The sequence below is a fragment of the Danio aesculapii genome, chromosome 4 (genome assembly GCF_903798145.1).
Source record: "Danio aesculapii chromosome 4, fDanAes4.1, whole genome shotgun sequence".
NCBI lineage: Eukaryota > Metazoa > Chordata > Actinopteri > Cypriniformes > Danionidae > Danio > Danio aesculapii.
The window spans coordinates 54,043,517-54,162,425 of NC_079438.1; the positions used below are offsets into that span (position 1 = coordinate 54,043,517).

A 118,909-nucleotide genomic window follows, 5' to 3' on the forward strand; every position below is an offset into this window, starting at 1 on the left:
GTTTTGCTCCAACCCTAATCAAACACAGCTGATCCACCTAATCAAGGTGTTCAAGACTACTATGCTGTGTCAGAGTACGCTAAAAAGTAGTATGTCCAAATTGATAGAATTCGAAAAACAGAATGAGAGAAATACCCAGATGACCTACTACGTCCAGCCAGATTCTGCAGTGTGCATCTGATGCAGCAACCCAACTCATGCGGGTAGGTCACGTGATCATGACAGAACGGTGGATGTAGTATGTCCAAGTTCTAATCATACTACTCACATTAATACTGTATAGAACCTACTTTTCTAATGGCCGAGTAGTACATTTAAATTCAAATGCAGTACCTACTTAGTAGTAGGCAATTTTGAACGCAGCCCTTGAGACTATTAAGCAGGTGTGAGTTGGAGGTGATTGGACCTAAACTATGCAGAGCTGTGGCCTTCCAGGAATTGAGTTTAAGACCCCTGGTATAACGGTTAAGCAAATTTTCTGACTTTTTAAGAGGTTATGTTTTATACATAGTTCAAAAATCTATAGTATCAGCAAATAAACATTTAACATGTATAAAACCTTTGCATTTCTATATTTTTTACACCTTTAGCCAATAAACATAATCAAATCCAGAGGCACTAGAATTGACTGATATAGAATTAGGATTGATCTAAAATTGATGTTATATTTTGTGGTGAAATAGATGTATTATTTAATAATAATAATAATAATAATGTGTCAAATATATGCATTATTTAATAGTAATAATAATAATAATAATAATAATAATAATAATAATAATAATAATAATAATAATAATAATAATAATAAGTCAAATATATGCATTATTTAATAAATTAGCATTTGTAAAGAAAGAAAACGGCACATTAACTTATAAATGTATTTTTATTACCAGTGTTTCTGGAAACAAGCTTTTGTGAATGTGCAAACTTTGTCAAAATGTTAGTAAAATTGGTCACACTTTACAATAAGGTTCGTTAGTTAATCCATTTACTAATTATGAACAATAATTGTATTTATTAATCATAAATCTACATTTACCAATGCATTATTAACATCCAAGTTCATGCTTGTTAACATTAGTTAATGCACTGTGGGTTAACATGAACTAACAATGAACGACTGTATTTTCATTAACGAACATGAACATATACTGTAATAAATGTATTGTTCATTGTTTGTTCATGTTAGTAAATGCATTAACTAACATCACCTAATACAACCTAATACAATAAAGTGTTACTAGAAAATGAAACATGTTGGCAGACGTTATATTTTACTTTATTATTGTATACAAACACTTCTTGAATTTCTTCTCTCCTGAATTTATGAAAGCTCAATTATTAACGGTTATCTGTGGAAATAACAGATGCAAACACATGAAACTATTTGATTAAACTTCTATATCGTTACATCTTTAAAACAACAACGACAACAACAAAAGTGTAATTAATTTAAAAAGACTTTACAAACCTGTCATGGACCAAATAATTTCTTTTCCTGAAACACTTGTCCGTCCTGCTGCGTTCTCCAACTGACAGAGAAATTTCCGTCCTTTTTAACCTCTCGAGTGATCTGTGTAATTCAGATGAAGGCGAGCACAATTACTCAGTGGCCAAAAAAAGTCAAAACTGTAAGCTTAATAAGAATATTGTTAGTTACTTTGCTGAGTACTTTTGCCATCAGAAAAGGGTTGTTAGGATCAACATTAGAATCGGAGTTGACCTTAATCTTGAGTACATTTATGAAATCTGTGCAGGAAAGACAACATTTATAAAGTTAAAAATGTGATGCAATATGGCGTGCTCAGTGCTCAGTAGATGTATATGTGAAGTTTATTTATGAACTAATTTCGAGAGCATCACATTCTTATGATTGACCACAGCTAGTCCCTCATTAGCTAATACATAATTCACAAATAGGAATTTAAAATCAGACGATTCCTAAGTCACTATGAATAACCAGAGTTTCATACCACAGTCATCTTCCTTTTGAACAATCCCCCGTTCCTCCCCTACTCCTCCCCCTTTTCCTAGATTGGGTAGCACGATGGCTCAGTGGTTAGCACTGTTGCCTTACAGCAAGATTGTCACTGGTTCAAGTCCCTACCAGGCCAGTCGACGTTTCTGTGTGGAGTTTACATGATCTCACTGTGCTCGCGTGGGTTTCCCCCGGTGTCCTCCCACCATCCAAAAACATGCAACATACGTGAATTGACTAATCCAAATTGGCACCAGAGATGTGCTCCTAGTCAGCGGTACATCTCTTCATAGCAATTCCTAATTGGTCATCATTAACCATATACAGCAGAGGAGTTCTCGAGATCTACCTGAGCTCAAATTTAAACTCCCAGGCTCGAGGATCGTATGAGTTCAGGGCTCTCTCCCGAGACAGCATGCCAAACACGATTTATAATCAATCATCAGCGAAGTATGAACTCTAGAAATATAGTATTTTTATATATGATTAGCTTATTTGATGTTCATTTTAGGTTTCAAATATGAATATGTGTTCCTAATTAATATTTGCAGAAGTAGAGAACTGCAGAAGCCTGTTTGTGCAATGGATTGAAACATATCTAATATAGAGTAATGCACTCAAAAGCCCCAGAAGAAAATAAAAACACAGCTCTGGGATGCAAGCTCAGAATTAATCATTTATAAGCTCTGAACTTTAGAGGAAAGAAAGTCAGAATTGCCAGATATAATAGCTCAGAACCCAAGGTTAGCCAGTTTACATCTCAAATTTTTTAATTAATTTCTTACAATTCAGAGTTACATTGTTTTTTCTTAAATCATTCTGGATTGAAATAAATATAAAAAAAGAGGTTTAGAGGATAAAAATTAAATAGATAAATAAAATAAATAAATAGATCAAATTTGTCATTTGTAACGAACAATTCTTAGTTTTTGCAAGTTTATTTCACTGATCTGAGTTATGTTTTACTTGTTTCCCTCAGAATTGTGAAATAAAGTTGCTGTTACCTTTTTTCCTATGGCAGAAACCTTCTTCTACAGAGAAGTGGTGTTCTGTACAGTATTTGACTTGAACGCACCTTTGCAAATGATTCCTGCGTCATATGCATGAATGCATTGATTGTTTCCCCATCCACCAAACTGGCAGTTTCTGAGGTTGGACTCTTGACCAGTGCATCTGAGGGAATCCATCCATATGGGCCCATCACCAGCGCCAAAAACGGCATAAGACAAGGGCTCTGCATTTTCACCACAGCCCAGCTCTCTGCACAGCACAAAAGCATCCGGGAGATCCCAGCTGTTGTGGCACACAGTCCCCCAGCGGCCATCGTGAAACACTGACACTGTGCCCTGACATGGGTTATCCGTATTCACCAACTTCACCTCTAGAAAAAGAAGAGTTCTTACATTTCAAAGCACTTCACGAGACCTTTAATTATTGGAGCAAAATGGGTCTCAAACGGCCAGAACAGCAGAAATGTGCTCAAATGGATACATATTTTTGAAATGTAAAAAATGAATGGATATGTTGTCAGGCATCTAGTTTACCTCGGCAGACGACACCTGCATCTTGCTCATGCACGCAGTTGTTTAGTCCCCATGAGTTTGACTGGCAGTTCATCAGTGAAGACTCGGAGCCCGTGCATTGCACATTATTCATCCAAATTTGCCCTACACCGCTTCCAAAACTCTTGACCTCCACTGGAGTCCCACATCCTAGCTCTCTGCATATAACCTCAGCCTCAGTCATATCAAAGCTGTCTCCACAAACCGTTCCCCACTGATTGTTTCGAAGAACCTCCACCCTTCCAGAACAACTGCTGCCTCCATTGGCCAGCCTCACTTCTGAGAGACAGAATAAATCACAACTCAGACACGAGGCCTATATACTGTCAACACACAGAAAAGGTTTGTGTTGCTAACACTGTAAAACATCTGTTCAAATTGCAAGATTAGCTTGATCTATGTACCAACAATGTTTGATCTAGTTTAACATCTACAGTTTAACTAAAATACTTTTAGGGTGTACTCACACTAGGCACGGTTGTTTTGAACCTTGCCCAGGTGTGATTGTTCCCCCTCCCCTCTCCCCCTCGGCCTGCATTCACATTGCATTTTTATCTTCCGAGCCCGAGCACGCTTACATGATTGATAATGTGACTGTTCAGTTTTGAAGAGAAGCGCTCTCGGTCAGTAGAATGGAGATTGCTGTAGCTATATTGTCTTGTATTATTTTAAGTCGGTGGATATGCAGTGACACACAGGTAAATCTTTTGCTGAACAGATCCACTAGTTTTGACGCTTGAAATCTTTTTTGAAATTCATCGTGCTGCACGTATTGCTGAAGGTGGCAGCTGACATGCAGTGGGGGTTTGCATATTAAATAAACTATGACAGTTCGCGTTCATCAAAGTACGAATTATTAATAAATCCATATGAAATGGTCACTTAAAAGTGACTTCGCCTGTTCAGTTTCACTCTCTGGCATAATTTGCAATCATACTACAAGCGTACCACGCCAAAGCCCAACCGAACCGTGATCTGGCACACCTATTCCAACCGGGCCAGCGCCGACCAACTGATTCAGAGCACTCACACTTGTCAAACGAACTAGCAAATGCACCCGGGCATGTTTCGGATAGCCTAGTGTGAGTACACCCTCATTATATTAAAAGTATGACAAAGCAACTTTTATTGACATAGGTAATATTATCTATAAATCTATTGATCGTGGAAATTATGGTGCAAAATCCAGGAATTCAGAAAAAGAGCTGCCGGAACTTCATTATGGATTATTTTATAGATTATTATATAACAAACAGACAATGGTAGATTATACTAACAATTTAAATGTCACTTTTAACATTGCAAGAAGCAAAATCAAGGCCCCATAATGCAATTCAATAGCATGAATATATTTGTACAATAAAAAATCTTTTCCAAATTATGGGTTACTTAACTGTAATTGGGTTGTTTGACACAGTTTTATAGTGTGGTATTTTCATCCTGAACATTCTTAGATCAAGCATTGCTCTCTCGTGCCAATTCGTAACATTTTGATTGCTAATTTGTAGGATTTTTACATTTTATTACATAGATCAACATACATTTACTTGAGATGAAACAGAGAGAAACTCACTGGTGTAAAGTCAACCCAAAAATGTGCCGCATTTTCTTCTTAATTTTTATTTTTATTGCAGGCTATAGGGTATATGCACTGCTAGTGTTTTTTCCGCTACCCGTAATCCGGTGAACGTTTAATGTGACTTTTTCAATTTTATACGGTTCCTTTTACAGCATCGAGGTTGTCATGTAATTAAAATTATGCTCATGCACCATCAGGATCAATAAAATAAATGTTAATATTTTAAAGACAAGGTGCAGAAAAGTGGAATTTAATGCAGAGGTTCTGAGACCCTCTTTATATCTTATGATAAGGCAGTGAAGATCATTGATTTTTAAAGAAATCAGACGATGCAATTCTGTAATGGCACACAGTTCACCGGAAAGGTTTTAACTGGGTTAATGAAAATGAAAAGCTCTTCTGCATATATCCTATTGCAGTATGTACATAAGCACATTTGTTGATTTCAAAACTCTTTTTGATTGTATTTACCTCCACAGGCAACTCCGGCATCTTGTGAATGTGTACAGGAGCTTATAGAGGCAGAGAAGCTGCATTGATTCAGCGAGGACTCGCTCCCATTGCACTGTAGATTATCCATTAGTATGTTACCGGAACCGGGGCCAAGATAAGCTTTACTGTATGTCTTATTGAAAGGACCGCAGCCGAGCTCTCGACACAACACTAGACCATCCAGATCCCCCCAGTTATTGTCACAAACTGTGCCCCAGTTTCCACTATAGCGAACTTGCACTGTCCCAGAGCACATGCTGGGACCATTAACCAAACTCACCTCTGAAAATAGAGAATAGTTAGAATGAATTCACATTGCATTCGACGTGCAGTATTGATGTAGTTTAGGTTGTAGTGGGGTTTACCTCTACATATCACTCCTGCATCAGTGTTGTGGGTAACTTGTTGACTCTTGATCCCTGAAATGCAGCTTTTCAGAGAGGTCTCAGTGCCAGTGCATGCACTGTTGTACATCCATACACTCCCTTTACCCCTCTTTAAAAAAGACCTATTCGTGACACTCAATGCAGTCCCACAGGAGAGCTGTTTGCAGATCACATCTCCACCCAGCAGATTCCAGCCATCATTATAAACCGTTCCCCACCCATAACCATCATACAGGACCTCCACCCTCCCAGAGCAGTTGCTTTGTCCATCTGCAAACCTGACCTCTACAAGACAAAAAGAAGACCCCATTAGCTTGTGCATTTACATTTGGTCATTTAGCAGATGCCTCTGTCCAAAGCGACTTACAATTGAGGAGGCATTCAGGGATTCAACAAGAAAAGGTAATACACACGATACAACAAGAGCTAATTATGCAAAGGAACTGTTAGTGTTCAGAGAATTGAGTGCTTGAGGGAGAGTGTTTTTATAGAAAGAAAGAAAGATGAGTGTTTCTACAGGTGGTTTGTCAAGCCCACTCACCACATCATAAATGCACAATGTTTATATATAAATATGAGTAGTTGTCTGCAAAACTGGTGCAAGTGTAAGTTGAAGGATCAGAGAGATAAAAGAGTGTGTTTTCTACAGGTGGTTTGTCAAACCCACTCACCTGTGTGAGGCACACTCAACCTGATTTATACTTCTGCGTCAAGCGCACGTGTATGGTTTGGTGCAGCCTTCACGCAGTAACGTGAATTAAATTTAACTACATGTTGCAACAACGTGTAGCGCAAGCTCTGTAATTGGTTGGTTTGGTAGCAGTGACCAGGGTGGGCAGTGCTAAGAGCTGCGAGCCTAACAGAGTAAATGTTTACAAGTGTTGAGTCCCATGAAGGAGCTCCAGATGGAAACCTTTGTTTTGTGTTTACTTTATGATTAAAGTTGTTATTTATACCATTCATTGTGTACAAATATTGCGCCAATAAGACGAATCCTAACTCACTCTAAATAACCAGAGTTTTTACTTCAGGCATCTACGTTTTGAAGAATCCCCCCTTTCACCCCTACTCATCCCCCTTTTCTAGATAGGGTGGCACGGTGGCCCAGTGGTTAGCACTGTTGCCTGACAGCAAGAATGCCACTGGTTCGAGTCCTTACCGGGCCAGTCGGCATTTCTGCATGTTTTCCCTGTGCTTGCGTGGGTTTTCCCCGGGGCCCCCAGTTTCCTCCCATCATCCAAAGACATACAATATAAGTAAATTGACTAATCCAAAGTGGCATCATAGACAAAATCTTTGTCAGCTATATCTTATAGCAATTCCAAACACATTAACAAGCAGGGAAGTTCTTCCTGAGCTCAAACTCCCCTCTCACCCTTCAAACAGGAGGGAGCCCCGGGCTCGAGAATCTTCGCTCTCTCCTGGGACAGCATGCCAAACACGCTTTATAATCAATCATCAGCTAAGAGTGAACTCTTGAAATTAATTTAATTGCCAAATGAATCAACTTGGCATCGCATGTATATTTAGCTCTTTATGAGTATATGTCCATGTAAATGAAGTTTAGGTTTTGCAAGAACTGAACTTTCAGAATCTGCCATTTTAAAATCTAAATTCCTCATTTCAGACTTAATGAATTAATGAACAAAAACTGCTGCATGTAAACACACCCTGTGTGATGGTTTACTTTTATTTCAGGCTGTGATAGTCGAACCCACCTGAACATGTGACTCCAGCATCATCGGTGTGTGTACAGGTGTGCACTCCCCAACCTTTAAACACACAGTTTTCAAGTGAAGTCTCTTGGCCTGTGCAGAGGATGCCGTCCATCCATATTTGACCAGATCCCTGCCCGAAAAAAGCATTAAAGTATAAAGCGGCCGGCGTTCCACAGCCCCGTTCTGCACACGCCACCATTGCATCCGTGATATCCCAGCTGTTATCACAGACCGTTCCCCACTCTCGGCTGTGGAAGATCTCCACTCTTCCCGAACAGTTGTCGCTGCCGCCTACAAACCTTACAGTAACTGCAGAGGTGAACATGTAGAAAGCATGATAATGATAACCTTACTGACATCATGACAATAACATTATAATACAGTTTGAAATATACAGCTATGGAAGAAATGAAGATTAAACTCATTCTCAGTTTCACTGATATAGTTTTGAGTATCGAGTAAAATGTCATTTTAGCTTTATTTTGCAAACTACTGATGATATTTCTTCCAAATTTAAAATAGAAATGTAATTTAAAGCATTTTTTGCATAAAAAACACACAAGTGGGCATGTTTCTATAAATATCCGGTGATAAATATAGGTGAAATTTTATTATTTTATATATAATAATTTATTATAATACATTTTTTTCAAATATTTATCTTTAAATACACTTTTAATAGTGATATCAACCAGAGCAAGGTTATTTTTCACAGAATTCCCAAGCATATTTTTCTTCTAGAGAATTTCTTTTGTAAAATCTGCTCAATATTTTTAGCCCTTAATTTATATTGTTTTCCAGTCGTCTACAGAACAACCCATTACTTTTTTTTAGATGACTTGCCTTCACTGTAAAAAATATATGATCAATTAATCCTGACAGCATATGTATTTAGGTCATTGTAACTTATTAAAATAAGTTATTTCATGTTCTAACTTTAATTTTATAAGTTACATTTAACTCAGTTTAACATAATATAAGTTAACATAATATAAGGTCATTTGATTCAGCTTTAAAATTTAAGGCAACCGGGATTTACTTTTACAGTGTAGTTAACCTAACTTGTCTAATGAACCTAGTTATTCCTTCAGATGTCACTTTAAGCTGTATACTAGTATCTTGCACAATAACCAGTAAAATATTATACTGTCATCATGGCAAAAATAAAAGTACTTTATATAAGATAAAAGAAAAATATATTTCCATTGTGAACCCTTTACCATTCCGATGTACCGCCTGCAGTACGTAGCATGTTTAAGGGGAAACTTTAGGGAAACGTCGCGAAATATAATGACTTCCCACAAAAAGACTAAACATGTCATATGTCTTTTGAAAGCTGAGATTCTTGTGATAAAAACTATTCCAACCATTTTAAGACACACAAGGCATTCAAAAATGACAGCCTTTTATGTGTCAGTGGTCAAACAGGGTCATTTGGAGTCTCCTAAAAAAAAAATTCTTTTATTTTTCAGTGTGTCTTAAATTTAATTACTCAATACCAATAACATTTACAGTGATTCTGACTATTAAGGAATAAACCTCAGTGTGTCACCTTTCAAAAGAGACCAAAACCATGCATATGCTAAAAATGGTTCAAAAACTAGCATGCAATTTACTTTGGGTGTGCATTGTTTTAGGCATTTAAGCAAATTTACAGGAACGCTATTAAACATCACTTGGGAAATATTTGAAAAGGAATTAAAACCTCACACTAGGGCTAATAATTTTGAACCTGTATAGAAATGAACAAATATTAACATTAAATAATTACTCCAGTAAATCCAGTGCAGGGGTGCCCAACGGGCCAAAAACCAAATATCATTATGAGCCGTGGTAGATAAACCAAACTATATTACATTAAAGTTGCCATGGGTCATTTGCTAATTTATTTCATAATATTTAAAAATAAATCAAAGACATTACTTTAAATCGTATTGCATTATAACATTTAAATGATAACTTGTAGCAATTCAATTATAAGAGTGAACAGTGGAGGTTATTGCTGAATACACTAGTCAAGCAGAATCTGCCTTTGCCTTGATCTGCTCACCAAAGTCTCTGCATTGTTCTCCATCCATCAGATGACAATAAACTAAATCTGATCACTTTAATATTTGATTGAAACATTTAATCTCATTTAGCTTTTAACAATAAAACAAGCAAAAGGTTAGTTTAGATTTGAAACGACGATCTCTAAAGCTTCCCCATCATTCTTTCTTTCTTCTCAGATGAGATGGTGGGCCTAATCAAAGTTTATTATGGGCCAACTTTGGCCCGCAGGCCCTACTTTGGGCATCTCTAATCTAGTGAATCTGAGCATTTTCAAGGGGTCAATATTTTTTCCATAGCTGTACATCCCCTTTAACATCCCATGGAGCTTTCCATTGCACAAAACATTCTTTTACTCATCCAATATCAATAGACTATTTTATTCACCCAAAATATCCCTCCTGTAAGCTATATAAGAACAGTACAGGATTCATGAATGATTCAGAACCTACGATCACAGTTGACTCCGACATCTTTAGTGTGGTCGCATGCGTCAGTCTGATTAGCCCATTCACAGTCCAACACTGAGCTCTCGTTTCCAAAACAGTTCAGGTCATCCGTCAGCACTGATCCCGAACCCTCACCAAACACAGCGCCAGGCACCACGCCGATAAGAGGACCACAACCTGCCTCAATGCAGACCATGTTCCCATCAACATCGTCAAAGTCTTGATCACAAACCGTGCCCCATTCATAATAGTAAATCTCAACCCTTCCAGAACAAGCATTCGCTCCATCCATCAGCCGCACAGCCGGGGGTGTTGAGACAGTTGGTAGACTGGGAATGCTGACGGATAAGCTTTCTACACTGTCTGTTTGGAAAACACAAAATCTTATTCATGCCTTGTGTGGTATTTAAACTGCAGGATTGGTGTGTGCATGCAGAAGTGTGTCTCACCCAGGAGAAGAATGATGAAGCTCAAATAGTACAGCATAGTGACTGCAGAAAAATAGAGTACGATCAACTTCAGTCATAATTTAAGTTAAAAGCTTAAGTTTAAAAACAATTATCTTATAAAACAGCAGAGTTTAATGCAATTTAGTAACCTTCAATAAAAGTGGGATCATTTATATATTCAGATTGTTTTACCAAAACATCAAGACAACGTTAAATGACTTAATGTTTATAAAAAAGGCCCCTACAGCTAAAAAGGCATATAGCATGACTATTTAGCATATTTAATTAATAATATTTAACTCTGAAAAATAGATGCACTATTTAATTTCTAGCAATACAAGATATGACGAGTTCAGATGCTTTAACCTCTGAAATTTCCATTGAATATGAGCATTTTTCTCAGCCTCCTATGTTTATGTTGAGTTATTTCATTTTAAAGACCATTAAAAAAGTGTATGTTATGACAAACTTGAGATTATTGAACCTACAGACAGGTTCCTGATAAAAATGCTTATTTCTGAAGGAAATATTAAACAGCTTTAAGAGGTTTTTGCATCTGAACTCTTCATATATCAATAACATAGACTAAGAGTCACGCTAATAATGATGCAGAATGCCACCAAAGTCATTTAACAACAGCTTCACAAAACTAAATCTGACCACAGCTTGATCCCCCAAATAAGCAGCTCAAACCTTTTGATGTCTCTTCATCAGATGTTCACCAGCTGCAACCTTTAGTGTTTAGATGAGTGAATGTGTTCATGTGTGGTGTTTAAAAAAACAGTAAGAAGCAGCAGCAGTCATTAGCAGGAGCACCTCCTCCTTCCCTCAGACAGATCTCAGGTGTTTATTTAGATACAAACATGCTCAGAATACCCCATTACAGTCTCAGAGCTGCTAATGGATGACTCTTAGGACGGCTGGGAATTTCAAGATAGAAAAGTCAGCACTAAAGTCAGACTGATTGCACATGTTGGATACTGGAGTCTATGATTGTACAAGTTTATTGAAAGTGAGGAAAAGGGAAAGTTCAGAAAGAAAAGATCGTTATATATGGTTTTGGGTTATTTTCTTGAAAATATCTTGAGCAGAACAGCCCCATTTGACACTCAAATCTGAATTTAACTATTCAAATAAGCCGAAAAAGAGAAATGAATGGCTGTGCTTGAGGAATATGCAAATGAGCATCTTAAAGAAACTACAGGACGAGGCTGGAAACATGTTAACAACTATTCGGGCGTCTGAAATATCAATGCTGTAAAGCGTCTCTTCATTTTATGACACTAATGAATCTTAAATGAGGGCAGATTGATTAATAGGCACTCGAATATGTTTTTATTTTGTCAAAGTGGCCCCATTTTGGGCAATCGAATCAAAATTACAAAGGTTTCATTTAACTTTTATAAAAAGCCTAAATGTCAAAATATGGTGAAATAGTGCTATATTATTCAGAGTAACTGATCCATATTTAACATGTTTTATTTAGGAATAATTTGACCTTTTTGCTGACAAATGGTTAAAACACAGTTTTAAAGGATGATGGTAAAATAAAATGATGTAAAACTGCAGTTGATTAGTGTTGTGAAGCTGCATGTAGTCGGGGCTATACGCACGTATACTCAGTATGCCTACTCTTTTCCACTAGCTGTTTGGGTATTACGACTTCTGAGGATCAATAATTGCATATACCCTTATTATACTCACTTGTTTTGCTGATTAGATTTCCCCTTTAACTGTATACCAATTTTTTTTAACTCTCATCCTAATTTGTTGCAATTGGTGCATTTCTGTTGAGAAAATGTTTTGGGTTTTTTGAAGTTAACTGGATGATGTGTCGATGAAAGGTTCAGGTAAAATAATAAAATAGGATGGGCGGGTTGGGTGGGTGATAGTACACCACCTTTTTTTAGGACTACACCAGTGTGCTGATGCTGAAGTAGAGTCTTTTAATATGTCATCAAATAATTATTGAGCTAAAAATGACTTTTGACAAGTATGACCAGATTTTTGTCACATGATGACATTTTAGTGTATGTCTTCTTGTATATCATGGATTTTAAAAAGGTATTTGTTTTGCTCTGTAAATAAATAAACAGGACACATTCTAATACATTTATTAAAAAAATGAAGCTTATTTACATATTTCTTTTAATTTTTAAACTTTTTATCTTGGATCTATTTACATTTGAGGTACAGATGTCACTCAGTCTCTCATTTGACCTTTTATCCTCTCACATGTTGCTGATGTGCTTCATTTTGATTGACATTTATATTACCTCAGTTCTCTTAATGGTTTTAAGCCAATTCACTGTTGAACACAGACTGCATTTGGTTTGGTTTTGCTTATTTTGCAGCACGCGATTGGCAAAGGGAAGAGCAGACTGCTTGTAACAACTGCACTCATAAATATTAAAATTCAGCTGACAGAGGTTTGCATATGGTGTCATAACAATGTTGAAGTAACGTCTGCATGACTCTAGGCTCACACATTTAAATGGGTTGTATGATTATTATTGTTTAGATGAATAATAATAGGTTTGATGATTGTGCTGTTCTACTTTAGAACACTGGAATGTTCGTTTGGAATCTTTAGAACGTTTCGAACAGGATGTTGTCCATATATGGTGTTATCCACAAAAATGCCCATCATTTATTAAACATTCAGGTTTAGAGGATGAAATACATCCGTGAGTGAAAGTTCACTTTCATTAGACGACGAATGCACAGCTGAAACATTTTATCCATAATTATTTTGTTTGCTTTAAAACCATCTTCACCAGAGGATATGAAGACCAGGTAGGAAATATTCCAATTCATACGTCAAAATGACTGGCAAAACTGTGTTCCTTAAAGCAACAAGACATAAATCATACAGGAATACTATAGAAGTAGGCCCAATGTTTATTCTAAATAAACACGACATATAATTAATTATTCACAAAGCTAATGATAAATTAAGTACAAAAACATTAAATGAGTTAATACTCCTAAACACTTGGAATGATTGTAGCAGCAGTAGGCCTATCTGACGTCACGACTCATTAGCATACTAGTTTTTTTAATTATTTTGAATAAATTACATTTTAATTGAGTGTAAAATGTTTTAGAAATGTTGCTGCAATACACAAGTTACATGCTTGCGATCAGATACATTTCTCTGATTTCTTAACTAATCAGGGTTTTTAAGTAAGTGTGAAATAATTTTTTAAAAAGGTTTCCTTTGTAGCCTTTCAGAAATAAGTTGCTTCGATGTAATACACGATATTCACCACAGGAGGGCGGCACTGCCTTTTCAATAATATCGATGATTTTTCAAATCAATACAGAATAATTTAATGAAAGCAATAATGGCTCGAGCTTCACTATTGTACACAATTTACCAAAGGAGGGCGGTGTTTTGTTCCCACAACTCCCATTTTTATGTCAAATGTGTGTTAACTTATTTAATACAGCCTGTGTAAAGGTACAATTAAATAAAACAATGACTATATATATATATATATATATATCAGAATCAGAAAGAGCTTTATTGCCAGGTATGTTCACACATACGAGGAATTTGTTTACGTGACAAAGCTTCTACAGTGCAACAGGATTACAGAGACAGGACAAAAAACAGATAATAAATATATTTTAAAAAATAGAAGTAAGTAGTGAGTGCAAATATACAGATTGACAAGTGTATGTACATGTTCATTACTATATACAACGTTATATGTGCAGCTGTTATGTGCAAATTGGCATGTAAAGTGTGTTGTTAAATAAGTGTATATGTGTATAAAAGTGTATGGCAGTAGTGATGTTGGTTCCACAATTATTATCATCAAGTGTTCATGAGATGGATTGCCTGAGGGTAGAAACTGTTTCTGTGTCGGGCTGTTCTGGTGCGCAGTGCTCTGTAGCGTCGACCAGAAGGTAACAGTTCAAAGAGGCAGTGTGCTGGGTGTGAGGGGTCCAGAGTGATTTTGGCAGCCCTTCTGCTATATATATATATATATATATAGCAGAAGGGCTATATATCAAACATAATTCTTTGTCATTATCTCTGTGAGATTTGTTAATGGATGGAAAATTAAAGATAAAATACAGATCAAGAAAGTGAGAGCAAGCTGATTTCTTCTTTCTGATTTCGCCCTCCTGTGGTCACTGTTGTGAATTTCACCACTACAATTCCAGAACTTACAGCGAAATATATTTTGTCGTTTCATTTATTCAACTGTGTCGGATATTTTCTAAATAATTATATGAAATATCTTATCTAAAAGTGCAGTTTATGATTAAAAATGTCAAATGTGATCGTAGTGGCAATGTTAACAGTATCAAAATAATCCATAAAATCATAAGTGCAGCTATTCATCCGCTCCACAAGGCGGCGTGAGCGGGTTTCACCTTCAGCCTGACACCTTGAAACGATTGACAACATGATGACGCTTGATGAAAACAACAACACATGCAAATCCTGTGGATGACAGATAATAATGACACTTAAACAGCTCATTTTCCTGCTCATAAATCTGACAGGCAGACCGTTAAAATGGAGGAATCCAGCATGTCAAGGCGATTCACCTCTCAGTAAGTGAATTGAATTGAGGTACAGTTGGTTTTGTATTTCATTTTTGAACAATGACAACTTGTGACATGGTCTATGTTGATCAGTCTATGTAGACTATGTTGTTTACCACGCTACTTTGAATATTTGGTCTGAAACTGCATGCAAGTTTGACTTCAAAACAACATTAGCACTATTTCATGGACTGTAAACAATGTCGTACTTTAATAGTCATTAACTGCTGATATGACTTGCCAATTTAGAATTTGCAAACAATACTTTAATGAAATTATATCAAGCAGAAACTCTGAGTGTGCGATTATAGAACCAACTTTACATCAATCCACATTTACCATATTATTTACATCAGAATGAGTCACAGGCTGATATTAGATCATCAATATTAGTCTGTGTTGATATTCAGTGCTGTAGGAGCTCAGTAGACTCATGTTTGCTGGAGTTTGTTGTTTCTATAATCTCTTGTTGTGATGTTTTGTAGGTCTGACAGAATAAGAGTCCTCAGTCTGGGTTTAGTGGACAGAAATGGACTTTAATGATGGAAATCTACACATGTTGATCACACTTATTAACACACACACACACAGCAGACAAGCATCAAATACACACACTGCAGGAAGGAAACAGTGTTTTTGTTTCTGTTCAGTGTTTATATGTTAGTTCTGTGGCCTGTAAGACAGTCATTTAATTAAAGCATCATCAGAAGTGAACAGAGAACAACAGTAGATGAATAATAGTGACTGATGGAGCATCACTGGAATAGATCATCTCTCTGTCTGATGTTGCATGTTTTATATGAGATATTAACAGAGGTATTTACTGAATTATCAGTGACTTTAAGACATGTAATGAGTCTAGTAATGTCTGAATGTCTTTGCTCTACAGAATAACTGATGTGTTGTGGATTGTAAAGCAGAGCTGTGTGTGTGGACAGACTCTGACTGTAATGATGTTCACAAAATCACCACAAATCTATTAGATTAACAAGTGTGTAATTCAGAAATATCTCCACAGGAGGGCGCAATATTTCATAAATGTGTAATATTTGTGTATTTGTCTATTGTCAGATCAGATATGCAGTGTGTGTAATAATGTGTGTATTTGTGTGTAGACTCTACAGGATCAGTGAAGTGTTGTGGACTGTAAACCTGTTGAACAGAAGCAGAGACGTGTGGACAGACACTGACTGTACTGATGAGGATCATCTGCTGCTGCACAGGTTATGTAGATCATGTGTGCGTGTGTGTGTGTGTGTGTGTGTGTGTGTGTGTGTGTGTGTGTGTGTGTGTGTGTGTTTGGCTCTTCCACATGTCGGTTACCATCATTTTCTTTGTGGAGGGTCACTCCTCTAGAAAGCAAATGATGATAACCAAAACGGGTGGAGAAGCGACAGAGGTTGACCATTTATATATAGTTGTTTTTATTTTTGTCAGGCTGTAAAGTATAACCCCTGCTGGACACTGCACTGGAAGCTCCAGGGGAAGACTGAACTGGTATCCACCCTTCTTCAGGCGCGCCTCACACTCACTCACCATTCACTCATATCGCAGAGATCTGGCTGGGATCAACCCAGCAACCCCTGAAGCTCTTACCACAGACATATTATCTGGATGCACGCTTAGATTTGCAAGCTGAGACCGCATATCTCACACTTGCAATGTCAGACACAATCAAGAACTAGTGATGTCACTGTGAGGGGTGGGGTTAAGTGTGAGCATTAAAACCATTACATGCAACTCAACTTGCAACTGCACCAATCCTTATCCATCTGAACACCTGCTGGAGCTGATGTTAGACTGCTGAGCTGTGAACTCACAATAAAGAACTGAATAAAAATAAACTTGTTGTGTTGACTCAATCTTCTGAAGTGGGGTTTGAACCCTCATCAACTGTGATGGATGAGGTCTGATATCATGAGCTATTACCACTGAGCCACAGATCTCTTGTCTGAACACCTGCAGGAACTCATATTCGACTCTTGACCTGTAGATGAGCTGTGATTTCACAATAAACATGTTAAAGATCCCTCACGCTCTGAGGAGGGGTTTGATCCCAGGTCCTGTGTGAGGATTCAGAGCTCATGCTGTGTGCTCTGACCACTGGACCATCACCAGCCACACTCATGCAGGAGCTTCTGGTTAACATGAGCACATTTTTAGATGTCAAATATCAAAAAAATAATAAAAATAAGGATGAAAAATACAATAAAATAAGATTTAAACATCAGTATATAGAAATAAACACAGAAATGTACAAATATAAATGATTACAATCAGAATCTAAGAGTTTTTAAGATAACATCATTAATCAGTCAGAAATTTCACTTCTCTGCAGCCTAAACAGCTCGATCAGCGACAGAATGAACTCAGTGCAGCACTGATTCTGAATATATTGATGTGCTCTTCATTACAGCACTCAAACATGATCATATTAACAGAATAAGAGTTGAATGAATGCTGAGACTCACCCGCTGCTGAAGTCCAGGCCGAGCTCTGACAGGGGGCGTGTCTCTGTGTGTCAGTCAGTGAGTGACTCCGCCTAGTGGAGCGCTGGAGAACTGCAGTTCAGGATCAACAGACGAGCTGCAGCAGCACACAGGAGACTGAAGCTTTAAACTCATCCAGTTGTAGACAAAGTCATCATTTTGACAGGATTTCGACTCGCAAAACATCGTGAGTTAACTCTGTGCACTCAACTGAAAGGGTAAGACATATGCTGTTGAATTAAGCACGTGTTCAGTGTGTACACACGGCGATCTGCCTGTAGTGTGTGTGTGTGAAGCAGATGCTAATTCCTCCTCAGTTCATCCTGATGTGTGTCGTGTTTGATCAGTGATTTGGGTTTGTGATGCAGATTATATTAGTTTAAGCAGAACTAGTAGCTTCATTGGCTCTTTACACTTTAAATGATTAAATATGCAGATTTATAAAGTAAATAAACTCTATGATGCACAAGTTAGTTCTGGAGTTCAGAGCGGACTGATATTCAGACCGAACAGCATTGAGACAGTGTGTTCACAGTGTGTATCACTCCGCGCGTCCGTGTTTGCGAGTTCCAGACAGACGGTCAGTTTATTGCTGGAGGCGGATTTATATTAGCTGTCAATCACTGAGGAGACGCACATGTGCAGAGGAGCTGTTGTGGGATATCTGAAGGATACACAGATATATTATAGGATTTAGGATATATTATAGGATTTAGGATATATTATATAGATCTACATTTATATAATGTTTAAAATATATAATATAATACTTTAAAATAATTTTAAAAATTGAGAAAAGTTACTTTTAAAAGTAATATATTACAATATTAAGCCTAGCTTAGATGGAAAAAATAAATGAATTACACAACAATAACTTAAAACATAATTTTCCTTAAAACATAATTATTACATTTAATAACTTTAAAGGTGACTCAAGACTAATATAAGACTTTTTAAAAGTAAATTTCCCAGCACATAATCATCCTGCACACTCCGATACAGTAGGTGGCGATATGCACCTGATAAGTGATGACTGCAGTCTGAAATGAAACTAATAATAAGAAGAAGACTAATTATTTCATCAGTGCACATGATGGACGTCAGCCTTTATGCTCCTGCACTCTGAACTGAATCAGTCGATGCAGCATCTGGTAAATAACCTCTTGATGTGTTGTTTTGTTTTACTAGATGTCTTCTGGTGATGGATCTACACTGATATCTGTTCATTACGCTGCACATGTCGTCTCTCTCTCGTCTCTGATAGACTCAGTTCAGCTCATGCAGCTCTCTGAAACATGCTGAGGATTTCAGTAAGAGCGAAACCCTGTGCAGGATCTGGAAATACAGCTTTACATGTGAACTGAAGCCATGAGGAAGAGGAAGGTGGTTCTTCATCATGTCCTCACTGATAAAACCCTGACTTTACACTCTTTACCTGTAATGTCGACCTGATTACGGGCCTGTTTCAATACACACACTTCTGCTCTTGAACACATCAGAGCATCTGAACATGATATTTGAGGCTGAACGTTTCCCATCAGGCATCATGTTCTAGTTCTCGTCTTCAGTGTTCAAGTTATGCTAATAAGATCTTTAATTTGTCAGTAAAAATAAAGTATTAGAGCATTTATTACTGTCAGAGCAGTCTGATTGAGCTCATTACTGTCACCTCATTAGAAGATTACAGATAATAAACTACTGCTGCAGGTAAAGTTAAGACAGAGCACACGTGTCCTGTAAGAGCATCAGACATGTCGACTCCTGCAGTCTTATACTGAACACTTGATCAAACACAGAGAAAACAGCAGCAAGTACACAAGTGCTCAGAGCAAAGACAGCAAGTGTTGATATTCAGACAGGCCCCATTTTACACGTCACTGTCTTATTGATTATTAATGTCTGCTGATTATTAATGTCTGCTGATTATTAATGTCTGTCATCTAATCTGAGCTTGTTGATTTGGTCAGACAGAGTCAGCTGAAGTAAGATGTTCTTACCGTCTGGTTCTTCTAGACGTCTCCTCTAGCTCAGGCTGAATGTCTGTCTGAAGATAAAGAGAGTCGAGTGTTGATGATTGTTGCTTCTCAATAATTCAGCTCATTTGTTTTGAAGATCAGCTTAAACTATATTGTAGATTCATCACATCAGCGCCCTCTAGTGGAGAAACACTGACATCTCAGGATTTTGTTGAGCATCTTTCTAAAATCAGGATTGGCCAGATAGATTTGTGCTCTGAACCACTGATTCAATCACAGAGTCGAATCAAAGATTCAAACTAAAGATTCAAAGTTTAATGAATCAGTGATTCAAAAGCAGCGTCACTGCATATAAGAGATTTGACTCACCTGTGTTTGTCGTGTCTTTTCTTCACACTCCTTTACTTTCCATCTGTGCTGTGAATAAAAACACACAAACATTAAGAAATGGCTCCTTTACTGTGCTGAAAATACAGAAGAAGGTGTGTAACTCTTTAGCTGATTTGTGATCTTCAGTAAAAACTTGTGAACTTAATTATAAACCCTGCAGCACATGTCAGACTCAGTGGCTCAGGTGGTAAAGTATTGTGCTTTAATCATGGAGACTTGAGTTCAAATCCTGCTATCACTGAATATACATTGTTGTGATCAAATCAAAGAGGACTAAAAGCTTCCTCTGAGTGTGAAGAGCACAGTGGTGTGACTGGATAAACATGCTTAAGGAGGCTAAGAGAGATGTGGGTTAAACTTTATTGTCCAATTACAGCTCAGATGGAGTCTAACATCAGTTCCAGCAGGTGTTCAGTCAGGAGATCTGTGGCTCTGTGGTAAGAGCGCTGCCCCATGGCTTCAGGGGTTGCTGGTTCAATGCCAGCCAGAACTCTGTGATATGAGTGAATGGTGAGTGAGTGTGAGGCGCGCCTGAAGAAGGGGGGATACCAGTACGGTCTCCCCCTGGAGCTTCCGGAGCCATGTCCAGCAGGGGTTATACTTTACAGCCTGACAAAAAAATTTAAAATGAACTGTATAAAAATTCTGGACCTTCCCCACCCGTTTCGGTTACCATCATTTGCTTTCTAGAGGAGTGACCCTCCACAAAGAAAATGATGGTAACCGACATGCGGATGAGCCACAATCACACACATGATCTACATCACCTGTGCAGCAGCAGATGATCCTCATCAGTACAGTCAGTGTCTGTCCACACGTCTTACAGTCCACAAGACTCTGTAGTCAAGACAGAAATACATTAATACACACATATCTGATCTAGAAAGAGACAAATACACACAAAATATTGTTGGCCATTTTAAAAATAATAGAGTTTAATGAATAGATTATTATTGAATATTAATGTTTCATATTGATATAATACAGCAGACTCTATTATACTTCAGTAATGCTGCATCAATGTTTTACTGTTCACTTTGGTGTTAAATACAGTTTTACAGCCACAAAACAACAACACTGAATAAAAAAGCCTCATTAAAATAATGACAGATCTCTGAACATCATCACTAGTTTACAGAAACACTGAAACGGAATGAACAGCAGTCACTAACATCAGCAAAGTGTCTTTCCATCACATGTGTTTTATATCTGGACGCTTTAAATAATCCTGTCATTTACTCTTACTACAGTATTCAGGACTAGAAGAATTAACAGCAGAAATAAACATCAGAGCTTCACACAACGACTGCAGGATCAACACAGACACACATATTACTCTTAATGATGTGAATATCAGTGGATAAAACATTGACAGATTGTAAATGTCCCGCAACTACCATCAAAACATCTGCTGTATATGAGGAAATCCACTTACTTTCAGCTGAGTCGCGGGACAAGCTCGAGTGATCCATTTTAACGGGTTGTGTGTCGGTTTAATTATCAGATTAGCTGGTAATATTTGTGTTTAAAGTGTAATTATTAATATCTGTCATCTGCAGGATCTGCATGTGTTGTTGTGGTTTGCGTCATCAAGCGTCATCATGTGGTCAATCAATCAGCAGAGGCAAAACTGCTGCGCGCCCTCCTGTGGTCACTGTTGTGAATGACACAGTTAAATAAGTATTATTAAATAAGGCTTCAGCTGTGTCGGTTGTAATATGAAAAACATGATATGAAGAAACGTTTATAAACACGCAGTTTATGACTCAAACAGTCAAATGTGATCACGGCACTGTTAGGATTAGTAGATCAAATCAATAGTGCAGTTTTTCCTCCGCTCCACAAGGCGGCGAGAGCGCGTTTCACCTTCAGTCTGACACCTTTCAATGATGGACGACATGACGCTTGATGAAAACAACAACACATGCAGGTCCTGCAGAATAAATACAATAATGACACTTAAACAGCTCATTTTCCTGCTCATCTGCACATAAATCTGACAGGCAGACCGTTAAAATGAAGGAATCCAGCATGTCAACGCGATTCACCTCTAAGTAAGTGAATTTATCCTGTCAACAATGATCTGGAGATATTACCTGCCACTTTTACTCTGTTATTTACATCAGAATGAGTCACAGGCTGATATTAGAGCATCAATATTAGTCTGTGTTGATATTCAGTGCTTTAGGAGCTCAGTAGACTCATGTTTGCTGGAGTTTGTTGTTTCTATAATCTCTTGTTGTGATGTTTTGTAGGTCTGACAGAATAAGAGTCCTCAGTCTGGGTTTAGTGGACAGAAATGGACTTTAATGATGGAAATCTGCACATGTTGATCACACTTATTAACACACACACAGCAGACAAGCATCAAATACACACACTGCAGGAAGGAAACAGTGTTTTTGATTCTGTTCAGTGTTTATATGTTAGTTCTGTGGCCTGTAAGACAGTCATTTAATTAAAGCATCATCAGAAGTGAACAGAGAACAACAGTAGATGAATAATAGTGACTGATGGAGCATCACTGGAATAGATCATCTCTCTGTCTGATGTTGCATGTTTTATATGAGATATTAACAGAGGTATTTACTGAATTATCAGTGACTTTAAGACATGTAATGAGTCTAGTAATGTCTGAATGTCTTTGCTCTTTAGAATAACTGATGTGTTGTGGATTGTAAAGCAGAGCTGTGTGTGTGAACAGACTCTGACTGTAATAATGTTCACAAAATCACCACAAATCTATTAGATTAACAAGTGTGTAATTCAGAAATATCTCCACAGGAGGGCGAAAAGTATGGAATAAAATCGCTGTCATAAATATTTCGTGCGTAAATAAAACTCACACATCCGTAATTATAAAATCGTAAAGGAAAACGGAACGTACTCGTAATTTTACAAGGGTACAATTCCAAAATCTGCGATGAGAACAGACACAGATACGACACTTTCTTTGTCTGTTTGTGTATGACTGATAAATTCACGATGGGTGTACTTTCCCTCTTTGAGAAATGTCCGTCATGAGCTGTAATAAAAGGTTGAGACTTAATAAGGTCCATTTTCGCTGTGTTTCTTGGACATCTTACAGAATCAATTATTTATTTATTTATTTATTTATACAGGGACAATGTACAACATGACATGTTGTGCCAGAATTAGCTATAAAGCTAATTAGGTTACTTAATCAACAGATGTCCTGTTATAGTTGAACACCGTTAAGTGATTCACTGAGAGACTCTGTGCTCGCTGCCTGTAACATTAACTTACACTATGCCAGCTCTCTATCCTCGGCCCGTTCTTAATTAAAAAAAAATTTTTAAAACCATTAAGAAGGTTTCCAAAAGTGCAAGAGTGAGTCTGAGCATTTATAGAAACATTAGGCATCAGTTACCTATGGCTGCTGCTAAACTTTTTATGAATACAATGATTTTCCCTCACTTATCTTATTGTGCTACAAGCTGGTCCCACACGAACATTACAACATTAAAACCATTGTATGTTATATATAAACAAACTGTTAAAATTTTAGCTAAAAAGCCAAGGAGCTATCATCATTGTAACTGTATTGCACAACAAAAATTACTAACATTCGACAGTTTCTTATTTTATGCTGATGTGTGTTTAATGTCTAAAATATTTAATGATCTTGCACCACCACCCCTCAAACAATGTGTGATTGTTGGCAAGGACAATATAAGACAGACTAGGTCACTTGTTTATTAATGCCTGTGACAGCGGTGACGTTATTTTGACAGTGGAGTGTCGCTGTTTGATTCGTACTCGTAATCAGGACTTCATGTCCGTGTTGAAGCTGTATCTCGTGTTTGTAAAGTACACCCATCGTGAATTTATCAGTCTTACACAAACAGACAAAGAAAGTGTCGTATCTGTGTCTGTTCTCATCGCAGATTTTGGAATTGTACCCTTGTAAAATTACGAGTACGTTCCGTTTTCCTTTACGATTTTATAATTACGGATGTGTGAACTTTATTTACGCACGAAATATTTATGACAGCGATTTTATTCCATAGAAAAGCTGAAATTGATTCAGTTTGATTTGCAGTGGTGTAATTCACCAAAATCACCACACGAGGGCGAATATTTTAAATTCAGTATATTTGAATGTGTAATTCAGAAATATCTCCACAGGAGGGCGCAATATTTTATACATGTGTAATATTTGTGTATTTGTCTATTGTCAGATCAGATATGCAGTGTGTGTAATAATGTGTGTATTTGTGTGTCGACTCTACAGGATCAGTGAAGTGTTGTGGACTGTAAGCCTGTTGAACAGAAGCAGAGACGTGTGGACAGACACTGACTGTACTGATGATGAGCATCTGCTGATGCACAGGTGATGTAGATTATGTGTGTGATTGTGTGTGTGTGTGTGTTTGGCTCTTCCACATGTCGGTTACCATCATTTTCTTTGTGGAGGGTCACTCCTCTAGAAAGCAAATGATGGTAACCGAAACAGTGGGGGAAGGGACAAAGGTCCAAAATTTTTATAGTTCATTTTTATTTTTTTTCCAGCAGTAAAGAAGTATAACCCCTGCTGGACATGGCTCTGGAAGCTCCAGGGGGAGACCGAACTGGTATCCCCCCTTCTTCAGGCGCACCTCACACTCACTCACCATTCACTCATATCACAGAGTTCTGGCTGGCATTGAACCAGCAACCCCTGAAGCCGTGGGGCAGCGCTCTTACCACAGAGCCACAGATCTCCTGACTGAGCACCTGCTGGTACTGGTGTTTGCCTGCAGACCTGTGTGTGAGCTGTTTCAATAAAACAAGATACAAATCAGATCTGAACCCTTGTCTTTATGAGTCTCTTCCTCAGTGAGCTTGTGTTTATTCACTCACCCATCATGAGTTTCACATCAGCGTCCATCATCAGGAGCTCTTGGTGAATATAATGAGCTCAACATGGACATTAGCCATGGTGAGGTTTGAACCCGGGTCTCCTTGATTAAAGCTCAACACTTTATGACCTGAGCTACCGAGTCTAGATGTTGGAGAAGATATCTGAATGGGGCTTTATCACTAATCTCATCATGACCAAGGTTTGACACTTGTTTCTTTGTAATTTGGCTCACAAAACAAGTGATGCCAAATGTCAAGCTCTGTGGTTCAGTGGATGAGCGTTCAACTTTCGTACAGAAGTGTAAAGGATCGAATCCTGCTAGAACAAGATACAAGTCAGATTTGAACATTTGACTTTATGAGTCTCTCCTCAGAGAACTTGTGTTTATTGACTCACCCATCATGAGTTTCACATCAGTGTTCATCATCCAACTTGAGCTCATTATATTCACCATCAGCTTCCATCATCAGGGCAGGACGCTGATGGTGAATATAATGAGCTCAAGGTGGACATTAGCCATAGCAAGGTTTGAACCCGGGTCTCCTTGATTAAAGCTCAACACTTTATGACCTGAGCCACTGTGTCTGGATGGTGAAGCAGATGTTTGAATGGGGCTTTATCTATTTCTTAACTTTAACCGTGATTTGGGATTAATTTCTTTGTAATTTGGCTCACAAACAACTACTGCCAGAAGTCAAACCCTGTGGTTCAGTGTATGAGTGTTTGACTACCATACAGAAGAGTGAAGGATCAAATCCCACACAGTGGCTGAACACGTTCGATGAGGACAAGGTTGCGGTAGAGGTTTGGCTCTGAAACTCTCTTCGCTGTGTGGAGCACACCAAAGGAGCTACTGATAGGGAAGTAATCAGTGCGGGAGCACAAATGAGGAAAAACACTTTTGTATTTTGTAATTGCATCAGCAGTAAAGAGCAGTAACAGGGCTTGGATTTGAACCCAGGTATGCTGTGAGAACTTCACATCTCAGTCTGTGTGCTCTGACCACTACACCATCAGCACACACACACACCAACACTTCTTTCTCCAGTGTAAGGATAACCACATTTACACATTTTGAAAAAAAAAAAACTAAATAAACACAAATAATTAATATAAAATGTAAATTATTCAAAATACATTTAAACTGCATCATCTGCTAATATATTATTATATTTCATTGTTCAAAATGTGTAAAACCTGCTTATTCTTCAATCAAGCACATCAAGCATATTTTAAATGATCTTACAGCTGCTTGTGGGGCTTTAAATGTTACTAAACACAATTAAACACTGGAAAATATCATCATTTACTCCTAAACTCTCCTCATACTGTATTGAGGACTCGACAGCAAATCTGGCCAATCAAATGCTTTCTACAGAAAGTCCCTCCCACAACAAACACGCGACAGACCAGCAGCACAACAAACACACTTTCTGGACTCTCTACTGGAAATATGAGCTCATAAATACATTTACTGGAGCTGTGAATCTGCCTGGATGTGGAGGAGTGTGTGGAGGAGCATCAGCTGTTGAGCGCTGGTCAAAGATCAGCAGCAGAAACACAACAGACACACGTGTGTATCTTCACTGCTGCAGAGGAGAGAGAGAGAGAGAGAGAGAGAGAGAGAGAGAGAGAGAGAGAGAGAGAGAGAGAGAGAGAGAGCAATGACTGAACACAAACACTACAACAACATCACTACAAACTAAACCAACGAAACAAAGTCACTTACAGGTGAGTCGCGTTACTCTCCATTTCTGCACTTTGTGTGGCTTTTCTTCCCTGTCGGGCTGTAATATGTGCTGTTGACTGACATTATGAGTCTGGCACTGAGCTGTCATCTGCTGGAGCTCAACTTGACGCCAGTAAAACGGTGTACCTGTGTTGATCTGTGTCGCTGTTGTCAAAGGTGTTCAGGCTAAAAGAGCAAGCTCGCTGATGCCGCCTAGTGGAGCGGATCGAAACTGCGCTTTAACGCGCACACCTAACCCCACCCCTCACAGTGACGTCACTAGCTCAACTGGGTGCATTGTGTCTGATATATGCAGTTTCAGCTTAAAAATCTAGGTCTGCATCCAGATACTATTAGAGAAAGAGTGATCAAATCTGCCTCTTGCAGAGTTCACAAGATTTAAAAAAGCAGCCAGCCATGTTTATAAGGCATTTATGAAGGGAAACGAGTTCATATTTCTGTTGGTAAAATTATTATTTGTGTCTGCGTCAATTAAATCTGTGAGCCATGAAAATATTCTGCATCCCCAATATAAAAGCTCGTCTAATAAATTAAATGTATGTTTATTGATGAGAGGCGCATTAATTACACACAGGCTAAATGACAATCTGGAGTGAAGAACATCATGGTGAGAAAGTCACACGCTTTACAGTACAATATTCATGTTTTACACTTCATTTATCAATATTTGATGTCAAGTCTGTAATCATCAGCTTTTGGGAATTCTTTTATGTTACATTCATAGTCTATTTGTTTGTTTGCTGGAGATTCAATAAGATTAAGAGAGTTTACTGAAGACAGTTTGCCGTTCTGTGACCCTCACATAGAGTTGGCTGGCCGATCTCGCTGCCTTACAATAACAAACACACAGCAATTATACTCTGACAGAGGGCCACAAATGGCGTCAACAAAGGTATAAAGATCCTGATTTTCAGTTCAGGCCTAAGAAATTCTTCCATTCGTAACTTTAATAACGGTTCATGTAACTGAGTTATCTAGACCAGTGTTTCCCAACCCTGTTCCTGAAGGCACACCAACAGTACACATTTTCAACCTCTCCCTAATCAAACAGACCTGAATCAACTGATCATAACATCAGAAGAGACTCCAACACCTGAAGTTAATGGGTCAGAAAAGGGAGACATCCAAAATATGTACTGTTGGTGTGCCTCCAGGAACAGGGTTGGGAAACACTGCTCTTGACTATGCAGTATTATTTTACATTTGATTATTCAGTTGCTGTACCTGAGTACTGTTAGACTCTTCAGGAAACAGTAAAACATTGTTTATTTCATCTCTATCTTCCTCTTCGCTGCATTTATCTAAGCTTGTAGATTGTTTATTATATTTATTCAGATGCTCTCCTCTACAGAATCATCCTAATCAATCTAAAATGATCAATTCTGTACACATAGAGCCGTTCAAGTCATCTGGTGAAATTGTTCTCATATCACAATATAAATCACAGAAATCTAAATATCACAATGTGACATATTTCCAATATCGAGCAGCTCTACAGAGAACGACCTGTTTCATCCTCAAGGCTGTTTCTCGTACTCTCAGCCGTCTTATCTGAAACTGGTTAATACTGGTGTAGTCTACATCCAGACTGGCAGCTGCTGCTACACACCTCTGACCTGGCTTGGTAGATTCTGAAAACAGAGATTTGACACAGACAGACGCTTTAACTGAACACATCACTAAATTAGGTCATGTTTAACTTCATTCACTGATCAAAATCATGTCAAAGATTAAAAACTGACTCAAATAATCATAATAATAAAGTCAACAAGAACAGATTTGGATCTTTCCTGGAACAGATGAAGACAGAAAACGACTCGCTTCAACATGTAGCAGAACTGTGCTCACGATGACCTCAGTTTACTGTCTCACTGTCATTTGAAGATCCCCATAAAACTGTGTAATATTTAGAGTTTGATGATATTTCTTTATTTAATAATAATTACTTTTTTTAAAACCTCAAAGACTTTCTGCTTCCTTTTAGGGTGCTTTCACTCTAGCACTTTTGGTCCGCACCCGGGTTTGTTTGACGTCACAGTACGGTACGTTTAGCTAGTGTGAACATATCTTCTGAACTCGGGTTCGCACACGTGAACCGTACCCGAGTCCGCCTGAAAGAGGTGGTCTGGGTTCGGTTCATGTGAACTCTGGTACGGTTCACTTCTGGTATGAATGCAATCGTACCAAACAACGGAAATGAACCGCCAACTGTACAACAATAACTTCACCAATTGGCGAAAGTGAAGAAAAAAACCTTGAAAGAACCAGGCTCAGATGAAAATACACATAACCACAGCTGCACCACAGGAAGTGAAATCTCAGTGCTTTACATCTGCTGTGCTGAAGTTCAGGAAAATCACCACAATCCTTCAAATCAACGGATCTGCAAAGCTGTAATTCAGAAATATCTCCACAGGAGGGCGACGTGTTTAAATTCATTCAATTAGATTTGCAGTGGTGTCATTCACCAAAATCACCACACGAGGGCGAATATTTTAAATTCATCAAATTCGCAGTGGTGTAATTCAGAAATATCTCCACAGGAGGGTGAAACGTTCAGTATTTTAAAACAGCAGCAGCGCAGTCCACAATAATCACCACAAGAGGGCGAATATTTCAAATTCAGTAAATTCAAGATTTGCAAACGTGAAGTTCAGAGAAATCTCCACAGGAGGGCGCAATATTTAATACACATGTAATATTTGTCTGTTGTTAGATCAGATATTCAGTGTGTTTAATAATGTGTTCATTTGTGTCGACTCTACAGGATCAGTGAAGTGTTGTGAACTGTAAGCCTATTGAACAGAAGCAGAGACGTGTGGACAGACACTGACTGTACTGATGATAAGCATCTGCTGCTGCACAGGTGATGTAGATCATGTGTGTGATTGTGTGTGTGTGTGTGTTTGGCTCTTCCACATGTCGGTTACCATCATTTTCTTTGTGGAGGGTCACTCCTCTAGAAAGCAAATGATGGTAACCGAAACAGTGGGGGAAGGGACAAAGGTCCAAAATTTTTATACAGTTCATTTTTATTTTTTTCCAGCAGTAAAGAAGTATAACCCCTGCTGGACATGGCTCCGGAAGCTCCAGGGGGAGACCGAACTGGTATCCCCCCTTCTTCAGGCGCGCCTCACACTCACTCACCATTCACTCATATCGCAGAGTTCTGGCTGGCATTGAACCAGCAACCCCTGAAGCCGTGGGGCAGCGCTCTTACCACAGAGCCACAGATCTCCTGACTGAGCACCTGCTGGTACTGGTGTTTGCCTGCAGACCTGTGTGTGAGCTGTGTCAATAAAACAAGATACAAGTCAGATCTGAACCCTTGTCTTTATGAGTCTCTTCCTCTGAGAACTTGTGTTTATTCACTCACCCATCATGAGTTTCACATCAGCTTCCATCATCAGGAGCTCTTGGTGAATATAATGAGCTCAAGATGGACATAAGCCATGGTGAGGTTTGAACCCGGGTCTCCTTGATTAAAGCTCAACACTTTATGACCTGAGCCACTGAGTCTAGATGTTGGAAGAGATATCTGAATGGGGTTTTATCACCAATCTCAGTATGACCAAGGTTTGACATTTGTTTCTTTGTAATTTGGCTCACAAAACAACTGATGCCAAAAGTCAAGCCCTGTGGTTCAGTGGATGAGCGTTCAACTTTCGTACAGAAGTGTAAAGGATCGAATCCCGCTAGAACAAGATACAAGTCAGATTTGAACCTTTGACTTTATGAGTCTCTCCTCAGAGAACTTGTGTTTATTGACTCGCCCATCATGAGTTTCACATCAGTGTTCATCATCCAACTTGAGCTCATTATATTCACCATCAGCTTCCATCATCAGGGCAGGACACTGATGGTGAATATAATGAACTCAAGATGGACATTAGCCATAGCAAGGTTTGAACCCGGGTCTCCTTGATTAAAGCTCAACACTTTATGACCTGAGCCACTGTGTCTGGATGGTGAAGCAGATGTTTGAATGGGGCTTTATCTATTTCTTAACTTTAACCGTGATTTGGGATAAATTTCTTTGTAATTTGGCTCACAAACAACTACTGCCGGAAGTCAAGCCCTGTGGTTCAGTGTATGAGAGTTTGACTACCATACAGAAGAGTGAAGGATCAAATCCCACACAGTGGCTGAACTCACATTCGATGAGGACAAGGTTACGGTAGAGGTTTGGCTCTGAAACTCTCTTCGCTGTGTGGAGCACACCAAAGGAGCTACTGATAGGGAAGTAATCAGTGCGGGAGCACAAATGAGGAAAAACACTTTTGTATTTTGTAATTGCATCAGCAGTAAAGAGCAGTAACAGGGCTTGGATTTGAACCCAGGTATGCTGTGAGAACTTCACATCTCAGTCTGTGTGCTCTGACCACTACACCATCAGCACACACACACCAACACTTCTTTCTCCAGTGTAAGGATAACCACATTTACACATTTTGAAAAAAAAAAAACTAAATAAACACAAATAATTAATATAAAATGTAAATTATTCAAAATACATTTAAACTGCATCATCTGCTAATATATTATTATATTTCATTGTTCAAAATGTGTAAAACCTGCTTATTCCTAAATCAAACACATCAAGCATATTTTAAATGATCTTACAGCTGCTTGTGGGGCTTTAAATGTTACTAAACACAATTAAACACTGAAAAATATCATCATTTACATCTAAACTCTCCTCATACTGTATTGAGGACTCGACAGCAAATCTGGCCAATCAAATGCTTTCTACAGAAAGTCCCTCCCCCAACACACACGCGACAGACCAGCAGCACAACAAACACACTTTCTGGACTCTCTACTGGAAATATGAGCTCATAAATACCTTTACTGGAGCTGTGAATCCGCCTGGATGTGGAGGAGTGTGTGGAGGAGCATCAGCTGTTGAGCGCTGGTCAAAGATCTGCAGCAGAAACACAACAGACACACGTGTGTATCTTCACTGCTGCAGAGGAGAGAGAGAGAGAGAGAGAGAGAGAGAGAGAGAGAGAGAGAGAGAGAGAGCAATGACTGAACACAAACACTACAACATCACCACAAACTAAACCAACGAAACAAAGTCACTTACAGGTGAGTCGCGTTACTCTGCATTTCTGCACTTTGTGTGGCTTTTCTTCGCTGTCGGGCTGTAATATCTGCTGTTGACTGACATTATGAGTCTGGCACTGAGCTGTCATCTGCTGGAGCTCATCTTGACACCAGTAAAACGGTGTACCTGTGTTGATCTGTGTCGCTGTTGTCAAAGGTGTTCAGGCTAAAAGAGCAAGCTCGCTGATGCCGCCTAGTGGAGCGGATCGAAACTGCGCTTTAATGCGCACACCTAACCCCACCCCTCACAGTGACGTCACTAGCTGAACTGGGTGCATTGTGTCTGATATATGCAGTTTCAGCTTAAAAATCTAGGTCTGCATCCAGATACTATTGGAGAAAGACTGATCAAATCTGCCTCTTGCAGAGTTCACAAGATTTAAAAAAGCAGCCAGTCATCTTTATAGGGCATTTATGGAAGGAAACGAGTTCATATTTCTGTTGGTAAAATTATTATTTGTGTCTGCGTCAATTAAATCTGTGAGCCATGAAAATATTCTGCATCCCCAATATAAAAGCTCGTCAAATAAATTAAATGTATGTTTATTGATGAGAGGCGCATTAATTACACACAGGCTAAATGACAATCTGGAGTGAAGAACATCATGGTGAGAAAGTCACACGCTTTACAGTACAATATTCATGTTTTACACTTCATTTATCAATATTTGATGTCGAGTCTGTAATCATCAGCTTTTGGGAATTCTTTTATGTTACATTCATATTGGTTTGATATTTCCACATTGTTAATCAAGAATTTGAGCTGAAGTTCTGAATAAAGAGAGCAAAAATAATCACTTATTACTGATTAGATGTTGAGTTTATGCTGTAAAAGTTAAAAAGTGGTTAAACACACAGACACATTGTTAGGAGGGAAATTAACAGTTGAGAGCAAAACGACTGGTGTGTCCGATCAAGAGAAGACTCCGAGCCGGAGATTCAATAAGATTAAGAGAGTTTACTGAAGACAGTTTGCCGTTCTGTGACACTCACATAGAGTTGGCTGGCCGATCTCGCTGCCTTACAATAACAAACACACAGCAATTATACTCTGACAGAGGGCCACAAATGGCATCAACAAAGGTATAAAGATCCTGATTTTCAGATTAGGCCCAAGAAATTCTTCCATTCGTAACTTTAATAACGGTTCATTTAACTGAGTTATCTAGGCTATGCAGTGTTATTTTACATTTGATTATTCAGTTGCTGTACCTGAGTACGGTTAGACTCTTCAGCAAACAGTAAAACATTGTTTATTTCATCTCTATCTTTCTCTTCACTGCATTTATCTAAGCTTGTAGATTGTTTATTAAATTTATTCAGATTATCTCCTCTACAGAATCATCCTAATCAATCTAAAATGATCAATTCTGTACACATAGAGCCGTTCAAGTCATCTGGTGAAATTGTTCTCATTTCACAATATAAATCACAGAAATCTAAATATCACAATGTGACATATTTCCAATATTCTGAACTTGGGTGCGCACATGTGAACCGTACCCGAGTCCGCCTGAAAGAGGTGGTCTGGGGTTCGGTTCAAGCGAACTCTGGTACGGTTCACTTCTGGTATGAATGCAATCGTACCAAACAACGGAAATGAACCGCCAACTGTACAACAAAAACTTCACCAATTGGCGAAAATGAAGAAAAAAAAAACCTCGAAAGAACCAGGCTCAGATGAAAATACACATAACTACAGCTGCACCACAGGAAGTGAAATCTCAGTGCTTTACATCTGCTGTGCTGAAGTTCAGGAAAATCACCACAATCCTTCAAATCAACGGATCTGCAAAGCTGTAATTCAGAAATATCTCCACAGGAGGGCGACGTGTTTAAATTCATTCAATTAGATTTGCAGTGGTGTCATTCACCAAAATCACCACACGAGGGCGAACATTTTAAATTCATCAAATTCGCAGTGGTGTAATTCAGAAATATCTCCACAGGAGGGAGAAACGTTCAGTATTTTAGAACAGCAGCAGCGCAGTCCACAAAATCACCACAAGAGGGCGAATATTTCAAATTCAGTAAATTCAAGATTTGCAAACGTGAAGTTCAGAGAAATCTCCACAGGAGGGCGCAATATTTAATACACATGTAATATTTGTCTGTTGTTAGATCAGATATTCAGTGTGTTTAATAATGTGTTCATTTGTGTGTCGACTCTACAGGATCAGTGAAGTGTTGTGGACTGTAAACCTGTTGAACAGAAACAGAGACGTGTGGACAGACACTGACTGTACTGATGATGAGCATCTGCTGCTGCACAGGTGATGTAGATTATGTGTGTGATTGTGTGTGTGTGTTTGGCTCTTCCACATGTCGGTTACCATCATTTTCTTTGTGGAGGGTCACTCCTCTAGAAAGCAAATGATGGTAACCGAAACAGTGGGGGAAGGGACAAAGATCCAAAATTTTTATACAGTTCATTTTTATTTTTTTCCAGCAGTAAAGAAGTATAACCCCTGCTGGACATGGCTCCGGAAGCTCCAGGGGGAGACCGAACTGGTATCCCCCCTTCTTCAGGCGCGCCTCACACTCACTCACCATTCACTCATATCGCAGAGTTCTGGCTGGCATTGAACCAGCAACCCCTGAAACCATGGGGCAGCGCTCTTACCACAGAGCCACAGATCTCCTGACTGAGCACCTGCTGGTACTGGTGTTTGACTGCAGACCTGTGTGTGAGCTGTTTCAATAAAACAAGATACAAGTCAGATCTGAGCCCTTGTCTTTATGAGTCTCTTCCTCAGTGAGCTTGTGTTTATTGATTCACCCATCATGAGTTTCACATCAGCGTCCATCATCAGGAGCTCTTGGTGAATATAATGAGCTCAAGATGGACATTAGCCATGGTGAGGTTTGAACCCGGGTCTCCTTGATTAAAGCTCAACACTTTATGACCTGAGCTACCGAGTCTAGATGTTGGAGGAGATATCTGAATGGGGCTTTATCACTAATCTCATCATGACCAAGGTTTGACATTTGTTTCTTTGTAATTTGGCTCACAAAACAACTGATGCCAAATGTCAAGCTCTGTGGTTCAGTGGATGAGCGTTCAACTTTCGTACAGAAGTGTGAAGGATCGAATCCTGCTAGAACAAGATACAAGTCAGATTTGAACATTTGACTTTATGAGTGTCTCCTCAGAGAACTTGTGTTTATTGACTCGCCCATCATGAGTTTCACATCAGTGTTCATCATCCAACTTGAGCTCATTATATTCACCATCAGCTTCCATCATCAGGGCAGGACGCTGATGGTGAATATAATGAGCTCAAGATGGACATTAGCCATAGCAAGGTTTGAACCCGGGTCTCCTTGATTAAAGCTCAACACTTTATGACCTGAGCCACTGTGTCTGGATGGTGAAGCAGATGTTTGAATGGGGCTTTATCTATTTCTTAACTTTAACCGTGATTTGGGATTAATTTCTTTGTAATTTGGCTCACAAATAACTACTGCCAGAAGTCAAACCCTGTGGTTCAGTGTATGAGTGTTTGACTACCATACAGAAGAGTGAAGGATCAAATCCCACACAGTGGCTGAACACGTTCGATGAGGACAAGGTTGCGGTAGAGGTTTGGCTCTGAAACTCTCTTCGCTGTGTGGAGCACACCAAAGGAGCTACTGATAGGGAAGTAATCAGTGCGGGAGCACAAATGAGGAAAAACACTTTTGTATTTTGTAATTGCATCAGCAGTAAAGAGCAGTAACAGGGCTTGGATTTGAACCCAGGTATGCTGTGAGAACTTCACATCTCAGTCTGTGTGCTCTGACCACTACACCATCAGCACACACACACACCAACACTTCTTTCTCCAGTGTAAGGATAACCACATTTACACATTTTGAAAAAAAAAAAAACTAAATAAACACAAATAATTAATATAAAATGTAAATTATTCAAAATACATTTAAACTGCATCATCTGCTAATATATTATTATATTTCATTGTTCAAAATGTGTAAAACCTGCTTATTCTTCAATCAAACACATCAAGCATATTTTAAATGATCTTACAGCTGCTTGTGGGGCTTTAAATGTTACTAAACACAATTAAACACTGGAAAATATCATCATTTACTCCTAAACTCTCCTCATACTGTATTGAGGACTCGACAGCAAATCTGGCCAATCAAATGCTTTCTACAGAAAGTCCCTCCCACAACAAACACGCGACAGACCAGCAGCACAACAAACACACTTTCTGGACTCTCTACTGGAAATATGAGCTCATAAATACATTTACTGGAGCTGTGAATCTGCCTGGATGTGGAGGAGTGTGTGGAGGAGCGTCAGCTGTTGAGCGCTGGTCAAAGATCAGCAGCAGAAACACAACAGACACACGTGTGTATCTTCACTGCTGCAGAGGAGAGAGAGAGAGAGAGAGAGAGAGAGAGAGAGAGAGAGAGCAATGACTGAACACAAACACTACAACAACATCACTACAAACTAAACCAACGAAACAAAGTCACTTACAAGTGAGTCGCGTTACTCTCCATTTCTGCACTTTGTGTGGCTTTTCTTCCCTGTCGGGCTGTAATATGTGCTGTTGACTGACATTATGAGTCTGGCACTGAGCTGTCATCTGCTGGAGCTCAACTTGACGCCAGTAAAACGGTGTACCTGTGTTGATCTGTGTCGCTGTTGTCAAAGGTGTTCAGGCTAAAAGAGCAAGCTCGCTGATGCCGCCTAGTGGAGCGGATCGAAACTGCGCTTTAACGCGCACACCTAACCCCACCCCTCACAGTGACGTCACTAGCTCAACTGGGTGCATTGTGTCTGATATATGCAGTTTCAGCTTAAAAATCTAGGTCTGCATCCAGATACTATTGGAGAAAGAGTGATCAAATCTGCCTCTTGCAGAGTTCACAAGATTTAAAAAAGCAGCCAGCCATGTTTATAAGGCATTTATGAAGGGAAACGAGTTCATATTTCTGTTGGTAAAATTATTATTTGTGTCTGCGTCAATTAAATCTGTGAGCAATGAAAATATTCTGCATCCCCAATATAAAAGCTCGTCTAATAAATTAAATGTATGTTTATTGATGAGAGGCGCATTAATTACACACAGGCTAAATGACAATCTGGAGTGAAGAACATCATGGTGAGAAAGTCACACGCTTTACAGTACAATATTCATGTTTTACACTTCATTTATCAATATTTGATGTCAAGTCTGTAATCATCAGCTTTTGGGAATTCTTTTATGTTACATTCATAGTCTATTTGTTTGTTTGCTGGAGATTCAATAAGATTAAGAGAGTTTACTGAAGACAGTTTGCCGTTCTGTGACCCTCACATAGAGTTGGCTGGCCGATCTCGCTGCCTTACAATAACAAACACACAGCAATTATACTCTGACAGAGGGCCACAAATGGCGTCAACAAAGGTATAAAGATCCTGATTTTCAGTTCAGGCCTAAGAAATTCTTCCATTCGTAACTTTAATAACGGTTCATGTAACTGAGTTATCTAGACCAGTGTTTCCCAACCCTGTTCCTGAAGGCACACCAACAGTACACATTTTCAACCTCTCCCTAATCAAACAGACCTGAATCAACTGATCATAACATCAGAAGAGACTCCAACACCTGAAGTTAATGGGTCAGAAAAGGGAGACATCCAAAATATGTACTGTTGGTGTGCCTCCAGGAACAGGGTTGGGAAACACTGCTCTTGACTATGCAGTATTATTTTACATTTGATTATTCAGTTGCTGTACCTGAGTACTGTTAGACTCTTCAGGAAACAGTAAAACATTGTTTATTTCATCTCTATCTTCCTCTTCGCTGCATTTATCTAAGCTTGTAGATTGTTTATTATATTTATTCAGATGCTCTCCTCTACAGAATCATCCTAATCAATCTAAAATGATCAATTCTGTACACATAGAGCCGTTCAAGTCATCTGGTGAAATTGTTCTCATATCACAATATAAATCACAGAAATCTAAATATCACAATGTGACATATTTCCAATATCGAGCAGCTCTACAGAGAACGACCTGTTTCATCCTCAAGGCTGTTTCTCGTACTCTCAGCCGTCTTATCTGAAACTGGTTAATACTGGTGTAGTCTACATCCAGACTGGCAGCTGCTGCTACACACCTCTGACCTGGCTTGGTAGATTCTGAAAACAGAGATTTGACACAGACAGACGCTTTAACTGAACACATCACTAAATTAGGTCATGTTTAACTTCATTCACTGATCAAAATCATGTCAAAGATTAAAAACTGACTCAAATAATCATAATAATAAAGTCAACAAGAACAGATTTGGATCTTTCCTGGAACAGATGAAGACAGAAAACGACTCGCTTCAACATGTAGCAGAACTGTGCTCACGATGACCTCAGTTTACTGTCTCACTGTCATTTGAAGATCCCCATAAAAACTGTGTAATATTTAGAGTTTGATGATATTTCTTTATTTAATAATAATTACTTTTTTTTTAAACCTCAAAGACTTTCTGCTTCCTTTTAGGGTGCTTTCACTCTAGCACTTTTGGTCCGCACCCGGGTTTGTTTGACGTCACAGTACGGTACGTTTAGCTAGTGTGAACATATCTTCTGAACTCGGGTTCGCACACGTGAACCGTACCCGAGTCCGCCTGAAAGAGGTGGTCTGGGTTCGGTTCATGTGAACTCTGGTACGGTTCACTTCTGGTATGAATGCAATCGTACCAAACAACGGAAATGAACCGCCAACTGTACAACAATAACTTCACCAATTGGCGAAAGTGAAGAAAAAAAACCTTGAAAGAACCAGGCTCAGATGAAAATACACATAACCACAGCTGCACCACATGAAGTGAAATCTCAGTGCTTTACATCTGCTGTGCTGAAGTTCAGGAAAATCACCACAATCCTTCAAATCAACGGATCTGCAAAGCTGTAATTCAGAAATATCTCCACAGGAGGGCGACGTGTTTAAATTCATTCAATTAGATTTGCAGTGGTGTCATTCACCAAAATCACCACACGAGGGCGAATATTTTAAATTCATCAAATTCGCAGTGGTGTAATTCAGAAATATCTCCACAGGAGGGTGAAACGTTCAGTATTTTAGAACAGCAGCAGCGCAGTCCACAAAATCACCACAAGAGGGCGAATATTTCAAATTCAGTAAATTCAAGATTTGCAAACGTGAAGTTCAGAGAAATCTCCACAGGAGGGCGCAATATTTAATACACATGTAATATTTGTCTGTTGTTAGATCAGATATTCAGTGTGTTTAATAATGTGTTCATTTGTGTCGACTCTACAGGATCAGTGAAGTGTTGTGAACTGTAAGCCTATTGAACAGAAGCAGAGACGTGTGGACAGACACTGACTGTACTGATGATAAGCATCTGCTGCTGCACAGGTGATGTAGATTATGTGTGTGATTGTGTGTGTGTGTGTGTTTGGCTCTTCCACATGTCGGTTACCATCATTTTCTTTGTGGAGGGTCACTCCTCTAGAAAGCAAATGATGGTAACCGAAACAGTGGGGGAAGGGACAAAGGTCCAAAATTTTTATACAGTTCATTTTTATTTTTTTCCAGCAGTAAAGAAGTATAACCCCTGCTGGACATGGCTCCGGAAGCTCCAGGGGGAGACCGAACTGGTATCCCCCCTTCTTCAGGCGCGCCTCACACTCACTCACCATTCACTCATATCGCAGAGTTCTGGCTGGCATTGAACCAGCAACCCCTGAAGCCGTGGGGCAGCGCTCTTACCACAGAGCCACAGATCTCCTGACTGAGCACCTGCTGGTACTGGTGTTTGCCTGCAGACCTGTGTGTGAGCTGTGTCAATAAAACAAGATACAAGTCAGATCTGAACCCTTGTCTTTATGAGTCTCTTCCTCTGAGAACTTGTGTTTATTCACTCACCCATCATGAGTTTCACATCAGCGTCCATCATCAGGAGCTCTTGGTGAATATAATGAGCTCAAGATGGACATTAGCCATGGTGAGGTTTGAACCCGGGTCTCCTTGATTAAAGCTCAACACTTTATGACCTGAGCTACCGAGTCTAGATGTTGGAGGAGATATCTGAATGGGGCTTTATCACTAATTTCATCATGACCAAGGTTTGACATTTGTTTCTTTGTAATTTGGCTCACAAAACAACTGATGCCAAATGTCAAGCTCTGTGGTTCAGTGGATCAGCTTTCAACTTTAGTACAGAAGTGTAAAGGATCGAATCCCGCTAGAACAAGAGTCATGTCAGACTTGAACCTTTGACTTTATGAGTGTCTCCTCAGAGAACTTGTGTTTATTGACTCACCCATCATGAGTTTCACATCAGTGTTCATCATCCAACTTGAGCTCATTATATTCACCATCAGCTTCCATCATCAGGGCAGGACGCCGATGGTGAATATAATGAACTCAAGATGGACATTAGCCATAGCAAGGTTCGAACCCGGGTCTCCTTGATTAAAGCTCAACACTTTATGACCTGAGCCACTGTGTCTGGATGGTGAAGCAGATGTTTGAATGAGGCTTTATCTATTTCTTAATTTTAACCGTGATTTGAGATAAATTTCTTTGTAATTTGGCTCACAAACAACTACTGCCAAAAGTCAAGCCCTGTGGTTCAGTGGATGAGTGTTTGACTGCCGTACAGAAGAGTGAAGGATCAAATCCCACACTGTGGCTGAACACACGTTTGATGAGGAGAAGGTTAAGGTAGAGGTTTGGCTCCGAAACCCACTTCGCTGTGTGGATCACACCTCAGGAGAGAAGAGAAGAACGCCTGAAACGTAAGTAATCAGTGCGGGAATACAAATGAGGAAAACACTTTTGTATTTTGTAATTGCATCAGCAGTAAAGAGCAGTAACAGGGCTTGGATTTGAACCCAGGTATGCTGTGAGAACTTCACATCTCAGTCTGTGTGCTCTGACCACTACACCATCAGCACACACACACCAATACTTCTTTCTCCAGTGTAAGGATAACCACATTTACACATTTTGAAAAAAAAAACTAAATAAACACAAATAATTAATATAAAATGTAAATTATTCAAAATAAATGTAAACTGCATCATCTGCTAATATATTATTATATTTCATTGCTCAAAATGTGTAAAACCTGCTTGTTCTTCAATCAAACACATCAAGCATATTTTAAATGATCTTACAGCTGCTTGTGGGGCTTTAAATGTTACTAAACACAATTAAACACTGGAAAATATCATCATTTACATCTAAACTCTCCTCATACTGTATTGAGGACTCGACAGCAAATCTGGCCAATCAAATGCTTTCTACAGAAAGTCCCTCCCCCAACACACACGCGACAGACCAGCAGCACAACAAACACACTTTCTGGACTCTCTACTGGAAATATGAGCTCATAAATACCTTTACTGGAGCTGTGAATCCGCCTGGATGTGGAGGAGTGTGTGGAGGAGCATCAGCTGTTGAGCACTGGTCAAAGATCTGCAGCAGAAACACAACAGACACACGTGTGTATCTTCACTGCTGCAGAGGAGAGAGAGAGAGAGAGAGAGAGAGAGAGAGAGAGCAATGACTGAACACAACCACTCTAACAACATCACTACAAACTAAACCAACGAAACAAAGTCACTTACAGGTGAGTCGCGTTACTCTCCATTTCTGCACTTTGTGTGGCTTTTCTTCCCTGTCGGGCTGTAATATGTGCTGTTAACTGACATTATGAGTCTGGCACTGAGCTGTCATCTGCTGGAGCTCAACTTGACACCAGTAAAACGGTGTACCTGTGTTGATCTGTGTCGCTGTTGTCAAAGGCGTTCAGGCTAAACTGGCAGCTCGCTGATGCCGCCTAGTGGAGCGGATACAAACTGCGTTTTATTGAGCACACCTAACCCCACCCATCACAGTGACGTCACTAGCTCAACTGAGTGCATTGTGTCTGACAATGTAGGTCTGAGATATGCAGTTTCAGCTTACAAATCGAAGTCTGCATCCAGATACTATTGGAGAAAGACTTATCAAAGCTGCCTCTTCCAGAGGTCACAAGATTTCTTTTATCCACTCGTTGCGTTTTCATACAGCAACAGAAATACTTATAATTCAAAACTTAATGAACAGCTTACTACAATATATGATCTTTAAAAAAGCAGCCAGTCATCTTTATAAGGCATTTATGAAAGGAAACGAGTACATATTTCCGTAGATAAAATTATTATTTGTGTCTGCGTCAATTAAATCTGTGAGCAATGAAAACATTCTGCATCCCCAATATAAAAGCTCGTCAAATAAATTAAATGTATGTTTATTGCTGGGAGGCGCATTAATTACACACAGGCTAAATGACAATCTGGAGTGAAGAACATCATGGTGAGAAAGTCACACACTTTACAGTACAATATTCATGTTTTACACTTCATTTATCAATATTTGATGTCAAGTCTGTAGTCATCAGCTTTTGGGAATTCTTTTATGTTACATTCATAGTCTATTTGTTTGTTTGCCGGAGATTCAATAAGATTAAGAGAGTTTACTGAAGACAGTTTGCCGTTCTGTGACACTCACATAGAGTTGGCTGGCCGATCTCGCTGCCTTACAATAACAAACACACAGCAATTATACTCTGACAGAGGGCCACAAATGGCATCAACAAAGGTATAAAGATCCTGATCGGTTAAAGCAAAGACAGTTTCCAAACAGGTCTGCAGATGTGAGTTTGTATCTGCATCTGGAGAAAAGTGTTTGCTTTAGTTGGGCTCACAGGCCTGAACCTCTTAATAAAATGTTTTCTTTTGGGCTGCTGTAACTTTTAAGATCTTTTCTTGAAACGTTTGTTCATTACAGCAAATAAGCCAAGAAAAAAAACTATTAAATTAAAGGAGGCACAACCTGTGATGAAATAATATTATTCACTGATGTTAACCAATGTTTAATCCATTATTAGAAGTAAGATAATAACATGCTTGCACATGCCACAGAATTATGAAGGTTTATAAGCTAAATAAAATTGTATGGTTCAACTTCTGCTCACAGAGACATCAATAATCAGCGTATGAACCTTAACAACGGCGACAAAAAATGAACAAAACTGACAGACAGGATCCTAAAAGTGACAAAATCAACAACGTCAACATAAACAGCAGAATCAAAAGCAAATAATGAAAACTGGAGCATTAATAAGCTATATAATGTATTCATACTGCAATGCATGAATAAAAGCAAACTGTGGCCCAGAATAGGGTCACTTCTAGTTCATTTGGTTGAATTGTAGCTGCCATGTGGTATGACCATAGCTTAATTGTGGCCCATATCTGGAAAACAGGAGCGGACCGCCAAATTGCCATCATTCCATGCGGTATGTAGGCCGAATGTAAGTGTCTGGTGTGGGCCGTATTTCAGCCACATGAATTTTGCTAGCTGGGTGCAGTGTTATTTTACATTTGATTATTCAGTTGCTGTACCTGAGTACTGTTAGACTCTTCAGGAAACAGTAAAACATTGTTTATTTCATCTCTATCTTCCTCTTCGCTGCATTTATCTAAGCTTGTAGATTGTTTATTATATTTATTCAGATGCTCTCCTCTACAGAATCATCCTAATCAATCTAAAATGATCAATTCTGTACACATAGAGCCGTTCAAGTCATCTGGTGAAATTGTTCTCATATCACAATATAAATCACAGAAATCTAAATATCACAATGTGACATATTTCCAATATCGAGCAGCTCTACAGAGAACGACCTGTTTCATCCTCAAGGCTGTTTCTCGTACTCTCAGCCGTCTTATCTGAAACTGGTTAATACTGGTGTAGTCTACATCCAGACTGGCAGCTGCTGCTACACACCTCTGACCTGGCTTGGTAGATTCTGAAAACAGAGATTTGACACAGACAGACGCTTTAACTGAACACATCACTAAATTAGGTCATGTTTAACTTCATTCACTGATCAAAATCATGTCAAAGATTAAAAACTGACTCAAATAATCACAATAATAAAGTCAACAAGAACAGATTTGGATCTTTCCTGGAACAGATGAAGACAGAAAACGACTCGCTTCAACATGTAGCAGAACTGTGCTCACGATGACCTCAGTTTACTGTCTCACTGTCATTTGAAGATCCCCATAAAACTGTGTAATATTTAGAGTTTGATGATATTTCTTTATTTAATAATAATTACTTTTTTTTTAAACCTCAAAGACTTTCTGCTTCCTTTTAGGGTGCTTTCACTCTAGCACTTTTGGTCCGCACCCGGGTTTGTTTGACGTCACAGTACGGTACGTTTAGCTAGTGTGAACATGTCTTCTGAACTCGGGTTCGCACACGTGAACCGTACCCGAGTCCGCCTGAAAGAGGTGGTCTGGGTTCGGTTCATGTGAACTCTGGTACGGTTCACTTCTGGTATGAATGCAATCGTACCAAACAACGGAAATGAACCGCCAACTGTACAACAAAAACTTCACCAATTGGCGAAAATGAAGAAAAAAAAAACCTCGAAAGAACCAGGCTCAGATGAAAATACACAAAACTACAGCTGCACCACAGGAAGTGAAATCTCAGTGCTTTACATCTGCTGTGCTGAAGTTCAGGAAAATCACCACAATCCTTCAAATCAACGGATCTGCAAAGCTGTAATTCAGAAATATCTCCACAGGAGGGCGACGTGTTTAAATTCATTCAATTAGATTTGCAGTGGTGTCATTCACCAAAATCACCACACGAGGGCGAATATTTTAAATTCATCAAATTCGCAGTGGTGTAATTCAGAAATATCTCCACAGGAGGGTGAAACGTTCAGTATTTTAAAACAGCAGCAGCGCAGTCCACAATAATCACCACAAGAGGGCGAATATTTCAAATTCAGTAAATTCAAGATTTGCAAACGTGAAGTTCAGAGAAATCTCCACAGGAGGGCGCAATATTTAATACACATGTAATATTTGTCTGTTGTTAGATCAGATATTCAGTGTGTTTAATAATGTGTTCATTTGTGTCGACTCTACAGGATCAGTGAAGTGTTGTGAACTGTAAGCCTATTGAACAGAAGCAGAGACGTGTGGACAGACACTGACTGTACTGATGATGAGCATCTGCTGCTGCACAGGTGATGTAGATCATGTGTCTGATTGTGTGTGTGTGTTCAACATGTCGGTTATCATCATTTTCTTTGTGGAGGGTCACTCCTCTAGAAAGCAAATGATGGTAACCGAAACAGTGGGGGAAGGGACAAAGGTCCAAAATTTTTATAGTTCATTTTTATTTTTTTCCAGCAGTAAAGAAGTATAACCCCTGCTGGACATGGCTCCGGAAGCTCCAGGGGGAGACCGAACTGGTATCCCCCCTTCTTCAGGCGCGCCTCACACTCACTCACCATTCACTCATATCGCAGAGTTCTGGCTGGCATTGAACCAGCAACCCCTGAAGCCGTGGGGCAGCGCTCTTACCACAGAGCCACAGATCTCCTGACTGAACACCTGCTGGTACTGGTGTTTGCCTGCAGACCTGTGTGTGAGCTGTGTCAATAAAACAAGATACAAGTCAGATCTGAACCCTTGTCTATATGAGTCTCTTCCTCAGTGAGCTTGTGTTTATTGACTCACTCATCATGAGTTTCACATCAGCTTCCATCATCAGGAGCTCTTGGTGAATATAAAGAGCTCAAGATGGACATTAGCCATGGTGAGGTTTGAACCCGGGTCTCCTTGATTAAAGCTCAACACTTTATGACCTGAGCCACTGAGTCTAGATGTTGGAAGAGATGTCTGAATGGGGTTTTATCACCAATCTCAGTATGACCAAGGTTTGACATTTGTTTCTTTGTAATTTGGCTCACAAAACAACTGATGCCAAAAGTCAAGCCCTGTGGTTCAGTGGATGAGCGTTCAACTTTCGTACAGAAGTGTAAAGGATCGAATCCTGCTAGAACAAGATACAAGTCAGATTTGAACCTTTGACTTTATGAGTCTCTCCTCAGAGAACTTGTGTTTATTGACTCGCCCATCATGAGTTTCACATCAGTGTTCATCATCCAACTTGAGCTCATTATATTCACCATCAGCTTCCATCATCAGGGCAGGACGCTGATGGTGAATATAATGAACTCAAGATGGACATTAGCCATAGCAAGGTTTGAACCCGGGTCTCCTTGATTAAAGCTCAACACTTTATGACCTGAGCCACTGTGTCTGGATGGTGAAGCAGATGTTTGAATGGGGCTTTATCTATTTCTTAACTTTAACCGTGATTTGGGATAAATTTCTTTGTAATTTGGCTCACAAACAACTACTGCCAGAAGTCAAGCCCTGTGGTTCAGTGTATGAGTGTTTGACTACCATACAGAAGAGTGAAGGATCAAATCCCACACAGTGGCTGAACTCACATTCGATGAGGACAAGGTTACGGTAGAGGTTTGGCTCTGAAACTCTCTTCGCTGTGTGGAGCACACCAAAGGAGCTACTGATAGGGAAGTAATCAGTGCGGGAGCACAAATGAGGAAAAACTCTTTTGTATTTTGTAATTGCATCAGCAGTAAAGAGCAGTAACAGGGCTTGGATTTGAACCCAGGTATGCTGTGAGAACTTCACATCTCAGTCTGTGTGCTCTGACCACTACACCATCAGCACACACACACACCAACACTTCTTTCTCCAGTGTAAGGATAACCACATTTACACATTTTGAAAAAAAAAAACTAAATAAACACAAATAATTAATATAAAATGTAAATTATTCAAAATACATTTAAACTACATCATCTGCTAATATATTATTATATTTCATTGTTCAAAATGTGTAAAACCTGCTTATTCCTAAATCAAACACATCAAGCATATTTTAAATGATCTTACAGCTGCTTGTGGGGCTTTAAATGTTACTAAACACAATTAAACACTGAAAAATATCATCATTTACATCTAAACTCTCCTCATACTGTATTGAGGACTCGACAGCAAATCTGGCCAATCAAATGCTTTCTACAGAAAGTCCCTCCCCCAACAAACACGCGACAGACCAGCAGCACAACAAACACACTTTCTGGACTCTCTACTGGAAATATGAGCTCATAAATACCTTTACTGGAGCTGTGAATCCGCCTGGATGTGGAGGAGTGTGTGGAGGAGCATCAGCTGTTGAGCTCTGGTCAAAGATCTGCAGCAGAAACACAACAGACACACGTGTGTATCTTCACTGCTGCAGAGGAGGGAGAGAGAGAGAGAGAGAGAGAGAGAGAGAGAGAGAGAGAGAGAGAGAGAGAGAGAGAGAGAGAGAGAGAGAGAGAGAGAGCAATGACTGAACACAAACACTACAACAACATCACAACAAACTAAACCAACGAAACAAAGTCACTTACAGGTGAGTCGCGTTACTCTCCATTTCTGCACTTTGTGTGGCTTTTCTTCGCTGTCGGGCTGTAATATGTGCTGTTGACTGACATTATGAGCCTGGCACTGAGCTGTCATCTGCTGGAGCTCAACTTGACGCCAGTAAAACGGTGTACCTGTGTTGATCTGTGTCGCTGTTGTCAAAGGTGTTCAGGCTAAAAGAGCAAGCTCGCTGATGCCGCCTAGTGGAGCGGATCGAAACTGCGCTTTAACGCGCACACCTAACCCCACCCCTCACAGTGACGTCACTAGCTGAACTGGGTGCATTGTGTCTGATGTATGCAGTTTCAGCTTAAAAATCTAGGTCTGCATCCAGATACTATTGGAGAAAGACTGATCAAATCTGTCTCTTGCAGAGTTCACAAGATTTAAAAAAGCAGCCAGTCATCTTTATAAGGCATTTATGAAGGGAAACGAGTTCATATTTCTGTTGGTAAAATTATTATTTGTGTCTGCGTCAATTAAATCTGTGAGCCATGAAAATATTCTGCATCCCCAATATAAAAGCTCGTCAAATAAATTAAATGTATGTTTATTGATGAGAGGCGCATTAATTACACACAGGCTAAATGACAATCTGGAGTGAAGAACATCATGATGAGAAAGTCACACGCTTTACAGTACAATATTCATGTTTTACACTTCATTTATCAATATTTGATGTCAAGTCTGTAATCATCAGCTTTTGGGAATTCTTTTATGTTACATTCATATTGGTTTGATATTTCCACATTGTTACTCAAGAATTTGAGCTGAAGTTCTGAATAAAGAGAGCAAAAATAATCACTTATTACTGATTAGATGTTGAGTTTATGCTGTAAAAGTTAAAAAGTGGTTAAACACACAGACACATTGTTAGGAGGGAAATTAACAGTTGAGAGCAAAACGACTGGTGTGTCCGATCAAGAGAAGACTCCGAGCCGGAAATTCAATAAGATTACGAGAGTTTACTGAAGACAGTTTGCCGTTCTGTGACACTCACATAGAGTTGGCTGGCCGATCTCGCTGCCTTACAATAACAAACACACAGCAATTATACTCTGACAGAGGGCCACAAATGGCATCAACAAAGGTATAAAGATCCTGATTTTCAGATTAGGCCCAAGAAATTCTTCCATTCGTAACTTTAATAACGGTTCATTTAACTGAGTTATCTAGGCTATGCAGTGTTATTTTACATTTGATTATTCAGTTGCTGTACCTGAGTACGGTTAGACTCTTCAGCAAACAGTAAAACATTGTTTATTTCATCTCTATCTTCCTCTTCACTGCATTTATCTAAGCTTGTAGATTGTTTATTAAATTTATTCAGATTATCTCCTCTACAGAATCATCCTAATCAATCTAAAATGATCAATTCTGTACACATAGAGCCGTTCAAGTCATCTGGTGAAATTGTTCTCATATCACAATATAAATCACAGAAATCTAAATATCACAATGTGACATATTTCCAATATTCTGAACTTGGGTGCGCACATGTGAACCGTACCCGAGTCCGCCTGAAAGAGGTGGTCTGGGTTCGGTTCATGTGAACTCTGGTACGGTTCACTTCTGGTATGAATGCAATCGTACCAAACAACGGAAATGAACCGCCAACTGTACAACAATAACTTCACCAATTGGCGAAAATGAAGAAAAAAAAAAACCTCGAAAGAACCAGGCTCAGATGAAAATACACATAACCACAGCTGCACCACAGGAAGTGAAATCTCAGTGCTTTACATCTGCTGTGCTGAAGTTCAGGAAAAACATCACCACAATCCTTCAAATCAACGGATCTGCAAAGCTGTAATTCAGAAATATCTCCACAGGAGGGCGACGTGTTTAAATTCATTCAATTAGATTTGCAGTGGTGTAATTCACTAAAATCACCACACGAGGGCGAATATTTTAAATTCATCAAATTCGCAGTGGTGTAATTCAGAAATATCTCCACAGGAGGGAGAAACGTTCAGTATTTTAGAACAGCAGCAGCGCAGTCCACAAAATCACCACAAGAGGGCGAATATTTCAAATTCAGTAAATTCAAGATTTGCAAACGTGAAGTTCAGAGAAATCTCCACAGGAGGGCGCAATATTTGATACACATGTAATATTTGTCTGTTGTTAGATCAGATATTCAGTGTGTGTAATAATGTGTGTATTTGTGTGTCGACTCTACAGGATCAGTGAAGTGTTGTGGACTGTAAACCTGTTGAACAGAAACAGAGACGTGTGGACAGACACTGACTGTACTGATGATGAGCATCTGCTGCTGCACAGGTGATGTAGATTATGTGTGTGTGTGTGTGTGTTTGGCTCTTCCACATGTCGGTTACCATCATTTTCTTTGTGGAGGGTCACTCCTCTAGAAAGCAAATGATGGTAACCGAAACAGTGGGGGAAGGGACAAAGGTCCAAAATTTTTATACAGTTCATTTTTATTTTTTTGTCAGGCTGTAAAGTATAACCCCTGCTGGACACGGCTCCGGAAGCTCCAGGGGGAGACCGAACTGGTATCCCCCCTTCTTCAGGCGCGCCTCACACTCACTCACCATTCACTCATATCGCAGAGTTCTGGCTGGCATTGAACCTGCAACCCCTGAAGCCGTGGGGCAGCGCTCTTACCACAGAGCCACAGATCTCCTGGCTGAGCACCTGCTGGTACTGGTGTTTGACTGCAGACCTGTGTGTGAGCTGTTTCAATAAAACAAGATACAAGTCAGATCTGACCCCTTGTCTTTATGAGTCTCTTCCTCAGTGAGCTTGTGTTTATTGACTCACCCATCATGAGTCTCACATCAGCGTCCATCATCAGGAGCTCTTGGTGAATATAAAGAGCTCAAGATGGACATTAGCCATGGTGAGGTTTGAACCCGGGTCTCCTTGATTAAAGCTCAACACTTTATGACCTGAGCCACCGAGTCTAGATGTTGGAGGAGATATCTGAATGGGGCTTTATCACTAATATCATCATGACCAAGGTTTGACATTTGTTTCTTTGTAATTTGGCTCACAAAACAACTGATGCCAAAAGTCAAGCTCTGTGGTTCAGTGGATGAGCTTTCAACTTTAGTACAGAAGTGTAAAGGATCGAATCCCGCTAGAACAAGATACAAGTCAGATTTGAACATTTGACTTTATGAGTCTCTCCTCAGAGAACTTGTGTTTATTGACTCACCCATCATGAGTTTCTCATCAGTGTTCATCATCCAACTTGAGCTCATTATATTCACCATCAGCTTCCATCATCAGGGCAGGACGCCGATGGTGAATATAATGAACTCAAGATGGACATTAGCCATAGCAAGGTTCGAACCCGGGTCTCCTTGATTAAAGCTCAACACTTTATGACCTGAGCCACTGTGTCTGGATGGTGAAGCAGATGTTTGAATGAGGCTTTATCTATTTATTAATTTTAACCGTGATTTGAGATAAATTTCTTTGTAATTTGGCTCACAAACAACTACTGCCAGAAGTCAAGCCCTGTGGTTCAGTGGATGAGTGTTTGACTGCCGTACAGAAGAGTGAAGGATCAAATCCCACACTGTGGCTGAACACACGTTCGATGAGGAGAAGGTTACGGTAGAGGTTTGGCTCTGAAACCCACTTCGCTGTGTGGATCACACCTCAGGAGAGAAGAGAAGAACGCCTGAAACGTAAGTAATCAGTGCGGGAATACAAATGAGGAAAACACTTTTGTATTTTGTAATTGCATCAGCAGTAAAGAGCAGTAACAGGGCTTGGATTTGAACCCAGGTATGCTGCGGGAACTTCACATCTCAGGCTGTGTGCTCTGACCACTACACCATCAGCACACACACACACCAACACTTCTTTCTCCAGTGTAAGGATAACCACATTTACACATTTTGAAAAAAAAACTAAATAAACACAAATAATTAATATAAAATGTAAATTATTCAAAATACATTTAAACTGCATCATCTGCTAATATATTATTATATTTCATTGTTCAAAATGTGTAAAACCTGCTTATTCTTCAATCAAACACATCAAGCATATTTTAAATGATCTTACAGCTGCTTGTGGGGCTTTAAATGTTACTAAACACAATTAAACACTGAAAAATATCATCATTTACTCCTAAACTCTCCTCATACTGTATTGAGGACTCGACAGCAAATCTGGCCAATCAAATGCTTTCTACAGAAAGTCCCTCCCCCAACAAACACACGACAGACCAGCAGCACAACAAACACACTTTCTGGACTCTCTACTGGAAATATGAGCTCATAAATACCTTTACTGGAGCTGTGAATCCGCCTGGATGTGGAGGAGTGTGTGGAGGAGTATCAGCTGTTGAGCTCTGGTCAAAGATCTGCAGCAGAAACACAACAGACACACGTGTGTATCTTCACTGCTGCAGAGGAGGGAGAGAGAGAGAGAGAGAGAGAGAGCAATGACTGAACACAACCACTCTAACAACATCACTACAAACTAAACCAACGAAACAAAGTCACTTACAGGTGAGTCGCGTTACTCTCCATTTCTGCACTGTGTGGCTTTTCTTCGCTGTCGGGCTGTAATATGTGCTGTTGACTGACATTATGAGTCTGGCACTGAGCTGTCATCTGCTGGAGCTCATCTTGACACCAGTAAAACGGTGTACCTGTGTTGATCTGTGTCGCTGTTGTCAAAGGCGTTCAGGCTAAACTGGCAGTTCGCTGATGCCGCCTAGTGGAGCGGATGCAAACTGCGTTTTATTGAGCACACCTAACCCCACCCATCACAGTGACGTCACTAGCTCAACTGAGTACATTGTGTCTGACAATGTAGGTCTGATATATGCAGTTTCAGCTTACAAATCGAAGTCTGCATCCAGATACTATTGGAGAAAGACTTATCAAAGCTGCCTCTTCCAGAGGTCACAAGATTTCTTTTATCCACTCGTTGCGTTTTCATACAGCAACAGATATACTTATAATTCAAAACTTAATGAACAGCTTACTACAATATATGATCTTTAAAAAAGCAGCCAGTCATCTTTATAAGGCATTTATGAAGGGAAACGAGTTCATATTTCTGTTGGTAAAATTATTATTTGTGTCTGCGTCAATTAAATCTGTGAGCCATGAAAATATTCTGCATCCCCAATATAAAAGCTCGTCTAATAAATTAAATGTATGTTTATTGATGAGAGGCGCATTAATTACACACAGGCTAAATGACAATCTGGAGTGAAGAACATCATGGTGAGAAAGTCACACGCTTTACAGTACAATATTCATGTTTTACACTTCATTTATCAATATTAGATGTCAAGTCTGTAATCATCAGCTTTTGGGAATTCTTTTATGTTACATTCATAGTCTATTTGTTTGTTTGCTGGAGATTCAATAAGATTAAGAGAGTTTACTGAAGACAGTTTGCCGTTCTGTGACACTCACATAGAGTTGGCTGGCCGATCTCGCTGCCTTACAATAACAAACACACAGCAATTATACTCTGACAGAGGGCCACAAATGGCGTCAACAAAGGTATAAAGATCCTGATCGGTTAAAGCAAAGACAGTTTCCAAACAGGTCTGCAGATGTGGGTTTGTATCTGCATCTGGAGAAAAGTGTTTGCTTTAGTTGGGCTCACAGGCCTGAACCTCTTAATAAAATGTTTTCTTTTGGGCTGCTGTAACTTTTAAGATCTTTTCTTGAAACGTTTGTTCATTACAGCAAATAAGCCAAGAAAAAAAACTATTAAATTAAAGGAGGCACAACCTGTGATGAAATAATATAATTCACTGATGTTAACCAATGTTCAATCCATTATTAGAAGTAAGATAATAACATGCTTGCACATGCCACAGAATTATGAAGGTTTATAAGCTAAATAAAATTGTATGGTTCAACTTCTGCTCACAGAGACATCAATAATCAGCGTATGAACCTTAACAACGGCGACAAAAAATGAACAAAACTGACAGACAGGATACTAAAAGTGACAAAATCAACAACGTCAACATAAACAGCAGAATCAAAAGCAAATATTGAAAACTGGAGCATTAATAAGCTATATAATGTATTCATACTGCAATGCATGCTGGGATTTTTGTACTTTGCCACACCCAGCAAGTGTAAAGTGTAGGCCGGATCTGGGCCAGAATAAAAGCAAACTGTGGCCCAGAATAGGGTCACTTCTGGTTCATTTGGTTGAATTGTAGCTGCCATGTGGTATGACCATAGCTTAATTGTGGCCCATATCTGGAAAACAGGAGCGGACCGCCAAATTGCCATCATTCCATGCGGTATGTAGGCCGAATGTAAGTGTCTGGTGTGGGCCGGATTTTAGCCACATAAATTTTGCTAGCTGGGTGCAGTGTTATTTTACATTTGATTATTCAGTTGCTGTACCTGAGTACTGTTAGACTCTTCAGGAAACAGTAAAACATTGTTTATTTCATCTCTATCTTCCTCTTCGCTGCATTTATCTAAGCTTGTAGATTGTTTATTATATTTATTCAGATGCTCTCCTCTACAGAATCATCCTAATCAATCTAAAATGATCAATTCTGTACACATAGAGTCGTTCAAGTCATCTGGTGAAATTGTTCTCATATCACAATATAAATCACAGAAATCTAAATATCACAATGTGACATATTTCCAATATCGAGCAGCTCTACAGAGAACGACCTGTTTCATCCTCAAGGCTGTTTCTCGTACTCTCAGCCGTCTTATCTGAAACTGGTTAATACTGGTGTAGTCTACATCCAGACTGGCAGCTGCTGCTACACACCTCTGACCTGGCTTGGTAGATTCTGAAAACAGAGATTTGACAGAGACAGACGCTTTAACTGAACACATCACTAAATTAGGTCATGTTTAACTTCATTCACTGATCAAAATCATGTCAAAGATTAAAAACTGACTCAAATAATCATAATAATAAAGTCAACAAGAACAGATTTGGATCTTTCCTGGAACAGATGAAGACAGAAAACGACTCGCTTCAACATGTAGCAGAACTGTGCTCACGATGACCTCAGTTTACTGTCTCACTGTCATTTGAAGATCCCCATAAAACTGTGTAATATTTAGAGTTTGATGATATTTCTTTATTTAATAATAATTACTTTTTTTAAACCTCAAAGACTTTCTGCTCCCTTTTAAGGTGCTTTCACTCTAGCACTTTTGGTCCGCACCCGGGTTCGATTGACGTCACAGTACGGTACGTTTAGCTAGTGTGAACATATCTTCTGAACTCAGGTTCGCACACGTGATCCGTACCCGAGTCCGCCTGAAAGAGGTGGTCTGGGGTTCGGTTCATGCGAACTCTGGTACGGTTCACTTCTGGTATGAATGCAATCGTACCAAACAACGGAAATGAACTGCCAACTGTACAACAAAAACTTCACCAATTGGCGAAAGTGAAGAAAAAAAACCTTGAAAGAACCAGGCTCAGATGAAAATACACATAACCACAGCTGCACCACAGGAAGTGAAATCTCAGTGCTTTACATCTGCTGTGCTGAAGTTCAGGAAAATCACCACAATCCTTCAAATCAACGGATCTGCAAAGCTGTAATTCAGAAATATCTCCACAGGAGGGCGACGTGTTTAAATTCATTCAATTAGATTTGCAGTGGTGTCATTCACCAAAATCACCACAAGAGGGCGAATATTTCAAATTCAGTAAATTCAAGATTTGCAAAAGTGTAGTTCAGAGAAATCTCCACAGGAGGGCGCAATATTTAATACACATGTAATATTTGTCTATTTGTCTGTTGTTAGATCAGATATTCAGTGTGTGTAATAATGTGTTTATTTGTGTCGACTCTACAGGATCAGTGAAGTGTTGTGGACTGTAAACCTGTTGAACAGAAGCAGAGACGTGTGGACAGACACTGACTGTACTGATGATGAGCATCTGCTGCTGCACAGGTGATGTAGATCATGTGTGTGAGTGTGTTTGTCTTTCACATGTCGGTTACCATCATTTTCTTTGTGGAGGGTCACTCCTCTAGAAAGTAAATGATGGTAACCGAAACAGTGGGGGAAGGGACAAAGGTCCAAAATTTTTATACAGTTCATTTTTATTTTTTTCCAGCAGTAAAGAAGTATAACCCCTGCTGGACACGGCTCCGGAAGCTCCAGGGGGAGACCGAACTGGTATCCCCCCTTCTTCAGGCGCGCCTCACACTCACTCACCATTCACTCATATCGCAGAGTTCTGGCTGGCATTGAACCAGCAACCCCTGAAACCGTGGGGCAGCGCTCTTACCACAGAGCCACAGATCTCCTGACTGAACACCTGCTGGTACTGGTGTTTGACTGCAGACCTGTGTGTGAGCTGTTTCAATAAAACAAGATACAAGTCAGATCTGAACCCTTGTCTTCATGAGTCTCTTCCTCAGTGAGTTTGTGTTTATTGACTCACCCATCATGAGTTTCACATCAGCATCCATCATCAGGAGCTCATTGTGAATATAAAGAGCTCAAGATGGACATTAGCCACGGAGAGGTTTGAACCCGGGTCTCCTTGATTAAAGATCAATACTTTATGACCTGAGCTACTGAGTCTAGATGTTGGAGGAGATATCTGAATGGGGCTTTATCACCAATCTCTTTATGACCAAGGTTTGACACATATTTCTTTGTAATTTGGTTCACAAAAAGCCTATTGCCAAATCTCAAAACCTGTGGCTCAGTGGATGAGCGTTCGACTGCCATTTAGAAGCGTGAAGGATTGAATCCCACTTCTGCTAGAACAAGATACAAGTCAGATCTGAACTCTTGTCTTTATGAGTCTCTTCCTCAGAGAACTTGTGTTTATTCACTGATTCATCATTGGTTTCACATCAGCGTCCATCATCAGGAGCTCTTGGTGAGTATAATGAGCTCAAGATGGACATTAGCCATAGTGAGGTTTGAACCCGGGTCTCCTTGATTAAAGATCAATACTTTATGACCTGAGCCATCGAGTCTACATGGTGCTGCATGTGTCTGAATTGGGCTTTATCACTATTTTCACCACGACCAAGGTGTGACATGTGTTTCTTTGTAATTTGGCTCACAAAACAACTACTGCCAAAAGCCAAGCCCTGTGGTTCAGTGGATGAGCCTTTGACTGCCATACAGAAGACATGGGTTTGAGTCCCACTGCTGCTTACTTTACCTTTGGTTGCTGGGATTCAATCAAACGGTGTGGCCCAAACAGCAGCTGACAGACTGAAAGTCATGATGGGCGAGTGGCTGAACACATATTTGCAGTGGACGTGATTACAGCAGAGACCTGGATACGAAACTTGCATCGATGTGTCACACACACCAACGCGAAAGGGAATTAGGACAGGACCACAAATATAAAACTACTTTGGTTTTTTTTCCTGACTACCTCAGTAAAAAGCAGCAGCAGTGCTTGGATTTGAACACAGGTATGCTGTGACAGCTTCAGATGTCATGATGTGTGCTCTGACCACTACACCATCACCACACACATAAACACACCTTTCTTTCTCCAATGGGAGGATGACCACATTCTACACATTTCGAAAAAAAATAATTAAATAAACACAAATAATTCATATCAAATGTAAATTATTTTAAATAAATGTAAACTGCATCATCTGCTAATATATTATCATATTTCACTATTCAAAATGCTTATTCTTCAATCAAGCACATGAACATGTTTCAAATCATCTTACAGCTGCTTGTGGGGCTTTAAATGTTACTAAACACAATTAAACACTGTAAAATATCATCATTTACTTCTAAACTCTCCTCATACTGTATTGAGGACTCGACACCAAATCTGGCCAATCAAATGCTTTCTACAGAAAGTCCCTCCCCCAACAAACACGCGACAGACCAGCAGCACAACAAACACACTTTCTGGACTCTCTACTGGAAATATGAGCTCATAAATACCTTTACTGGAGCTGTGAATCCGCCTGGATGTGGAGGAGTGTGTGGAGGAGCATCAGCTGTTGAGCACTGGTCAAAGATCTGCAGCAGAAACACAACAGACACACGTGTGTATCTTCACTGCTGCAGAGGAGAGAGAGAGCAATGACTGAACACAAACACTACAACAACATCACTACAAACTAAACCAACGAAACAAAGTCACTTACAGGTGAGTCGCGTTACTCTCCATTTCTGCACTTGGTGTGGCTTTTCTTCGCTGTCGGGCTGTAATATGTGCTGTTGACTGACATGAGTCTATCACTGAGCTGTCATCTGCTGGAGCTCAACTTGAAGCCAGTAAAACGGTGTACCTGTGTTGATCTGGTGTCGCTGTTGTCAAAGGTGTTCAGGCTAAAAGAGTGTATCTTCACTGCTGCAGAGGAGAGAGAGAGAGAGAGAGCAATGACTGAACACAAACACTACAACAACATCACTACAAACTAAACCAACAAAACAAAGTCACTTACAGGTGAGTCGCGTTACTCTCCATTTCTGCACTTTGTGTCGCTTTTCTTCAGTGTCGAGCTGTTGTGGGATTTCTGAAGGATACACGGATATATTATAGGATTTGTGAGTTATTATGTCAGAATTATGAGTTATTAAGTCAGAATTCCAAGTTAGAAACGAGTTTCCTGTTTTGCCGACTGGCCATAAATGGAGTTTTAAAGACACATGCACATTAGCTCATAATCACAACATAAAGCCTTTATCTGACTTTTTATTGTTTATCACGCTTTCAAAAATGAAATATATAGTTGAACTAGGCTGTCTATTTATTCGTATGGATTTGTTCTTTATTACCATTTGGTCTAAATGGCAATTATAAAGCAATAAACAGAGCGCCTGAAACTAGCTATAGGTTGTGTGATTCCTCCAAAAGTCTAAAATTAGGATTTCTATATTATTTATCTATTATATGCGTAACAATATATGAGTTACATTTCGTCGCAGCTGTTATTTGTTTCATATTGCAAGAGTGCACTCGTGTGCTGTTTTTGTGAGCTGCAGACATATCGTACATAGAAATTATAAAGGGCTAAATCTAAAAGGGTTGTATTAGTTTATATTTCAGTTCAGTAAAAGTGTCAACCAAATACTGTGTATTCCTGGCCTTTATTGGTAAACTGGGCTGCGAATCCATACCACATTACAAGCAGAGAACCTAAAGAAAGAGTCTTTAACACTTCATTTATGGCCAATCGCCATAACAGGAAACTCCTTTAAAACTCGCAATTCTGACTTTATAACTCTTAATTCTGACTTAAAATTTATTTTTTCCTTTTTTTTTTTTTACTTATTATTATTTTTTTTCCAATTAATGTTTTTTTTATTCAGTGGCGGGAACGTGCTTCCATAAAAATCACCACACAAGGGCGAATATTTTTAATTCAGTAGATTTGAATGTGTAATTCAGAAATATCTCCATAGGAGGGCGCAATATTTCATACATGTGTAATATTTGTGTATTTGTCTATTGTCAGATCAGATATGCAGTGTGTGTAAAAATGTGTTTATTTGTGTCGACTCTACAGGATCAGTGAAGTGTTGTGGACTGTAAGCCTGTTGAACAGAAGCAGAGACGTGTGGACAGACACTGACTGTACTGATGAGGATCATCTGCTGCTGCACAGGTGATGTAGATCATGTGTGATTGTGTGTGTGTTTGGCTCTTCCACATGTCGGTTACCATCATTTTCTTTGTGGAGGGTCACTCCTCTAGAAAGCAAATGATGGTAACCGAAACGGGTGGGGAAGGGACAAAGGTCCAGAATTTTTATACAGTTCATTTTAAATTTTTTTGTCAGGCTGTAAAGTATAACCCCTGCTGGACACGGCTCCGGAAGCTCCAGGGGGAGACCGAACTGGTATCCCCCCTTCTTCAGGCGCGCCTCACACTCACTCACCATTCACTCATATCGCAGAGTTCTGGCTGGCATTGAACCAGCAACCCCTGAAGCCGTGGGGCAGCGCTCTTACCACAGAGCCACAGATCTCCTGACTGAACACTTGCTGGTACTGGTGTTTGACTGCAGACCTGTGTGTGAGCTGTTTCAATAAAACAAGATACAAGTCAGATCTGAACCCTTGTCTTTATGAATCTCTTCCTCAGTGAGCTTGTGTTTATTGACTCACCCATCATGAGTTTCACATCAGCGTCCATCATCAGGAGCTCTTGGTGAATATAATGAGCTCAAGATGGACATTAACCATGGTGAGGTTTGAACCCGGGTCTCCTTGATTAAAGCTCAACACTTTATGACCTGAGCTACTGAGTCTAGATATTGGAGGAGATATCTGAATGGGGTTTTATCACTAATCTCAGTATGACCAAGGTTTGACACATATTTCTTTGTAATTTGGTTCACAAAAAGCCTATTGCCAAATCTCAAAACCTGTGGCTCAGTGGATGAGCTTTCGACTGCCATTTAGAAGTGTGAAGGATTGAATCCCACTTCTGCTAGAACAAGATACAAGTCAGATCTGAACTCTTGTCTTTATGAGTCTCTTCCTCAGAGAACTTGTGTTTATTCACTCATTCATCATGAGTTTCACATCAGCGTCCATCATCAGGAGCTCATGGTGAGTATAATGAGCTCAAGATGGACATTAGCCATAGTGAGGTTTGAACCCGGGTCTCCTTGATTAAAGATCAATACTTTATGACCTGAGCCATCGAGTCTACATGGTGCTGCAAGTGTCTGAATTGGGCTTTATCACTATTTTCAGCACGACCAAGGTGTGACATGTGTTTCTTTGTAATTTGGCTCACAAAACAACTACTGCCAAAAGCCAAGCCCTGTGGCTCAGTGGATGAGCCTTTGACTGCCATACAGAAGACATGGGTTTGAGTCCCACTGCTGCTTACTTTACCTTTGGTTGCTGGGATTCAATCAAACAGTGTGGCCCAAAAAGCAGCTGACAGACTGAAAGTCACGATGGGCGAGTGGCTGAACACATGTTTGTAATGGACATGGTTACAGCAAAGGCCTGAGTACGAAACCTGCATTGATGTGTCGCGCACGCAAACGGAAAGGTAATTAGGACAGGACCACAAACATAAAACTACTTTGGGTTTTTTCCTGACTACCTCAGTAAAAAGCAGCAGCAGTGCTTGGATTTGAACCCAGGTATGCTGTGACAGCTTCAGATGTCATGATGTGTGCTCTGACCACTACACCATCACCACACACATAAACACACCTTTCTTTCTCCAATGGGAGGATGACCACATTCTACACATTTTGAAAAAAAAAATTAAATAAACACAAATAATTCATATCAAATGTAAATTATTTTAAATAAATGTAAACTGCATCATCTGCTAATATATTATCATATTTCACTATTCAAAATGTGTAAAACCTGCTTATTCTTCAATCAAACACATCAAGCATATTTTAAATGATCTTACAGCTGCTTGTGGGGCTTTAAATGTTACTAAACACAATTAAACACTGGAAAATATCATCATTTACTTCTAAACTCTCCTCATACTGTATTGAGGACTCGACACCAAATCTGGCCAATCAAATGCTTTCTACAGAAAGTCCCTCCCCCAACAAACACGCGACAGACCAGCAGCACAACAAACACACTTTCTGGACTCTCTACTGGAAATATGAGCTCATAAATACCTTTACTGGAGCTGTGAATCCGCCTGGATGTGGAGGAGTGTGTGGAGGAGTATCAGCTGTTGAGCGCTGGTCAAAGATCTGCAGCAGAAACACAACAGACACACGTGTGTATCTTCACTGCTGCAGAGGAGAGAGAGAGCAATGACTGAACACAAACACTACAACAACATCACTACAAACTAAACCAACGAAACAAAGTCACTTACAGGTGAGTCGCGTTACTCTCCATTTCTGCACTTTGTGTCGCTTTTCTTCGCTGTCGGGCTGTAATATGTGCTGTTGACTGACATTATGAGTCTATCACTGAGCTGTCATCTGCTGGAGCTCAACTTGATGCCAGTAAAACGGTGTACCTGTGTTGCTCTGGTGTCACTGTTGTGGTGTTCAGGCTCAAAGAGCAGCTCGCTGATGCCGCGTAGTGGAGCGGATGGGATCTGCGCTGTAATGCGGACACATAACCACACCCCTCACAGTGACGCCACTAGCTCAACTGAGTGCATTGTGTCTGATATATGCAGTCTCAGCTTGAAATGTGTTCGTATTTTTGTTGGTAAAATCTTTAAACAATGAAAACATTCTGCATCCCCAATATAAGAGCTTGTCAAACAAGTTATATGTGTCTTTATTGATGAGTGGCGCAGGTTGGTAATTGGTCTATTAGATTAACAAGTGTGAAATTCAGAAATATCTCCACAGGAGGGAGAAACAGCAGCAGCAAAGTCCACAAAATCACCACAAGAAGGTGCTGTTATAGCAAATATATTTCAAATTCAGAAAATTCAAGATTTGCAAGTGTAGTTTAAAGAAATCTCCACAGGAGGGCGCAATATTTCATACACATGTAATTTTTGCATTTTTCTTGGATCAGATATTCAGTGTGTGTAATAATGTGTTTATTTGTGTCGACTCTACAGGATCAGTGAAGTGTTGTGGACTGTAAGCCTACTGAACAGAAGCAGAGACGTGTGGACAGACACTGACTGTACTGATGATGAGCATCTGCTGCTGCACAGGTGACATAAATCATGTGTGATTGTGTGTGTGTTTATCTGTTCCACATGTCGGTTACCATCATTTTCTTTGTGGAGGGTCACTCCTCTAGAAAGCAAATGATGGTAACCGAAACGGGTGGGGAAGGGACGAAGGTCCAGAATTTTTATACAGTTCATTTTAAATTCTTTGTCAGGCTGTAAAGTATAACCCCTGCTGGACACGGCTCCGGAAGCTCCAGGGGGAGACCGTACTGGTATCCCCCCTTCTTCAGGCGCGCCTCACACTCACTCACCATTCACTCATATCGCAGAGTTCTGGCTGGCATTGAACCAGCAACCCCTGAAGCCGTGGGGCAGCGCTCTTACCACAGAGCCACAGATCTCCTGGCTGAGCACCTGCTGGTACTGGTGTTTGACTGCAGACCTGTGTGTGAGCTGTTTCAATAAAACAAGATACAAGTCAGATCTGACCCCTTGTCTTTATGAGTCTCTTCCTCAGTGAGCTTGTGTTTATTGACTCACCCATCATGAGTTTCACATCAGCATCCATCATCAGGTGAATATAATGAGATCAGTTGGACATTGGCCATGGTGAGGTTTGAACCCGGGTCTCCTTGATTAAAGCTCAACACTTTATGACCTGAGCTACTGAGTCTACATGTTGGAGGAGATATCTGAATGGGGCTTTATCACCAATCTCATTATGACCAAGGTTTGACACATATTTCTTTGTAATTTGGTTCACAAAAAGCCTTTTGCCAAATCTCAAAACCTGTAGCTCAGTGGATGAGCTTTCGACTGCCATTTAGAAGTGTGAAGGATCAAATCCCACTTCTGCTGGAACAAGATACAAGTCAGATCTGAACTCTTGTCTTTATGAGTCTCTTCCTCAGAGAACTTGTGTTTATTCACTCATTCATCATTGGTTTCACATCAGCGTCCATCATCAGGAGCTCTTGGTGAGTATAATGAGCTCAAGATGGACATTAGCCATAGTGAGGTTTGAACCCGGGTCTCCTTGATTAAAGATCAATACTTTATGACCTGAGCCATCGAGTCTACACGATGCGGAGAGTGTCTGAATTGGGCTTTATCACTATTTTCAGCACGACCAAGGTGTGACATGTGTTTCTTTGTAATTTGGCTCACAAAACAACTACTGCCAAAAGCCAAGCCCTGTGGTTCAGTGGATGAGCCTTTGACTGCCATACAGAAGACATGGGTTTGAGTCCCACTATTGCTTACTTTACCTTTGGTTGCTGGGATTCAATCAAACAGTGTGGCCCAAACAGCAGCTGACAGACTGAAAGTCCCAATGGTCGAGTGGCTGAACACATATTTGCAGTGGACATGGTTACAGCAGTGGCCTGGGTACAAAACCTGCATTGATGTATCGCGCACACCAATGCAAGTGCAAACGGAAAGGCAATTAGGACAGGACCACAAACATTAAACTACTTTGGTTTTTTTCCTGACTACCTCAGTAAAAAGCAGCAGCAGTGCTTGGATTTGAACCCAGGTATGCTGTGACAGCTTCAGATGTCATGATGTGTGCTCTGACCACTACACCATCACCACACACATAAACACACCTTTCTTTCTCCAGTGGGAGGATAACCACATTTACACATTTTGAAAAAAAATAATTAAATAAACACAAATAATTCATATCAAATGTAAATTATTTTAAATAAATGTAAACTGCATCATCTGCTAATATATTATTATATTTCACTGTTCAAAATGTGTAAAACCTGCTTATTCTTCAATCAAACACATCAAGCATATTTTAAATGATCTTACAGCTGCTTGTGGGGCTTTAAATGTTACTAAACACAATTAAACACTGGAAAATATCATCATTTACTTCTAAACTCTCCTCATACTGTATTGAGGACTCGACAGCAAATCTGGCCAATCAAATGCTTTCCACAGAAAGTCCCTCCCCCAACAAACACGCGACAGACCAGCAGCACAACAAACACACTTTCTGGACTCTCTACTGGAAATATGAGCTCATAAATACCTTTACTGGAGCTGTGAATCCGCCTGGATGTGGAGGAGTGTGTGGAGGAGCGTCAGCTGTTGAGCTCTGGTCAAAGATCTGCAGCAGAAACACAACAGACACACGTGTGTATCTTCACTGCTGCAGAGGAGAGAGAGAGCAATGACTGAACACAAACACTCCAACAACATCACTACAAACTAAACCAACAAAACAAAGTCACTTACAGGTGAGTCGCGTTACTCTCCATTTCTGCACTTTGTGTCGCTTTTCTTCACTGTCGAGCTGTTGTGGGATATCTGAAGGATACAGAGATATATTATAGGATTTAGGATATATTATAGGATTTAAGATGTATTATAGGATTATATAATAATGATAATAATGCTTTAACAAAAAATAGTATATATATATTGGAAAATTAGATTTTTAAAGTAATATATTAATCTTAACCCAGCTGAGATGAAATAAAAAATACACAATAATAATATAGCATTACTATTTCTTATAAAGTAATTAGCACATTTAATAACTTTAAAAAGAGATGACTCAAGACTAATATATGACTTTTAAAAGTAAATTTCCCAGCACATAATCATCCTGCACACTCCGATACAGTAGGTGGCGATATGCACCTGATAAGTGATGACTGCAGTCTGACATGAAACTAATAATAAGAAGAAGACTAATTATTTCATCAGTGCACATGATGGACGTCAGCCTTTACGCTCCTGCACTCTGAACTGAATCAGTCGATGCAGCATCTGGTAAATAACCTCTTGATGTGTTGTTTTGTTTTACTAGATGTCTTCTGGTGATGGATCTACACTGATATCTGTTCATTACGCTGCACATGTCGTCTCTCTCTCGTCTCTGATAGACTCAGTTCAGCTCATGCAGCTCTCTGAAACATGCTGAGGATTTCAGTAAGAGAGAAACCCTGTGCAGGATCTGGAAATACAGCTTTACATGTGAACTGAAGCCATGAGGAAGAGGAAGGTGGTTCTTCATCATATCCTCACTGATGAAGCCCTGACTTTACACTCTTTACCTGTAATGTCGACCTGATTACGGGCCTGTTTTAATACACACACTTCTGCTCTTGAACACATCAGAGCATCTGAACATGATATTTGAGGCTGAACGTTTCCCATCAGGCATCATGTTCTAGTTCTCGTCTTCAGTGTTCAAGTTATGCTAATAAGATCTTTAATTTGGCAGTAAAAATAAAGTATTAGAGCATTTATTACTGTCAGAGCAGTCTGATTGAGCTCATTACTGTCACCTCATTAGAAGATTACAGATAATAAACTACTGCTGCAGGTAAAGTTTAGACAGAGCACACGTGTCCTGTAAGAGCATCAGACATGTCGACTCCTGCAGTCTTATACTGAACACTTGATCAAATACAGAAAACAGCAGCAAGTACACAAGTGCTCAGAGCAAAGACAGCAAGTGTTGATATTCAGACAGGCCCCATTTTACACGTCACTGTCTTATTGATTATTAATGTCTGCTGATTATTAATGTCTGCTGATTATTAATGTCTGTCATCTAATCTGAGCTTGTTGATTTGGTCAGACAGAGTCAGCTGAAGTAAGATGTTCTTACCGTCTGGTTCTTCTAGACGTCTCTTCTAGCTCAGGCTGAATGTCTGTCTGAAGATAAAGAGAGTCGAGTGTTGATGATTGTTGCCTCAATAATTCAGCTCATTTGTTTTGAAGATCAGCTTAAACTATATTGTAGATTCATCACATCAGCGCCCTCTAGTGGAGAAACACTGACATCTCAGGATTTTGAGCATCTTTCTAAAATCAGGATTGGCCAGATAGATTTGTGCTCTGAACCACTGATTCAAATCAAAGAGTCAAAATAAAGATTCAAATCAAAGAGTCAAAATAAAGATTCAAATCAAAGAGTCAATTTAAAGATTTAAATCAAAGATTCATATTAAGTTAAAGATTCAAAGTTTAATGAATCAGTGATTCAAAAGCAGCATCACTGCATATAAGAGATTTGACTCACTTGTGTTTGAGTCGCGTCTTTTCTTCACACTCCTTTACTTTCCATCTGTGCTGTGAATAAAAACATACAAACATTAAGAAATGTCTCCTTTACTGTGCTGAAAATACAGAAGAAGGTGTGTAACTGTTTAGCTGATTTGTGATCTTCAGTAAAATCTTGTGAACTTAATTATAAACCCTGCAGCACATGTCAGACTCAGTGGCTCAGGTGGTAAAGTATCGCGCTTTAATCATGGAGACTTGAGTTCAAATCCCACTATGGCTGACTTTACAAATCAAAGAGGATTAGGAGTTTCTCCTGAGTGTGAAGAGCACAGTGGTCTGAGTGGATAAACATGCTTGAGGAGGCTAAGAGAGATGTGGGTTAAACTTTAACTAGTTTATTGTCCAATCAAAGCTCAGGTGGAGTCTAACATCAGTTCCAGCAGGTGTTCAGACAGGAGATCTGTGGCTCTGTGGTAAGAGCGCTGCCCCACGGCTTCAGGGGTTGCTGGTTCAATGCCAGCCAGAACTCTGCGATATGTGTGAATGGTGAGTGAGTGTGAGGCGCGCCTGAAGAAGGGGGGATACCAGTACGGTCTCCCCCTGGAGCTTCCGGAGCCGTGTCCAGCAGGGGTTATACTTTACAGCCTGACAAAAAATTTAAAATGAACTGTATAAAAATTCTGGACCTTCGTCCCTTCCCCACCCGTTTCGGTTACCATCATTTGCTTTCTAGAGGAGTGACCCTCCACAAAGAAAATGATGGTAACCGACATGTGGAAGAGCCAAACACACACACAATCACACATGATCTACATCACCTGTGCAGCAGCAGATGATCCTCATCAGTACAGTCAGTGTCTGTCCACACGTCTTACAGTCCACAAGACTGTAGTCAAGACAGAAATACATTAATACACACATATCTGATCTAGAAAGAGACAAATACACACACAATATTGTTGGACATTTTAAAAATAATAGAGTTTAATGAATAGATTATTATTGAATATTAATGTTTCATATTGATATAATACAGCAGACTCTATTATACTTCAGTGATGCTGCATCAATGTTTTACTGTTCACTTTGGTGTTAAATACAGTTTTACAGCCACAAAACAACAACACTGAATAAAAAAGCCTCATTAAAATAATGACAGATCTCTGAACATCATCACTAGTTTACAGAAACACTGAAACGGAATGAACAGCAGTCACTAACATCAGCAAAGTGTCTTTCCATCACATGTGTTTTATATCTGGACGCTTTAAATAATCCTGTCATTTACTCTTACTACAGTATTCAGGACTAGAAGAATTAACAGCAGAAATAAACATCAGAGCTTCACACAACGACTGCAGGATCAACACAGACACACATATTACTCTTAATGATGTGAATATCAGTGGATAAAACATTGACAGATTGTAAATGTCCCGCAACAACCATCAAAACATCTGCTGTATATGAGGAAATCCACTTACTTTCAGCTGAGTCGCGGGACAAGCTCGAGTCCCTCCATTTTAACGGGTTGTGTGTCGGTTTAATTAGCAGATTAGCTGGTAATATTTGTGTTTAAAGTGTAATTATTAATATCTGTCATCTGCAGGATCTGCATGTGTTGTTGTGGTTTGCGTCATCAAGCGTCATCATGTGGTCAATCACTGAAAGGTGTCAGACTGGAGGTGAAACCCGCTCTCGCCGCCTGGTGGAGCGGTGGAAAATTTGCACGTTTGAACGATTTTCATAAAGCCCTCCTGTGGTGATTTCTGTGAATTACACATCTGCAAATCGAGTCCAGTTTTAATGTTTGCGCCCTCCTGTGGTAATTTTTGAGAATTACACATCTGCAAGTTGAGTTTAAATTTAATGTTGCGCCCTCCTGTGGTGATTTGTGCATTACACATCTGCAAATCAAGTTGTTTTAATGTTTGCGCCTTCCTGTGGTGATTTTTGTGAATTACACATCTGCAATTTGAATCCGAATTTAATATTGCGCCCTCCTGTGGTGATTTTTGTGAATTACACTTTTGAAATTCGAGTCTAATTTCAATGTTGCGCCCTCCTATGGTAATTTTTGTGAATTACACCTTTGCAAATTGAGTCCGATTTTAATATTGCGCCCTCCTGTGGTGATTTTTGAGAATTACACCATTTGCATATTAAGCCGATTTTAATATTGCACCCTCCTGTGGTGATTTTTGTGAATAACACATCTGCAATTTGAATCCGAATTTAATATTGCGCCCTCCTGTGGTGATTTTTGTGAATTACACCTTTGCAAATTGAGTCCGATTTTAATGTTGCGCTCTCCTGTGGTGATTTTTGTTAACTACACATCTGCAATTTGAGTCCAAATTTAATGTTGCGCCCTCCTGTGGTGATTTTTGTGAATTACACATCTGCAATTTAAATCCGAATTTACTATTGCGCCCTCCTGTAGTGATTTTTGTGAATTACACATCTGCAATTTGAATCCGAATTTAATATTGCGCCCTCCTGTGGTGATTTTTGTGAATTACACTTTTGCAATTTGAGTCTAATTTCAATGTTGCGCCCTCCTGTGGTGATTTTTGTGAATTACACATCTGCAATTTTTATCCAAATTTAATATTGCGCCCTCTTGTGGTGATTTTAGTGAATTACACATCTGCAATTTGAATCCAAATTTAATATTGCGCCCTCCTGTGGTGATTTTTGTGAATTACACATCTGCAATTTGAGTCTAATTTCAATTTTGCGCCCTCCTGTGGTAATTTTTGTGAATTACACCTTTGCAAATTGAGTCCGATTTTAATGTTGCGCTCTCCTGTGGTGATTTTTGAGAATTACACCATTTGCATATTAAGCCGATTTTAATGTACCCTCCTGTGGTGATTTTTGTTAATTACACATCTGCAATTTAAGTCCAAATTTAATGTTGCGCCCTCCTATGGTGATTTTTGTGAATAACACATCTGCAATTTGAATCCGAATTTAATATTGCGCCCTCCTGTGGTGATTTTTGTGAATAACACATCTGCAATTTGAATCCGAATTTAATATTGCGCCCTCCTGTGGTGATTTTTGTAAACTAAAAAACTGCAAATCCCATCCAATAAATGCAAAAGCTTTTCACTGCTTTTAACAGGCTTTCAAAACAATCTCACACAAAACAGATTTGTCACTCAAGGTTTTGATTATTAACTCTCCTCATAATTTATTAATTTATTAAAGACTCTTACATCAATTTGTCACATTCACATACAATGCAGTTTGTACAAATACAACAAATCAGTGTGTGTATAAAAATGTGGTAGTGCTGCATTTGGCATGGATTATCATAGGTAGTTTCATTTACACAGCACCTTAATTTAGTACAAAACAATGACAATATATAAAAAATAAAAAATGATACCGTGGGCAACCCTGTAAAACAAACATGATGAACAGTGAAGTGCAATTTAAAGTCTATATATATACTGCTATGGAAAAAAATAAGAGACCACTTGAAAATGATCAGTTAGTCTGGATTTACATGCATGCGTTTAGGATGGAAATGTTTTTGTTTGATTCTAGGTGTGATAACACTTCTTTCGAAAATAAAAACCTCAAATGTAATCTAATAATTATATTAGGTATATTAATATAATTAAACTATTATAAACATGTCTGAAAACATCAATTACATATCTGCAAATGGAGTCCGATTTTAATGTTGTGCCCTCCTGTGGTGATTTTTGTGAATTACACTTTTGCAAATAGAGGCCTATTTTAATGTTGCGCCCTCTTGTGGTGATTTTTTTCAATTACACATCTGCAAATTCAGTCTGATTTTAATGTTGCGCCGTCCTGTGGTGATTTTTTTATAAATTACACTTGCAAATTGAGTTCGATTTTTATGTCGCGCCCTCCTGTGGTGATCTTTGAGAATTAAACATCTGCAAATTGAGTCCGATTTTAATATTGCGCCCTCCTGTGGTGATTTTTTTGAATTACACTTTTGCAAATTGAGTCCGATTTTAATATTGCGCCCTCCTGTGGTGATTTTTTTGAATTACACGTTTGCAAATTGAGTCCGATTTTAATATTGCGCCCTACTGTGGTGATTTTTGTGAATTACACTTTTGCAAATTGAGTCCGATTTTAATATTGTGCCCACCTGTGGTGATTTTTGTGAATTACACTTATGCAAATAGAGGCCTATTTTAATGTTGCGCCCTCTTGTGGTGATTTTTGTGAATTACACTTTTGCAAATAGAGGCCTATTTTAATGTTGCGCCCTCATGTGGTGATTTTTTTCAATTACACATCTGCAAATTCAGTCTGAATTTAATGTTGTGCCCTCCTGTGGTGATTTTTGTGAATTACACTTTTGCAAATAGAGGCCTATTTTAATGTTGCGCCCTCATGTGGTGATTTTTTTCAATTACACATCTGCAAATTCAGTCTGATTTTAATGTTGCGCCGTCCTGTGGTGATTTTTTTGAGTTACTTTTGCAAATTGAGTTCGATTTTTACGTTGCGCCCTCCTGTGGTGATTTTTGAGAATTACACATCTGCAAATTAAGTTCGATTTTAGCGTTGCGCCCTCCTGTGGTGATCTTTGAGAATTACACATCTGCAAATTGAGTCCGAATTTAACGTTGCGCCCTCCTGTGGTGATTTTTGAGAACTACACATCTGCAAATTAAGTTCGATTTTACCGTTGCGCCCTTCTGTGGTGATCTTTGAGAATTACACATCTGCAAATTGAGTCCGAATTTAACGTTGCGCCCTCCTGTGGTGATTTTTGAGAATTACACATCTGCAAATTAAGTTCGATTATAGTGTTGCGCCCTCCTGTGGTGATTTTTTTGAGTTACACTTTTGCAAATTGAGTCCGATTTTAACGTTGCGCCCTCCTGTGGTGATTTTTGAGAACTACACATCTGCAAATTAAGTTCGATTTTACCGTTGCGCCCTATTATAAACATGTTTGAAAACATGGCACACCTTTTTGTAAAGTTAGGCAACAAAAAGCATCACAATATGGTTGTTTCAGTAAAATGTAAACTAATAACAATTCTTCTTAATCTAAAATAAAAAAAACTTTTAGTGCTTTTTTGTTTGCATAAAATAATAAAACTCTGCCATTTACAGGCGTTTATGCTCATTTGTAGACAACACTAGTTTTTACTACAGTCAAACGATGGCAAAAAAACATTGTTTAGTGCAATAACACTGATTTTCAATTGCTACAATTGTTATTCTGACCGCCATTTTCTGAACATAAAAAATGCTCCATATAACAATACTTTACTTTGAAAAAGTTCACATTATGAAGAAAAGTTATCAGACCTTGATAGCATAAATCAAATATTTGCTCAAACCCATACCTGATAAACGCAGTAAATCAAGTTTTTCCATAGCTGTATATGACAACGACACTGGTTCACAGCGTCAGCTTCCCAAGACCTTGTCTAATAATCTCAGAACACAATGTGTCTCAATAACAAGAACATCAAATCAAGTGTTAAAAACCAGCACCATTCAGTGAGCGACATGTGTAGTGTGGGTGACGGTAAAGTCACCAAGGACACTTTGAATGTGTGTGTATTGTGCTGCTCTGGGGTGTGTGTGTGTGATGTGCAGAGCTACATGGGGACAAAAAGAGATGACTCACTGTTTTCTCAAGAACACACACACACACACACACACACACACTCCTGCTGCTACAGACTGAAAAAAATGAATAAAAATCCTGTCAAGTTTTAACACGTCAAGGACAGCTTTCTGAAAGAGACCCTGCCTCATAAAGTCTTCATATTTACATAAAGTTTTAACATTTCCACAGTCAGACACGGCGACAGACCATATAAATAAATCTGGAGTATATATGCATTAAAATACTGTATTTGTGCAGTTATTGTACCTAAATTGTGCTTCAGTTATTGAAAAAGATCATATTATCATTCTATCTCTCTCTCATATTATATATATTTGTGTTTGCCCAAAGCACCAGGTGCTCTCTACTCAGAATTACCAAAGGAAGATTACCGTCCCATATTCACACATATAAATCTCTATATACAAGATTTCATTACAGAACTGGAACGCCAGATCCTCATTGCTTTGAGTATTTGTGTGTCGATGGTGAGCCACAGTAATTGGTGTCGGTTAAACAAGAAAGTCTTATAATAATGATCACTGCCATCACTGGGCCTGCAGCAGACCTTCCCACTGAATGGGCTGGGAGAAAACCTCTCTTTCGAGCCACATCTCATAGCTGTAATGGAAGTCTTCTGGCAGGTCCACGCGTTGACCTAAAACACTTTGAAGGCAATTGTCCACCGGTGTAAACTCACTGTTCTGATTCTTATCGTAGCGTCGTGTGTTGAATTTCTCAATGCTCTCTCGTAACGCACACTCCTCCGCCTGGAAGTCCCATGGTCGAGCGTCAATATCTGGTAGGAGAGTATGAGTATAGAAGTGTTTGAAAGAATGTATTGTGTGCAATAATAATCAGAATAACGTTAGTTTAATCAAGGAAACAATTAGAAATGTTCAAATAAGAATACATGGAAATAAAAATTCTGGGCTGAAACAAAAATCGAAAATACAGCAACGTTTGTTTAATACCAACTTAAAGTGTTTTCCTCAACACCCCTGAAAAAACTCAGACTTTTACCATTTCCATATGCCCAGTCGTCATTGAGTCGATGTCTGACTTTCTGGTAGATGGCAGACATGGTTTTCATGTTACTCTTTCTCCACTGTCGTCCCAGATACTTGGTCTGGATCTTGAGGAGTTTGAGGACATAGAGCTGCATCATGGCCTGTTTGACCTTGAGCGCCCTTTTCAGGATAGGAGCAGACTTGAACACCACAAGCATCTGTAAACGAAATAAATCAGTTTGATCCTCATTTATTTGTACAGCACTTTCACAATTGCGGTTTCAAAGACGCTTTTAAAAAAAGGTGTACATTATTATATTAACATCAATCAGAAAACGTTAAAGGGATAATTCACAAAAAAACTGAAAATTCTGTCGTTGTTTACTCATCCTTTCCTTGGTCCAAACCGTTTTAAGGTTTTTTTTAATTTAATATTTTGAAGAAAGCTAGAAAATTGTAACCATTGACTTCTATTGTGTTTTTTTCTACTATGAAAGTCAATAGTTACAGGCAGGGGCGTTGCTAGACATAAAGCTCTACTGGGGCACCGCCAACCCACCAATCAACCCATATATATATATATAAATATAAATACATATATATATAAATACAAACACTATATATTTTTAAATAAATATCTATTATAAATAAAAGTATTCTTGTTATTATTCAATTATTATTCTAAATAATCTTAAATGTAACAGAAAAACAATGTTTAGATACAATTGGAGTGATATGCTGATCATTTAAGAAATCTTTTGCATAAATATTAATTTCATTTAAATGAAAATCTATTGACAATTCAATAAAATACAAAAAATTATGTTTTATAGAATTATCTGTTGTGTTAGACTTGACACATGGCAGAGAACTAGGTTAAGTCTTTACCTCCCTGACTCCTCATCCCTCCTCATCTTCTCATCCCTCCTTTTTGCTTCATACAAAAAATCTAAAAATGTGTAAACTTTAGTTTTGTCGACTAGCTAAACAAAAAAGGCCGTTACGCCGGTTTTACAACGCATGAGCGACGCGTGACAAGCAAGTAGCCTACTTTTTTGGCGCGCATGTTAACTACCGGGACTCGCACCGGCAGAAGAGCAGCGCGTGCGAGAGGTGCGCGGGTTCTCTGCGCACACACGGAAATGCGTCAGTTTGCTTTTTGATTAAACTACATTGCTTTCACCAGCATTGGTTTGGTTCCACTGTTGCACATAGAGAATAACGTCTTTATTTCGGAATTACCACTCTTAATAAATACACTTGCATATGAAGTAAATCATATCTCAATGTATTTACTGGGGCACTGGAGATTTTTACTGGGCCACGTGCCCCAGTAAATTGGGTCTAGCGACACCCCTGGTTACAGGTTTCCAGCTTTCTTGAAAATATCGTTTTTAGTGTTCAACAGCATATAAACCTCAAAAGGTTATGGGAGAACTATACCTTTAAGGTATGAGTAGAGTGGACAGTACAGCTGTAAAGTGTACACATATAATGTCAAATAGATACAAGATAATGTCTATTTTATTCTTTTTACTGAGTCCTTTTAGCCAGTGGTGTAGTCGGGGCTATACGCACGTATACTCAGTATGCTTACGTTTTTCCATGAGTTGTTTGGGTATTACCATGTCTGAGGATCAATAATTGCATATACCCTCGGTATACTCACTTGTTTTTCTGATTAAACTTCCCTAATTTATGTGTATTCAGGTCTCCTTTAACTGTATACAGTATACCAAATGTTTTTTTTAACTCGCATCGTAATTTGTTGCAATTGGTGCATTTTTGTTTAACTTGCGCCATTCCCCGACCCCTGACGACCGAAGCAGCTCTAATAAAATTTCGTGAGTTTTTCGAAGACCACAAGTCAACTGAATGGCGATGTCTCGCTGAAACGCTCAGGTAAATTTAGAAAATAGCATGGGCGTTGCTTTAGCCCTCCAATATTTCTATTCAGCCCCCCAAAAAGTCTTGTGATTTCGCTCATGAACTGTATACTTCTACAAGGTCGCCTTTAATTTTGATATGAACTGATAGCTAACATAGCTAAACATAAATCATTAAATAGGATTAGACTATTAGCATCTCCCTTTAAAATGAACAAATTTGTTTACATCTTTTTAAATGGATAGTTCTCCCAAAAAATGAAAATGTTTCATCATTTACTCAACCTTTACTTGTACCAAACAGGTTTGTCTTTTTTTCTTCTGTTGAACACAAAAGAAGATACTTTGAAGAAAGCTGGAAACCTGTAACCATTGACAACATAGACATAGTATTTGTTTTTCCTTTCGTGGAAGTTAATAGTTCCAGGTAACTGAAGTAAAAAGAAAAAAAAAATCTAATAAAAATAAAAATATAAAATATAAAATAAATAAAGATAGATAGATAGATAGATAGATAGATAGATAGATAGATAGATAGATAGATAGATAGATAGATAGATAGATAGATAGATAGATAGATAGATAGATAGATAGATAGATAGATAGATAGATAGATAGATAGATAGATAGATAGATAGATAACTAATGAATCAAAGAAACATTGACTTTCGTCGTTTCTTTGCCTACTTTCATTTAAAATTTGGGTCGGTTGTAATAGTACACCACCTTTTTTTAGGACTACACCACTGCTTTTAACAGTGTTAAAATGTGTTTATTAAAATACGTAAGGCGCATTTAATCTTATACATGTAATCATTCATACATGAATAGCTCCAAATGAACTTTTTAATTATTGTACGATCAGATTTATGAATATGAATGTATTCTGTCTCTTATACAACAGTATACATCATATGCTGCAATATGTTGGACAGTGTTTACAAGCAATAAAAATGAAAGCAAATTAAAAAAAAACAAAATACATCAACAAATAGAAGTTTAAACAACTATTCATTACTTTTCCTTCAGCTTAGTCTCTGATTTATTAGAGGTCGCCACAGCGGAATGAACCGCTAACTATTCCACCATATGTTTTACACAACGGATGCCCTAGTGCATGTCTTTGGACTGTGGGTAAAAAACCGGAGCACCTGGAGGAAACCCACGCCAACATGGGAAGAACATGCAAACTCCACATAGAAACGACAGCTGGCCCAGCCAGAACTCAAACCAGCGACCTTCTTGTGGTGAGGCGACAGTGCTAACCACTGAGTCACCATGCCGCACTCTATCATTCATATACAGAATATTAAATGTACTCATTTCATTTTCATTCACTCACCATAGTTCTTGAGTGTTTCCACTTGGTGATTTTGTTTAGGATTCTCAGTAAATTGATGCAGGAGAACAGATTACGCCAGCAAAACTGATTACTGTCGCCAGCTTCCTGTTTACACACATAAACACACATTCAGTATCTTAAAAAAGCATTAAAAAATTACATTTCTATCTTTTTACACCTCTTCAGCCTCTCCACACATGAATCAAGGTTTTGAGATTTATTAAAAACATTGAGAAAGTAGAAGTGGTGTATTGTATAGTTACCAGGCTTTCAGCTGTGAGTTCAGGCATTTCATGAACCACACAATGTGGGAAATCAAGTGCACAAATGCTGCCAGCAGAACAGGAAACAAAACAATATATGGTTAAAAGACTTTCTGATGTGTAAGTTGATTTGAAGAAGCATAGATTGAAATGTCTACCTGTTTTTGGCACTGATGTAAGACATGATGTTCTGGTTGAAGAATTTGAGGATGAGAGGGATGCAGTTGGCAAACACCAGATGCTGAGCCACATATTCAAACTGTTCAGATCAGGGGAAAATATATATAAAATCAGTACACCATGTTCATACCAAATATAATGTATTAGGAACAGGGAACACTTAACTTTTTTTGTAAATAGGCTCCTTTTACAACTCCCATAGAGTTAAAAAGTTGAGCCATCTGATATTAGGCATGGATATACATATTGCAATCATGATTTTATGAGTTTTCATGAGTGTTAATTAGTACCATTTGCTGAACAGAGTGACATCAGACTTAATAACTAAATTACACCCCATTGAAAATATAGATCCTAGCTCATTTTACAACTCCCATAGAGTTAAACAGTTGAGTTTTACCATTTTTAAATCCATTCAGCCCATCTCTGAGTTTGGCGGGAGCACTTTTAGCTTAGCTTAGCATAAATCATTGAATCGGATTAGACCATTAGCATCTTGTTAATTCATAATGTGACGTACTGTTTCCGGGTCCAAGCCACTACCCATTTGAGACAATATTCAATATATATGCCCACTTTTTAGTCATATCAAACAATAAAGTGATTTTATTATAAAATCATGGTGTATACCTACATTTTCTTGGCTTGCTGCATCACAGATACCAATGTTTTACACTTTATTAAAAAAAAAAAAGATATGACTTTCTGGCCATTAGGCATGTATAAACATTGCTTGATGTTCTAAGGTATTACAGCAATCTGTGAGTGTTTATTAGGACCATTTGTTGAGTCTCACCATATACAGTAGTCTGATAGAATTATTGGACCCAAAAGCTGTGTCACATTACCTAATAATTGGATTACACCCAAATAAGAATATAGATTCTAGCCATATCGACCTAGAAAATAGCAACCTTTTTATTTGACATCAGTCTTAGTACAAGATGTAACTGCAGAATTAAAGTTTAAATACGATCTTTTTTTTTTTTTTTAATTTTTGAGTGAGATGCTAATGGTCTAATCTGATTCAATGATTTATGCTAAGCTAAGATAAAAGTGCTGCTGGCAGATTTGGAGATTGGCTGCATGGATTAAAGAAAAATAGAAAAATAGGTATGGATATAAATATTGCAATCATAATTTTTTTCACTGCATAGCGTGATATTACACTTAATAATTGAATCACACTCAACTGAAAATATAGATCCTAGCTCATTTTACAACTCCCATAGAGTTAAACAGTTGAGATTTACCATTTTTAAAACTATTCAGCCCATCTCTGAGTTTGGCGGGAGCACTTTTAGCTTAGCTTAGCATAGATCATTGAATCCGATTAGACCATTAGCATCTTGTTAATTCATGGTGTGACAAACTGTTTCCAGGTCCAAGCCACAACTTATTTGAGACAATATTCAATATATATGGCCACTGTTTAGTCATATCAAACAATAAAGTGAATCTGATAGAATTATTGGACCCAAAAGCTGCGTCACATTACCTAATCATTGAATTACACCCAAATAAGAATATAGATCCTAGCCATATCGACCTAGAAAATAGCAACCTTTTTATTTTACATCAGTCTTAGTACAAGGTGTAACTGCAGAATTAAGGTTTAAATACGACCAATTGTTTTTTTTAATTTTTTTGAGTGAGATGCTAATGGTCTAATCTGATTCAATGATTTATGCTAAGCTAAGCTAAAAGTGCTGCTGGCAGATTTGGAGATTGGCTGCATGGATTAAAGAAAAATAGCAAAAATCAATTATTTATTTATAGGGCACTTGTAAAATGAGCCTATTTCAAAAAGTGGAGTGTTCCTTTAAAACCTAACCACAAGAAGGAATGACCCTTTAAATCAACTGCTGTAGATGAAGTCAGTTTTGCCCATAATATCTATAATTAACTGCCAACTTCAGTCTATCTCTGATGAGCAGGAGCTTTCATTAGGCTTTCACTGGTAAGACTTTCATTCCTCTCAGCTGCAAACCCAAGAGTGATTTGTTCCTCCATTTATCACGACTCTACATGTTGATGAGCAAACTCTGTCAAAGATGCACCCAGAATTAACTGTACATCAGCTCAGCGGGAAATGTCAGCAGATCAGCAATGCTGACGTCCGTACTTGTTGTTTAAAGTGAGTGATTGAGTAACTGAAATGGAGATGGAGTGGAAGGAAGGAATACAGGCTTGCTTTTACTGATTATTAGCGCTGTTTGAATTCAGAGTTCTGGAGGATGAGCATGATGAGAAAGGGTGAACAGGCGCGACAAAAATAAATGCTATAATAATCATCACTGCCATTCTCCACCAGTAGAGGACGGCGTTTATAATCTTTCTTCATAATTTGTGACGCTCATCATGCAGGATTAATCTGAGCTGTGCTGACAAGATGAAGCACATCATGCATTGGAACATTTGGTTCTCGGCCTCGGCTAATATTTTTAGATATATGAGGAGAGAAATTCTCAGATTTCTCAGGACCCGAGACAAGACGATGATGAATTGCAAACATTTTAAATATTACAACAATTGGGGATATGTTTTTACATATGCAAATTAGACATTGTTACAGTGCTACTAACTTGGTAACATTTTAGATAAGTTGTTTTGTTTGTTTAATTAGTTTCTAGTTATAATTAAACAGTTTCACTCACCATAAATTGGTAATTATTATATTAAAAAATACTCATTTTTCCAACACTGTAAAAATGCTGGGTTCCACACAATCGATTTGTGTTGGGACAACATGAAGAAATTAAGTCAACTTATTAGTTTTTACAAATTTAAGTGGATTGAACATAAAAAAAAATTAAGTTGTCCCCCCCCAAAAAAACCCTCATTTTACATAAGCAGTTTGAACAAACAGCCAACATAATTTTTGGAGTTTAAGCTTTCAACAATAAAATGTTTCAAATCAGGAAAGTAACAAACCCCTCAATATAAATCACCAGAATATATATGGGAATAAAACAGGAAAAATCTGGTTCAGTGCATGAGTGGGTTTAACTGATTCAGCCGAGGAACACAGACTCTAAATATGGCAGATTTGGCTTTCCTTTTAGGCAAGGCAATGCAAGTTTATTTACATGGCACATTTCATACACCTGGTAATTCAAAGTGCTTTACATAAACAAGAATAAAAGAATCAAGAAAACAAAAATGATTAAAAGAATTTAAAATGATTAAAAACAGATTAAAATGTGTTTTAAAGGAATTAAAAAGAAAAGAAAGACTCATTCGGTAAATACAGATAAACATGTGTGTTTTCAGTCTTGATTTGAATGTGCCTAATGTTGGAGCACATCTGATCATTTTTGGAAGCTGATTCCAGCAGCAGGGGGCGCTGTTAGTAGCTGTAATTTATAGTAATTTGTAGTAATTTATATGATCCCAGTGATCTGTTAGGTTGGTATTCAGTGAGTATATCTGTAATTTCTTTTAATATCTTGATATTCATCATATCTTTTTATGCATTTAGAGATTTTTTTTAAGTCTAAAGGTTTTGTTTAGGTTACATTTACTCTTGTAGTTTTAAATCTTTATAAGTTTCCTACTTATGTTGAACACAAAAGAGGATTTCATGAAGAATGTTGGCTACTGGGACCAACTGACTTCCATAGTAGGAGCACAAAATTACTATAATGGAAGTCAATGGGTGCTAGCTACTAGCATTTTTCAAAGTATCATCTTTTGTGTTCAACAGAAGAAGAAAAACGCAAATAGGTTTTGTAAAGGATGAGTTTGATTGTTTGAGTTTTACGCCATGCCAGCTTCAACGCCAACCTGATTTCACCATGTAGGACATGTTCCTGTATTAACATCAATGTTGAACCTGGAACAACATTCCAATCAGCCAATCAGAATGAAAGGATACGTTTACTGTTTATGTTAAGTTTTGGCGAACAGTTAGGGCTATGCGCTTCTACATTATTGTTATTTAACTATTATTCCCCTTTGATTTTGTGTATAATTTACAGTTAAGGTTGGGTTTAGGGGTAGATAATAGGTATGGATTACATTTTCAAATGCAAATGATGTTCCAGGATCAACACTGATGTTAATTAAGAATCACATCGTACTTGGCAAAATCATGACATGCCCAGCTTTAATGGCCATTTCCTTGGTGAGTAAATGTTCACTAGAGACATAGATTATATTAAGATTTTACTATTTATTTTCTAAAAACTCTATAAGCGTATTTAGATCAACACTGTTAAAAATCTCCTCAAAAGAATGCACTGCATACAAATAAATTCTCACTGAAATAAAACCAACCCTATCTAATAAAACATGCTTCATAGTGTCATTTTACAAACAGAGCATATGGGAGGATCTGGAAAATGTCTAGAAGTTTCTTCTTCCAACATAAGGGTTTATTTCAGGATGTTTGTCATTTGAATGAGGATGTTTTTAAGGTAACACTTTAAAATAATAGTCCATTAGTTAATGTATTTACTAACATGAACAATTAGTATTGTGGTGACGCAGTGGCGCAGTAGGTAGTGTTGTCGCCTCATAGATCGCTGGTTCGAGCCTCGGCTGGATCAGTTGGCGTTTCTGTGTGGAGTTTGCATGTTCTCCCTGCGTTCGCGTGGGTTTCCTCCTGGTGCTCAGGTCCAAAGACATGCGGTACAGGTGAATTGGGTAGGCTAAATTGTCTGTAGTGCTTGAGTGTGTGTGGATGTTTCCCAGAGATGGGTTGCGGCTGGAAGGGCATCCGCTATGTAAAAACATGCTGGATAAGTTGGCAGTTCATTCTGCTGTGGCGACCCCGGATTAATAAAGGGACTGAGCCGAAAAGAAAATGAATGAATGAACAATTAGTATTACATTTATTATGGTTTTATTCATCTTCATGTTGTTTAAGTTAAATAACGTTAGTTCATGTTAACCCACAGTGCATTAACTAATGTTAACAAGCACAACTTTGGATTTTAAAAATGCATTAGTTCATGTTGAACTATTATTAATAAACGCTCTCCAAGATTATTCATACCTAGTAAATGTTAGTAAATACATTAACTAATCGACCATTATTCTAAAGTGTTACCTTTATTTATGTATGATCAAATTGTTGGCTTGTAAAAACGTGTAATGGACAAATTTTAATTAAATCGTGAGTAAATGATGACAGAATATTCATTTTTGGGTGAACTATCCCTTTAACTGCTTGGTCAACTCTCTTTTTAGTGGTCTTGAAATGAATAGAGCATTGACAGCGAGCCTTTTTAGCAAAACGCAGGGTCACTTCTGCTTCAGGGAGACACAAGGAAGAGCAAATAAAGAGACAGAGGAATGAGTCTGACCTGGTATATGTGGTTGAGTTTGAAGTGTTTGAGCAGCAGTAGCAGGAGAGCTGAAATGGCTTTGACGATAATCTCCTTGTGTCTGTTCACATCAATGCCCAGCTTCATGCTCTGGAGGACGGTGATTCTGTTTCCAAACACAAACACTGGGAACGTTTGCTGTGTGTCTAAAACAAACCACACTGCTCTTTTCACGCTCGGCTGTACACACGCACACAGACTTACGGCATCTCCTCTGGAAGAACATCGGCCAGGATGTTGATCGAATCTGTCTTTGCTTTGGAGGTTGGAGCCGCAGCCAGAAGCAGCTTCAAAAGTGCAATCTACAAAGAGAATAACTAGGTTACTAGGATTGTATGAAGGGATGCATGCATTATCTACTGCACTGTTACCAAATATAATGCATAATTCAAAATGGGAGTCTTTTTTTTCTTTTCAGTCCTGATTTTCTTCAGGAAGACTCTGATATCCTCATAAATAGTGTTGGGGGCGACGCATTACAAGTAACGCGAGTTACATTATGTTGTTACTTTTCTAAGCAATAAGTAACACATTACTTAAAAACTTAAGTAATAATATTCAAGTTATTGTTTTTTTTTACAAATGTAATGAGACTAAAAATTTTATTAAATACGAAAGAAATTAATTTTGATTAATTAATTAACCTAGTCATGTTGAATTTTGTAATTTATTAATTTAACAGGGACAATGCTCATTAATAAACAGTGAAACTGTAAATAAGCCAGAGTTAGCCACGGGGGCTAATTTTCATCGGTTGCCCCCTGCCAGATTTTAAAAGGCAACCTAAAATCAAAAACACATGATCAAACATACAGAAACAGTAAAATTACAAATGACAACAGTATAAAACATCAGACAGAAATAAAAATGGCAGAGCCTTATATTTCTGCGATGGAGGTTTTTTGCATTATTTTGAACGCATCGAAGAAAAAGACAAGGGGATTGTGTCTTATGAACAGTGACTTTACTTAAATAATAAGACAAAAAAGAACAAAAGTATAAAGTGTGCTGTTAATTACAAAGCTCCTCTATTTTATTATATATTTATCAGGTAAGAAACAGTAATGCAATTAGTTACTTTTTTGGGGAATAACTCAATATTATAATGTTCAAAAGCAACTTTCCCCAACACTGATCATAAACATTACATACAAAAAAAATGCAAATGCATTATATTATTGCAAAATATAAATTGCAAAAAAAATTAAGCATTAACAGTTGTGACATCATCGCAGTATAATTTCTAGCAGTCTCATCTATTGACATGATGCTGGTGAACTGCAGAGCTCATGCAAACATATCTATATCAGCATGAGTAAATAATTAATCATTTGTTTTCTCACCGCTGTCATACTTTGTATTTTTATGTTGTTGTTTTTATGAGTGGAAAGTGTGCAGCATATGTATACACATTTATCTTAATGTTAATGTTGCTCTTTTACAAAATAAATCTATGGTGTGCATATCAGTGCATTAAATATTGTTCTGTATCTTATGTGTTATGTGTGCAGATGAAGAGTAGGTTACTGGGTGGAGTTCATTTAGTGTTTTTTTTTATTTATTTAGCCACAGGTGTCACTAATAGCAATGCTTTCTGGATTTTACATACAGCCCTATTAATAATTGCACTTTTTTTTTTAATTACAAGTTTGTTAAATTATCTAAATAGGCAAATGAAACATTTTGGAGGGGATTTGCTGTCAAAAGGCAGAATATATATATGTGTTTATTTTTTCCTCAATTTCTGTTTAACAGAGAGAAGATTTTCTCGACACATTTCGAAACATAATAATTTTAATAACTCGTTTCTAATAACTGATTTATTTTATCTTTTCCATGATGACAGTAAATAATATTTGACTAGATATTTTTCAAGACACTTCTATACAGCTCAAAGTGACATTTAAAGGCTTAACTAGGTTAATTTGGTTAACTAGGCAGGTTAGGGTAATTAGGAAAGTTATTGCACAGTGATGGTTTGTTCTGTGGAGAGAAAAAAAATATATAGCTTAATATTGTATTTTATTTTATTTTTTCATTACGATCATGGAATCAAATGTTCCCCATTTTTATATTGGACATTTGAACAAATCCCTCTCTGAAAAAAATACTGAAGTAAATACTGGCTCAGTGCATAAAAAAAAATCACTTGTTGTATTGTACCCATTGCAGATTAAAACATAAAAGTAAATACAATGCAAGGAATAACAAATTAAATGCATATTTTGTATTCTTTCTACCAGTCTGAAACAGCAGTATAATAAGCCAAAGAGTAGAATATTGACCAACGCATTCAAAATATATATATATTTTCCCTAAACAATTGCTTTATCAGAAAATATCAGCTATTTTCACAATCATCTGACAGCATAAACTTCATCAAAATCAAATAATTAAAGGGGTCACTTACTACATACTGTGAGAGGCTGGGCAACATCCCCAAATACAGAATCTCTGTGGGAGTTTCTTCCACCTCCTCCTCCCCCTGGCCAATTAAAAGAGTTGATTCTGATTGACAGCTTAATGGACCAGTAAGAAATGCAGAAAAACGGTGACGTGTGTGAGTCACTTACCATAGTCATGGGGCACTGCTGCAGCTCGTCCTCTTTCTTGATCTGGACCTCCGCTATAGAGACATACTTGTGCTTCAGAGACAAAAGAGAGAATTTCCATGGTGACCAAGGACACATATCTAAACTGTGATTGGCGGAAAGAGCCACAGTAGAGCATGCATTAAATCACTGGATTTACGTCAGTGCATATCAGCGGCAGAACAGCTGGCAAATCCCATACATTTAATTCAGTTATTAAATACTGCATTAATGTTTCATCAATAACTCACTCACTTACTATCCTTCAGCTTATTTCAGCAATAACTATTCAGGCATATTCACAATAACTGAGTTACTTACAGTTGAAGTCACAATTATTAGCCCTCCTGTGAATGTTTTCCCCAAATGATGTTTAACAGAGCAGGGAAATTTTCACAGTATCTCCTATAAAGTTTTTTCTTCTAGAGAAAGTCTTATTTTTTTTTTATAAAAAAATAAATGTAATTTTTTAAAAACCATTTAAGGTCAATATTATTAGCCCCCTCAAAGGGCACCTATCATGAAAATCAACTTCTGTAGGCTGTTTGGACAGATTTGTCTGTATCTATAGTGTGTCCACTGTCACATTACCATAGTTTTTCTATAACTGCACTTTATAATTGCAATTCAATTATAATTTGATTCCCTTATTTAAACTGTACATACCCACTGCACATGGACATTTGTAATTGTTTATCTATCTGCACACTCCTGATTATTAATAGCATCCTGTACATATATCCATTTATTGTAAATCTGTTCATAGCTAATACAACCTGTATATAATGTTCAAAGTACATCCATCTGTAAATATCACCATAGTTTTTCTATAACTGCACTTTATAACTTACACCTATATCCTGCTATTGCACTGCTGGTTAGACCGAAACTGCATTTCGTTGCCTTGTACTTGTACATGTGTAATGACAATAAAGTTGAATCTAATCTAATCTAATATTGGAGTGATGCAAACCCAAAAAGTCTCTTTTTGTTGTTGCTACAGGGACCCAAATCCGAGTGATTTTGAGACCCACCACATTAGGAGTGACATAGGAGTGCAGTTTTCCCCGCATAACGAACTGATTGACAGGCATTATGTTTCTATAATATCATGTATTCACATGTAGACAGAACATTTTTTGCAAATAAACTGCGATTAAAATATTTGTTACAACTCTCTGTGATTTTTATACGTTTAAAATGTTTTTAAAATGGCCTGTTTGTAATAAAGACTGTAAAATAAATCACTATGTAATTCTTAACTGATATAATCACCACGGCTGCATGATGTCAGTAACCACTAGTGTGTGTGTGTGTGTGTGTGTGTGTGTGTGAACTGCAAACGGCATTTGTGTTTCAGAAACGCTTGAATAGACTCCACCACAAATACATGGAATAAACTTCCTTGGTATCTTTGACCAATGAGCTGTATTTCAGCTTCATCTGAGTCGGTCTCTGTCACTGACTGCTGTTTATCTTACATAATGCATGATGAAAAGCAGACACGCACGTGGGAACGGTTGGCGGGGAGAAACAGCTCATTTGCATTTAAAGCCACAAGCTACAAAAACAACTACAATGTACTCAGACACCAAAATGGGCAGATTGTGGAAGCTATAATAAATTATCTGATGAGTATTTTGAGCTGAAACTTTACAGACACATTCTGGAGACACCAAAGGCTTATCTTTCATCTTGTAAAATAGGTGTCTACAGTACAATGATTGTCTACAGAACAAACTATCATTACACAATGACTTGACTAATTAACCTAGTTAAGCCTTTAAATGTCACTTTAAGCTGAATACTAGTATTTGTAAAATTAGAAACGAGTTATTAAAACTATTATGTTTAGAAATGTGTTGTAAAAAATCTTCTCTCCGTTAAACAGAAATTAAGAGAGAAATATACAGGAGGGCTAATGATTCAGACTTCAACTGTGTGTTAATCTCTGATGTTCAGTAAAATATAATAATAGTAGAAAATAAAAGTATTTCCATACTCACCAGTTTCAGAGTCTTGACACTCTCATGTATAGGTCTTGGTAACCCAACCAGAGTGTCAATGTCACTGAAATAAGATCAGAAAGAAAACTGTATACTGATTTAATGATGACGAAGGTGACCTTTATTACAGTTTATCATGGATTCATAAGCTTTGTGGCCTGGGAGAATTGATCGGAGACTCACTTTCCCAAGGTGAAGCCAATGAATTTGTTTCTGCTGGTCTCCAGAAAGTGCTCGATGTCTTTCTCTCTGCAGGAAGAAGGAAATTGATAACCTGCTATAGTCAACAACAATAGATTCTAATATATAAAGTAAACAAACGTATACAATTGAGGTCAGAACATTCATTCATTCATTCATTTTCCTTCAGCTTTGTCCCTTATTTATCAGGGGTTGCCACAACACAATGAACTGCCAACTATTTCGGCATATGTTTTAGGCAGCGGATGCCCTTCCAGCTGCAAGCCAGTACTGGGAAACACCCATACACACTCATTCACACACGCACGCACTATGGTACTATGGAAGGTTTCGAGCCAAAAAGATTTCAACGGCTGCACACACTTCTACGTGAAAAATAAAGTCAATAGTAGTTTGTCCGATAGACAGCTGTCCAAATAGTTAATTTCATGGTGACTCTGATCTTCAGATTAGATGCAAAGACACTGTATGGTACCTGACTTTGGGGGCCCATGGCAGGCCCTTGGGAAAGGAGAGTCTCTCAGTCGGGGGCCGCAGCGGTGGAGGAGGCGGAGGAGGCTGAATAATTACGTCTCTGTCCAGAGGATCCACTTCTCCTTCAATGCCGCTGTCCACATCCTCTGGGTCGTCCTCTTCATCCCGGGCGTCATCGTTCTTAAATGGGTCCCGTTCGTTGTAAGTGTCCAGACTGTCCTGCTTGACCAGAGGCTGCAAGAAGGGAAGGAGGAGTTCAAATCATGTTGCACATATTTTATACACGAATCAAGACCCTGATATTGAGTTTAATAAATAATTGTACATTTTTTAAGAGTTAAAATCAAGATGCCCCATTTAACTAAAACTGACCTCATATATACTGTATAAAAGACTGAAAACTGAAGTGAAGTATATTGAATACAAGCAAAATGTGTACTTTAATGTTTCAAATCACTGTTGTGAAAATAAAACATGGAATATATGGGTGAAATTCAATTGATATATTTTAAATAATATTTTAATATTTCTTAAATAATAATTTTAATAATTTTGTTATATTTTAACTTATTTATTTTTTATTTTTGACAGAAAGACTTATATCAGGGTCATGTGAAATTCTTTTCATAGGTTCTTCAGGAAATTTGACATTAGCCATATTATGTTCCCCATTCATTGTTTACACTGCAAAAATTGACAAAATTTTTGCTTTTATGCAGTACAAATCCCTAGATATTGTTAAATAAACACACACTTACTTGAGAAGCAAAAATACGCATTCCCAGCAGGCACAAGACGTTACCATGACATCAGATTGACGTTGTACCCCAATGGCATGGGGATGTTGTATTTTTTAAGGAAAGGAAAACCAGGTTGACATTAAAACCCAACGTAAGGCCGAAGCCAATGTCTAACAACCAACCTAAAATCAACCAAATATCAACATCTAATGATGTTACAGCTTGACATTGTGTGGATGTTCCCACTATGACATCTATCAGATGTTGGAATTTGGTCGCCGTACCAGTCGAATAAATGTCAGTATTTAACGTCAATACTGGTTTAAGACATTGGAGTTTGGTCATTTTCAAACACAACCTAAAAATCAACCAAATATCAACGTCTAATGATGTTACAGCTTAATGTTGTGTGGACGTTACCAATATGACGTCTATCAGATGTTAGATTTTGGTTGCCATATCTAATGAATAAATGTCAGTACTTGACATCAATATAACGTTGGTTTAAGATGTTGGCTCGACGTTGGACTTTGGTCACTTTCCAACACAACCTAAAATCAACCAAATATCATTTTCTAATGATGTTGCAGCTTGACATTGTGTGGACGTTACTAATATGACGTCTATCAGATGTTGGAATTTGGTTGCCATACCTGATGAATAAAATGTCAGTATTTGACATCAATATGATGTTGGTTTAAGACATTGGAGTTTGGTCATTTTCCAACACAACCTAAAATCAACGTCTAATGATGTTACAGCTTAATGTTGTGTGGACGTTATCACTATGACGTCTATCAGATGTTAGATTTTGGTTGCCATATCTAACGAATAAATGTCAGTACTTGACATCAATATAACATTTGTTTAACATTTTGGCTTAACGTTGGATTTTGGTCAGTTTCCATCACAACCTAAAATCAACCAAAATATCAACGTCATTATTGGACATCAAAATAACGTTGTCCTTGGATGCTGACTAGATTAATTTCTGGTCACCTGATGTCACTACCTAAATCTAACCTAATATTAACGTTGTGTGCCTGCTGGGTTGTTTCCTGAAGAAATCATTGCAAAAAATGTTAATTATACGCATCTCTCTATTAAATTAAATTTACTTTTCATACAGCACTAGCATTTTTTTTCTTGCTTTAAGCTTAAACTCTCTTAATAAATTTGCATCTCAAGAATAAGCATCTCAATTTATTTTGATTCATGAATGCAAGGCAGTAATACCAAGTAAGAAAAAGCTTTTGCAGCGCAATCTTTTTGCAGAAACTTACCGTTTCATCAACCTGCAAATAATAAGCATCACAAAAACAAGCACAATCCTTGATGCAACTTTGGGAACTCCTACATTCAAGATACAATGCAGCTCCTTTTTTAACATTCCTGTGCAGATTCAGTTCAGCAAAGGCACAAAAAGACACGTTCTTTACATTTCTACTGTTTGTGCAATAGGATGAATGGCAAGATTCAGAGCAAGCATCAGGCATGAGGTGCATTAGTGGAGCGTCACCGTTGTTTCCAGTGCAGTCAATGTATGAGTGTATCTGTGGGCGGGACTAAGGCCATGAGCAAAGGTGACTCAGCTGTGATTGGTTGAAGCCATTCTGCTAGCTAGTGGGAGCTGGAGTGTTTCTAGTGGATCTCATTGACTGAGAATATGTGGAGAGATGTTGCAAATGGAAAATAGGAGGAGAAAGAGAGAGAGAGCGAGAGTCTTGCTAATGTCCAGTAGCCATGGTCAGCTGTATCTCTCAGAAATCCCTTCCCACCCCACACCAAAATCAAGTTTTAAAGGAAAAATAACAAACTGCTGTGAAGGAAAAGAAAGTGGAGGAAGTGCAAGGCCAGCCCACAACAAAGAGAATGCACAAAAAGGGGTTTGGGGTAAAGACCTGTTTCTTGGCATATGGACTGTCTCCTTCCAAGCTATCAACAAAGGCACTCTGTAGGGACACAAGGGAGAGACGGGGATGAGCCAACAGGACAACCAAAAACCCAGAGAGAAAAACGGGCACAAAGCAGGGGGAGAAAAGGGAGAAAGGGTAACAGAGACAGAGGGAGACAGGAAGGAGAAAGGCAGAGGAAGGATAATAACTGCACTGCAAAAAAATGTTTTTAAAGATTCCTCGTGTTTTCCAGCACAAAAATCTAAACAATATTGTATGAAGATACACTTGAACAAAGAAAAGCATAGTGTCATAAAGATATTTAGTCTTCTTTTCTGAAGTTTATGCTTTCATGAAATTCAAAAACACAGCTAGATTTTTAATTAACAACAGTAAAAATCTAATGTTCATAGTAGCTCAAGTTCAAGCTAGTTAACAATGCATTAACAGATGTTAACAAACATTGTGGAATAGAATTGAATAGAATAGAATGGAATCTACTCATAAAATTAAATAAAACTGAATTAATTAGAGCATTAAAGAATTGCACTGAATAGAATAGAATAGAATAGAATAGAATAGAATAGAATAGAATAGAACAGAACAATACAGAATAGAATAGAATCTGTCCATAAAATTAAATAAAATAGAATAAATTCTAGCATTAAGAAATTGCACTGAATAGAATATAATGGAATAGAATAGTATAAAATTTAACCATAAAATTAAATAAAACAGAATGAATTATAGCATTAAAGAATTGCACTAAATAGAATAGAATAGAATAAAACAGGAGAAAATAGAATAGAATAGAATAAAACAGGAGAAAATAGAATAAAATAGAATAAAACAGGAGAAAATATAATATAATAGAATAAAACAGGAGAGAATAGAGTACAGTAGAATTGAATAGAATGTAATGTAATAGAATAGAATGTAATGTAATAGAATAGAATCTGTCCATAAAATTAAATAAAACAGAATAAATTCTGGCATTAAGGATTTGCACTGAATAGAATAGAATAGAATAGAATAGAATAGAATAGAATAGAATAGAATAGAATAGAATAGAATAGAATAGAATAGAATAGAATAAAACACGATAGAGTAGAATCGAATAAAATACAACAGGATAGAATAGAATATAATAGAATAGAATAGAATACAATCTGTCCATAAAATTAAATAAAATAGAATGAATTATAGCATTAAATAAATGCACCCAGTAGAATAGAATAGACTAGAATGTCCATAAAATTAAATAAAGCACAATAAATTATAGCATTAAAGAATAGAATAGAAAAGAATAGAATAGAATAGAAGATAATTTGTCCATAATACTAAGTATAAAAGAATGCATTATAGCATTACATAATTGGACTGTACAAACCGTGATTTATGTGTAAAATAGAATTGAATAGAATGCAATTCAGTGTAGAAACAGCATAAGATAAGCAGTGATTCATCTGTGTAATATAATAGAACAAACTATTAGTAGATATGAAACTACCATTGACTAAGATGAATAAACACTGTTCTACTGTAAACAGTTTTTTCCCTCAGAAAAGAAGAGTTCGAGATATAATTTTGCTATTAAAATAAATGTATCTCAATGCAAGAATGCTTAGATATTTGTACGGGAAAACTAATCACTTGATGAGGAAATATATTTTGTTGCAGTGTGAAACCTGCTTGTGATTGGTCGATGATGTAGATGCCCTTCTATTTCACTCTCATTATTTTTAAGGGTAATAGTGTGGTGAAACACAGGCATCTCTTTTAAAGTCTGTATACATTTTGCAGGCTACTGTTATACTTTAGTGGGTTTTCTATTTCACATACTGATTGTATGGGATTGTATCCTGCTGCCAGAGTGAATAACACCTTCACGTGGTTTCTGCTAGTCGTTTGAGTGTTTGTGTGTGTGTTGTCATACCCGGCGGCTCCGGCGTCCTCTTTTCTGCTGCTGCTGTTGTTCAATAAGCTCCATGGCTGATGCAGGTGGAGAAGCGGCCCGCATGTTTCGCACCACCTTAATGCTGTCCTCAGGCAGAGGTGGCAAGTTCAGATGATCTCTCATTCTCACCTTCATCTCCTGCAGCTCCTCGAAACCTCCCAGAGTGAACTAACCAACATACACACACACACAGTTATAATTTAATGCATCCTTGCTGAATAAAATTATTCTTATATTAAAATATGTAATGCTTTGAATTGCAGTTTATATAATCTAATAGAACAGAGCATAAAATAACAGAGCAAAACAATAATGTTACTACACACACAGTTATAATTTAATGCATCCATAATGGATGAAATAATTCTTATATTAAAATATGTAATACTTTGAACTGCAGTTTATGTAATAGAACAGAACTTAAACAATTATGCTACTACAGTCTGCTTCATTTCATTTCACATATAGATGATGTTATATTATATGTGAATAGGTGAAACTGCATAATAGAATAGAATTTTAACGTGGAATAAAATAGATTAAAAGCATAAGACAATTGCACAGGATAGACAATGATTTATCTGTTTTGTAGAATAGAATATAATAGAATAGAATAGAATAGAATAGGTCATCTATATGTGAGATAGAATAAAACAACGTAGACAGAACCGCATTCAGCATATAAGTGGTTTAACTGTGAAAAATAACAGAATCTAACAGAACAGAACAGAACAGATTAGTATAGAACAGAACAGACTAGAACAGATTAGAATAGAACAGAACAGAACAGAACAGACTAGAACAGATTAGAATAGAATAGAATAGAACAGAACAGAACAGAACAGAACAGAACAGACTAGAACAGATTAGAATAGAATAGAATAGAACAGAACAGAACAGAACAGAACAGAACAGACTAGAACAGATTAGAATAGAACAGAACAGAACAGAATAGAATAGAATAGAACAGAACAGAATAGAACAGAACAAAATAGAACAGAACAGAACAGACTAGAACAGATTAGAATAGAATAGAATAGAATAGAACAGAACAGAACAGAACAGAACAGAACAGACTAGAACAGATTAGAATAGAACAGAACAGAACGGAATGGAATAGAATAGAATAGAATAGAATAGAATAGAATAGAATAGAATAGAATAGAATAGAATAGAACAGAATAGAACAGAAAAATATAACAGAACAGAATGCAGATTCTAAAATGGAACAGTGCGAGAGTGATTGGGATGCTGAGACTGACCAGTATGGTCTTCCACAGCAGGAGCAGCACTTTCTTCATGGGGAAATGAGGCGCATTCATGCTGCAGAACTTGGTAACCATGGTGAAGAGGAGCAGTGCAAAGGGCTCTCCGTTATAAAGAGGTGAACCTGAGATGAGGAGCGAGGTTAATCAGCACACCATAGAGAAGGTCAACAGCCAATCGCTGCCAACACACACACACAGCTTTCTGAAGGTCTACATCTTCCTCACCCAATTCTATTTTGAAGGCCTCTCTGGCAGCCTTCCTCTCAGGACTGTCACTCTCCATCTCCACACGAATGGTCTCAACCATCAGATACATGATGCTCAGAAGAACCCTTCAGAACACAAAGAAAATGGACTCACTTTGAAGTCTATGTGAAATCTAAATTTACAATGCTTATTTTGATTGTGCACATGGCTATTCTTTAAGTGAACAATTAATCTGTGTAAGTTATTCCACTGGAAAAATAAATCCACTGGAAAAGTAATCTTCAATCAAAATCTGATCTTGAGCTTAAGCGATTTGAGTGCTGCTCATTCTTTTATGACACAAGTTTAACAGCATCAGCCACGATATTTTTAACCACACCCATCTTACGGTTACTTTGCTACTAGTGAACGATTCACAAAAAGAAAGCCCCACCCACTACTCAATATTCTGTTTAAGTTGGAAGTACAACAACATACTGAAAAACATTGTCTAAGCAACTTCCAGTACTGTGTGTAAGAGTGTGTTTTATAAGAGTGTGCATCTCTGTGTATTGTGACCAAGGGTGAGTATTAGCCTTCTACAGTACATTCAGCTAAGGCTGCAGCATTATTCCGTTACAGGAAAAGCACATTTAGCTCTCAGTTTTGTTTATTGGATACGTTGAGCATTGGTGGAAAGAGCATGATGGCGGATGAGGATAGATTTTGGCTGGTGTGAAAGGCAAGCAAATGCATTTCTGTGAAGGGGAAAAAAAAAGACAAATCAGTCCCAGTGGGCATTTTACCTGAGTTCAGTGCTGTCTGCCAGAGAAATGGCTGGTTTTCTCACTGCGCTGCTGCACGCCTGGTTATTACTGGAGGAAAAGAGAAGGACACTGAATCAAAATAGAAATGCATGAGGCTACATAGCAAAAGGGATTTTCAAAGCAAGTATTTCTGGTTCTATTTTAGCATAACATTCAAACATTTATACACCAAGATACATTTAACTGAGAAGCAAAGCAAGAATACAATGAAATAATGAAATAGACTTCATGCTTTCAAGACCTTCCAAATGTTCAAGAAAAACTAATATTTTTCTTTCATTTAAGTTTTTTTTTAAAGAATTTCTTTTTAAATGTCGGTTTTCGATTTAGTTATGCTACATAAAGATAAACTAAATAAAATAAAAAATGTTACCTGTGAATGTAGTGGAAATAAATTTTAAAATATATGTTTTATTTTAGATAATGGTCATTGATAACAACTCAAATTTGAACAGCATTCAATAACAACATCATTCATAAGAAGAAGAAGAAGAAGGGGAATAAGAATGATAATATTATTAAAAATAGTAACAATAATAATAATAACAATAAGAAAAAAATTATAAGAAAATTTTAAATAATAAAAAAAATAAGAACATTTTGATTAATAAGAAGAAAAATAAGAAGAAAGCAAAAGAAAAAAGAAGAACAAAACAAAAAACAAAAATAATAATCAGAAAAAACTAATAAAAACAGAAATACAAATAAAAATAAGAACAAGAATAAGAATAAAATTAAGAAGAAGTAGAAGAAGACGGTTTTAACGTTATGGTTTTATTTATAGTGGTAAGACACAATACTTTGCACTAAAAAAATACACCCCATTAGCATCTTTTCATGAAAGCTACATCAAAATTCTACAACCAGCCAATTATGTTATGATTCCACGAAATACCATGCAAATGAGAGTTTTTTTTCACAAACACGCCATGCGTTGTAATTCCTTACAGCACAAATACTAGGTCACTGCACCCGACAAGCTGCCAACCAAAGCATTTACCATCCCAATCTGGTGCTCAACTGAGTATGAACAAAGACTATAGAATACACACATTTAATGCATAGCCGCAAAATGACTTATATTGGCATTAATAACTGACATTATTGTATTTAACATGAAGTATTGTTTTCTAAATAACTATATTTCAGCTTTTTTTTTTGTTTGTTTTAACCATGAAAGCCTTTTTCACCAGAAAACAAGAAAATTCTTAAATTTATTGCTGCATAACATAACGTCTTATAAATTTTTATCATCTGAAACACTTACTTAAATATTGCATCAAAATCAATTAAAAACAAACAAAAAACCCTTTAAAATGTAGTGATTTTTTAATATAATAGACTACAGAATACACACATTTACTGTATAGTAGCAAAATGACTTCACATTAAGTATTGTTTTCTGAATAACTTTGTATGTTTTTTTTTTTTTTTTGGTTTGTTTTACGCATGAAATCCTCTTTTTTACCCCAGAAAACAAGAAAAGTCTTAAATTTAACGCTGCATTGTCTTTTTTTGGTAAAAAAAAATATATATAATCTGAAAAATTAACTTAAATATTGCATTAAAATCAATTGCAAACAAAAAAAAAACTTTAAAGGAGTGAATGCTTATATTTTTGTATAATAGACTTTAGAATACACACATTTACTGCATAGTAACTTAAATATTGCATTGCATTATAATTGACTTAAATATTGCAGACAATTGAAAACAAAAAACACTTTAAAGTAGTAAATGTTTATATTTTTATATTGTATTGCATTAATATTGACAAAAATATTGCATTAAAATGAAAAATATTGCACACAATTGTAAACAAAAACACTTTAAAGTAGTGAATTTTAATATTTTTAATATAATATTTTATTAATATTGACATAAATATTGCATTAAAATGAAAAATATTACCTACAACTGCAAACAAAAACATAGTGAATTTTTAAATTGTTATATAATAGACTATAGAAATAACATTTACTGTATAACGTAAATATAGCATCGCATTAATATTGACTTTAATATCGCATGAAAATTGTAAATATTGCATACAATTGCTGACAAAAAACACTTTAAAGTAGTGAATTTTTATCTATTAGCTCCTCGAGATCAGTCATCTAAACACTGCAGCCTTAAAGGGACTTTGATATGAATCAATAGGCAGAAAAGCTGGAGGGCTAATTGGGCGAATTATGCCATAGTACAGTGCAGAAGATGCAGAGACAGAGTGTGGGCTGAAGAGACGACGGTACAAAAACATTAATCTCGCAGGCAGGGGCTTAAAAGAGGAAAGGCAGGGTGACCAGGCTATGTTTGAAGAGGAGATCACAGACGGACGGACGCTCTTTAACATAAGAGAGATGGAGAAAATAAAAAGAGAACGCGAGACAGGTGGTGGAGGATGAAGAATGGGCTTATTATGGAGAGATGGCATTGGAGAGAGGATTGTGCAGTATTGATGTTGCTTTCAAGTTATGGTTAATGGTGTGATTATTAAAAGCATGATTAAGTAAAATATTATATCTCGAATATTAAATAAATAGGCATAAAATTGAAATGGGCAAAAGATAAAATATATAGTTTAGGATAATATTATCTAGTATAATATAATATAATATAATATAATATAATATAATATAATATAATATAATATAATATAATATAATATAATATAATATGATATAATATAATATAATATGATATGATATGAGATATAATATAGTAAAAAAAATATAGTATATTATAATATTTAATAATATAATATACAATACAGCATAATATTGTATAGTCAAATAAAATAAAATAAAATTAAATAAAATACGCTTCTGTGATATTTCTGTCATAAACATTCTCAGGATTTAGTACGGTAATGAATATGTATATGGCAATGTTGATGTATTTGGTCTTGGTGGAATAGATCTGCTACGCTGCTGCCGCTGCTGCTTTGATTATTATGGCAGAGCAAGTACCAAGACCTGCTACTGCCAGTATATACAAATACATGCCGTCTGAGAATAAAACGCACTCCTGCTGCAAATATAATGTAACCGCTGTAGCAGATCTAAACACAGGTGGAGCTGGGGTGGAGGAGGGTCTTCGAAAACACGCCACAGCTTAAACAGCGTAGAATGATGAAGCTTTTAGAAATTTCACTATTCAGTCTTAATTAATTAATTTGATCACTTTAACTGAAAATTACTTAAAGTTTGTTGCCAGACAAAGATTTATAGTTTTTTTTCATTAAAAATTATGTTATAGTGACAGGAATGAGACTCAAGGTCCAGATAAACTCCAAGCGAAATTGCTGAATAAACAAGTGTCAGGTCATTTCAAACAAAATCAAGCTGAAAGTCAAAAATTTGTTGTTCGAAACAGCTTTCCAAAATAGAATTTCAACAAATCCACACTCAAACAATCATTGGTCAATCTTGATTATGTGGGTATGGCTAAGTTTGTGTCTCCATCCCAGATGTTTTCAGAGTCAAAATAGGTGGAGCTTTGGAGGGGGGATTTTTCCAAAACGAGTGAAATCGGTCTATTTATTGTAAGGTTGGATCAGTCTGATTGGATTATTACTGATTACATATGAGAATCTAGCCGTGCTCAATCATATCACGTGCTCCTCTCGAAATTAGTTTATAAAACTTCACTTAATGAAAAGAAGACTTTTTATGTCTAATTACAGATTTCTTTTATCTTTGCCATGATGACAGTAAATAGTATTTGACTAGCTATATTTCAAGAGTATAGTATTCACCTTAAAGTGACATTTAAAGGCTTAACTAGGTTAATTAGGCAAGTCAGTGTATAACGATGGATTGTTATACACTGGGGGTTAATAATACTGACCTTAAAATGGTTTAAAAACCAGCTTTTATTCTAGCCAAAATAAAACAAATCAGACTTTCTCTAGAAGAAAAAATATTATAGTAAATACTGTGAAAAATTCCTTGCTCTGTTAAACAAGGATGGTGAATAATATTGACTTCAACTGTATATAATAAACACTCCGATATAGTATATCAGAAGGTTTACTCTTACAGCTCATATAGCTAATCTGCTGCAACAGAAACAAACACTAACCCTAGCTATTATGTATGTGCAATAACAAGAGTGATATCTCTCTGAACGGCATTAAAAGATCCATTAACATGGTAGTGAACTTAATGTGTGTAATTAGAGAAAGAGATCACGCTCTCTGCTGCCGTACACAGCGGGCATTAACAGACAGAAAAGAGAAAGCCGTAGGTCTTATTAATACAGCACCCAGGAGATCTCCAGAAACACAGCAGCTTTTAAACACTGTTTCACACACACACACAGGGGCTGCACGGTATTGGAAAAATCTAACATTGCTATATTTAGTTATTCTGCAATATATATTGTGATAAGAACTCAATTTGATCAGATGACTTGAATAGCTCTATTTGGAAACTATTTATAATTTTAGATTGATTGGAACGATTCTGTATGGGAGGCATCTGAACAAATATAATAAACAATGTACAGTATAAGCATAGACAAATACAATAAAGAAAACAGTCTAACAGTATTCGGGTATACAGGGATTGAATGATCAAATGTAAAATGATAATGCGTAGTCTTTATTGTATAAAAAAAAATGTAAATAATTAATCGTTATTAAAGTTACAAACAGTACTTTTTATGCATGATTGCTTTTAAAATTGTCATAAATCAAAGGCTTTAAAAACACATACAAATGATCAATTATAATCCAGACTGAATATTGAGTATGCTCGTGATGTGACTATTGTGAATGATTACATTGCGATATCAATGCTGATGTGATATATTGTGCAGCCCTAACACAATATGAACGAATGAACGAACAACGAACGAACAAACAAGCGAACCAACGAACCAACCAACTAACCTACGAACCAATGGACGCACGCATGAACGTACGCGCGAACGAGCATGCATGCATGCACGCACGCACAAATGAACGAACGCACACACAAAAATGCACGAACGTACGTACGCAAGCACGCACGATCGAACGCACAAACACATGCACCCACGAATGCACGCACAAACAGACAGATGCACACATGCATGCATGAACACACAGACGCACCAACGCACGCACAAATGCACACTCGGACGCACGCACGCCGTCATGACTGAGTTGTTTCCTCACATACACTCACACACAGTCATGACTGAGCCGTTTCTAACCTGCTTCCTCAGGAGAAATAGAGTAAAAATAGAGTCTCTTTTAAACACTTCCCTCTGTCGGTCTCTTTCAGTCTCTCTCAGACGGTCAGAGAACTGCAAACACTCACTCAATCTCCATGCTGAGCAGCTCCAGCAGAGCCGTGAAGATGCCCATGTCATACAGCAGAAAGACATTGTGTCGAGACCAGTAGAGGACGTCTGTCTCGGTGTCACATTCATCAAACACACCTGAACAGACAAAAGAATAAGAATTATATTACTATATATTATTATCTACAGCAGTGGTTCTCAAAGTGGCGGTCGGGACCCCCTGAAGGGTTGCAGGACAATAGTAGAGAGGGGGGGGGGGGGGGTCGCTTGGTGATTTCCAAAAGTCAAATAAATTTTATTAAACTATTAGAATTGCCATATTTTATCCATAACCCGAACAGTGGTTAATAGTTACATTAAAAATGCAACAACATGCAAATGAAAAGCCATCAGCCTTTAAGTTTATTTTCATAGTATTTGTGTGTTCACGTTAGTTTAACAACACGGCATTAGCATCAGCTACAGCAGATTGATTTTATAGCACCAAGTTAAACTTTCTGACACCTTTATGGCAATCAAATACATAAAAAAGAAATCCAGGCCACAACTGAACACTGAGGATGATCTGTGAGTGGCGGTCTCCAAAATTAAACCAAGAATAGACTTGTGCTGAAAACACTGTGTCCACCAGTCTCATTAGTTGATATTAAATTAAACAAATTAATAAATGACAATAAAAATTATTTGATTATTGCACTTTGTGTTGTCAATATGCTCGTGTTTATATAGGCCTATTGCTGTGTGTGCAACATTTGTATGTTTATAACCACCTCTGAGAAATTTGGGGGTCACGAGTCACTGGCACTGGCTGAAAAGTTTGAGAACCATTGAACTACAGAATATTTTGTAATATATAACGATGAAATTGCAAGTGTATAAGAAAGAGTTTCTTTTATTTAAGCCAGAATATTCATAATGTTCAGTGATCATTTTCATTATTGCTAAATGCATTATTTTTGTTAAATTGAATTTGGGCAAAGAAACAAATACTTCGCTACAATATGTGGCATTTATATATGCATAAATAAAAGGCAAACAACCTACAAATCAGAAATTAGAAACTAAACAACACATCAAACTTTGTCATAATAAAGAATGAGCTTTAGGAAATTATTAAAATATATTAAGACAATTACTAAACACCTTAATGATCTTACGATAAATTTATCTTTGGTAACACCATGATAAGATTTGACTACTTGTTAGCTACCAACAGTGGAAAAGTCAGCATTTCTTCATATTATGCAACATAAACATTTACAAATAATAAAAAAAAAAAGAAAAGAAAAACTAATCTAAATTTTAATTAACTACATTAAACAAAGATTTAAAGGATAGTTCACCTAGAAATGAACATTTTGTGTTGAACAGAATATAGAAACTCTAAAAAGCTTACAACCACTTAGTAAATACCCAGCAAGCATTTTTTTGTTTTTAAAAGATGTCTAGTAGATGTCTAATAGACGTCTAAACATAGTCGTCTCGGCTAAAACAAGGCTAAATTTGGGCTGTCAGAGAAAATCTAATAGATGTCAAAGAAAAGGCCAAAACTAGACTAGTCGTCAAATAAACAGAAATGAAAGACTACATATGAAGTCTGTCTAATCTGTCTATTTGTTTTGGGCAATTCTTAGATGTCTATTAGATTTTCACTGACAGCCCAAGTTTAGCCTTGTTTTAGCCAAGATGACTGTTTAGACGTCTATTAGTTGTCTATTAAACACAAAATTGTTAGCTGCACAGGGAGTACATTTAAAATCTTGGCAATAAAAAATCCCTTTAATACTGTAATAAATATCTTTTCTCATTATTGGGAACATATATGCCACCTTATTATAAAGTATTACCATAATTCCCTCTTATTTTCTAGTGAAATACCCGTTCTCGATGAGATTCACCCACTTCACTGCGGTTCACAAGTGCTTTATTCATACCTTGGGCCAAATAGAGGATGGCCCGTGCCACTTTGAGCCTCTTGTCTCGATCTGTGACTTCCAGTGCATCCAGCAGCCGCATGACATACGCCCGCTGCTCCTCCACACTCAACTCCATCCACCGCCGACCCTTCACTGAAAGAAAACCAGACATCAAGCATTTCTGTCATTCCTCCACCAGCTCGCATTCTGCTTCCTTACTCACATGTGAGAAAGATTAGGCAGGATTTGTGTTGCTCAAACACCTGGCACACATGAAAACATACGCTTGCTTCACTGGCCACACACATATATGCACACACACACACATACATACAATTGAAGTCAGAATTATTAGCCCCCCTGAATTATAAGCCCCCCTGTTTATTTTTCTCCCCAATTTCTGTATAATGGAGAGAAGATTTTCTTCAGCACATTTCTAAACATAATAGTTTTAATAACTAATTTCTAATAACTGATTTATTTTATCTTTGTCATGATGACAGTAAATAATATTAGACTAGATATTTTTCAAGACACTTCTACACAGCTTAAAATGACATTTAAAGGCTTAACTAGGTTAATTAGGCAGGTTAGGGTAATTAGGCAAGTTATTGTATAAATATGGTTTGTTCTGTAAAAAAATTAGCTTAAAGAGGCTAATAATTTTCATCTTAAAATGGTTCATAAAAAATTTAAAACTGCTTTTATTCTAGCCGAAATAAAACAAGTAAGACTTTCTCCAGAAGAAAAAATATTATCAGACATACTGTGAAAATGTCCTTGCTCTGTTAAACATCATTTGGGAAATATTTAAAAAAGAAGAAAAAAAAACAGCATAACAGGAGCACTCTAAAAGGGTGGAAAATGACCATGTTGACATTCCAAGTAGACATCAGCCAGAAACAAATAAGAAAACTGATCTCTCTGGATGACATCGACTTTCAAAAGTGCAAACATGTCTTGTAAGTGACTCCATCAACATGCGACGTGTAGTTGTTCAGATTCAAAAAAACAAGCACACTGCATATACAAAGAGACAAAAGCTAACATGACACAGGTGCTGAGTGATCCAGACTTTGGGCTTTTCTCCATTTTATAAGAACTGCAGTGCCACAGCAAACACAGAGAGAGAGAGAGAGAGAGAGAGAGAGAGAGAGAGAGAGAGAGAGAGAGAGAGAGAGAGAGAGAGAGAGAGAGAGAGAGAGAGAGAGAGAGAGAGAGAGAGAGAGAGAGAGAGAGAGAGAGAGAGAGAGAGAGAGAGAGAGAGAGAGAGAGAGAGAGAGAGAGAGAGGTGACATTGAGCTCATGCACACAGGGTAAAAGCACACAAACACACACTGTAACTACATACATTTGTTATAGAAAACTGCACAAATATGCTGACTCTTTATTTCTGTTCTCCTTCAGACTCAGGTGTAAATGTTAAACCCGAGAGCGTTTGGTTAATCAGTCACCTCTCTCTCTCTAACACCAAGAAAACACACATTCACTCTCTCTCAAGCCCTCAGCACTTATTCAAAACTGCCAAATATACTTTCTCACACACTAAAATGGACTTGTTTTTCATTATAAACACTTAAATCAGGATACATTTACTAGAAAATGATCTTAAAGGGTAAGTTCACCCAAAAATGTAATCATTTACTCATCCTTGACTTGTTACAAACCATTTTTTGTTCTGTTAAAACAAAAGAAGATATTTTGAAGAATGTTGGAAACCGGTAACTGTTGACTTACACAGTATTTGTTTTTCCTACTATGAATGTCAGTGGTTACAACATTCGAACATTCTTCAAAATATCTTCTTTTGATCTTTTCATCTTAGCCAAATAAACTCAAACTGCTTTGAAACAAGTCAAGGGTGAGTAAATAATCACAGGATCTTTGTTTTTGGCTGAACTATCCCTTCATGTGGAAATAATAAGAGAGTTTAGGCTTAAAACAAGACAACGTAATTATACTTTTTATATATAAAACTTTCCAACAGGCACACAACGTCATAAGATGTTAATATTAGGTTAGATTTAGATCGTGACATCAGATGACGAAAAATTAATGTCTAGCCAGTGTATAAGTATAATGTTATTTTGAAGTCAAAGAACGACGTTGATATTTGGTTGATTTTAGGTTGTGCTGGAAATTGACCAAAACCTGGCATCATATTGATGTCAAATACTGATATTTATTTGTCAGATGTGGCAACCAAAATCCAACATCTGATAGACATCATAGTGGTAATGTCCACCCAACAAGCTGTAACATCATTATACGTTGACGTTCGTTTGATTTTAGGTTAAACATTGGACATTAACGTTGGCCTGACGTTGGGTTCTGACATCAACCTGATTTTCATTTCCAAACAAAATGCGATGCGCACTCATGAAGCACATATTAAGTGTATATTATTCATCCCATACAGAAATGTTACTAATGACTACCATATTATTATTACACAGAAAATTTGCATTTTATTCATTCATTCATTTTCCTTGGCACCACATCGGAATGAACTGACAACTATTCCAGCATGTGTTTTATGCAGCGGATGACTTTCCAGCCACAATCCAGTACTGGGAAACACCCATACACACACATACTCATAGACTTTATTCAATTTATCTATAGCGCATGTGTTTGGACTGTGGGGGAAACCGGAGCACCCGGAGGAAACCCACGTGAACATGCAAACTCCACACGGAAATGTCAATTGGCCTTGCAAGTACTCAAACCAGGGACCTTCTTGCTCGGAGGCGACAGTGCTAACCACTGAGCCACCATGTCACCCAAATTTGCAGTTTTCTGAAGAAAAATCTTTATTAATAATAGTAAATGTGTTCTCTACACTGAGGTGTTACCAACTTAAATTGTAATAATGAAGTAAGAAGAATACACTTTAAAATGAAAATATATTTTATGTAATTTAATTTCTCAAATAAAATGTATTTTTATTTCAGAATCAGTGAAATGTGGCTATTATATTTAGTAATATGTATATTTGATCCAATTCATTCATTTTCAATTGGTTTCTATTTCAAAGGTCCTCACAGCGGAATGAACCACCAACTATTTCTGCAAATGTTTTATGCAGCATATGCCCCTCCAGCTGCAACCCAGTACTGGGAAAAACCCATTTACTCTCACATTCACACACACACTCATACACTACGGCCAATTTAGTGTCTTTAATTCACCAATAGCGCATGTCTTTGGACTGTGGGGGAAACCGAAGCTATATGATACAATGAAATAACAAAAATACTGATTAAAAATATGCATTTATTCACAGAGAAAAAAATAAAACATTATTACCATGATTCTTGAAGTCTTCCTCAAAGTAATCTCGGTTTAGGCTGAACTCCGGTTCCTCTGTGTAGCTGTACAGCTCTTTGAGCGAAGGAGACAGAAAGATATATGGTTAAACAAAAACCAGCACATAACAATGGCTTCAGATACTGTAGTAAAACTGATTCATTAAAGATTCATTGGCATTTACAGCCAAGTCTTATAGAAGAATAGCAGCCAGACATCGAAAACAGCTCTGTGCTGCTTTCATGCATCCTTTTGAAAGGTCTGTTCAGCCTATATTTTCACCCAAATATACAATTGAAGTCAGAATTATTAGCCCTCCTGAATTATTCACCCGCCTGTATACTTTTTCAACACATTTCTAAACATAATAGTTTAATAACTCATTTCTAATAACTGATTTATTTTATCTTTGAAATCTTTAAAAGAAAAGACATTCACAGGAGGCCGAATAATTCTGACATTAACTGTATATAATACATTGGTTTTTTTGTCAGTGTCTGACCTGAGAGTTCTGCGGTGAAGCTGTCTGTGTCCCCATATTCAAACTCCAGGTTCGGGGACTCCATGGACCCCTGCGGATCAGAAACAGATAACGACTGACTGCACTGCCAAAACAGAAAGTGTCAAACATCCTGAATCGTCAACTGCATATTCAGGTCTTTCCACTATTTCTGCAGCACATGCTGTTCAGTGTAACTATGCAAATTCAGACAGGACACAGTACTCAGCAATCCAGGAAACTGTGTAGTGGATTAGCTACCATTTCCAACAAAGTGTGTGTGATTTTCATCATCTGAAAATAATTGTCATCTTAACAATTTGTGAGCTGATATTATGGAGTCATTGTTGTGACCCTTGAGCACAAAACCACTCTGTTGCATGGGTATATCTGTAGAAATAGTCAAAAATACATTGTATGAGTGAAAATGAACAAGTTTAATTTTATTATTGTAAGACTAATTTCTTAAAAAAAACATCCTAAATAGATCTTTCTTATTAGTAATATGCACAGTACATATGCAGGGTTCCACACAATTCATTCATGTTGCCCCAACACAAATCAATTTAGTTAACATCACGGGCGATTTATTTTAATTTTAGGGGGCTCAGCTCCTTATAAGGTAAAAAAATCTATCTATCTATTTATCTATCTATTTATCTATCTATCTATCTATCTATCTATCTATCTATCTATTATATTTATAAGTAGTAATTTCATAGTAATACACTTAAAAATGTTTCTTTAATATGGGTTGTATATAGTATTCCACTGTATTACATAGACAGGCATAGCCATTTGAGTTCTGAATAAGCCAAATAGGCTCAACCCACCTGTTTACTGTAGTAAAACCACTTTCAAATGCATTTTTTGTTTCCATGTATTAAATAAATAAACTGCAACTTTTCTATTTAAATGACACGCATATAAATATAGATTTTTAAACTTACAGGCTAATTCACATATTTCACGATCTGAATGATAATAATAAGTAGAATAAGTAGAAGTATTTTTTTAATACTAGACAACACAAGGTGTCTATTGCTGTCAGTGACTCGGTGACAGTTAAAGCGAGTACATTCTCTAAATGGTTCTGTCACTGTGTTTAATCCTTTCTGTGCGAGACTGTATGGTATAGTTAATGCCACACGAACTGTAAAATGTTTAATATTAGTAGTTCATTTTGAAATATAAATAGCGAAATGTTCATTAAGAGTTACATTTTTCGCTGAAGGAAACTATGCTGATGAGGTGAACGTCGAGAAAACCCGACTGCTCCTCCGTGACATGTGGATACAGGTGATACAAGGTTATCTAGGCTATATCAAAGAACTGCAAATAAGCAGATATTACAACAGTTTATCAATAAACAAACCTCGTGCTCTCGCTGTCCACAGCTGTGGTTTGCTGATCAAATGAAAAACAAAAGACGGAGAGGAGCCGAATTCTGCCGCCATTTTCTTATCAGATTTAAAGGGGACTGAGGCGATAATTTAGTGCAAAGATTACGAGCTAATCGCAAAATTTTTAGGGGGGCTGAGTAGAAATATAGGGGGATTACAGCCCCGCTAAAACAGGCCTAGCAACGCCCATGGTTAACATAACAAATTGAAAGAGAATTGAACATCTCCACAGTTGTGTTAAGCTCATTTTAAATAAGCACTTTGAACATGCAGCAGTTTTCTTTATTGCTAAGAACTTATTTTATACAGAAAGAAAGGCAATTTTCTCAGCATTTAGATATGTTTAAACCCTCAGATTCCAGACATTCAACTAGCTCGACCAAATATTGTCCTAACCAAATAAACCATACATCAGCTTATTTGTTCACCTACTAGGCATGGGACGAAAAATGGTTTCAATGTTTATCGCGGTTTGTAAAATTCAAGGTTTTAAAGTTGCTAAATTGTTCTGTTATACAGTTATTAAGGTATGTGTAAGGTTTTTTAATGTGTTTTTTTGTTTTTGGTAACAAAATCAGTGCTTTTGAAACACTTCAAACACATTTGAAGATAGCTGAGGTTGATTATTTTGTTTTAATTATTTACCTTGACATGTTTACTGTTCCAAAAAATTATAAATGTTAAGTAAATAATATTATGTAATGTTAATAGCTAAGCAGGGCTGTGCCCGGTCAGTACCTGGATGGGAGACAAGCTAGGTTGCCGACGGAAGTGGTGTTAGTGAGGCCAGCAGGGGGCGCTCAACCTGTGGTCTGTGTGGGTGCTAAAGCCCCAGTTTAGTGAAGGGGACTCTATACTGCCCAGTGAGTGCCGTCTTTCAGATGAGACGTTAAGCCGAGGTGTTGACTCTCTGTGGCTGTTAAAAATCCCAGGATGTCCTTCGAAAAAGAGTAGGAGTTTAATCCTGGCATCCTGGCCAAATTTGCCTACTGGGCTCTGTGCATTATGGCCTCCTAACCATCCCCATACCATAATTGGCCTCTTTACTCTGTCTCCTCTTGACCAATCAGCTGGTGTGTGGTGTGCGGTCTGGCACAATACGGCTGCAGTCGCATCATCCAGGTGAATGCTGCACACTGGTGGTGGATTCCCTCCAATGTGTAAAGTGCTTTGACTGTCCAGAAAAGCGCTGTATAAATGTAAGGAATTATTAATATTATTATTAAATGTTTCCTAAAATAAAATATATTGTGTTTAATGGGGGAAAAAAGTTGGTGTTTTTTACCCAGACATTTAATAAGAATATATTTTAGAGTAGTAATCACAATAACGAGATACCATAAAACCGGGATATTTTAACCCAAGGTTACCCATGCCTACCTGTCATATAATATTGCATAAACCTCAATGCCCAAAACAAATTGATTAAGTTTTTTGGACAAGTGTCACATTTTGAGAGTCAAAAGCCTCCCTCTGTGTTAAAGTCTATTAGAATGCAGTTATATTGAGGCTATAATATAAGCTATAAAAGCTAAATTCATACCTTTATTAGTTTCTAAATGTGATTTTCTTTTACAACAGGCTAACATATAACATGTTAATACAGAACTTATTAGACACACTTTTTATGTTTCGCAATCATAAACCATGCAAACAGAGAATGAGCAGAGAAACACAGCAATGTTTTGTTTCTGAATCAATCTGTTTTTGAACAGTTCATTTAATTGAATGATTCAATGATCCATTCAGCGGTTTAATTTCTAAATACTCATTCATTTTAAACAAATCTTTTGAATCAATGTATGCAATGTATATGTATAACCTATTAAGCACAAAAATATGGGTAAATAGTCCACTGTCATTTAGTACAACAGAAAAACGTATGTAAAAAATGTACAGAGATTATTTTGGTATACAAACTACACTGAATGACCTTTCTTAGAAAGATGCCTGTATTAAACATGTAGAACATTATTTTTTTTTGCTCAAACTATTAAAAAACCTTCATATTCCCCATCAGTGCTGACCTACTGTATGCTCATGTCACTAAACAGCCTGTATAAAAGCTTAAGCCAAAGTATGGATTTCCAGGATTTTCCTTCACAGTCAGTCTGTCTCCATTGAGGACGTGTCAGGTCCTCGGAGGCTTTTTGATTTAATCGCAGCCCAATTAACATCTAGGGAACACTGGCTCTGCGCTGTCAGTTGAAGAATGAATTACGTAAGGACTGGACTTTCTTCATCCCCACCCCCCCCAGGACCACATCAAGTGCTTATTCATTTCAAGATAAAGTGCTTCGGCAGCACTTACACACCTTGTTGCAACTAATTTGGTCTCATTTCTTCCTGGACTTTCTCCCAAGATTTGCAGTTTTCTATCTCCATCTATTTTTCATTGCATTTATTTAAAAGACATATAGGCTATGGCTGCACAATATATCGTTTCAGCATTGAATATCGCAATGTGCAATAGTCACTGTAACGTTACTGTAATTTTTCCATAGTATATTACACTAGTATCAGGATTTAACTGTGAAAATGCACAGTAATATGTTGTATCATCAAGGCAGGGAGCACGATCACAGCCAATTACTGTAAACACATGTTATGTGTTAGACTTGTCCCACACATATCACTTCGAATGTTGCCTGAAAGCAACTCTACTATGGCATCATCTGACCTCAAACACCCCTCACAACTAGGTCAACCACTAACTATTATGCTTTTTGGCAAACCTCAGATCTGCTTTCGAGTAATGACCTCTTTTTTGCCACCCACCCAAACGAGATAGTGTTATGTTATGCATGACTCTTGACAATAATGATATAAAAAGAGCTCTTAACATCTTAATATCTTCAGCTTCTTTAGAGTGATTGTTAACCCATCAATGCTTTCTCGAACAAGTGCCCTTACGCATCTCTTAAAGGGAAGGTTCACCCAAATGCAAAGTTTTCTCACTATTTACACATGCTCTAAATGTTTTGAACACAAAACAATACATTAAAAATAGTAAACTAGTGGATTGAATGATTGTAGCAAAGGTTAAGATGACACTTGGGCTGCAATGTGATCCTTAAGTAGAGCCAATTTGACATTAAAAATTATGCATAATGCATTGTGAGACTATTTTAAACCCACATCGCACATGCATTATGGATAATGCAGATTTTACATATGCATGTACTGAACATTCTCTCTCTCTCTCTAAAACACAGACATGTGTGGCACAGTCAGAGGCATTTTATTTTGGTGTTGAGCAGATGGCATTGATACACATGGTGGGAAGCTCTAACTGAGAGCTGAAAGAGACGGAGATGGGCTTTCCTTTGCTTTTGACAGCTTTACTGACACTTTCCCTGAAGGTTACTTCCTCTCTGATCTCCACAAAGCAGATTATTCACATCTGATCCAAATCAATGGCTGTTGCTGATGAGAAGCATTGCAGATCAAGGGACAAAACATCTGATGCAAAGGTCAAAACTAGAACAACGTAAACAAAATATGAATCATGATTACTCAGATATTGTCATTCACTGAAGAAACTGACTCAGTGATGAAGTCTACTGAACAACGAGCTCTTTTTATGTCAGACTTCACATTTTACTACACCATTATGATATGCTTAGAAAAAGTAATATTACCTGTTTTCCCCCATGCAGTAAAACCTGATGTGTCATATTCCAAACGCACATTTTTAGGCCTCTAAATAATTAACATGATTAAAACTTTCCTAGAAACACTCATATTTATGACACACCTTGCATTGTCTAATTCAGTTTACACTTTAATGGAAGTAAAGGGTCTTTTATTATAATCCTGACAAAGTATTTTATCTGTGAAATATTCCCTGATTTTTAAAAAGTAAAAATAAGGATATTTTGTATTATTACACACTACAGCTACTTAGGATTGTTTCATTAACTATACACACACGAAATAAATATGAGGAGTATGGGCTACAGCAGCAGAAGACCACAACGGGTGCCACTACTGTCAGCTAAGAACAGGAAACGGAGGCTACAATTCACATAGGCTCACCAAAATTGGACAGTAGAACATTGGAGAAACATTGCCTGGTCTAATGAATCTCGATTTCAGCTGTGACATTCGGATGGTAGGGTCAGAATTTGGCAGCATGAAAGCATGGAACCATCCTGCCTTGTATCAACAGTTCAGGCTGGTGGTGGTGGTGTAATGGTGTGGGGGATATTTTCTAGGCACAATTGAGCATTGTGTCAACGCCACAGCCTACCTGAGTATTGTTGCTGACCATGTCCATCACTTTATGACCACAGTGTACCCATCTGCTGATGGCTACTTCCAGCAGGATAACACACCAAGTCATAAAGCGCAAATCCTCTCAGACAGGTTTCTTGAACATGACAATGAGTTCACTGTACTCAAATGGCCTCCACAGTCACCAGATATCAATCCAAAAGAGCACCTTTGGGATGTGGTTGAACGGGAGATGTGCAGCCGACATATCTGCAGCAGCTGCGTGATGCTAGCATGTCAACATCTCTGAGCAAAATCTCTGAGGAACATTTCCAGCACCTTGTTTAATCTATGCCACAAAGGATTAAGGCAGTTCTAAAGGAAAAGGGGGGTCCAACCTTGTTCTAGTAAGGTGTGCCTAATAAAATGGCCGGTGAGTGTATGTTTAACCTTTTTTGGTAATACTTTACAATAAGGTTGTATTAGTTATTTTTTGTTAATACATGAACAGAAAATAAAAACATTTATAATTCAGTATTTATTAGGCCTTGTCATTCTTCGTTAATGAAAAAGTCACTCATTGTTAGTTCATGTTAGTTTAACTCACAGTGCACTAACTAATGTTAACCAGCACAACATTGGATTTTAAAAATGCATCAGTAAATGTCGATTAATAAATGCTGAAAAATTATTTCTCATTATTAGCTGATGTTAGGAAGTAATTGATTGTTCTACAAACTGTTCATAAATAGAGTAAATATTTCAGTCTTCTACTTATAATTTGAGAGTATTCACATCAAATCTAAATCCCACAGTGTAACTAAATCAAAGCCAACCAAACAGTAACAAGAGAAATTGAACAGGAGTTGCACGCCACCTCAAACAAACTGGAGTAATCTGTAAATCTCAAATCTGAAAACACAGCACACATAACGCCCTGTGCCAGAACTGAGCCACAAGAGCAAAAGCCAAGGGATGACAGTCATTATACCTCACTTTAATAATCCAAGATTTAATGAAGCCAAATACAATAATGCATCACTAATATTAAAGTGCTTGTAACGTAAGTCTAATAAGTTTAGTTCATATTCACTATATTTTGGTGTAACGACAGATTGCTCACATATTTGACCTTTCGAGTTTCACTCCTTGTCATAAAATCCAGCCATGCACATCATTTTGAGGTTTCTTGTATACATTGAAATGCCTCCCCGCCACTGTCCTAGAAAGATTCTGCTGCAGGAGGAAAACACAAAAACACGCTCTAATTCCTCTTAAAAAAATTCAATATGCTCAGCGATCACGCTTGAAGAATTCATTACCATAACTTGACTAAACTGGACATATTCCCAGCACAAGATGCGCCGCTGTCATTGAAAACTTAATCTGCACTGCTCTGTGCCAAGAAGAGAATCAAATATGCATTTGCCTGCGTTTATTTTTAATGACTGAATAAATAATAAGCTCATACTACTCCATAATCATTTCATTCAGACTGTAGATAAAGAGATCGAATGATAGACAGAAAGATAGATAAATCGATCGATAGATTGAATGATAGACAGAACAATAGACAGATAAGACGAATAGACAGATAAACAGACAGAACAAAATACTGATAAGACGAATGGACAGATAAACAGACAGAACGATAGACAAATAAGACGAATAGACAAACAAAACAATAGACAGATAGATGAATAGACAGAATGATAGACAGACAGAATGATAGACAAATGAGACAAATAGATAGACAATTAGATAGACAGATAGTCGAATAGACAGAACGATAGACAGATAGAAGAATAGGCAGACAGACAGAACGACAAACACATACACGAATAGACAGACAAGATGATAGACATAGACAGATAGACGAATAGACATATAGACAGACAGAACAATAGACAAATAAGACGAATAGACAGACAGACAGAATGATAGACAGACAGAAAAAACGATAGACATAGACGAATAGACAGAACGATAGACGGAACGATAGACAAATAAGAGGAATAGACAGAGACAAATAGACAGACAGAAAGATAGACAGACCGAACAATAGACAGAGAGATGAATAGACAGACAAAACGATAGACAGATAGACGAATAGACAAACAAAATGATAGATACACAGACGGACAGACAGACAGACAGACAGACAGAATGATAGACAGACAGATTGAGGTAAAGTCGGGGGGTTTTTATTCACACATTCAGACTTTCTCCCTAATAATTTAATTTCTGAGAAGTGTTATTTACACGTTCTAAATAGTGAAATCATATTATAAATCACTGTTGGCAGTCTAGTAAATAGTGCTAATGTCATATTCAAGTCATACTTACATGTGATTTCAGGCTGAATATTCAAAGTACCATAGTAAACAATATAAGGAGTGTCACAAGTTGCCACTGAATGAATGTGCGAACCTAAAACTAACTTTACTGCTATGACAGACAGAATGATAGACAAATAGACAGAAAGATAGACAGACAGATAGACGAATAGACAGACAAAACGATAGACATAGACAAATAGACAGAATGATACACAGATAGAGGAATAGCAAGAAAACTAAACGAAAGACAAATAGACAGAACGATAGACAGAATGAGAAGATAGATAGATAGATAGATAGATAGATAGATAGATAGATAGATAGATAGATAGATAGATAGATAGATAGATAGATAGATAGATAGATAGATAGATAGATAGATAACATCAGCTCTATGGATGGATGGACTGAATGAACAAAAAGAACGATTGAACTATGAGAAGGAAGGATGGATGGATGGATGGATGGATGGATGGATAGAGGATGGATTACATATTTACATCTCGTTTATTTGTGATAGATAGATAGATAGATAGATAGATAGATAGATAGATAGATAGATAGATAGATAGATAGATAGATAGATAGATAGATAGATAGATAGATAGATAGATAGATAGATAGATAGATAACATCAGCTCTATGGATGGATGGACTGAATGAACAAAAAGAACGATTGAACTATGAGAAGGATGGATGGATGGATGGATGGATGGATGGATGGATGGATAGAGGATGGATTACATATTTACATCTCGTTTATTTGTGATAGATAGATAGATAGATAGATAGATAGATAGATAGATAGATAGATAGATAGATAGATAGATAGATAGATAGATAGATAGATAGATAGACACGTACATACATACATACATACATGGATGGGCGGATGGATGGACGGACAAATAAATAGATAGATGATGGATGGATAAATAGGAAAATGTATGGAGGGATGGATGGATAAATGGACAGGTAGATAGAAAGATAGATAGATAGATAGATAGATAGATAGATAGATAGATAGATAGATAGATAGATAGATAGATAGATAATATTATATTTATAAGTAGTCATTTAATAGTAATACACTTAAAAATGTTTCTTTAATATGGGTTGTATAGTCAAGAGTATAGAGTCAAACATTAAAATCTTGAATCTCAAATGTAAAATCTCTTTAGCCATTTAAATAGAAAAAAGAGAGATGTTTTATATAACATGCTGACATGTGTAAATCTGAAGCACCGCTGGTTTCTATAGATCACATATCATAATGCACTGGAATCTGCGGCCACTGACAGCGACGAGTTAACATGAGGATACACCACTACACATGTAGATGTAGAGCCAGATGCATACACGCTCAGCACATTTCACACGCGCATGAACACACACACACACATATATATTACAAATACAGTGGAAGAAGTGGGAATTAATGACAGAAACAAACGACAGCACCCTTCATATATTTACCCTTCACAATTTAATGCTCATGAAGCAAACGCATGTCCAGATCCGCTATTAAACCATTAGCCAGCCTTCAACTGGATAAGATTCCTTAGAAGAATGTATTTTTAGCACCATGCATGCTTCTAAAATAACAACACGAGGCATTTAAAAGCCCCCAGCAACAGCCACCTTACACACACACACACACACACCCCTGCAAACTGTCAGCGTGCTCGGATTACCTCCGAATCCTTCTGCTGATGAAAGCCATCTCTCTCTTGAGCCAGAGACTTGTGTGTGTTACTGTTAGAATCATTAATAAAAGGTACCTCCATATCGTCGGTCTGCTGCATCTGTCAAGCTGTGTGGGTCTGCTCTCCGTTTGGAAATACGCTTGTCACCCTGGAACAGACGCTGCTGGATCCCAAGTTCAGAATAATATCCGGCCCCGCAGATCTGATTGGCTGAGAATCGCTGATGTGGGCGTGATAGACTGCGAGCCACGCCCACACCGCACTTGAACACGAGAATGCAGGTGCCACTATACTGCAATGTGGAGTGCACATGATGATGATAATAATGAGCGTTTTTATGAGCAGTTTTGTTTTCATCTTAAAACTGAAATACCACTCGATGTATGCATAATCCATAAGCAATTGCCAAAAAGGTAAGCGTTAATACTTATGCTTTAATTTAATTAAATTATTATCATTATTTACTTATTTAATAACCCATAGGAAATTGTATAACAGTGATTGCAGCTTGCCATTTATTAAATAGAATAAACTAAGTCTATTTAAAGCCAAAATAAGCTATCGAAATATAATGTAGGCTATATTTTGGCTTTAAATAAACTTCGTTTTTTAAATAAATTTAATATCTGGGAAGCTGCTATCGATGTAATACAATATTTCATGGGTTATTAATAAATAGTAAAAAAAAAATTAAAAATAAATAAATAAATAAATAAATAAATATATATATATATATATATATATATATATATATATATATATATATATATATATATATATATATATATATTTAAAGAAGGAGCTAAGCTCTCGATTTACTGATCAATCTACATTCCTACTCTCACCTATGGTCCTGAGATTTGGATCATGACCAAAAGGACAAGATCTCAGATGCAAGCGGACGAAATAAGTTTCCTTCACAGGGTGGCAGGTCGCACCCTTATGGATAGGGTAAGGAGCTCTGACACCCGGGAGGAGAACGGAGTAGAGCCGCTACTTCTCCACATCGAAAGAAGTCCGCTGAGGTGGCTCGGACATCTGTTTCGGATGCCTTCAGGATGCCTACCTAGGGAGGTGTTTCAGGAATGGTTCACCGGGAGGAGGCCTCGGGGAAGACCCAGGACACACTGGAGGGACTATTTCTCTCGGCTGGCCTGGGAACGCCTTGGGATACCCCTGAGGAGCTGGAGGAAGTGTCTGGGGAGAGGGAAGTCTGGGGTTCTCTCCTAAGACTGCTGCCCCCACGACCCGACCCCGGTAAAGCGGTAGAAAATAAATGTATGTATGTATATATATATATATATATATATATATATGAACTTTTTATTAATAACCCGTGGGAAGCTGCAATCAGCGTAAGAATTTCCCATAGGTTATTAAAAAAGTAAATAAAAAATAATCAATTAATTAAATTAAGTTAAAGTGTCAACGCTTACCTTTTTTTGCAACTGCTTATGGATTATTCACTTCAATTTATTTTTATTTCTATAGCGCATTTGCAATGTAGATTGAGTCAAAGCAGTTTAACATAGACGTTCTAGTAAATTGAAACGGTGTCAGTCCAGTTTTCAGAGTTGAAGATCAGTTTAGTTCAGTGTGGTTTAATTTTCACTGCTGGAAGTCCAAACTCTGAAAAGCGAATCCATCGATGCGCAGCTCCACAAGTAACAAACCAAGCAAGCCAGGATTATGAATACATTGGTGATATTCCAGCTTTGAGATGAACGTCATCATAAAATACTGAGTAAATAAAAATCTAAATATTGTTTATGCGTATTATATTATTCCATTTTAAGTTTTTAGATATCTGGAATACATAAAATGTCAAATCTGCAATAAATAAATGAATAAAAAAACCATCATGTGATGCAGATTCCCAATATCACAATACCCCCGCAAAATAAAACAAAAAAGTTTGTTTAAAAATTAAGTAAAAATTAATTTTTGACTAATTTAACAAGTCCATATTTAACTAGCATCTATAAAAAATAACAATAAAACTATGAACTTATTATATTTTATTATTATAGGTACAGGTGTCATATATAATATAGCCTACTTATATATATATTTTTGATAATATAAAAATAAAAACATGATACTTACTTCACATGCATTTCATTAAAGGTAATTTTATACTACTTTTGCATTGGTAATAAAACACATAAGTAAAATCCACCAGTCGATCCCAGAAAGACACATTTGGCGCTGTTGTGGTCTGTTGTGAATTGTGATAGGAACAAACAAAGTGCCATTCTTCACACTGAGGAAAGAAAGAAAACATTTTCCCCAAGCTAGAAAGAGCCACATTGTGATATTTACCATCTTAAAAACAGAGAATTAGGTTAATCCTTTAACTTGCCCCACTATTTTGAGTTCACACTTCACAAGTATATAGCTGAAGCCATAATTATGAGCTCTGCTGTGAATTTGTATTTCCCAAATGATGTTTAACAGAGCAAGGAATTTTTCACAGTATTTCCTATAATATTTTTTCATCTGGAGGAAGTCTTATTTGTTTTATTTCGGCTAGAGTAAAAGTAATTTTTTATTTTTTAAACCATTTTATGGTCAATATTATTAGCCCCCTTAAGCTATATTTGTTTCCGATTGTCAACAGAACAAACCATCATTATACAATGACTTGCCAAATGAACCCAGTTAAGCCTTTAAATGTCATATTAAGCGGAGTATTATCATCTTGAAAATTATCTAGTCACAAATTATGTGCTGTCATCATGACAAATATAAAATAAATCAATTAATAGAAATGAGTTATTAAAACTATTATGATCAGAAATGTGTTGAAAGAAATCTTCTTTCCATTAAACAGAAATTGAGGGGAAAAATAATTCAGGTCAAACAATTCAGACTGTATATTGATATATTCATCATATGACCCTTTTACATAATTATTAAAGAGTTTTCGCCTCAGAGAGCAGCACTTGTTAAACACTCAAGTGTAACAGGTCAGAATGAAGAGACTGAAGATGTGATTGACAACAGCAGATACATACAAACCCTCCACACACATCATGTGTCCAGACTATAAGCCCCAGTGTCCAATTATACCTCCAGTGCCTGACCTCAGAGTCCAAAAAAAATACAGAGTGACTAAGCTCAATAATAGCAGCGTTAGAATGGCTTATTTTTAGTATATCAGATGTTTTCCTGAAGGCATCATAACAGTGTCCACACTTTCACTCAGCATTTACACATCCACTACTAGATTCAGTTTAGTCTGAAACGGTGCAGCGCTTACATCCATATTAAACACTCAAAGCATGTAGAAGGTATTTAGGACGCATCTACGCAACATCAACTTTAACTTAAAAACAGTGAAATGTGTTTGGGCGGTTCATTTACTCATTTACTGTGGCATTTTGGGGACCGGAAAATACAAACTTTTGTAATGTAATATAATGTGATGTGTATTTGTATAGCACATTTATTGTGTATGGACGTACACACAAAGTGCTTCACAATCATGGTACACCTGTGTGCAGCATCCACTTGGATGATGCGACGGCAGCCATAAGACAACGGCGCCAGTGCGCTCACCAGCTATTGGTGGAGAGACAGTGATAGAGCCAATTCGGTGGATGGGTGATGATTGGGAGGCCATGATAAGCAAGGGCCAGGGATTACACCCCTACTCTTCATGAGAAGTGCCACGGGGTTTTTTTAATGACCTCAAAGGGTCAGGAGCTCTGTTTAACATCTCATCTGAGAGACGGTGTTCACTAACAGCAACTTAGTTGTCCCATCCTGACCAGACTCAGCCCTGCTTAGCTTCAGTGAGCACTCACATAGCAAATGGACTTGGCCCAAATGTGGCCTCATTATGGCACTGCTGGCATGTTGCGTGCATAATGTCAGCCGAATGTGGGCCAGGCATGGCAATAATGGCACTGTATGCATGATGGCAAACTACATTTAGGCCAGTTGTGGATGGGAGGTGTGTGGCCCAGATCAGTGTAGCGCCTGTTCACATTGTTTAGGTAACATTAGGCTGGGTTATGGCTCAGTTTTTGGGGTTTCTGGTGTTGATACGGTTAACATAATATATACTTAACTTATTCTTAATAAACCTGTTTTGGCCCAGTTAAGGGTCAGTTAAAAGTCATTAATTGGCTGAGATTCGGGCCGGTTATGTGTGGCCCTCGTCTTTAATCCAGTTATAGGCCACTTCAGGACCGTTATTCTTTGCGGTACTTGGGCCGAGGGAAAAGTTCTTTAATCCAGTTATAGGCCACTTCAAGACCGTTATTCTTTGCGGTACTTGGGCCGAGGGAAAAGTTCTTTGATCCAGTTATAGGCCACTTCAGGACTGTTATTCTTTGCGGTACTTGGGCAGAGGGAAAAGTTCTTTAATCCAGATATAGGCCACTTCAGGACCGTTATTGTTTGTGGTACTTGGGCCGAGGGAAAAGTTATTTGATCCAGATATTGGCCACTTCAGGACCGTTATTCTTTGCAGTACTTGGGCCGAGGGAAAAGTTATTGTGTGGCTCGGAGCTGGGCCAGAAAACATTTGCTGTGTGGGTAACCGGTCTTGGGCTGCAGGGCGATATGGCTTAAAAGTTTAATTCAATTTAAAATCACAAATAATTCTTAATTCTTAAGTAATTTTTTCACCTTTTCGAGATTTTTTAAAATATAATTCCCTTATGCAAAGAGCACCGACACATCAATAAATGTAAAAAACAGTTCATTGCAAACTGTCCCAAACAATTTATATAAGCTAAATTTAAACA

At 37.7% G+C, this 118,909-nt stretch overlaps 2 protein-coding genes and 8 long non-coding RNA genes across 14 annotated transcripts in view; 4 read left to right on the top strand and 6 right to left on the bottom strand.

Moving 5' to 3' along the window:
• Positions 1–531, top strand: part of LOC130223549 (deleted in malignant brain tumors 1 protein-like) — a 76,538-nt gene extending 76,007 nt beyond the window's left edge. Inside the window, exon 20 of the mRNA XM_056456391.1 lies at positions 1–531. This exon is cut by the window's left edge and continues 428 nt beyond it. The gene's annotated coding sequence lies outside the window, so the exon portion shown is untranslated.
• A 14,538-nt stretch (positions 532–15,069) lies between these two features.
• On the top strand, positions 15,070–17,072 carry LOC130223332 (uncharacterized). Its single transcript, XR_008836650.1, has 3 exons — positions 15,070–15,237; positions 16,344–16,451; positions 16,666–17,072. It is a non-coding gene; the product is annotated as an uncharacterized LOC130223332 (long non-coding RNA).
• A 478-nt stretch (positions 17,073–17,550) lies between these two features.
• Positions 17,551–65,900, bottom strand: LOC130223335 (uncharacterized). Its single transcript, XR_008836655.1, has 3 exons — positions 65,711–65,900; positions 65,297–65,343; positions 17,551–17,814 (listed from the first exon to the last, which is right to left on the bottom strand). It is a non-coding gene; the product is annotated as an uncharacterized LOC130223335 (long non-coding RNA).
• On the top strand, positions 21,874–24,853 carry LOC130223334 (uncharacterized). The gene is made up of 3 exons (XR_008836654.1): positions 21,874–22,137; positions 24,339–24,437; positions 24,620–24,853. It is a non-coding gene; the product is annotated as an uncharacterized LOC130223334 (long non-coding RNA).
• LOC130223336 (uncharacterized) lies at positions 27,224–34,260 on the bottom strand. 2 transcript variants are annotated; one of them, XR_008836657.1, is made up of 3 exons: positions 31,787–34,246; positions 31,544–31,663; positions 27,224–28,328 (listed from the first exon to the last, which is right to left on the bottom strand). It is a non-coding gene; the product is annotated as an uncharacterized LOC130223336 (long non-coding RNA). The 2 variants fall into 2 exon arrangements; XR_008836656.1 differs by having other exon boundaries at positions 31,544–34,260.
• LOC130223337 (uncharacterized) lies at positions 36,840–41,309 on the bottom strand. The gene is made up of 2 exons (XR_008836658.1): positions 41,171–41,309; positions 36,840–37,944 (listed from the first exon to the last, which is right to left on the bottom strand). It is a non-coding gene; the product is annotated as an uncharacterized LOC130223337 (long non-coding RNA).
• Positions 42,050–46,948, bottom strand: LOC130223339 (uncharacterized). Its single transcript, XR_008836659.1, has 2 exons — positions 46,835–46,948; positions 42,050–43,628 (listed from the first exon to the last, which is right to left on the bottom strand). It is a non-coding gene; the product is annotated as an uncharacterized LOC130223339 (long non-coding RNA).
• On the top strand, positions 51,429–55,431 carry LOC130223340 (uncharacterized). Its single transcript, XR_008836660.1, has 3 exons — positions 51,429–51,617; positions 54,927–55,025; positions 55,195–55,431. It is a non-coding gene; the product is annotated as an uncharacterized LOC130223340 (long non-coding RNA).
• On the bottom strand, positions 53,256–63,820 carry LOC130223333 (uncharacterized). 2 transcript variants are annotated; one of them, XR_008836653.1, is made up of 6 exons: positions 63,707–63,820; positions 60,689–63,060; positions 57,521–57,592; positions 57,221–57,426; positions 57,015–57,134; positions 53,256–53,902 (listed from the first exon to the last, which is right to left on the bottom strand). It is a non-coding gene; the product is annotated as an uncharacterized LOC130223333 (long non-coding RNA). The 2 variants fall into 2 exon arrangements; XR_008836652.1 differs by lacking the exon at positions 63,707–63,820 and having other exon boundaries at positions 60,689–63,409.
• A 4,603-nt stretch (positions 65,901–70,503) lies between the features above and the next one.
• strip2 (striatin interacting protein 2) lies at positions 70,504–114,422 on the bottom strand. Of its 3 annotated transcripts, none has more exons than XM_056456090.1 (22): positions 114,141–114,422; positions 104,493–104,562; positions 103,991–104,065; positions 100,700–100,834; positions 98,783–98,903; positions 93,456–93,524; positions 92,689–92,795; positions 92,458–92,585; positions 91,175–91,363; positions 89,245–89,295; positions 86,605–86,837; positions 86,112–86,177; positions 85,929–85,992; positions 83,905–83,976; positions 83,742–83,816; positions 81,536–81,633; positions 81,311–81,437; positions 75,980–76,080; positions 75,822–75,888; positions 75,559–75,663; positions 72,344–72,548; positions 70,504–72,119 (listed from the first exon to the last, which is right to left on the bottom strand). In XM_056456090.1, exons 1-22 carry the CDS (start codon positions 114,249–114,251, stop codon positions 71,869–71,871), a joined length of 2,520 nt encoding a protein of 839 aa, XP_056312065.1. In that variant the 5' UTR covers positions 114,252–114,422; the 3' UTR covers positions 70,504–71,868. The 3 variants fall into 3 exon arrangements, with proteins under 3 accessions (XP_056312065.1, XP_056312066.1, XP_056312067.1); XM_056456091.1 differs by having other exon boundaries at positions 114,228–114,421; XM_056456092.1 differs by lacking the exon at positions 114,141–114,422 and adding an exon at positions 113,923–114,004.
• Between the last annotated feature and the right edge of the window lie 4,487 nt (positions 114,423–118,909).

Excerpts from the sequence above, each read along its gene's own strand:
- strip2 (XM_056456090.1), bottom strand. The coding sequence starts at position 114,251 with ATGCAGCAGACCGACGATATGGAGGTACCTTTTATTAATGATTCTAAC. Across the intron at positions 91,364-92,457 it reads TGCTGTGGAAGACCATACTG|TTCACTCTGGGAGGTTTCGA; the intron begins GTCAGTCTCAGC and ends TATGTTGGTTAG. Across the intron at positions 75,664-75,821 it reads AACTCACAGCTGAAAGCCTG|GAAGCTGGCGACAGTAATCA; the intron begins GTAACTATACAA and ends GTGTGTAAACAG.